Source organism: Mytilus californianus, unplaced genomic scaffold, assembly GCF_021869535.1.
Source record: "Mytilus californianus isolate M0D057914Y unplaced genomic scaffold, xbMytCali1.0.p SCAF_15, whole genome shotgun sequence".
Lineage (NCBI taxonomy): Eukaryota > Metazoa > Mollusca > Bivalvia > Mytilida > Mytilidae > Mytilus > Mytilus californianus.
The window spans coordinates 27,880,517-28,024,695 of NW_026262637.1; the positions used below are offsets into that span (position 1 = coordinate 27,880,517).

Consider the following 144,179-nt stretch of genomic DNA (forward strand, 5'->3'; position numbering starts at 1 on the left):
ACTAAGAAGTGTGTAAAGTTTTAAGCAATAATCATAAATTGTTTTCGAGATACGGCGCGACATGTGAAAAACAACACACACCTGTTTTAGTTACTAAGTCCCGTAGCTCAAAAAGTTTTAATCTTATTTTCACCAAAAAGTATACAGATCGTTTGACCATCATAAGAAACAACTATGTTAAGTTTCATGAAATTTGGATAAGTCATTCTCAAGTTACGGTGCGACATGTTTACGCCGGACAGACAGACAGACGGACAGACAGACGGACGGACAGACAGACAGACGGACGGACGCCGGACATTTGTATACCATAATACGTCCCGTCAAAAATTGACGGGCGTATAAAAACCGAAAAAATATGAAAAGTCAAACAAGTCCACAAACAACTGACATATGTACAGTAAAGACAGAACTTAAGGATGTTTGCTCCTCTTGCTTTTGAATTTTTGCCAGATTTTCGGAATCCTCTGGTTTTATCCATGTAGTTTCATTAAAACATTTTGCCCGCAAACCCTTACTTTTCTTTTTATAATTTTATTACATATAGTTTAAAAAGCCATATTTGAAAATCTTATAAAATCCTTGTTATTTTTTCGAAGTTTTTGAAAGAAAATAAATGTCAATGTTAAATGTATGAAAAATCTAGAAGGAATCATTTCCCGCCATATTTTCAATGGCTTATATCTTGAAAACAAGCATACGGACCGTTGATTTTTTTCTGCTTTTTTAATTCCATTTTTTACATCGCGATGACCGTGAGGTCATTTCGATGTATTGCTATCGCCTAAATTTCCATTATGCAAATTAGTTTTGGGTTTTCAACCGATCTATAAAATTATAGATCCGCGGTCATTATCTAGTGCAAAATAACATTACTTATCGCTTGTTTCAAATTCATTTTTTCAATGGATACTCCTATAAATATTTTTATTAAAACACAAATTAATAATATGAAAATGTGTTGTCGTTAGTTATATATATAAAAGTAAAAAATCATTGATGATATCTATGCACACGTACCGAAAAAATTGTGTTAAAGCTTACGGAAGAATATCTCAAGAACGTTTTGCGACACTCCCGGCAAGGACCGATAACTCTGTTATTGTTTTGCGGGAAAATATGAATGGCTTCTCATATCCAATCTTTTAGAAAAATCGATTTTTTTACAGAAGAGTGTCCACCATGCACTTGCACTGCACTATAATTAAAATAGTAGAATAGAATGATATACAAATAGATGAAAATGATATATACATGCAACCGTAATATTAATATAATATATAACAACAAACCAGTGTATTCTCTGGTACTATTATTATATTAGTATAATAGTCCCAGGTATACTGATTTGTATCACTACAATATAGTAGTTATTACGGTGCGGCTGAATTTCCTGTCATTTATTCATCATCCATGCACGAACTTGTATCAGAAAAAAATATATCTCTTTAAATTAACCTCAGTTTCAGGTATAGAGATGTGATCTATTTCTGTGACATGTGCTTTTGACCATCCACAAGAACCTGCGGTCATCCGATGTTCAGTACTTCAGTACTTTGATTATATACTGTCAATTTATAACAATCTTTTAAAAAGTTTGTTATTTTGAAACAGAGGAACAAACATCTTTAAGTATTTCTAATCTACTTAAATTTTAAGAAGCAATCTTAAACAATGCCATGTCAATCTTTCATTTTATTAAAATATTAAAAAGTGTTGATAATATTTATATAACCATGTACATGTATATAAGAAAAATGTACATTTTTTCTTTTATATGCCTTCAGATCTTAAAATATTTTTTTCAATTTTCAAGATGAAACAGTGTATATTTCTTTCATTTTTGCTTTTTCTTTTTCAGTATTGGAGAGGTATTCTTTTTGTGTGGGTTTTTCTTTGTTGATATCGTCGAGGTCTAATTTTCTGCAAATAAAAAACGCAATTCCTATTATAACAATGACTTTTTCAATATAAATAAGAAGATGTTGTATGAGTGCCAATGAGACAACTCTCCATCCAAGTCACAATGTATAAAAAGTTAACAATTATAGGTCAAAGTACGGCCTTCAACACGGAGCCTTGGCTCACACCGAACAGCAAGCTATAAAGGGCCCCAATATGACTAGTGTAAAACAATTCAAACAGGAAAACCAACGATCTAATCTATATAAAAAACGAGAAACGAGAAACACCTATGAACCACACCAACAAACAACAACCACGATACAAAATGTCTATTTCCACCATTGTAAATTAACTTATTTTATAAATAGGAAAGTTTTAAATGAGAAATCAGAACTTAATGCACAGAGAAAAACGTTGAACGGTTTAATTTGAAATACACGATGTTGAGGACAAGAAAGCGAAACGAACGAAAAAAAATAATCATGAATTTAATATACATCGCAATCAATTCAAAACAAAAATATAGCTCAAAGACAACTAAAACGAAGCCCCCGCTTCTTTAAAGAATGACGAAAAATACCAAGACATTTCAGGCAACGAAACAAGGATGCAGTAAATGTGCAAAAATGTACCACGATATTTCGTCATTTTAAAACATGCTATTGATTAAATTTTGTATGCATTTACTTTCCCAAACGTTTGTTGTTGACCGAGGGTACCTGATGAATCAGAATCCTGTTTCCGGCGCATGGAAACGGGTATCAAATATGTTGGTCACCACATTGCGGTTCACTGAACATGTTATTGTGATATTGTTGGCTGAACAGGGTGTATGTGTTCACATATTCTTGATAAATATTACATAAACATGTCTTTGTTTAAAGAGCTATCGTAAAAGGAAATTCACCAGCCCTGGTATATATAGGACACGCATGTATAAATGCTGTAGAATGGACATAATATACATGTTTATCAAAAAGGGAGACAGCTTTATAATTTGAATTTACAAATTTAACATTAGAATAAACTTTATTACTTTATTGCTTCACCCGTTATATTGCTGAACACTGTTATAATATGCAACCTTTTTAGATGAATCATATATATTCAAATTTCACTGCATGATTGTTATGTTTCTGTTACAGAAATAATAAATTTTAGAACTTGATGAAGTGCATTGTAACCTGGAATTTTTTTTCATTTTTATAAAATGAAGTGTCTTGCATACATTATGAATATTTGTCTTATTCAAGCATACGAAAGAAAGATAAACAAACTCACTTTGTAAAATCTTTGGCTTCTCTTACTGTTTCTGGTAATTTCCTATTTAAAGTCTCTGGAAGGAAAAGGCAAAGTAGTCCCGCAGAAACGGAACAACCACCAAATATAACTAATGGTAAAGCTTGTCCAAATTTACCTCCAACAACATCAGCCTATACAATAAAACAGACAATATATATTTGCTCTGAAAATAAAGCAAACTGCATTTACTGCGTAAATCTTCCCATTGGACCCGGATGGAAGTACCATCTTTAATAAATATCTTTATTCGAAAAACGTTGCTAACAATTTTTCTCCGCATGGTAGCTTCTGTAGTTCTATTTGTAAAGTCATTTACTGGAGTGGCCGTCGGTTGCTGAATATGCGACTCGAAAAACTTCTTAAAAATAAAATATAAGAGCGGTATAAAAACTTACACGCGTAAATCGCAAAATGTTTTTTTTGAAAGCTGTCTATTATGATCATATTTAAGGGAGAAAAAAAGGGCGTAAATATTCTTTTTTTATATATAATTTTTATAAATCATGTTTAATACTAATCTCACAAGTAGAAAGGTTTTAAACAGAATAATACAATAGCCGAAACTTTAAAAAAAAACAACTTAGCTATTGCATATATAAATTTTATTCGTCCCATATCATACACTTTGTTCTTTTGTATATCCGTTTGGTGACAATGATAGGTGATTAGAAATCAGTAATAATAATTATAACGAAAATTATCCTTATCACACACACATCTTTAAATAGACTGTCCTTATGTAAATTAAAAAAAACGTAAGTTCCGCCTGATCAGTTGAAAAAAAACATTGGCAATACCCCCACAGGATTTTGCAGTGCACTTTATTCATTCCTCCAGAAGGTGACAAAATAAGTTGGGAAAGAGGTTTGAGGGTCCACATGAACCGTAACTACTCGTCCAGTCTAGGTTAGAAATACAAGAACTTACTGATTGAGCTAAATAAGGAGCAACCATTCCACCAATTCTTGCAATAGATGAACTTAAACCCATTCCACTAGTTCGGACCACAGTAGGATACAGTTCCATAGAATAGACATAAATAGTTCCGAAAGCTGCAGCTGAACCCATTTTCCCAATGATGGCTAAAGTTAGAGTTAATGGTTGCAATTCTGAAATATAGCAAATGCACAATAATATTGGAAATGCACAAAAGAAAGTTTCCAATACTAACAAAATGTATCTTGATGCGTATATAGAGCATATAATCAGGTATAATATGGCGTACTGACATTTATGTCTAGTATCTTATGAATTGTAATCATATATAGACATGGTTCGATAAAATGAGAACAGCTTAGAGTCAGTTATCTTATGTCAATGATCCTTATGAAAGTTGCTGCCTCATAATTAATAGGAATATTATCTTAAATTTGAAAAATTATGAAACTCATTCCTTTAGTAGCGTGGGCCTCGGTGGCCGAGTGGTCTAAGAAGTCCAAATTCTGTATTCATAGCCTGTTAACACTGAGGTAATGAGTGCAATTCCCGAACGTGGCAAGTGCGATCGACTCCAATCTTTATTGACTAGGATTGTCAGTTTTCCTACCGAAGTTCAGTGGTTCTCTCGGGCCCTCCGACTTCCTCAACCAATAAAAACTGACCGCCACGAAATAGTCAATAGTGCAGAAAGTGGCGTTCAACAAAAAACTATCAATCAATCAATCAATCAATCAATCAATCAATCAATCAATCAATCAATCCTATTGTAGCGCTGTGCTGTTTAATGTACATTTAACCTGATGTCACAATGTGTAATGAACAATTTCATTTTGTTTTTCGCAGAAACAATGACAGATAGAGATAAACTTCAAACAGCAAAACAGCAAAACCGTTTAGCAAAGTAAGACCTATAAATAAGTCAATATTACAGAAATTTTCAATTGATCCCTTATAGGAATTATTGCCCTTGAAAGATGATTTTTATCATTTTTTAAAAAACTTTTTGCCGAATCTATGATCGAAAGAGTGAATGCGGCACTACCTAAGTTTCTGGAGACGATTAAACGTCTTATTTTAATCGAAATGAAAATGCATCTTACCTCTCCCTCCAAACAGAACAGAAAATATGGTGCACAGACAAGCTATGCCTCCAACAATCATACAGAAACAATGGATCTTTTTTCTTCCTGCTCGGTTTAATGTTGCAATTACAAGCAAATTAGCAGGAACTTCTACGATAGCAAGTATGAAAAAATTCACAAAGAAATTTCCACCAATATTGCCTCCAGTATGCATGGTTACTCCATAATATACCATAGCAATCACTATCCTGAAAGTAAGTGGTGAATATTTTGAAATGCAATCCGGACAATTCCATAGAAAAAATGATTTGTGCATTTATTGCTGTAAATGCTTGACAAATTATCATAGCAATTTATTACTTAATACTACTTTATTTTAAAATTAGTATTAATTAGTTAAATGCATCGATATATCAATTATAATCTCTTTATATGTGTTTCTTTTCTAAAACATTGATGTCACATTTACTTGGCATGTTCTTTCAAACACGATTACATTTTTTTGATAAAAATGTCTGTGCCGAGTTTGCGTATCGTTGAGTCATCCCTTTGAACGTTTTACGGACGCCATCGCCTGGGTTGTCTGTGTTATAGATGAGCAGGGATATGTTCCAATTTTCGTAACCACAACACCAGTTACGACATCACGAAATATGACTTTTCATATAATTGTACTTACCATGAACAACATGCTGAGTGTCACATGTGGAGCAAAATCTGATGATCCAAACAGCATTCCAAAGAAAAACCTGAGATCACCCCGGTTTTTTAAGGTGTGCATGTTGCCTAGTATTTAATTTTCTATGTAGTGTTTTGTGGACTTTCCATTTTCCGTTTTTTGTCATGGCATTGTGAGTTTCTCTTTGAAACTGTTCCACACCATTGTTTATGTTGACAATGGGGTGTCCGTATTATGATATTATCTCTTCGTTTTTTTGCTTATAAGATAATTTAGTTAATGTTTGTTTTATCTACCAACACTTTTACATAGGATCTACGAAATGAATCCATCCAAAATACAAAAAGACAAAAAACATGCATGATAAAAAGGAAAAGAAGTAAAATACATTTCAAAAGGATTGCATTATTATTACATGTATACCCTGATAGAAAATCAAAAGAACTAAAGACATCGCCATGGGTAAAAGGAAAAAAACAAGATAAGAAAGCCTTTCTACGTAACGTTAAACATTAATAATTCTTATATGATTTGCATATTAGGGAATACGTTGATATGATTGGTCGAGAGGACTTCCGGTAGTTGTTCTTGACGTTGTTTATATTTCGATAGACGCAAACTCCGAAACAGTGGTACCGTCTTCCTTGCTACACTACGTTGACATAGTCAAGAAAAAGAAGGTAAAAATTTAGTAGGTGTGATCCGAAGCTGTCTGGCAAACTGAATTATTGTCTATAGACCCCGTTTTAATTTCCTCAATTTTATTTATATAAATAATGTTCATCAAAAGAAATAATGAAAAAAAATATATATGGCCGTGTTTTACGCAACCTGATTCATGCCATCATGGTGTGATGATTGATCTTTTGTTATTTTTTTGTTTTTTTGTTTGATCAAGACAACACAACGCCAACGGCAGGAATTATCTCATATCTCATGTGTAAATTTGTTATTCTAATGTATTTTCATACATATTTTTTTTTAATTGTATGTAATCGATTTGTGCTTTATGTCATTGTTTTTCTTTACCATTATCACAATCTAAGCGATGTTATTGTATATGCGGCAGACGATTGTTTACGTTGTTAAATCCCGGAAGAGAGTCCTCTATGAATGAGACCCGAGAGATGCGAAGTGCTGGCAGTGATGATAGTTTAGCGAAGCAACGTCACCACTGTTTCGGAGTTTGCGATAGACGACGTTGACCGAACTTCTTTTTGTAACCAATGTAAACAGGATGCCGGCTATAATAACACAATTAGGCCCGACGTTAAAAATATTTATTTTCACTTCGCGTTAATCGTTAAATTAAATAATAAACACAAAACATTCATTTGAATGATAATAAGAGTTTTTGTAGTTTATTTTTTACCAGATAGCAAATTTCCTGGAGTACACATTTTTGCGTTAACCAACAAATATATTCATGTGCCAGGGCCAATTCAATGACACAAATACACAATTTACTTGTGATAGAGGTTACGAGTGTGGAAAAATAAATTCCTTATCTCCAATTTTAAAGAAATTATAAGGATTAAACGCCCTTTTAAAGGAATTTATTGGTGTATAAACTGGACCAAGTCACTCACAAACATATCATAAAAGTCCTTCGGACTCTTATTTGTTTTTGAGTGACTTGGTCGAGTTTATACACCAATAAATTCCCTTAAAAAGGCGTTAATCCTATAATATTTTACATTTTTTTACACTAATCTAACCGAATTTCTGAGAATATTTACCAGTTCCATAGAAGTATGATCGTCCGTTTAGTCATTTCTAAGGTAGAAAACAAGTGATACACGTTCGCCGTCTTTGGAGTGTCCAGTGTTTTTTCATCTACCATTCTAGATGGGATCGTTTTCATGTTTACTTTTGCTATTTGTTGTATAATTTTTTCAGCATCATCATATTTTCCCTGGCTTAGTAACCATCTGGAAGATTCTGGTATCATCCTATGAGAAATTTAAAACAATTCAATTATTCAATAGATTGTATATACATTTAAAGCATAACACAATATATTGGAAGGCGTCCAAGAATTGTATTGCCATGAGTATTTGAGACTTTTGATATTCGTTTAAGCATACCCGTTTTGGTACTCTTGTATTCTAATTTTATTTGTATTAGAATTATCAACTAAAATACATCCCGATACTAGGGTACTTAATTGAGATCAAAAGAAAACTGTAGAAACAGCGTGTAATTAGTCATAACAGACATGACATACAAATAACGTTTATTTTAAAACAGCTTCATCAGACGCTATGTCAGTTACAATGTTTGAAAAGTTCAAGGGAGGAAAAAAACCTACGAAAAAGCATATAAAATGCGAAAAGGTCATAGATGAAGCTGTGAAAATAGTCGACAAAATAATAAGACAATACGCTTATTATGCATCATAATGACAAAATTGGGAAACATGTAATGACTTAATTAACGAAAAAAGTATGTGTATACTTACCACCAATAAAATAAGAAAACTCCAAATGGAACACCTACTGCCAGCTGTACATAAAACCAATTACGCAGAAGATAACCCATTAATGCTATATACATTATACCAAACGCAAAGAAGATATGTATAGGAATGCCAGTGAGGACTCTCTTAGACGGTCCAACATATTCCAAACCTTTGGGTGGAAAATAGAAAATAATAGTGCATAAGTTGATTTATTCTATTTCCCTTTCGCATTATGTTTTTTTATTTATTTCAATAATTAATGGTTAATGATCGTAATATGAACACTGCGTGTCCTAAAAAGTGAAGTAAATCCTTAATTGATTTGAAAAGAAAACTCATCAATTTCGTCAACAAACTGAGACTGAATTTGTTTTATCAACACCCAGTCATTTTCAAATCTAAGTGTCTAACATTACATTATCATTCGGAAGACTTATAAGGAAAACGGGAAAATAAAATCAACTAATTTAGCAACAGTCAAACAATCCCGGTAGCAATATATATCAAATATAATTATTACTAGTATTATACTGTTTCAGGCCTTTTTGATAGAATTTATCCTGTTTGGATACTTCGAAAAAAAGTAAAATAACAAAAATACCGAACTCCAAGGGATTCCTTTAATTTGTATACTATATCATCATTGATAATATATTATGAAACAAACGATTGAATATGAATCTCACGATAAGTAAATATATAACGCACGGTGCTATTATGGAATGTTGTTTGTTGATTGAAAATTTAACAAAAAAATAAAAAAAAACATCTAACCAAAGATTGAAATCCCCACTTCAAAACCTGAAAGTCATTAACCTTTTAATTATTAACTGGAATGACATTATCTAGATAGCAGAATGTGAAGTTAAAGGATCTGACAATTAAGCTTTTACACTGTTCACGAGAAGCTCCTCGCCTAAGGCTTATACAGATGAATAGAATAACAAGTCACATACAAGTAAAGTAAAGTTTGAACACAAAACATTATGTTGACGCATCCACAAAATATATCAAAATATACACCACTTAATGTTAAAATGTGTATATATATCATTCTGTGGTATAATATAAGAATTTTGTAGGTAAGACATTAAATTGTAGCTGAACGAGATAAAACACATGCACATATTATATAAGTGTAGCAAATTTGGCATAAAATGACATCTTGAAGAAGCGGATTTCAAAATGTACTTCGCAGATATGCAAGATTCTGTGTTCTGCAAATGAGTTGAACTGATCAGGCAAAGGTTGATCAGGTTCTCTAAAGTAGTACCCGCAAAGCATTATAGCATACACATATTGAAAACCTCCACATCATGTGGCCGTCTCAAGTAATGAACCTATAATATTATTTGTTATTTATGGAACTTAATGTTGGATGATAATGTAAATTATTGATAGTCTCTTTTAATTTATTCACAACTTGTTCCGACTCGAGGTGATTTTAATACGTCTGTATCTTGTTTAGGACTGTATGTTGTCCTAGATGTTTACAATGTTTCGTTGGTTTGCTGTCTCATTGACGTATCCGCCGCATCTCCTATTATCATAATTGCATCATTGTAAAAAAAAGTGTTCAAGACAGAAGCCTTATAATTTTGTACACAGACGCTCGTTTCGTCTTCACAAGATTCATCAAAAACGTTAAAGGCCAAATCAAGTATGAAGTTGAGGAGCATTGAGGACCCCAAATTCCGAAGGTTTACCCAAACAGCTAAGTTAATCTACTCCTTGGTAAGAAAATCCTGAGGATTCGGAACAATTTAAAGTTTCGAATACATATATACATACTCATGACACAACAGATCATAAATCCACCGTGATGTGCAGCACCAATCATGAACTCAAGTATTACAAATACTAAAAAGCTCGATGAGAAAGCAACGCCAACAGCCATTACTAATGTTATAATGGTTGATAACAAAAATGTTTTTTTCCTGCCAATTCTGTAAATAGACAGTAAATAACAAATTAAAATTGATTATTATTTTATTTCTCTCATGATATATTGTAAATTTTCGAGTTTAATTGAATTGCCTCCAGAACTCGACACAGAAAAAATAATATAATATAAGCTATTATAATGAAATACATAGTTAATAATACGCTGTCCTAATACGTCCCCCATATCAACCATTTGTTGCTGTTCCTCATCTTGTTAACACCTACGTTGGAGCAAGATAAAATGTATATGTCTAGATAGGAAGATTTATAGGTTGATACTTACAAGATTGTAGAAGAAGTTCGATGGAAAGGATGATTGTTTTTCAAAATTAAAAATTATCTTAACATATATATTTTTTTAAGAAATATCTCTCTTTCTCTTTCTCTCTAAGTTTCTTACTTATCTGACAATATACCAAGCGAGACATCACCAAAAAGAACTCCTCCATAAAATATCATTTGAGCATGTGAGGTTTTAATTGCATCATCGCAAACAAAGTTCATCTGTAAAGAAACACCAACTTGAAATAAGTATAATATATCTGTAAAATAATGTCTTTGCAATTATATTTCATTTATAAATTGCATGCATCTCACGAAAGATGAAGTACAAAGCTAAAGATAGTGTCAGCCTAAAAAGCTCTGCACTAAATTTTCTCAGATATCAACCATCTTGTCTGTCGATTTATTTTTTATTTCTTAATTCGCATCAAAAATAATTCTGTCTTCGAGCCGACTAGTCTTTGCTCTTATTCCTAAATCTCGCGTGCTTAGCTGAAAAGCAGCAAATGCCATGCTTAACAGAGAAGTAGCAAATACCAATTTTCAAGTCTTTGGTTTGATCCGATAAGGGATCGAACCCACGAACTCCCACACTCGAGGCTAGCACGTTACCACGAGACCACCGAGTCGGTTCAGATGATTTTATTGAAGAACTGACTATGATACAGACCTTTGAAGTGAAAGTTTCGTGGAAAGTGTTGGTATCATAGACCCATTTAGAACATTTGACCATGTCTCTGGTGTTATTTCTGTAGTAATGACATCGACCATACTTGCGTTTCTCATCATTGGATGGTGGAATTGTTTTGTTAATCATACTGGCATGCTGGCCGTTCTGTATTTGGTAAGTATCATTGTTCAAACCAGGTATCTGACATCTGTAATTTAAATAATAATATACAGTGCGATGGTTTTAATTAAAAAAAAAGATAGGTAATTTACATGTTATATTTTTTTTATACAATTGACAAATATAACTAATATACTTTCCTATGTTCCGTTCTTTTCCTGTTTATTAAGATAAATATTATGTGCAAAAACATGGTAACAGATACAATAGTTATATATATATATATATATATATAGAAGTCTATAAAAAGGACCAACCAGCAAATTTACTATGTACCGGATCGTCTAGAATAGACGATACTGTGCAGATAAGGAAAAAAATTATATAAGTCTAGAGATTTGCACAACGATACTAATATAAGATGGTATTATACGAAGATGTTGTTAATAAATCGTGTTGACAAATATTTCGGCTTAACAAATAGCCTTCTTCGGTGTCAATTATTTTAACAATACTGATAATATGTATAAAAATAGCTCAATAATACAGGTAAGTTTTGGTCTATTGATTTAATCCAAAATCCTGAACATCATAATATAAAACAAAACTCAATACTCAAATATACGTGACTGTGTATTTTTACAACCCAAAATGAGTGAAAAATAAAACTTAGTATTTTTTATTGATGCCGTTTGGATGATGTACATTTAGTTCCTTTATCCAAAAGCTTTCCCGAACCTGTCGCTGGGCATCACTCCAGTGAATGTTCTGTTCTGTCAAAGCAGCCTTTCCACAAACGCCTCAATGGCCATAGGAGTGATATCTCTAAGAAGCCACTTCTCCCAGTTTCTCAGCATTTCAGACAGTCTGGTCACACACTTGATGACTTTAACCGCATGAAGATCCTAGTGATTGAACAGAACATTCACTGGAGTGGAGCCGAAAAGATGAGAAAAGATACAGGAAAGATAAAGAATAATTTAGTACACAGCATCGTCCTTTTTACCCTGTAATATTGGCCAATGGACGTTGCTAACTTCAACTACCAATTTTGTAAAAATCTTGAACTTCATCCAAATTATGTATTATTTTCAAGGCAGCTAAATTCAAGTGCAACATATACATTGAGCTGCAAAAGTTTCTTATCATCTACATCCGATTTCACCTGGATAGATGCACGCTTGATAAAGCTAGTTAGTCTAGCGAAATATTGCGTTTATTTTCATCATTTTGTAAATATTTTAAACATTCTTATATTTACATACTAAATAGTGTGTTAAAATTACATTGTTAGGCAATCTATATATATATATATATATATATATATATATATATATATATATATAGAAGTCTATAAAAAGGACCAACCAGCAAATTTACTATGTACCGGATCGTCTAGAATAGACGATACTGTGCAGATAAGGAAAATTTTTTTTATATAAGTCTAGAGATTTGCACAACGATACTAATATAAGATGGTATTATACGAAGATGTTGTTATATATAAACAAGTCTAAATTGAAAACAACGTTCAAACCTATGATTGCGTTGGATAAAAACCGCAATTTTTATACGTGTGCATGCAAAACAAATTTCTTGGTAGAGGGGTCTAAATACAGCACAAACAACATTTTCCAAAATACCAAATGAGTGAAAAAGTATATTTTAACAAAACGCATTTGACTAGCAGGTCTAGAAAAAACGGATGTTCTTAAACCCTGCTGACTGCCATTGGCGATTGCCAAATAAACGGATCACAAGATGTAACAAAACAGATCTTATTATTAAATTATTACCAAACAGAAAACAATAAACTTGCGGAAAAGATGGTATACCGCAAACATGAGGTGCAAAAATTTGTACACCATATCCGGATTTCGACAATTAATGTCTCTTCAATGATGTTAGGAATCGAAACGGTACTTGGAAGGCCATATAATTTACCTCAATTTAGGATAGACTCTTGAATTTTGAAAGCGTCAAAATAGGATGAACGGATCATATAAACCCGAAGGCAAATATAATACAAGCCCAAACGAAAAAATATAAACAAGTCTAAATTGAAAACAACGTTAAAACCTATGATTGCGTTGGATAAAAACCGCAATTTTTATACGTGTGCATGCAAAACAAATTTCTTGGTAGAGGGGTCTAAATACAGCATATATATATCATTCGTCTAAATAACAGCCCAACAATATGTTAGATCTGTAAATTTGCGGAAGCAAATTTTTGTTCTTCCCTGGCCGGGATTCGAACTCATGCTACTGAGATATCGTGACACCAAATCGCCTTGCATTATATATGTATATATTGAAACAAATTTTAAAATGAGACTCAGAAAATATGATATTTTCCATTACAAGAAAACATTACAGAAAATGATGATTATTCATTTGGAAAGTGTTTGTTCTACATTTTTCAAGGCTAAAGAACAGTACAATTTTTTTCAAATTCTTATCTTGTTGTATGCAAAATCAAAACCCAATATAAGCTTTAAAAGCAATACATACCATTTGTCGGTGACACACATGAAAGGCATATATATAACTAGTATCACGAAGATAGCCACTCATTATCAAAGTATGACTCGTCCAGCAGGAATTTAATATAAAGTGGTATTTCACACCCATCTTTTTACGGTAATATTATTTATAAACTAACAAGTTTATCTATATTTCTTTTTGACTGAACAGACTTGTTGATAAAGCTTAAAATTAAAATTGTTTTTTTTTTCACCCATCGCGTCTGGTCGTTTTTGGAATCAAAATCAATTTGATGGGTAAGGTTGAAATCTCAAAACTAGCTTTAGTTCGCCACTTGTGCATGTGTCTGCTCCACATCTTATTTAAGTTGTTGGTTTATGTATATCGTAATGTTTCGGTCATTAGTGTTAATTGGTGTTGATTGCAGATCGTTAATAGCTTCATATTTGCTTCTTTCTTGCTTAGCCCGCACATTTAGAATTAGAGAAAAAACTGATTATCTCGGAGTCAGATTTATGTGTCCGGGTCTATCTATATGCGGATTGTTACCTCGTTGCCTAGCACGTTTAAAATCCGACACTGCGTGTTGATTTAATACAACTCAAGTTTCATATGACATTTAGTTTATCCCATCCTGATATAATAATGTAATATTTGTCGATGAACATTGAACACCAATCAATCCATTCTCCTCCCCATCAAATCAAAATTATAATCATAATCCAGAATGTTTTATCTTAAATTCGTACCTGTGATCAGGAGCATGCATAACAAAGACCAACATCATCATATAGCATCCCGTACTGATAGCTGGCAAACATAGCAACAAGTAGAGACGTTTCTGGTAGTATCCAAACTCACCGATATGTTTTAAAATATCATCAAACTTCATGCTTAACTACAACAAAGTATGTCTGTGTCATCATAATGTATATCAGTATTCTCATCAACCAAATTACAATGGTATAGAGACATATACAAATAAACTAACATACAAAGTATAAATTATAAATACTAGTGTAAAGTAGAGACATAAAGTGGTTACCAGGAGAAACTTGGCATTCAATAATTATTTGTATAAATGTGCACAACTGGTTATATCTTAGTGAAAGATCAACAGTGAATTTTAATTGGACGTTGACATTGGCTAGACTTTACTAATAGAAAGCCTTCTTAAACACCAATCAAACCTTGTTATTACTTGTTAAGGTTTTATATAATTTATTCTTAAAATGTAACATACATGTCAAGTTATAATTTTACAAGACATATCGTTTATTAACATTAACATGATATGCAAATTATATTAAAACTACTTTTTTTCAAAATACATTTAAATACAATAAAAAACCTGAGGTGCAACATAATGTCTGTAAGACGCCGTTGGTTGTTTTTTTTTAGATAAAATTGTCATACTTATTATGAATCTATTTCAGGTAGTCAAGAAAATATGATTTTTCATCTTTACAAAGAAACAATGTCTTGTTTATATATATAAACTCCATTGGTATTTGCCAACCTCTCTTTATGGCTGAAATTCTTATCATTTTACAGATGTCACGTGCAATGCATAATCTACTGTAAGTTCTTTGTTTTACTCTTCTTAACCTTATTATGTCTGTTTGTTTTGGATCCCAGGCTAAAGCACATTTGACTTGATGATTGTCTAATAAAGCAGTAATGTCCACATTTGATATCGTTCAATGAATTAGTTATGTCCTCATTGGACATATTGTCCAAAGAGTCAGTTATATAAAAATAAGAAGATGTCGTATGATCGCGAATGAGACAACTCTATAAAACCGGCTATAAAACCAGGTTTAATCCACTTTTTTTCCCTGGAAAATGCCAGTACCAAGTCAGGAATATGTGACACTTTTTTCTTTCTCCAACAGAGATAAATTGATGTAGTACTTAGCAACAAGAATAGTCAACGTACCGACTTCAATAATGAGCAAAGCCAATATCGTGTAGCAAACTATAACAGGCCCCGAAATAAGAAATGTAAAAAAATTCAATCGAGAAAACTAACGACTTGATATATATACAAAGCAATAAACAAAACAAAAAAATAAGAAAAAAATATGATGTACAGCAAGAAAAAATAACCACTGAATTACAGGCTCCGGACTTGGGACAGGCTCATGGCCACATTGATCTTAAATCTTTTGATATATTGTCAAAATGGCAGTATTGTTAGTATACAAAACTCCAGGCCAGAAAATATCACCAATATCACAGCAACATAAAAGAAATGAATGACAATTATGAAACATTTGTACATGTATTTATGCACTTCATGTCTAGAATGAATTATGTTCATATGCATTATGTACATTATCCGTGAACATATTTTGCACACCTGTTATTGAGATTTGCAAAAATAATCTAAGAAATGATAATGTCCTCGAGTTATTTTTGTATTCTCTAGCAGATAATAAAATACTGTCTTTAAATTACCACAGCAGGTCATGTTTCGACACTTGTTAATTTCTTCAGTTCGGTAACGGACCATAAACCAAACAAACAAAAGATAAGATTTTCTGTTTACTAATTTTCAACTTGAATCTTATTGCACAATATTAATGCATTTTACAGTTTTTGGGTGTGGCACATCTTGTACGATAAGTTAAGAATAACCGAGTAATAAGTGCCGACGCAGTTCAAGACGATTATCAGAGTGACCCAACCCCGAATTTGACTTCATTTCTCTTTAAACTGAGCTCATAATACGAAAAGAAACGTATATTTGCACAATGTTTAATGTAAGGCGACGATCTTATGATTTTTTGATTTTTGTGGGGGGTTGGGGGGGTTGGGGGGGGGTTGGGGGGGATGGAGAGACTTTCGTGATAATTATTAATGTTCTGCATTTTTTTTTATAAAGAATTTTTAATATTTCTTTTTGTTTTCACATATTTGATTTAATATGGATTAGAATACCTGCTTTACTGATTTAACGACCTAAGACATGAAAATTAGGATTTTAACCCACATATAATTTCATAGCTTCTATGCATGCTTTCAATATTAACACTTAAAATTTCATGTAAAGATCGTGTACAGGCTTGAAACATGAACGTTAAAAGGATTTTGTTAATAAATATTTTGCTCTTTTTGGGGGCTAAAATGAATATAATCTTTCCAAAGATAAGATAAATATGCATGGCGCATTGCCTTAGAAAATAAATTATTATGTGACACAACACGTGACAATAGATAATCAGGCAAAAAATCATCCTACCCTAGAAGCATGGTCTTGAAGTATAGATTCTAGGTACTGACGTTGATTATCACCTTAATTACGAGTAAAAGTGTTCTTTTTATTTGTCTTTGTATATCTTTAATCTTTACTGTTCAATCCATTTTAGGTAATATACTTTTTGCGTGGCTAGGTATTTATACATCCCGCCATTCTGTTATTGTGCTATGGTCATTTTTGTATTCTTGCCTTTCATGTTTGCGTATGTACTTTATCTATAGACTGTCTATATGCCATTTTGTTTTTCTTTGTTGAAATAGTTATTTGTTTTATAGTGATTAAGATTATAACACAATGTTGACTGCTGTACCCCATTTTTTGACATTTTTACCTATTATGTCTGTTTGTTTTGTTCACACATATAATGGCATTCTATATGACTGTCATACAAGTGAGAGGTTTAGCTAGTTATAAAACCAGGCTTAATCCACAATTTTCTACTTAAGGAAATGCCTGTACCAAGTCATCAGGAATATGACAGCTGTTTTCCATTCGTTTGATGTGTTTGAGCTTTTGTTTTTGCCGTTTGATAAAGGACTTTCCGTTTTGAATTTCCCTTGGAGTTCGGTATTTTTGTTATTTTACTTTTCATGATTATCCTCTTATGAATATATAAACAAAAATACTGAAACACTTTTATCACCCTGTAATGCCTATTGAACATTATATAAATAGCACATACCTGAGAGGTTGATAGCGCAGATTGTTACCACGAAAAAAACATTGTCAACCGTATATCTGTGAAAATATTAACAAACTGTACTTCGGTTCAAGATGCATTTAAACTGTACATTGGTTAAGAGAGATAAACACTGAGCATATTGTGAGATAGAATAACACATTATGACAGCCTGAAGGAAACAAATAGTTATCCTTAACGACGAAAATCATTTCAGTCATCGTACATGAGGCATTATGATACATTAGGAGAGTAGAAATTAGCTGATTTTCGCAAAAAAGAAAAAAGAAAAAAAAGAAACAATCTCAAAAAAACAGATTCAAACTAACAAAACAGAACAGTGGTGCCACTATGCGTAGATTGTTTTTCCAAAAAACTTAATAGAATAATGGGGAAAGCTCACTGGTCTCTAGTTATTATATTGCCATATCGTTGACGTATTAATCACATCTCCTTTTATTCATGTTTATATGTCAATGCTAACGTTTTTTACAGGATTGCATGGAAAATAACAACCCTACATAAGAGAAAAAAGATAAAAACGTAGTAAATGAAGAATCAAGTTATAATTCAAAGAATTGTCAAATTTTACTAGTATTATATGATTATGCATTATGATCTCTTGTCTTATTGATGTCATTTGACATTTCTTGTTTTGTTCCTTTTTCTCAATTGTAGCCTTCTTTTTCACAAGTGATTTAATACTGCTACAGCTCATAAAAGTAACTTATAATGCATGTATCAATTACATTATGTATAATGCTTTGAATTTGCCGTAAAATTGAATATCGTTATCTGACTATAAGACATTGCATAATTGCATATATATATGAAAAAAATGAAGAGTTCATGGATTCCAAAACCAAGCAAAGCTGCTACACTGGAAGATGTTATTGACAAAATCAAATCGGATGTTGTTCATCTAGCTAGCAACAAGTACTCGTCGTTTTATAACACCTCTTCTGACGAGAAAAAAGCCATACAATCGCTGAGAAACCGAGATGATATTGTGATAAAACCAGCAGACAAGGGAAGTGCCGTTGTGATAATGGACAAAGCTAACTACATCGCGGAAGCAGAGCGTCAGCTCTCTGATGAGAGATTTCATAAGAAGCTTGACTATGACCCTACTTCCGAGTTTAGTTCCAAAATTATTACTGCGTTACAAACCATGAACAATGACGGTCACATAGATGAGGATACAATCGGATATTTAAAACCAGAAAACGCCAAGCCTGGTCGATTGTATCTTCTTCTCAAAATACACAAGGTTAACAACCCTGGTAGACCCATTGTATCCGCAAACGGCCACCCGACCGAGAAAATCTCGGAATTCGTAGACTTTCATTTAAGATCTCATGTAGAAAATCTTCCTCCTCACATTCAAGACACTATAGATTACCTTCGTAAAATGGAATCCATGAACCCTCTTCCTCCGGAAACTCTCCTTATCACTTTAGATGTCACCTCATTGTATACCAACATACCTCATGATGACGGAATACAATCGTGTAAGGAAATATGGGACTCGCGCAACACTTTATAACCACCTACCGAATGTTTAGTCCAGCTGCTTACTCTGGTTCTGAAATGCAACAATTTCACCTTTAATGATGAACATTACCTTCAGATAAACGGGACAGCGATGGGGACGAAAATGGCACCGTCTTACGCCAATATTTTCATGGGCAAATTAGAGAAACAAATCATTTCAACATCTTTATCCAAACCTCTATCTTGGTTCCGTTTCATCGATGATGTTGACATGAAATGGATTGAATCCCAAAAAAAATTTTATGATTTTATCAGACATGCAAACAACGCCCACCAGTCAATTAAATATATGAAATTTCCGACTCTAAAATATCTTTCTTAGACACAACTACACCTATAAAGGACGGTGTCATATCAACAGACCTCTACTGTAAACCTACAGATAAACATCAGTACCTTTCTCCCCAAAGCTGTCACCCAAACACTGTACAAAAAGTATCCCGTACAGTGAAGCTCTTAGAGTAAAGCGGATTTGCTCCTCTGAGGAGGCTGTCACTAAACGGTTACAGGAATTTCGCGGATTTTTGACCAAACGAGGTTATAAAAAATGGGACATAGATAAGGGGTTTGCGCGTGCTAACAATAACAGCCATAATGACCTATTACAGTTCAAACAGAAGAAGCGCAGCAAAATAGTTTCGTTTGTTTTAACATACAATCCCGCCTTTACTAACCTTCCACGTTTGATCCGCGCCAATTGGCAAATTATTGCCAATCACTCAAAATTATCCAAGATCTTTCCCAAACCTCCTGTCTTAGCTTTTCGGAGACCAACAAGTCTGAAAGACTTATTTGTGAGAGCTGACGTCTCCTCTAATAATAGCGGTTCAACTGCAGGATGGTGCAAGTCGTGTGGTAACAGACGATGTCTGACTTGCCAACAAATACTGAATACTCAAACATTTACTTGCCACTCCACTGGGTCTGTGTACACTTTATTTTGCAATGTAACTTGCAAAACCCAGAATGTTGTATACCTTCTTCAGTGTCGATGTTGCATGCAGTACGTTGGCGAGACAGAACAGCCATTCAACAAACGCATGAATGGCTATCGAAGTGACTACACCTGCAAGCCCGACCTCCCCGTAAGTCGTCATTTCCCTACTATCACTCATTTTCCTACCATCACTTGTTTCCGGTAACTCAGGCTTCCGTACTGGACTCTTACATTTTTAAAGAATTTTTTAACTATTCCAGTTTAAATTACAGGGTTCTATTCATTTGGGAGGGATGTATAAGTACGCAGTCACGTTCAATTATTTAACCTTAGTCAAAATTTATTATTATGTTTTTAATCATTATCAAACTGCTATCTATTTGGGATGTTTAAATACGCAGCCTCTGTTTTAATTACTCTACCGTTGTCAAATTTGAAATATTATACTAGCTTGGATCGGTCAGTGCTGTTTATTGTTAATGTATTTCCACGCAATCGTTGTTGTAACATCTTAACTGTCGTCACCTTTGAAATTTTAGAGTTGTACTAGTTCATATCGCATATTACTATTTTTATTTGAAGCATATCTTTGCAGTCTCTGTTGTAAATAGCTACATAATCTACGTCATGTTTAAAAAAATTTAGAATTGTACAAGCGTCTCTATGATGTTCAGTTTTGACTGTTTTATTGTTTAAATTTCAAGATTGTTATAGTTTTATAATCAGACTAGATTGATATGATTCATTTTACATCGTGATCATACTGATGAAGGATATCTGTTATCCGAAATATTTAACATTTGTTCATTTTTTTATTAATTTTTGGTGATGTTGTACCCTTTTAGACTTGTTATATATGAACAAAATGTATATGCTCTACTTTGAAATACGCGTGTATCATCCAAAAGAACTCGGTATTTAATGTTATTCTTCTTCTTGCATTTTAATTGATTGTTGGTGTTTAACGCCACTTTCAGCACTATATTGACTGTATTGTGACGGTAATTTTTTATCGTTGGAGGAAGCCGGAGTTCCCAATTAGAACCAACGACCTTCGGCAGGAAATCTTGCATTTTGAACAAGTGTTATTGAAATTCATTGCTTTGGTTTTTGTCAGTTTCTTAATAAGTGATAACACTTATTTATTTAAGAAATCATTACTTTAAATAATAATAGAAAAATAATAATTTTTGACAAATGTTTTCCGAATTTCAAAATGTTATTGTTCGTCGCATAGTACCAAATTTAGGTTGAAACGCAGACTGTGTACAACGCGGAGACATCTACCACATTGTAGTCTTGATCGCTTCCTTCTTCCGCTATTTCGGTGCGGTAACGCAATCTTTTACTTTGCAGTAAGCTAACGTTCGAAGATCTAGTTTCCGATTTTCTAACCGACCCGGGAAACGATCTCTCAGGTGTACCGTTGCTAAACTTTCCACAACGTCGTGAATAAACTTGAGGCGTGATAGCGGACGAGGGTTGTTTGAGTTTTTGTTTCTGTAAAGAATGTACGCATTTATCGTAAATTTCTGAAAAAGATTAAACATCAATTTCTCCCACATTTTGACGGTTTTCCTTTCATCGTTCTAGAACGCTGTAAACATATAATTCCGATCGACTCCTCCCATATCTTTACTATAACTTTCTAAAGCGGTTGGTTTGCCTTGTGTAGTTACGCCTGCTTTGCAAAATGTGGATACTAATCGTACTGGTTTTCGTTTGTTTTGTCTGTATGAGCAAACCAGTGTTTCTTGTCTTCTCATAAATACGAATTCATCAGGACGTATTGAGGGTTTTTAATTCTTTGTGGCATTAGCAAGTTACTTCGCAAGCACCAGTTAGAAATGTTCTATTTACAAGCAATTCTAATGCTTCACTACCAATAATTTACTCACATTTTTCTTGTACTTTTCTACCCTCTTGGATGTCAGTTCTGAACGGCTACATGATAAAATTGTAATGTTGTACTTTTGGTAAATTTAGTACTGGTGAATTTTATACTTATATCTGTACAGTAACTTATTTGTTATATTCAGTGCTGATTTTTTATTCAGTACTTTAACAGTACTGTTTTTTCATTACTTTAACAGAACTATTTTGTTCAGTTTGTTTCATGGACTGATTCATTTCCCTACCGAATCAGTACTTACTTTTAGTGCTCACTTTCTCTTTATCAGTTCCTCCACCAATAAAAACTGGCCGCCACGAAATAGCCCAAAAGCGGTGCTTAAAAGTGGCGTTAAAACACCAAAAATCAAAAATCAAATCAAATCTATTTATCAGTATTTCACTTCTGTTTAAGTAAATGATGCAGTCTGTCTTTATCAGTATCTACTAGAACACAGCCACGACATCGAGGGTCCTTGACTGAAGTAAAGTACCTATTATTTATTTTTAGCCTTGTTTATTTAGTATTCGTATTGTCATCTGATAAAGTAAGTTGATTGTAAGGTATACTGTTTTCTATGCTTTCAAAATATGTCTGTTTGAACCCGTCCTGGTTTTCTTACTACAATAAACTTACTATAAACTAAATTTAATTTTTAACAAATTAACCAAAATTGATAGTGGTTTTGAGGTGGAATAAAACATACTTGTTAAATAGTGTACAATTGTGTAATATAGATATAAAACGACTACTGGAAGAATTCCAGGTTCTCCTGATAGAGGAGGGATTTACAGAAGGTAACAGGTAACTACAACCGGAAACTACATGTGACATATGGTCCAAGGACACAGTTATCGTCCTTTGGTTTTCGTTGTCTTGTCTACGAATATAGTCCCTAGTGTGAACAGTGTATAACTTGCATTTTTTTTTGATACACTTTCCCAATTTATTTCTTAATATTTTATGCATGAAATATTAAGTAAGGGGATGAAATTACATGTTAAAAAATTTGGGTGCTGAATCTTTATGTTAAGTAGTGATTTGGTCCAGTTAAAAAAGGTCAAAAATTAGAATGTTTGAAGCTGTCAAACTGAATTTTAGCCCCCCTTAACACAGAATTGTCAATATTTTGAGTTAGAGCTGGTAGAAGTTTCTATAATTTTGATATTATTTGTATCAATAGTAGTACACTACACTGTAAAAATCTTTTAAAGATAGAGCAGGTGCGATTTTTTTAATTTGAATTTCAGGTCTAAAAGAAATGCACTACGAAATAACTGTGTTCTCGGGCCATATACTATTGCTATCGGTATCGGATTCGATCCGGAACCTGTTAATTATTGGTAATTTTTGAAAATATGTGGAAAGCAAAATGGCCTGGAATGGTGTAATTTTTAAACAACACCATTGTCCTATATTAGTTATATATAAAGTTGAATTCTTTGATTCGTCGTTTTTACGTCAAGACGGCTTACAAATTGCACCTCGTTATTTTAGTAGTTTAGATTTTAAGGATAATAGTTTACATTCAATCACTGTTTCCATAATAATGAACATTTATATTTAAAAGTACGCTTTGGTTTATTCTTTTACTATTTTCATAGATTGGGTGTGGCTTCTATTTTAATTTGAATGCATTAAATATATGCATATTATTCATTAATACCATAATATAAGCGTGACTGATCCTGATTGACTTTAATGCATACATATCTTTATTCCTGACAATAATATACTTTCAAACACTTACGGAGAAGAAATTGTGTGTTTAATATGTCAGACCTACAAGTTCCAAAGGATACTCTTACTTTCAATATGACTTAATTTAAACGATCTATTTTTGATGAATAATCAAATATTTATGTTAAAGTCTGGGTTGTCCATACTTGTAAGTAGGATCCTGGATCTGCTACAATACCAGATGTACATTGATGTTATCAATATTTATTTTGTGATTTTTTCACGATACATGTATTATAATATTTAAAGAGCGATCTTTATGGTGTATTAACATCTGAAATTATATAAATTATTCTGTCGCTTGCATAATACATGTTTAATAACTTTGAGACATGTTTCAAATGATTAAATCAATTACTCACTTTAACGTGAATAAGTGATTATAGTAAATTTCTAAAGGTTGGAATTAAGCAAACCTTTTACTATACTGCATACTTTGATATTATATTTTATTTTTTCTCATTTAGACAATGCAAGAAAACTTTCATCTTGATCAAATACCTACACCTGACAGAGTGTTTCATTAATTGTTCCATTTGTGAAGTCAACTGTATTTCACCATGATTGCTGTGGACAATTGAAATGATTAAAATTCTAACCTAATTTTAATTTAATTTTTTTTAATTTTAATAAATGCACAGAAACCACATTGTATTAATCCCGTACAATTCAGTCTTTACATTTTCAGTTCACAGTTGATATTTGTTGCTAGATTGGTAATTCCAGATTACACTTTAGTTCTAATATGAGCTCATCATAAGCATCCATCTCTTATACGAAACTCGGGATTGCTTGGTTTATGAATGTTATCTTTTCTGATGAGCGCCATATTTAGACATCTTTCTGTACAGGTCCTTAACTTTCATATTGAAGGTTCATATTTCAGCTCCAGTCTCCATTCTGTTAATTATTCTGTGGAGGAAAATAAAATGACTTTATGAAGGCTATTGGACTTTCCTGTGTTTCCTTTTTTCTATGTTGTATTAATAGAAAAGAATGCACAAATACATATACGTATATATATTAGGGAATTATGAATTACTCATTACTTTATATACATGTTTTATCGATCAAAGTTGAAAATATTTTACCTGAATTAAACATATAATATAATATTTTGTTCCATCATCACGGAAGTATTGGTGTTTTCCAGTGGCAAATATTTCATGCACGTGTAGCTTTTAAAATCCGCCCATCTATGTGATCTTTGTGGTCTAGTTCGTGAACCTTTCGCTCCCCCCCCCAAAAAAAAAAAAAAAAAAAAAACAAAACAAAACAACAAGAACAACAAGAACAACAACGAAGGAACATCTAAATATACTCATTACTACAATGTATATTTATACAAAAGTACATGTATAATCCGTTGATATAAAATGGCCGGTGATTATTAAGTCTGATGGTAAATGCAGTGCTGTAAAGTCGCCAACACTGAAAACTCTTTCACCAGCACAGTAGCAAAGCAGCGATACAACATCTATAGATATAAGGAGATGTGGTATGAGTGCCAATGAGACAACTCTCCATCTACATGTATGTATATATATATACATATTGGAAAAAAAATCATAAACACTCTCCATTACTTGTAAAATGATTGACTGAATATTGTAAATGTTTCAACGGTCAGTATTTTCAGTTTGTCCTTGTGTTATTTCGTATGAAAAACATGAGATGTTGGAGTGTGTTGACGACCCATTAACCCAACAGCGATAATCTTCAAAAGAACAGAGGGCAAACATACAATTCTTCAACAATTGACGGATGTCAATATGTCAAGAACTATTAGCATCGTCACAATTATGGGAAGTACATACAAACAACGTCTCAGTTAACTGTTTGACTGATTAAATTGATAATGTGCCTGAATAATCAGATTATGGTTATACGTGCTTTTGGTGGCTATCCAAATCAAAGATGGCTGCCAAAGTTTAACACAAGACTCTTAAAGGAAATACAAAGAAAGAGCTGAAACTGAATTACAGATAGAAATGATAATTTGGTAGAATTAGAACAAAACAATTTACGAAAACCAAATATGAGACATGAACACAACAACACAGCAAAAACTCTACACATTAACTTATTTTCTACACGTTAACTTAATTTGCTTAAAATCAAACAGGCTTAAAAAGTATTTGGCTTCAGGTGGAACATACATCGAGAATTTCTATCAGGAAAAAGCATTTACGATGTTGATATACTATTGATATACTGACGCAATACCTGCCTTGAAAAAAATGCAATACTATAAACATCTTAAGAAATTTTATGTTTCTTTTTGAATAAACGAAAATCAGTTATTTCAATGCAAAAACATATTTGTGTTTTTAATTATTCAGTTGAATAAGTTGGATACCACGCCATATTTGCCGTATAACGAAACTCCCCCTTTATACGAATCAGTTAGAATGTAACATACATGTCGTATGAAGTTCAAGTTATGCGATATGCAAATAATATTAAAATTGCTTTTTTTCTCCAAAATACATTTATATACAATAAAAACCTTGAGGTGTAAAAATTTAAATAATGTTTTTCCAGACGCCGGTGTTTGTTTGTTTAGATAAAAAAGTCATACTTATTATGAACCTTTTTTATGTAGTCAAGCAAATAAGAAATTTCATCTTTACAACGAAACAATTTCTTATATATGCTCCACTGATATTTGCCAACCTCTCTTTATCGCCAAAAAAGTTTCATTTTACAAATTTCACTTTCAATGCATAATCTATTCAAGCTTCGTATTGTAACTTTTTTGTTTCACTCTTTCTAATTGAAATATAATAAAAAGTTGAGTCATTGCATTTGTATTAAATCAAACTGTCCAACATGTTCAGAATTTTTTTCAAAACTTTTCTGCCAGAGCAAAAAGTAAAGTAACAAAAATACCGACCTCCAAGGAAAATTCAAAACGGAAAGTCCTTTATAAAATGGCAAAATCAAAAGCTTAAACTCATCAAGCGAGTGGAAAACAACTGTCATATTCCTGACTTGGTACAGGCATTTCCTTATGTAGAAAATGGTGCATTAAACCTGGTTTTATAGCTATTTTAACCTCTCACGTATATGACAGTCGCATAGAATTCCATTATATTGACAACAATGTGTGAGCAAAGCAAACAGACCAAGTAGCGCTAGCGGAAGACTTACTGTCATTCTAGATTTGTGAATCTTAGTCCTAATCATTACGACTTCTGAATGTTAATTAATAGATAAAAATCATAAAATATTATTAATAACTATAAGATTCTTCAATGCATGTTATTTTCTAGTGAGGCTTACATTAGACTTAAATCTTATTTTATAGTTTCCAATGAAGCAGAAATATAAAAATAAGATGTGGTATGATTGCCAATGAGACAACTCTCCACCAGAGACCAACATGACATATAAGTTAACAACTCACATTGGACTTAAATCTTATGATATAGGGTCCAATGTAGAAGAAATGTACACATTGGACTTAAATCTTATGATATAGGGTCCAATTCAGCAGAAATGTTTTGTCCAATGAGCAGTAGTTACCACACTGGACCTTAGTCTTATAATGTATTATCCAATGAGCAGTTGGTACCATATTGGACCTTAGTCTTATGATCAAGTGATCAATTAGGCGGTAATTTCCACATTATACTTATTCTTCTGATATATTGTCCAATGAGGCAGTTATTGATGCATTGTCCAATGAAGGTGAAAGGTTCACATTGTCTTATGACTTATTATCGAATGAATCAGTGAATATAAAATAAGGAGATGTGGTATGATTGCCAATGAGACAACTATCCAACAAGTCAAATGAAATAGTTTAAGAGCATAAAGGTTATCGTACCGCCTACAACAATGAGCAAAACCAATACCGCATAGTCAGCTATAAGGTTTGACATGACAAATGTGAAATAATTCAAACGAGATAACTAACGATGCGATTTATTACAAAACAATAAATGAATGAACAAATATGACAGTCAGCTACCAACGACAACCTCTTAAACAAATTAAAGGCTCCTGCCACGGAACAGGCACATATAGAATGTTGCGGGGTTAAGTATGTTTGTGAACGCTCAACCCTCCCCTAGCCTGGCACAGTGGTGTAACAGAATATCATAAAAAATTCTAAAATCATTTAAAAATGGCTTTACTCATCACATCGGCACAAAGCACAAAATAGTGACTACACAAATGTAATATAAAGACATAAGGTATCGATCTAAGAGTAATTACAGTAAAGTAAAGTACACATTAGATTTCCGTCTTACGAGGCATTTGTCCAATAAAACAGTAACGCCCACAATTGACCTAAGTCTTTTAATTATTTTTTCAATGAAGCAGCGATTTCCACATTCGACTAAATCTTATAATAGTCTTTAATTGTAACTTGGATGGAGAATTGTCTCATTGGCACTCATACCACATCCTCTTATCTCTATTTATGTATTTTTTCTAATAAAGCAGCAATGTCCACACTGAACTTCTAGCATTATAATGTATTGTCCAATGAATAGCTAATGAACACATAGCACCTAAGTTTTATGATATTGTGTCAATAGAATAAAATGAGTATTGTCCATGCACATTGGACTTGATGATTGTCAAATATAGCAGTAATATCCACATTTTACATAAGTCGTATGGTTCATAATTGTCAAATGAAGCAGAAATGCCCACATTGGACATCGTTCAATGAAGCAGGAATATCCACATTGGACATCGTTCAATGAAATAGAATTGTTAGCATTGGTTCAATGAAGCAGTGATAACAACATTGAAATATTGACTAATTAACATAAGTCGTAAGACGAATACTGTCCAATGTGGCAGTTATGTCCACATTGGACTTAAATCAAATGGCATAGTTTCCAAAGAGTCAGTAATACAATAATAAGATGTTGTATGATTGCCAATGAGACACCACTCCGAAAGAGATCAAATAAAGCAGAAGTTAGCAACTATAGGTCACCGAACGAGCAAAACCCATACCGCATAGCAAGCTATAAAACGCCCTGAAATGGCAAATGTGAAATAATTCAAACGAGAAAACTAAATGCCTAATTTATGTACATTGCAATAAACTAAAAACAAATATGATGAAGAGCAACAAACAACAACCACTGAATTACAGGTTCCTGACTTGGGAAATGCACATACAGAATGTGGCAACATGTCCACATTGGGCTTAAGTGTTTTGGTATATTGTAAAAAAAAGTCATTTATGGCTACGTTGAACTTAAGTCTTGTACAAGGCAGTACTGTTAGTTTATAACGTAAATATCTTACCTGGTATTTAAATCTTAAGGCCAGAAGGAATATATCACCAGATCAGTCAAGTATTACAACAACCATAAAGAAATGGAAAACAAATAATATGTATTTGTATAAATATTTATAAATTTCATGTCTAATATGAATTGTGTTCCGAGGTTCATATGCATTAACCGTGGTGAATAAATTTTGCACACCTATTGGTGATATTTTCAATTATAATTTGGAAAATTTCAACAAATTCGCGTTAAGGTAGACCAGGTGTCTTCCTCTATCTTGGATTGTAAAATAGCAAGACACAATCGGTCTAGAACTTTAATGAAATATGCAACTTTCGAAAGAACAATGTACTTCATTTGTACGACTTTCCATTTTAAAGGAAGAAAATCATGTGTTTTATCATATTTTTACAACTGTTTTTAACAGATACAGAAAAATATTTTGATTGGTTCAATTTTTTTTTCAACTTTGTCATATAAGGGGATATAACTCAGATAATGTAACCTTTATAAAGGAATGTGTTATGAATTTACCTTTCTTGTTTTGTAGCAAGAAAACAATCCCATGACCCCAATTTTTCTTTTTTTCTGAAAGCACATTGTAAGGGCTATCTTCTCATATTTTATCTTTAAATTCTATCGTTTAGTTTTCATTTTATCACAGAATAGTCGGTTTTCCATGCATGATCTATACAAAATCTGTTTAATCTGACAATTTAGCACAACCTGTCGTTTGAAAAGAAGCCCCGTGACCTATACTTTTTATCATATTTTTTTGAAAAAAGCATGATATTAACTACATTTTGGCAAACTATTAGAAAATTCTATCGATTTTAATTTAGACACCCTCCCCCCCCCCCCCCTTAAACATTTAATTTGTGTTTCTAGCAGATATTACCATTGTCTTAAAACTACCCCGGTAAATCGTGTTTCGACACAAGTCAATTTCCAGTACAGAAAAAAACAATTAAATATCCTAACCGACCAAAATAACTTCAGTCATCATACATGAGGCATGAGAATACAACTAACGACCCAAAACTAATGTCCGGAATCCACACAAATCCACAGGGCCGCTCGGATTGGAATGTCTGATTGTCTCTTAAAGGAACTTACCAAGGAAATAACACAAGTTAAGTGTTCTGACGTAACGTAATTTCTATGCCTACAGAAAAGAAAAACTCATCAAAAGATATCAAGCTTATAATTTAATAGTCAGACGCGAGTTTCATCTACAAAAGACTCATCAGCGACGCCCCAATAAAAAAAAAGTTATCTGGCCAAACGAAGAACGACGTTGAAGAGCATAACGGGCCAACAATTCCCTTAGCAGACGCACTGTACGGATCCAGAAAGTTACTTAACTGCGAATCATAATCCTGACCTTGCTGATAGCCTCAACAAGAACCAAGAAGTAGATGCGATACTTCTGCACTTCATCAACGGCTTTGATAAGTTACCCAAGGGTTCTTAGAAATGCATTTTGATTAGTCCCATGTTGACTGCTGTACCCCTATTTTTGACATTTATACCTATTATGTCTGTTTGTTTTGTTCACGCATCGTTGTCAATATAATGGAATTTGATGCGACTGTCATACAAGTGAGAGGTTTAGCTAGCTATAAGACCAGGTTCAATCCACCATTTTTTACATAAGAAAATGCCTGTACCAAGTCAGGAATATGACAGTTGTTATCCATTCGTTTGATGTGTTTGAGCTTTTGCTTTTGCCATTTGATTAGGGACTTTCCGTTTTGAATTTTCCTCGGAGTTCAGTATTTTTGTGATTTTACTTTTTATTACTTAATTACTACGAAGGAAACAACATTTTTTGGTTAATCAGATGGAATTCTTTTTACTTAAGGAAATAAAATTATCCCTCTGCATACAGCTGTGTTTACATTCTTTGGAAAGACAAAAAGTCTATCATAGAAATGCGACTCTCAGTTTGGGGTCAAGTTACATAACAGTGTTTAAGTAAATATCACTGCAAATGTTGTAATCCTTATAAAAATGATAATAAATCATAAAATTTTATTCGAAAAATCATTATGTGCAATTTTATTTTTGTTTAGAGGTTGGCTAAAAGGTATTGCAGGGTCATATTGTGTGTAGTGCTAGTATAGAACGGAACAGATATGATCTCTGCGCCGGCGATTGCTATCGAAGTGTAATCCAAGGGAAAAAATTCTAGCGCACCAATCCGATTCAAGTATTTGTAGATATGCAAATCATGTAAGAACTATCTAATGAGTTTTGACAGAAACTTTACTATAGTATTTCAAGATTTTACTATACTATTTAGTATTATGTATACGTTAACGTCTATGACATTCAAAAGTGTAGGATAAAGTCTATACAGACTGATTTGCACATAACGAAGCATGACCTGCTTTACCAGTTGTAAAGCAAGTCATGGTTTGACCCCAACTCAATCAGCAACAATAGAGTCATATAACCAGGACACATTGATATCTTTTGGTATTTGTTTTGGTAAGAAATTATTAAGAAACTAAGGTTCCAACTCCAGATCTTAGATGAATTTGGCTATTGTTTTATGTCCCTTTTGGTCAAATAGCTCATCATGATTCTACGTATTTAGACATCCCTGGCTTTCAAATTTTTGGGGTTTGTGTGTTCCCGATGAAGATAAATCCAGAAAGTGCGTTAGACGCACGCAATTTTTAAAGTGATAATTTCATTTTGAGGACAAACGTACAGAATTGGCTTTAATCTTCATTTTGATGGGAAAAAATACACAATTAGCTAAAATGTTCATTTTGAGTGGGAAAAATACATCATTAGCTATAATCTGGAAGGACATGTAAATGTACTCTAATAATATCATCGAACAAACATTTAAGAAAAACGATGATCAAAATTATGTAGTATATTCAAGAATATACACGGTGTCATCTTCTTTCGAATTTCATTTTTTTTTTTCGAAAATCATATCGTAAAAACTCTGTTCTATTCATGACAAAGTAGTTTGATGATGTTCTTAGTCTATAAATGCTAAGGTTTCCTAGCATGAATAACACGTGAACTTGATGTATAGGATAATACAGAGACAAAATCTAGATATTTGCTATTCAAATTAAGGCTGATGGTCTTAATCACATTCTTGTGTGTAGAAACATGTTTTGTTAAGAGAGAAACGGAAGATGCCAAGGGCACATTCAAAGCACAGAAATCGAAGGGAAAGTCAAAACTACAGGGCAAAAACAGAAAAACGACGAAAAGACAATCAAGCCCACAAAACACTGATATATGCATGTACAGTAAAGACAGAACTTAAGTATTTTTAATTATTAAAATGTTAAGAGGCAATCTTAAACAATGCCTGGTCAATCTTCATTTTATTAGATAATCAAAAGTGTTAATAATATTATATAAAAATGTAAATATATTTGATAAAATGTACATTTATATGCCTTCAGATCTAGAAATATATTTATTGTTTTCAAGATGAAACAGTGTATATTTCTTCCACCTTTTTTTGCAGTATTGGAGAGGTATTCGTTTTTGTGTTTTTTTCTTTATCGATATCGTCGATGTCTAATTTTTTGCAAATAAAAAAAAAAAAAAAACAATTGTTATCATAACAATGACAATTTCAATGTCTATTTCCACCATTGTAAGTTAACTTAAATAGGAAAGTTTCGAATGAGAAATCAGAACTTACTGCAAAGAAATTCAATATACATTGCGATTATTTTTTATCACGTTTTTGGTTCTTAATCTTCAATGGTTTCACCATTACTAGATACGCTCAGTGTTGACCGGCTAGTGATACAGTAGTTGGACTACATAGACCATTCGGGCACCGAGGCCCCCGCTACTAAAGGAACGAGTTTACTAATTTTTTAAACTTAATATAGTATTTCTATTTTAAGGCAGCAGGTTTCATAACGATCATTGACATAATATGACTGACTCTATCAGTGGTTCTCATTTTATCGACCCATGTCTAATCATTAATGGTCGTAAAAAGATAAAAACAACAAACCACTGACATATGTGCAGTAAAGACAGAAATTTAGTATTTCTAATCTCCTTAAATTTTAAGAAGTTATCTTAGATAATGTCATGTCAATCTTTCATTTTATTAGATAATAAAAGATGTTAATAATATTATATAAACGTGTAAATGTATATAAGAAAAATGTACATTTTTACTTTTTTATTCCTTCAGATCTTTTTTTGTAATTTTCAAGATGACACAGTGTAAATATCTTTCACTTTCTTCTTTTCTTTTTCAGTATTGGAGAGGTATTCTTTTTGTGTGGTTTTTTCTTTGTCGATATCGTCGAGGTCTAATTTTCTACAAATAAAAAACAATTACTATAATAATAATGACTATTTCAATGTCTATTTCCACCATTGTAACTTATATTATAAATAGGAAAGTTTTAAATGAGATATCAGAACTTAATCCATAGAGAAAAACGCAGAACGGCTGCATTTAAAATACACGGTGTTGTGGAAAACAAAGCGAAACAAACGGAAAAGAAATCAAGAATTCAATATATATCCCGAACAATTCAAAACAAAAATATAGCTCAAAGACAACAAAAATGAAGCCCCCGCTTTTTTTAAAGAATGACGAAAAATACCAAGACATCAGTACATGAAGTAATTGTGCAAACATGTACCACAATATTTCGTCATTTTAACATGCTATTGATTCAAATGTGTATGCATTTACTTTCCCAAACGTTTGTTGTTGACCGAGGGTACCTGATGAATCAGAATCCTGTTTCCGGCGCATGGAAACGGGTATCAAATATGTTGGTCACCACATTGCGGTTCACTGAACATGTTATTGTGATAGTGTTGGCGGAACAGAGTGTATGTGTACACATATTCTTGATAAATATTACATAAACATGTCTGTGTTTAAAGAGCTATAGTAAAAAGAAATTCACCAGTCCTGGTATATATAGGACACACATGTATAAATGCTGTAGAATGGACATAATATACATGTTTATCAAAAAGGGAGACAGCTTTATAATTTGAATTTAGAAATTTAACATTAGATGTGAATAAACTTTATTAATTTATTGCTTTACCCGTTATATTGCTAAACACTGTTATAGTATGCAACCTTTTTAGATGAATAATATATATTCAAATTTTCTTACATGATTGTTATGTTTCTGTTACATAAATAACAAGTTTTAGAACTTGATATTGTACATTGTAATCTGGAGATTTTATTTTATTTTTATGAAATGACGTGGCTTGCATACATTATGAATATTTGTCTTATTCAAGCATACGAAAGAAAGATAAACAAACTCACTTTGTAAAATCTTTGGCTTCTCTTACTGTTTCTGGTAATTTCCTATTTAAAGTCTCTGGAAGGAAAAGACAAAGTAGTCCCGCAGAAACGGAACAACCACCAAATATAACTAATGGTAAAGCTTGTCCAAATTTACCTCCAACAACATCAGCCTATACAATAAAACAGACAATTTATATTTGCTCTGAAAATAAAGCAAACTGCATTTACTGCGTAAATCTTCCCATTGGACCCGGATGAGAAGTACCATCTTTAATAAATATCCTTATTCGAAAAACGTTGCTTACAATTTTTCTTGTTTATATGTTTCGGAACTTCTTATAAACATTTGGCATCAACATGAAACACGTGGTAAGGGTGAACACTTTAATAAACACAATTTGATATATGACAAAAATGTGAAAAAATTCAATTTAAAATATAAATCAATTGTTTTAAAAAAAATTTGTTAACGGTCTTTCCCCTCCGAAACATGATTGATTGACTGATTGATTGATTGATTGATTGATTGATTGAGGGATGGATGGATTAATTGATTGATTGATTGATTGATTGATTGATTGACTTATTACACACGTGAGATAGGGTCGCTTGAAACAAGCAAACACGAAACAAATGAGATCTTGGACCCGTATTAAACACAAAGGACCGAAACATGCATGCAATGGTTGGTTGGTTGGTTGGTAGGTAGGTAAGTTGGTTGGTTGGTTAAACACATGGGGCCGAACCACTCGGACAACGCGAAAAGGAAATTGAGAGTCTAGTGCCCGTGTTTAAACACGTGAGACCTAGCCTCTAGGAATACGCAAAAAAGGAATTGAGAGCCTAGTGGCCGTGTTTAAACACGTGAGACCTAGCCTCTAGGAATACGCGAAAAAGGAATTGAGAGCCTAGTGGCCGTGTTTAAACACTTGGGACCTAGGCTTAAGGAATACGCGAAAAGGGAATTGAGAGCCTAGTGGCCGTGTTTAAACACTTTGGACCTAGGCTTAAGGAATACGCGAAAAAGGAATTGAGAGCCTAGTTCCCGTATTTAAACACTTGGGACCTAGGCTTAAGGAATACGCGAAAAAGAAATTGAGAGTCTAGTTCCCGTGTTTAAACGGGTCCTTGCAACATGTTTATTTATATTCAAATTATGACATTTGTAGGAACATGCAAGGATTTAAACACACTTACAAAAAGTATCCTTGCATTTTCCTTTATAAATGTTCTCTTTTTTTATAAGGCTTCCCAGTACTTGTGTGTTATTTACTTATTGTGTGTGCATTGTTTTCAATTTTATAATTAAAGGACATCGGACCTTACCTGCATGGATCTTTTGTATTTAACCCTGTGCGTGCACATTTTAATTCTTTTCGAAAAGGGGAAAACCCCTATTTTATTTTAGGTAGCACGCGCTGCACCGGATGGTTGGTGTGATTGTGACGTCACCAAGCTGATTGATATACACATAAAATTTAGTTGCAGAGGGATTTTCGTCAAGACCAGACCTGTGTATAAAGATTGTCAGCTAACGGATTTAAATTTTCTTTCATTTACAGGTCATTGATGTCGGATCATGCATGCTTTTTTCGTACATATATTTACGGGAACACAGATTTGTTTTTAATGCATGCTTAGAAATTTGATTCTAGGATTTTATTACTATTTACGAACTTTTGAGGGATTTCTACGCCATTGATTTTAATTTCTCAATCCAGATTGGAACGTCAAGCGGACTGCACGTGATTTATACTGCTAACGGAAAATATATTTTCTCGATTTATTTGACAGGTAAACTATTGTCCGAGCGCTGACCACTGGTCGACTCATTCATTGCATGCACACAAAAATAATACTGGTGTTATAGTATACTCTAACAAAACGTTTATCGATTAATTTTCAGAAATACGTGATTTGGAGCAGATTTTATTTTGCAGGAATAGATTTGTATTTCAGAAAGAAATGTATTCCTAAAAAAAAGAAGGATTAGCATTTTTATAATAAAATAGAAATGGAAATGGGATTTCTAAAAAAAAAAAGGGGGGGGGGGGGGGGGGGGGCTAGATGGGTAGTTGTGGGCATTGGATGATTTAAAAAGATAAATTGCATGTACGCATCATGAGAGCTGTAAAGTTTGAAACTTAAATTAGTTAATTTATTCAATTTTCCATTTCAGTGGCATGAAAACCCCCAAAATACTACGCGTATCATTTCGACAAATACTCTCGACTTAAATAATGTCGTGACTTACATTTTGCTCACATGTTTTTAAATTTTACCCCGAACTTTTTTCTGAGTAAAAGCAGTTTGAAGTGAATGTCAAAATTTAGAACATGACCTTGACCTTTGACCTTGACCTAATTTTCTAAGTTGGGACCCAAGGACTTTCAATAAAGCGACTCTAGGTTTATACGGCTTACGGTTTATGAGTTTATATGCATATCACTTATATCAAATGCATAAGGGGAAATAACTCTCATATGGAGACTCCGGAGTACTTTGGTGCAAACCGACTCATCATCTTGAAGATATAGCAAGCACTTTGGTAAAATAAATTTGTCGTAATCTTTTACGGTTGCGAAGGAGTAGTGGGCACAAGAAAAACAGTGTTCGGGGAGATAACTCTTACAACGTAAAGTGTACGGTTTAACAGGGTCAGTTACAAAAGCGCAATAACTGTTCGATATCATATGAGAAAAATCTAACGACATCTTGCGAAACCACAATACTACGCAAGAACAAAATGTGGCGGAAGAAAAAAATAAAATCTCAGAAGAAAACCAATAGGTCTTTCCACGGAAAAGTGGAAAGACCTAATAAAACAGCATGTATCATTTGATTCATTTCACTTGACTGGGTGGGGTTTAATCGGTTCACTTATCATAGAACAGTCCATATATTGGCATGTGGTTTGGGATAAACTCACCAATGGCGTGTCCAGTTATTGTCATTGATCCGGTTAAATTGTGTATAAACACTATATGTGTATTCGCAAAGTAAATAGTGAGACACAGCCGTTGATTTTCTTATAAAACGGAGTTTAAAACATGTAAAAATTATCACGTTTTGGAAATTGTGGATATTAAAGTATAACTATGACGACGGCATTTGCAAAATCTGCGTATGTCGTTATTCTATAATGTTTTGATATACTTTTTTTCTGCCTTTTATTTATTCCGAATGCATTTGGGAGAGGGGGGAGCAGGGAATTCTCCGCATGGTAGCTTCTGTAGTTCTCTTTGTAAAGTCATTTACTGGTGTGGCCGTCGGTTGCTGAATATGCGACTCGAAAAACTTCTTAAAAATAAAATATAAGAGCGGTAAAACTTACACGCGTAAATCCTAAAATGTTATTTTTTGAAAGCTGTCTATTATGATCATATTTAAGGGAGAAAAAAAGGCGTAAATATTCTTTTTTTTATATATAATTTTTATAAATCATTTTAAATACTAATCTCACAAGTAGAAAGGTTTTAAACAGAATAATACAATAGCCGAAACTTTAAAAAAAAAAACTTAGCTATTGCATATATAAATACTATCAATTTTACACTATTTTATTCGTCCCATTTAATACACTTTGTTCTTTTGTATATCCGTTTGGTGACAATGATAGGTGATTAGAAATCAGTAATAATAATTATAACGAAAATCATCCTTATCACACACATCTTTAAATAGACTGTCCTTATGTAAATTAAAAAACGTAAGTTCCGCCTGATCAGTTGAAAAAAAATATTGGCAATACCCCCACAGGATTTTGCAGTGCACTTTATTCATTCCTCCAGAAGGTGCCAAAATAAGTTGGGAAAGAGGTTTGAGGGTCCACATGAACCGTAACTACTCGTCCAGTCTAGGTTAGAAATACAAGAACTTACTGATTGAGCTACATAAGGAGCAACCATTCCACCAATTCTTGCAATAGATGAACTTAAACCCATTCCACTAGTTCGGACCACAGTAGGATACAGTTCCATAGAATAGACATAAATAGTTCCGAAAGCTGCAGCTGAACCCATTTTTCCAATGATGGCTAAAGTTAGAGTTAATGGTTGCAATTCTGAAATATAGCAAATGCACAATAATATTGGAAATGCACAAAAGGAAGTTTCCAATACAAACAAAATGTATCTTGATGCGTATATAGAGCATATAATCAGGTATAATATGGCGTACTGACATTTATGTCTTGTATCTTATGAATTGTAATCATATATAGACATGGTTCGATCAAATGAGAACAGCTTAGAGTCAGTTATCTTATGTCAATGATCCTTATGAAAGTTGCTGCCTCATAATTAATAGGAATATTATCTTAAATTTGAAAAATATGAAACTCATTCCTTTAGTAGCGTGGGCCTCGGTGGCCGAGTGGTCTAAGAAGTCCAAATTCTGTATTCATAGCCTGTTAACACTGAGGTAATGAGTTCAATTCCCGTACGTGGCAAGCGCGATCGACTCCAATCTTTATTGACTAGGATTGTCAGTTTTCCTACCGAAGTTCAGTGGTTCTCTCGGGTTCTCCGACTTCCTCAATCAATAAAAACTGACCGCCACGAAATAGTCAATAGTGCTGAAAGTGGCGTTCAACAAAAAACTATCAATCAATCAATCAATCAGTCCTATAGTAGCGCTGTGCTGTTTAATAAAATTGAGAATGGAAATGGGGAATGTGTCAAAGAGACAACAACCCGACCATAGAACAGACAACAGCAGAAGGTCACCAACAGGTCTTCAATGCAGCGAGAAATTCCCGCACCCGGAGGCGTCCTTCAGCTGGCCCCTAAACAAATATATATACTAGTTCAGTGATAATGAACGCCATACTAAACTAATGTACATTTAACCTGATGTCACAATGTGTAATGAACAATTTCATTTTGTTTTTCGCAGAAACAATGACAGATAGAGATAAACTTCAAACAGCAAAACAGCAAAACCGTTTAGCAAATTAAGACCTATAAATAAGTCAATATTACAGGAATTTTCAATTGATCCCTTCTGGAATTATTGCCCTTGAAAGATGATTTTTATCATTTTTTAAAATACTTTTTGCCGAAACAATGATCGAAAGAGTGAATGCGGCAATACCTAAGTTTCTGGAGACGAATAAACGTCTTATTTTAATCGAAATGAAAATGCATCTTACCCCTCCCTCCAAACAGAACAGAAAATATGGTGCACAGACAAGCTATGCCTCCAACAATCATACAGAAACAATGGATCATTTTTCTTCCAGCTCGGTTTAATGTTGCAATTACAAGCAATTTAGCAGGAACTTCTACGATAGCAAGTATGAAAAAATTCACATAGAAATTTCCACCAATATTGCCTCCAGTATGCATGGTTACTCCATAATATACCATAGCAATCACTATCCTGAAAGCAAGTGGTGAATATTTTGAAATGCAATCCGGACAATTCCATAGAAAAAAGGATTTGTGCATTAATTGCTGTAAATGCTTGACAAATTATCATAGCAATTTATTACTTAATACTACTTTATTTTAAAATTAGTATTAATTAGTTAAATGCATCGATATATCAATTATAATCTCTTTATATGTGTTTCTAGTCTAAAACATTGATATCACATCTACTTGGCATGTTCTTTAAAACACGATTACATTTTTTTGATAAAAACGTCTGTGCCGAGTTTGCGTATCGTTGAGTCATCCCTTTGAACGTTTTACGGACGCCATCGCCTGGGTCGTCTGTGTTATAGATGAGCAGGAATATGTTCCAATTTTCGTAACCACAACACCAGTTATGACATCACGAAATATGACTTTTCATATAATTGTACTTACCATGAACAACATGCTGAGTGTCACATGTGGAGCAAGATCTGATCATCCAAACAGCATTCCAAAGAACACCTGAGATCATCCCGGTTTTTTAAGGTGTGCATATTGCCTAGTATTTAATTTTCTATGTAGTGTTTTGTGGACTTTCCATTTTCCGTTTTTTTGTCATGGCATTGTGAGTTTCTCTTTGAAACTGTTCCACACCATTGTTTATGTTGACAATGGGGTGTCCGTATTATGATATCATCTCTTCGTCTTTTTGCAATTGCTTATAAGATAATTTATTTAATGTTTGTTTTATCTACCAACACTTTTACATAAAGGATCTACGAAATGAATCCATCCAAAATACAAAAAGACAAAAAACATGCATGATAAAAAGGAAAAGAAATAAAATACATTTCAAAAGGATTGCATTATTATTACATGCATACCCTGAAAGAAAATCAAAAGAACTAAAGACATCGCAATGGGAAAAAGGAAAAAAAACAAGATAAGAAAGGCTAACAAATTATCAAGATATAAAGAGAACGTAATAGAAAAAACAAAATCTGACAGTTCCGATAGGGAATCAAAATAACTGGAAAAAAAAATCCGAAGTACAAAAAAAGATAAAAAAAATAATCTATGAAAATGACGCAGTGTTTACTTCTGCGTCCTTTGAACTCTGGATGATAGTTTTCTCATTGGCAATCATACCACACCTCCTTATGTTTATACAGATACCTTTGTCATTTGATTTCTACGTAACGTTAAACATTAATAATTCTTATATGATTTGCATATTAGGGAATACGTTGATATGATTGGTCGAGAGGACTTCCGGTAGTTGTTCTTGACGTTGTTTATTTTTCGATAGACGCAAACTCCGAAACAGTGGTAACGTCTTCCTTGCTACACTTCGTTGACATAGTCAAGAAGAAGAAGGTAAAAATTTAGTAGGTGTGACCCGAAGCTGTCTGGCAAACTGAATTATTGTCTATAGACCCCGTTTTAATTTCCTCAGTTTTGTTTATATAAATAATGTTCATCAAAAGAAATAATGAAAAATATATATGGCCGTGTTTTACGCAACCTGATTCATGCCATCATGGTGTGATGATTGATCTTTTGTTATTTTTTTGTTTTTTTTTGTTTGATCAAGACAACACAACGCCAATGGCAGGAATTATCTCATATCTCATGTGTAAATTTGTTATTCTAATGTACTTTCATACATATTTTTTTTTAATTGTATGTAATCGATTTGTGCTTTATGTTATTGTTTTTCTTTACCATTATCACAATCTAAGCGATGTTATTGTATATGCGGCAGACGATTGTTTACGTTGGTAAATCCCGTAAGAGAGTCCTCTATGAATGAGACCCGAGAGATGCCAAGTGCTGGCAGTGATGATAGTTTAGCGAAGCAATGTCACCACTGTTTCGGAGTTTGCGATAGACGACGTTGACTGAACTTCTTTTTGTAACCAATGTAAACAAGATGGCGGCTATAATAACACAATCCGGCCCGACGTTAAAAATATTTATTTTCACTTCGCGTTAATCGTTAAATTAAATAATAAACACAAAACATTCATTTGAATGATAATAAGAGTTTTTGTAGTTTATTTTTTAACAGATAGCAAATTTCATGGAGTACACATTTTTGCGTTAACCAACAAATATATTCATGCGCCAGGCCAATTCAATGACACCAATACACAATTTACTTGTGATAGAGGTTACGAGTGTGGAAAAATAAATTCCTTATCTCCAATTTTAAAGAAATTATAAGGATTAAACGCCTTTTTAAAGGAATTTATTGGTGTATAAACTGGACCAAGTCACTCACAAACATATCTTAAAAGTCCTTCGGACTTTTATTTGTTTGTGAGTGAATTGGTCGGGTTTATACATCAATAATTTCCCTTAAAAAGGCGTTAATCCTAATATATTTTACATTTTTTTTACACTAATCTAACCGAATTTCTGAGAATATTTACCAGTTCCATAGAAGTATGATCGTCCTTTTAGTCATTTCTAAGGTAGAAAACAAGTGATACACGTTCGCCGTCTTTGGAGTGTCCAGTGTTTTTTCATCTACCATTCTAGATGGGATGGTTTTCTTGTTTACTTTTGCTATTCGTTGTATAATTTTTTCAGCATCATCATATTTTCCCTGACTTAGTAACCATCTGGAAGATTCTGGTATCATCCTATGAGAAATTTAAAACAATTCAATTATTCAATAGATTGTATATACATTTAAAGCATTACACAATATATTGGAAGGCGTCCAAGTATTGTATTGCCATGAGTATTTGAGACTTTTGATATTCGTTTAAGCATACCCGTTTTGGTACTCTTGTATTCTAATTTTATTTGTATCAGAATTATCAACTAAAAATACATTCCTATACTAGGGTACTTAATTGAGATCAAAAGAAAACTGTAGAAACAGCGTGTAATTAGTCATAAAAGACATGACATACAAATAACGTTTATTTTAAAACAGCTTCATCAGACGCTATGTCAGTTACAATGTTTGAAAAGTAAGGGAGAAAAATATAAAATGCGAAAAGTTCATAGATGAAGCTGTGAAAATAGTCGACAAAATAATAAGACAATACGCTTATTATGCATCATGATGACAAAATTGGGAAACATGTAATGACTTAATTAACGAAAAAAGTATGTGTATACTTACCACCAATAAAATAAGAAAACTCCAAATGGAACACCTACTGCCAGCTGTACATAAAACCAATTACGCAGAAGATAACCCATTAATGCTATATACATTATACCAAACGCAAAGAAGATATGTATAGGAATGCCAGTGAGGACTCTCTTAGACGGTCCAACATATTCCAAACCTTTGGGTGGAAAATAGAAAATAATAGTGTATAAGTTGATTTATTCTATTTCCCTTTCGCATTATGTTTTTTTTATTTATTTCAATAATTAATGGTTAATGATCGTAATATGAACACTGCTTGTCCTAAAAAATGAAGTAAATCCTTTAATAGATTTGAAAAGAAAACTCATCAACTTCGTCAACAAACTGAGACTGAAATTTGTTTTATCAACACCCAGTCATTTTCAAAATCTAAGTGTCTAACATTACATTATCATTCGGAAGACTTATAAGGAAAACGGGAAAATAAAATCAACTAATTTAGCAACAGTCAAACAATCCCGGTAGCAATATATATCAAATATAATTATTACTAGTATTATACTGTTTCAGGCCTTTTTGATAGAATTTATCCTGTTTGGATACTTCTAAAAAAAGTAAAATAACAAAAATACCGAACTCCAAGAGAAATTCCTTTAATTTGTATACTATATCATCATTGATAATATATTATGAAACAAATGATTGAATATGAATCCCACGATAAGTAAATTAACGTACGGTGCTATTATGGAAGTCGAGTTAATGTTGTTTGTTGATTGAAATTTTAACAAAAAAAATAAAAAATAAAAAAAACATCTAACCAAAGATTGAAATCCCCACTTCAAAACCTGAAAGTCATTAACCTTTTAATTATTAACTGGAATGACATTATCTAGATAGCAGAATGTAAAGTTAAAGGATCTGAAATTAAGCTTTTCCACTGTTCACGAGAAGCTCCTCGCCTAAGGCTAATGCAGATGAATAGAATAACAAGTCACATACAAGTAAAGTTAAGTTTGAACACAAAACATTATGTTGACGCATCCACAAAATATATCAGAATATACACTACTTAATGTTAAAATGTGTATATATATCATTCTGTGGTATAGTATAAGAATTTTGTAGGTAAGACATTAAATTGTAGCTGAACGAGATAAAACACATGCACATATTATATAAGTGTAGCAAATTTGGCTTAAAATGACATCTTGGAGAAGTGGATTTCAAAATGTACTTCGCAGATATATGCAAGATTCTATGATCTGCAAATAGAGTTGAACTGATCAGGCAAAGGTTGATTAGGTTCTCTAAATTAGTACCCGCAAAGCATTATAGCATACACATATTGAAAACATCCACATCATGTGGCCGTCTCAAGTAATGAATGAACCTATAATATTATTTGTTATTTATGGAACTTAATGTTGGATGATAATGTAAATTATTGATAGTCTCTTTTAATTTATTCACAACTTGTTCCGACTCGAGGTGATTTTAATACGTCTGTATCTTGTGTAGGACTGTATGTTGCCCTGGGTGTTTACAATGTTTCGTTGGTTTGCTGTCTCATTGACGTATACGCTGCATCTCCTATTATCATAATTGCATCATTGTAAAAAAAAGTGTTCAAAACAGAAGCCTTATAATTTTGTACACAGACGCTCGTTTCGTCTTCACAAGATTCATCAGTGACGCTCGAATCAAAAACGTTAAAGGCCAAATCAAGTATGAAGTTGAAGAGCATTGAGAACCCCAAATTCCGAAGGTTTACCCAAACAGCTAAGTTAATCTACTCCTTGGTAAGAAAATCCTGAGGATTCGGAACAATTTAAAGTTTCGAATACATATATACATACTCATGACACAACAGATCATAAATCCACCATGATGTGTAGCACCAATAATGAACTCAAGTATTACAAATACTAAAAAACTCTGCGAGAAAGCAACGCCAACAGCCGTTATAAATGTTATAATCGTTGATAACAAAAATGTTTTTTTTCTGCCAATTCTGTAAATAGACAGTAAATAACAAATTAAAATTGATTATTATTATATTTCTCTCATGATATATTGTAAATTTTCGAGTTTAATTGAATTGCCTCCAGAACTCGACACAGAAAAAGTAATATAATATAAGCTATTTCATAATGAAATACATAGTTAATAATACGCTGTCCTAATACGTTCCCCATATCAACCATTTGTTGCTGTTCCTCATCTTGTTAACACCTACGTTGGAGCAAGATAAAATGTATATGTCGAGATAGGAATATTTATCGGTTGATACTTACAAGATTGTAGAAGAAGTGCGATGGAAAGGATGATTGTTTTTCAAAATTAAAAATTATCTTAACATATATATTTTTTTAAGAAATATCTCTTTTTCTCTTTCTCTCTCTAAGTTTCTTACTTATCTGACAATATACCAAGCGAGACATCACCAAAAAGAACTCCTCCATAAAATATCATTTGAGCATGTGAGGTTTTAATTGCATCATCGCAAACAAAGTTCATCTGTAAAGAAACACCAACTTGAAATAAGTATAAAAAATCTGTAAAATAATGTCTTTGCAATTATATTTCATTTATAAATTGCATGCATCTCACGAAAGATGAAGTACAAAGCTAAAGATAGTGTCAGCCTAAAAAGCTCTGCACTCAATTTTCTCAAATATAAACCATCTTGTCTGTCGATTTATTTTTTATTTCTTAATTCGCATCAAAAATAATTCTGACTTCGAGCCAACTAGTCTTTGCTCTTATTCCTAAATCTCGCGTGCTTAGCTGAAAAGCAGCAAATGCCATGCTTAACAGAGAAGTAGCAAATACCAATTTTCAAGTCTTTGGTTTGATCCGATAAGGGATCGAACCCACGAACTCCCACACTCGAGGCTATCACGTTACAACGAGACCACCGAGTCGGTTCAGATGATTTTATTGAAGAACTGACTATAATACAGACCTTTGAAGTGAAAGTTTCGTGGAAAGTGTTGGTATCATAGACCCATTTAGAACATTTGACCATGTCTCTGGTGTTATTTCTGTAGTAATGACATCGATCATACTTGCGTTTCTCATCATTGGATGGTGGAATTGTTTTGTCAATCATACTGGCATGCTGGCCGTTCTGTATTTGGTAAGTATCATTGTTCAAACCAGGTATCTGACATCTGTAATTTAAATAATAATATACAGTGCGATGGTTTTAATTAAAAAAAAAAGATAGGTAATTTACATGTTATATTTTTTTTTATATACAATTGACAAAATATACTTTCCTATGTTCCGTTCTTTTCCTGTTTATTAAGATAAATATTATGTGCAAAAACATGGTAACAGATACAATAGTTATATATATATATATATATATATATATATATATAAATTGCGGTTTTTATCCAACGCAATCATAGGTGTGAACGTTGTTTCCAATTTAGACTTGACTGTCTATATTTTTTCGTTTGGGCTTGAATTATATTTGCCTTCAGGTTTATATAATCCGTTCATCCTATTTCGACTCTTCAAAATTCAAGAGGCAATCCTAAATTGAGGTAAATTATATGGCCTTCCAAATACCGTTTCGATTCCTAACATCACCGAAGAGACATTAATTGTCGAAATCCGGATATGGTGTACATATTTTTGCACCTCATGCTTGCGGTATACCATCTTTTCCGCAAGTTTATTGTTTTCTGTTTGGTATTAAATCAATTATTAAGATCCATGTTGTTACATCTGGTGATCCGTTTATTTGGTAATCGCCATGGCAGTCAGCAGGGTTTAAGAACATCCGTTGTTCGACCAGCTAGTCAAATGCGTTTTGTTAAAATTTACTTTTTTCACTTTTTTGGTCTTTTGGAAAATTATGTTTGTGCTGTATTTAGACCCCAAGACATTTGTTTTGCATGCACACGTATAAAAATTGCGGTTTTTATCCAACGCATGATATATATATATACATGTATATATACAACTCTGAATACGTTGTTTTCAATTTAGACTTGTATATATATATATATATTATTTATACAAGTCTAAATTGAAAACAGTGTTCAAACCTATGATTGCGTTGGATAAAAACCGCAATTTTTATACGTGTGTGTGTATATATATATATATATACATATATCTCAGTAACATGAGTTCGAATCCCGGCAAGGGAAGAACAAAAAATTTGCGAAAACAAAATTTACAGATCTAACATTGTTGGGCTGATGTTTAGATGAGTTGTATATATATATATCATTCGTCTAAATAACAGCCCAACAATATGTTAGATCTGTAAATTTGCGGAAGCAAATTTTTGTTCTTCCCTGGCCGGGATTCGAACTCATGCTACTGAGATATCGTGACACCAAATCGCCTTGCATTACATATGTATATATTGAAACAAATTTTAAAATGAGACTCAGAAAATAGTATATTTTCCATTACAAGAAAACATTACAGAAAATGATGATTGTTCATTTGGAAAGTGTTTGTTCTACATTTTTCAAGGCTAAAGAACAGTACAATTTTTATCAAATTCTTATCTTGTTGTATGCAAAATCAAAACCCAATATAAGCTTTAAAAGCAATACATACCATTCGTCGGTGACACACATGAAAGGCATATATATAACAAGTTTTACTAAATAGTATCACGAAGATAGCCACTCATTATCAAAGTATGACTCGACCAGCAGGAATTTAATATAAAGTGGTATTTCACACCCATCTTTTTACGGTTATATTATTTATAAACTAACAAGTTTATCTATATTTCTTTTTGACCGAACAGACTTGTTGATAAAGCTTATAATTAAAATTGTTTTTTTTCACCCATGGCGTCTGGTCGTTTTTGGAATCAAAATCAATTTGATGGGGAATATTGAAATCTCAAAACTAGCTTTAGCTCGCCACTTGTGCATGTGTCTGCTCAACATCTTATTTAAGTTGTTGGTTTATGTATATCGTAATGTTTCGGTCATTAGTATTAATTGGTGTTGATTGCAGATCGTTAATAGCTTCATATTTGCTTCTTTCTTGCTTAGCCCGCACATTTAGAATTAGAGAAAAAACTGATTATCTCGGAGTCAGATTTATGTGTCCGGGTCTATCTATATGCGGATTGTTACCTCGTTGCCTAGCACGTTTAAAATCCGACACCGCGTGTTAATACAACTCAAGTTTCATATTACATTTATTTGATCCCGTCCTGATATAATAATGTAATATTTGTCGATGAACATTAAACACCAATCAATCCATCCTCCTCCCCATCAAATAAAAATTATAATCATAATCCAGAATGTTTTTATCTTAAATTCGTACCTGTGATCAGGAGCATGCATTACAAAGACCAACATCATCATATAGCATCCCGTACTGATAGCTGGCAAACATAGCAACAAGTAGAGACGTTTCTGGTAGTATCCAAACTCACCGATATGTTTTAAAATATCATCAAACTTCATGCTTTCCTACAACAAAATATTTCTGTGTCATCATAAAATATATCTGTTTTCTCATCAACCAAATTACAATGGTATAGAGACATATACAAATAAACTAAAATACAAAGTATAAATCATAAATACTAGTGTAAAGTAGAGACACAACGTGGTTACCAGGAGAAACTTGGCATTCAATAATTATTTGTATAAATGTGCACAACTTGTTATATCTTAGTTTTAAATCAACAGTGAATTTTAATTGGACGTTCACATGGTCTAGGCTTTACTAATAGAAAGCCTTCTTAAACACAAATCAAACCTTGTTATTACTTGTTAAGGTTTTATATGATTTATTTTTAGAATGTAACACACATAGATATAAGAAGATGTGGTATGAGTGCCAATGAGACAACTCTCCATCCAAGTTACAATTTATAAAAGTAAACCATTATAGGTCAAGGTACGGCCTTCAACACGGAGCATTGGCTATAAGATATAATTTGACTAGAAATATTATATACTAACATTAACATGATATGCAAATTATATTAAAACTGCTTTTTTCCAAAATACATTTAAATACAATAAAAAGCCTGAGGTGTAACATAATGTCAGTAAGACGCCGTTGGTTGTTTTTTTTAGATAAAATTGTCATACTTATTATGAATCTATTTCAGGTAGTCAAGAAAATATGATTTTTCATCTTTACAACGAAACAATGTCTTGTTTATATACTCCATTAGTATTTGCCAACCTCTCTTTATGGCTGAAATTCTTATCATTTTACAGATGTCACGTGCAGTGCATAATCTACTGTAACTTCTTTGTTTTACTCTTCTTAACCTTATTATGTTTGTTTGTTTTGGATCCCAGGCTAAAGCACATTTGACTTGATGATTGTCAAATAAAGCAGTAATGTCCACATTTGACATCGTTCAATGAATCAATTATGTCCTCATTGGACATATTGTCAAAAGAGTCAGTTATATAAAAATAAGAAGATGTCGTATGATCGCCAATGAGACAACTTTATAAAAACGGCTATAAAACCAGGTTTAATCCACATTTTTTCCCGGAAAATGCCATTACCAAGTCAGAAATATGTGATACTTTTTTTTTTCTCCAACAGAGATCAATTGGTGTAGTACTTAGCAACTAGAATAGGTCAACGTACCGACTTCAATAATAAGCAAAGCCAATACCGTATAGCAAACTATAACAGGCCCCGAAATAAGAAATGTAAAAGAATTCAATCGAGAAAACTAACGACTTGATATATATACAAAGCAATAAACAAAAACAAAAATGAACAAAAAATATGATGTACAGCAAAAAAAAATAACCACTGAATTACAGGCTCCGGACTTGGAACAGGCTCATGGCCACATTGACCTTAAGTCTTTGATATATTGTCAGTATACAAAACGCCAGGCCAGAAAATATCACCAATATCACAGCAACATAAAAGAAGTGAATGACAATTATGAACAATTTATACACGTATTTATGCACTTCATGTCTAGAATGAATTATGTTCATATGCATTATGTACACTATCCGTGAACATATTTTGCACACCTATTATTGAGATTTGCAAAAATAATCTAAGAAATGATAATGACCTCGAGTTATTTTTGTATTCTCTAGCAGATAATAAAACACTGTCTTTAAATTACCACAGCAAGTCATGTTTCGACACTTGTCAATTTCTTAATCCAGTTCGGTAACGGATCATAAACCAAACAAAGATAAGAGGCAATATATAAAAGATAAGATTTTCTGTTTACTAATTTTTAACTTGAATCTTATTGCACAATATTTACGCATTTTACAGTTTTTGGGTGTGGCACATCTTGTACGATAAGTTAAGAATAACCGAGTAATAAGTGCCGACGCAGTTCAAGACGATTATCAGAGTGACCCAACCCCGAATTTGACTTCATTTGTCTTTAAACTGAGCTCATAATACGAAAAGAAACGTGTATTTGCACAATGTTTAATGTAAGGCGACGACCTTATGAATATTTGTTTTGTTTGGGGGGTGGGGGATGGAGAGACTTTCGTGATAATTATTAATGTTCTGCATTTTTTTTTATAAAGAATTTTTGTTTAATATTTTATTTTATTTTCACATATTTGATTTAATATGGATTAAAATACCTGCTTTACTGCAAAAACTAATTTTGTATAAAGATGTGGTATGATTGCCAATGACACAACTCTCCACAAGAGACCAGATGACACAGAAATCAACAACCATAGGTCACCGTACGGCCTTCAACAATGAGCAAAGTCCATACCGCACAGTATTGGTTACATTTAAATGATTTAACGACCTAAGACATGAAAATTAGGATTATAACCCACATATAATTTCATAGCTTCAATGTATGCTTTCAATATTAACACTTAAAATTTCATGTATAGATCGTGTACAGGCTTGAAATATGAACGTTAACAGGATTTTGCTAATAAATATTTCGCTCTTTTTGGGGGCTAAAATGAATATAATCTTTCCAAAGATAAGATAAATATGCATGGCGCATTGCCTTAGAAAATAAATTATCATGTGACACAACACGTGACAATAAATAATCAGCTGAAAAACCATCCTACCCCAGAAGCATGGTCTTGAAGTATAGATTCTAGGTACTGACGTTGATTATCACCTAAATTACGTGTTCTTTTTATTTGTCTTTGTATATCTTTAATCTTTTAATTTTTGGTAATATACTTTTTGCGCGGCTAGGTATCTATACATCCCGCCATTGTGTCATTGTGCTATGGTCTTTTTTGTATTCTTGTCTTTCATGTTTGCTTATGTACTTTATCTATAGAGTGTCTATATGCCATTTTGTTTTTCTTTGTTGAAATAGTTATTTATTTTATAGTGATTAAGATTATAACACAATATGACTGCTGTACCCCATTTTTTGACATTTTTACCTATTATGTCTGTTTGTTTTGTTTACACATGTAATGGCATTCTATATGACTGTCATACAAGTGAGAGGTTTAGCTAGCTTTAAAACCAGGTTTAATCCACTATTTTCTACACAAGGAAATGCCTGTACCAAGTTAGGAATATGACAGCTATTTTCCATTCGTTTGATGTGTTTGAGCTTTTGTTTTTGCCATTTGATAAAGGACTTTCCGTTTTGAATTTTCCTTGGAGTTAGGTATTTTTGTTATTTTACTATTCATGATTATCCTCTTATGGATATATAAACAAAAATACTGAAACACTTTTATCACCCTGTAATGCCTATTGAACATTATATAAATAGCACATAGCTGAGAGGTTGATAGCGCAGATTGTTACCCCGAAAAATACATTGTCAACCGTATAACTGTGAAATGTTAATAAACTGTACTTCGGTTCAAGATGCATTTAAACTGTACATTGGTTGAAAGAGATATACACTGAGCATATTATGAGATGGAATAACACATTATGACAGCCTGAAGGAAACAAATAGTTATCCTTAACGACGAAAATCATTTCAGTCATCATACATGAGGCATTATGATACAATAGGAGAGTAGAAATTAGCTGATTTTCGCAAAAAGAAAAAAAGAAACAATCGCAAAAAACAGATTCAACCTAACAAAACAGAACAGTGGTGCCACTATGCGTAGATTTTTTTCCCAAAAAAAGCTTAATAGAATAATGGGGAACGCTCACTGGTCTCTAGTTATTAGATTGCCATATCGTTGACGTATTTACCACATCTCCATTTATTCATGTTTATATGTCAATGCTAACGTTTTTTACAGGATTGCATGGACAATAACAACCCTACATAAGAGAAAAAGATAAAAACGTAGTAAATGAAGAATCAAGTTATAATTCAAAGAATTGTCAAATTTTACTAGTATTATATGATTATGCATTATGATCTCTTGTCTTATTGATGTCATTTGACATTTCTTGTTTTGTTCCTTTTTCTCAATTGTAGCCTTCTTTTTCACAAGTGATTAAATACTGCTACAGCTCATAAAAGTCACTAGTAATGCATGTATCAATTACATTATGTATAATGCTTTGAATTCGCCGTAAAATTGAATATCGTTATCTGATTATAAGACATTGCTTAATTGCATATATATATGAAAAAAATGAAGAGTTCATGGATTCCAAAACCAAGCAAATCTGCTACACTGGAAGATGTTATCGACAAAATCAAATCGGATGTTGTTTATCTAGCTAGCAACAAGTACTCGTCGTTTTATAACGCCTCTTCTGACGAGAAAAAAGCCATACAATTGTTGAGAAACCGAGATGATATTGTGATAAAACCAGCAGACAAGGGAAGTGCCGTTGTGATGATGGACAAAGCTAACTACATCGCGTCAGCTTTCTGATGAGAGATTTTATAAGAAGCTTGACTATGACCCTACTTCCGAGTTTAGTTCCAAAATTATTACTGCGTTACAAACCATGCACAATGACGGTAACATAGATGAGGATACAATCGGATATTTAAAACCAGAGAACCCCAACGCTGGTCGATTGTATCTTCTTCCCAAAATACACAAGGTTAACAACTCTGGTAGACCCATTGTATCCGCAAACGGCCACCCGACTGAGAAAATCTCGGAATTCGGACTTTCATTTAAGATCTCATGAAGAAAATCTTCCTCCTCACATTCAAGACACTACAGATTACCTTCGTAAAATGGAATCCATTAACCCTCTTCCTCCGGAAACTCACCTTATCACTTTAGATGTCACCTCATTGTATACCAACATATCTCATGATGACGGAATACAATCGTGTAAGGAAATATGGGACTCGCGCAACACTTTAGAACCACCTACCGAATGTTTAGTCCAGCTGCTTACTCTGGTTCTGAAATGCAACAATTTCACCTTTAATGACGAACATTACCTTCAGATAAACGGGACAGCGATGGGGACGAAAATGGCACCGTCTTACGCCAATATTTTCCTGGGCAAATTAGAGAAACAAATCATTTCAACATCTTTATCCAAACCTCTATCTTGGTTCCGTTTCATCGATGATGTTGACATGAAATGGATTGAATCCCCAAAAAAATTGGATGATTTTATCAGACATGCAAACAACGCCCACCAGTCATTTAAATTTACATATGAAATTTCCGACTCTAAAATATCTTTCTTAGACACAACTACACCTATAAAAGACGGTGTCATATCAACAGACCTCTACTGTAAACCTACAGATAAACATCAGTACCTTTCTCCCTAAAGCTGTCACCCCAAACACTGTACAAAAAGTATCCCGTACAGTCAAGCTCTCAGAGTAAAGCGGATTTGCTCCTCTGAGGAGGCTGTCACTAAACGGTTACATGAACTTCGCGGATTTTTGACCAAACGAGGTCATAAAAAATGGGACATAGATAAGGGGTTTGCGCGTGCTAACAATAACAGTCGTAATGACCTATTACAGTACAAACAGAAGAGGCACAGCAAAATAAATCCGTTTGTTTTAACATACAATCCCGCCTTTACTAACCTTTCACGTTTGATCCACGCCAATTGGCAAATGATTGCCAATCACTCAAAATTATCCAAGATCTTTCCCAAACCTCCTGTCTTAGCTTTTCGGAGACCAGCAAGTCTAAAAGACTTATTTGTGAGAGCTGACGTCTCCTCTAATAATAGAGGTTCAACTGCAGGATGGTGCAAGTCGTGTGGTAACAGACGATGTCTGACTTGCCAACAAATACTGAATACTCAAACATGTACTTGCCACTCCACTGGGTATGTGTACACTTTATTTTGCAATGTAACTTGCAAAACCCAGAATGTTGTATACCTTCTACAGTGTCGATGTGACATGCAGTACGTTGGCGAGACAAAACAGCCATTCAACAAACGCATGAATGGCCATCGAAGTGACTACACCTGCAAGCCCGACCTCCCCGTTAGTCGTCATTTGAGATCACCTGGGCACGCCCAATCTGATCTCAAAAACCTTACTATCACAATCATAGACCACAACGAGGGTTGGTCAAGGGCCGACAGACTCGCTCGGGAAAGGTTTTGGATAAGAAAGCTAAGGACAGTTTCCCCAGAGGGCATACATGAAAAAACATAGAATGTGTCACTCATTTTTCCTACTATCACTCATTTTCCTACCATCATTTGTTTCCGGTAACCCAGGCTTCCGTACTGGACTTTTTTTTTTTTTTTTTAACATTTCTTACCGATATAATATGTTACTTTTATTATTCTTCCCTTAGTTTATTTATTTTGTATTTACATTGTGTCATAGGTCAAATTTATTTGTTCAGTGTATGTTCAATGGTGTTAATATGTCCTTTGATTGAGTTAAGCTAAAACAGTTGATATTTTATAGTGTGTCTTTCTATGTTGTGATGTTACACTATTGTTTCAGAAAAAGGGTGAAGGTTTGGTACCATTAAAACGTTTAAACCCGCTGCATTTGTTTGCACCTGTCCTAAGTCAGGAATCTGATGTTCAGTAGTTGTCGTTTGTTGATGTGGTTCATAAGTGTTTCTCGTTTCTCGTTTTTTATATAGATTAGACCGTTGGTTTTCCCGTTTGAATGGTTTTACACTAGTAATTTTTGGGGCCCTTTATAGCTTACTGTTCGGTGTGAGCCAAGGCTCCGTGTTGAAGACCGTACTGTGACCTATAATGGTTTACTTTTATAAATTTTGACTTGATTGGAGAGTTGTCTCATTGGCACTCATACCACATCTTCTTATATCTTCTTACAGTTTTAAGAAATTTTTTAATTATTCCAGTTTAAATTACAGGGTTCTATTCATTTGGGAGAGATGTATAAGTACGCAGTCACGTTCAATTATTTAACCTTAGTCAAAATTTATTATTATGTTTTTAATCATTATCAAACTGTTATCTATTTGGGATGTTTAAATACGCAGCCTCTGTGTTAATTACATTACCGTTGTCAAATTTGAAATATTATACCAGCTTGGATCGGTCAGTGCTGTTTATTGTTAATGTCTTTCCACGCAATCGTTGTTGTAACATCTTAACTGTCGTCACCTTTGAAATTTTAGAGTTGTACTAGTTCATATGGCATATTACTATTTTTATTTGAAGCATATCTTTGCAGTCTCTGTTGTAAATAGCTACATAATCTACGTCATGTTTAAAAAATTTTAGAATTGTACAAGCGTCCCTTTGATGTTCAGTTTTGACTGTTTTATTGTATAAATTTCAAGATTGTTATAGTTTTATAATCAGACTAGATTGATATGATTCATTTTACATCGTGATCATACTGATGAAGGATATCTGTTATCCGAAATATTTAACATTTGTTCATTTTATTATTAATTTTTAGTGATGTTGTACCCTTTTAGACTTGTTATATATGAACAAAATGTATATGCTCTACTTTGAAATACGCGTGTATCATCCAAAAAAACTCGGTATTTATTGTTATTCTTCTTCTCGCATTTTAATTGATTGTTGGTGTTTAACGCCACTTTCAGCACTATATTGACTGTATTGTGACGGTAATTTTTTATCGTTGGAGGAAGCCGGAGTTCCCAATTAGAACCAACGACCTTCGGCAGGAAATCTTGCATTATGAACAAGTGTTATTGAAATTCATTGCTTTGGTTTTTGTCAGTGATAACACTTATTTATTTAAGAAATCATTACTTTAAATAATAATCTAAAAATAATATTTTTTGACAAATGTTTTGCGAATTTCAAAATGTTATTGTTCGTCGCATAGTACCAAATTTAGGTTGAAACACGGACTGTGTACAACGCGGAGACATCTACCACATTGTAGTCTTGATCGCTTCCTTCTTCCGCTATTTCGGTGCGGTAACGCAATCTTTTACTTTGCAGTAAGCTAACGTTCGAAGATCTTGTTTCCGATTTTCTAACCGACCCGGGAAACGATCTCTCAGGTGTACCGTTGCTAAACTTTCCACAACGTCGTGAATAAATTTGAGGCGTGATAGCGGTCGAGGGTTGTTTGAGTTTTTGTTTCTGTAAAGAATGTACGCATTTATCGTAAATTTTTGAAAAAGATTAAACATCAATTTCTCCCACATTTTGACGGTTTCCTTTCATTGTTCTAGAACGCTGTAGACATATAATTCCGATCGACTCCTCCCATATCTTTACTATAACGTTCTAAAGCGGTTGGTTTGCCTTGTGTAGTTACGCCAGCTTTGCAAAATGTGGATACCAATCGTACTGGTTTTCGTTTGTTTTGTCTGTATGAGCAAACCAGTGTTTCTTGTCTTCTCATAAATACGGATTCATCAGGACGTATTCAGGGTTTTTAATTCTTTGTGGCATCAGCAAGTTACTTCGCAAGCACCAGTTAGAAATGTTCTATTTACAAGCAATTCTAATGCTTCACTACCAATAATTCACTCACACTTTTCTTGTACTTTTCTATCCTCTTGGATGTCAGTTCTGAACGGCTACATGATAAAATTGTAATGTTGTACTTTTGGTAAATTCAATTTATACTTATATCTGTACAGTATCTTATTTGTTATATTCAGTGCTGATTTTTTTTTCAGTACTTTAACAGTATTGTTTTTTTCATTACTTTAACAGAACTATTTTTTTCAGTGTGTTTCATGGACTGATTCATTTCCCTACCGAATCAGTACTTACTTTTAGTGCTCACCTTCTCTTTATTTTAAAACTGGCCGCCACGAAATAGCCCAAAAGCGGTGCTTAAAAGTGGCGTTAAAACACCAAAAATCAAAAATCAAATCAAATCTCTTTTTCAGTATTTCAATTCTGTCTAAGTAAATGATGCAGTCTGTCTTTGTCAGTATCTACTAGAACACACCCACGACATCGAGGGTCCTTGACTGAATTAAAGTACCTATTATTTATTTTTAGCCTTGTTTTTTAATATTCGTATTGTCATCTGATAAAGTCATGTTGATTGTAAGGTGTACTGTTTTCTATGCTTTCAAAATATGTCTGTTTGAACCCGTCCTGGTTTTCTTACTACAATAAACTTATTATAAACTAAATTTAATTTTTAACAAATTAACCAAAATTGATAGTGGTATTGAGGTGGAATAAAACATACTTGTTAAATAGTGTACAATTGTGTAATATAGATATAAAACGACTACTGGAAGAATTCCAGGTTCTTCTGATAGAGGAGGGATTTACTGAAGGTAACAGGTAACTACAACCGGAAACTACATGTAACATATACTATTGCTATCGGTATCGGATTCGATCCGGAACTTGTTAATTATTGGTAATTTTTGAAAATATGTGGAAAGCAAAATGGCCTGGAATGGTGTAATTTTTAAACAACACCATTGTCCTATATTAGTTATATATAAAGCTGAATTCTTTGATTCGTCGTTTTTACGTCATGGCGGCTTACAAATTGCACCTCGTTATTTTAGTAGTTTAGATTTTAAGGATAATAGTTTACATTCAATCACTGTTTCCATAATAATGAACATTTATATTTAAAAGTACGCTTTGGTTTATTCTTTTACTATTTTCATAGATTGGGTGTGGCTTCTATTTTAATTTGAATGCATTAAATATATGCATATTATTCATTAATTCCATAAGATAAGCGTGACTAATCCTGATTGACTTTAATGCATAAATATCTTTATTCCTGACCATAATATACTTTCATACACTTACGGAGAAAAAATTGTGTGTTTAATATGTCAGACCTACAAGTTCCAAAGGATACTCTGACTTTCAATATGACTTAATTTAAACGATCTATTTTTGATGAATATATATTTATGTTAAAGTCTGGGTTGTCCATACTTGTAAGTAGGATCCTGGATCTGCTACAATACCAGATGTACATTGATGTTATCAATATTTATTTTGTGATTTTTTCACGATACATGTATTATAATATTTAAAGAGCGATCTTTATGGTGTATTAACATCTGAAATTATATAAATTATTCTGTCGCTTGCATAATACATGTTTAATAACTTTGAGACATGTTTCAAAAATCAAAATCAATTAATCACTTTAACGTGAAGAAGTGATTATAGTAATTTTCTAAAGGTTGGAATTAAGCAAACCTTTTACTATACTGTATACTTTGATATTATATTTTATTTTGTCTCATTTAGACAATGCAAGAAAACTTTCATCTTGATCAAATACTTACAACTGACAGAGTATTTTTTATTAATTGTTCCATTTGTGAAGTCAACTGTATTTCACCATGATTGCTGTACAATTGAAATGATTAAAACTCTAACTTAATTTTAATTTAATTTTTTTTTTAATTTTAATACATGCACAGGAACCACATTGTATTAATTCCACACAATTCAGTCTTTACATTTTCAGTTCACAGTTGATATTTGTTGCTAGATTGGTAATTCCAGATTACACTTTAGTTCTAATATGAGCTCATCATAAGCATCCAACTCTTATACGAAACTCGGGATTGCTTGGTTCATGAATATTATCTTTTCTGATGAGCGCCATATTTAGACATCTTTCTGTACAGGTCCTTAACTTTCATATTGAAGGTTCATATTTCAGCTCCAGTCTCCATTCTGTTAATTATTCTTTGGAAAAAAATAAAATGACTTTATGAAGGCTATTGGATTTTCCTGTGTTTCCTTTTTTCTATGTTGTATTAATAGAAAAGAATGCACATATACATAAACGTATATATATTAGGGAATTATGAATTACTCATTACTTTATATACATGTTTTATCGATCAAAGTTGAAAATATTTTACCTGAATTAAAGATATAATACATGTATAATATTTTGTTCCATCATCACGGAAGTATTGGTGTTTTCCAGTGGCAAATATTTCATGCACGTGTAGCTTTTAAAATCTGTCCATCTATGTGATCTTTCTGGTCAGGTTCGTGAACCTCTGCCCCCCCCCCCCCCCCCCCCCCCAAAAAAAAAAAACAAACAACAAAACAACAACAACAACAACAACAACAACAACAACAACAACAACAACAACAACAACGAAGGGACATCTAAATATACTCATTACTACAATGTATATATATACAAAAGTACATGTATAATCCGTTGATATAAAATGGCCGGTGATTATTAAGTCTGATGTTAAATGCAATGCTGTAAAGTCGCCAACACTGAAAACTCTTTCACCAGCACAGTAGCAAAGCAGCGATACAACATCTATAGATATAAGGAGATGTGGTATGAGTGCCAATGAGACAACTCTCCATCTACATGTATGTATATATATACATATTGGAAAAAAAATCATAAACACTCTCCATTACTTGTAAAATGATTGACTGAATATTGTAAATGTTTCAACGGTCAGTATTTTCAGTTTGTTCTTGTGTTATTTCGTATGAAAAACATGAGATTTTGGAGTGTGTTGACGACCCAACAACCCAACAGCGATACTCTACAAAAGAATCGAGGGCAAACATACAATTCTTCAACAATTGACGGATGTCAATATGTCAAGAACTATTAGCATCGCCACAATTATGGGAAGTACATACAAACAACGTCTCAGTTAACTGTTTGACTGATTAAATTGATAATGTGCCTGAATAATCAGATTATGGTTATACGTGTTTTTGGTGGCTATCCAAATCAAAGATGGCTGCCAAAGTTTAACACAAGACTCTAAAGAAAATACAAATAAAGAGCTGAAACTGAATTACAGATTGAAATGATAATTTGGCAGAATTATAACAAAACAATTTACGAAAACCAAATATGAGACATGAACACAACAAAACAGCTAAAACTCTACACATTAACTTATTTTCTACACGTTAACTTAATTTGCTTAAAATCAAACAGGCTTAAAAAGTATTTGGCTTCAGGTGGAACATACATCGAAAATTTCTATCAGGAAAAGGCATTTACGATGTTGATATACTATTGATATACTGACGCAATACCTGCCTTGAAAAAAATGCAATACTATAAAAATCTTAAGAAATTTTATGTTTCTTTTTGAATAAACGAAAATCAGTTATTTCAATGCAAAAACATATTTGTTTTTTTAATTACTCAGTTGAATAATTTGGATACCACGCCATATTTGCCGTATAACGAAACGCTCTCTTTATACGAATCAGTTAATTGTTAGTACTTGTTAAGGTTTTGTCCAATATATTTTTAGAATGTAACATACATGTCGTATGAAGTTCAAGTTATGCGATATGCAAATAATATTAAAATTGCTTTTTTTCTCCAAAATACATTAATATACAATAAAAACCTTGAGGTGTAAAAATTTAAATAATGTTTTTCCATACGCCGGTGTTTGTTTGTTTAGATAAAAAAAGTCATACTTATTATGAACCTTTTTTAGGTAGTCAAGCAAATAAGAAATTTCATCTTTACAACGAAACAATTTCTTATATATGCTCCACTGATATTTGCCAACCTCTCTTTATCGTCAAAAAAGTTTCATTTTACAAATTTCAATTTCAATGCATAATCTATTCAAGCTTCGTATTGTAACTTCTTTGTTTCACTCTTTCTAATTGCAATATAATAAAAAGTTGAGTCATTGCATTTGTATTAAATCAAACTGTCCAACATGTTCAGAATTTTTTTCAAAACTTTTCTGTAAAGTAACAAAATACCGACCTCCAAGGAAAATTCAAAACGGAAAGTCCTTTATAAAATGGCAAAATCAAAAGCTTAAACTCATCAAGCGAATGGAAAACAACTGTCATATTCCTGACTTGGTACAGGCATTTCCTTATGTAGAAAATGGTGCATTAAACCTGGTTTTATAGCTAGTTTAACCTCTCACGTGTATGACAGTCGCATAGAATTGCATTATATTGACAACAATGTGTGAGCAAAGCAAACAGACCAAGTAGCGCTAGCGGAAGACTTACTGTCATTCTAGATTTGTGAATCTTAGTCCTAATCATTATGACTTCTGAATTTAATTAATAGATAAAAATCATAAAATATTATTAATAACTATAAGATTCTTGAATGCATGTTATTTTGTAGTGAGGCTTACATTAGACTTAAATCTTATTTTGTAGTGTCCAATGAAGCAGAAATAAAAAAAAAATAAGAAGATGTGGTATGATTGCCAATGAGACAACTCTCCACCAGAGACCAAATGACATATAAGTTAACAACTCACATTGGACTTACATCTTATGATATAGGGTCCAATTCAGCAGAAATGTTTTGTCCAATGAGCAGTAGTTACCACACTGGACCTTAGTCTTATAATGTATTATCCAATGAGCAGTAGGTACCATATTGGACCTTAGTCTTATGATCAAGTGATCAATTAGGCGGTAATTTCCACACTATACTTATTCTTCTGATATATTGTCCAATGAGGCAGTTATTGATGCATTGTCCAATGAAGGTGAAAGGTTCACATTGTCTTATGACATATTATCGAATGAAGCAGTGAATATAAAATAAGGAGATGTGGTATGATTGCCAATAAGACAACTATCCAACATAGTCAAATACAATAGTTTAAGAGCTTAAAGGTTATCGTACCGCTTAAAACAATGAGCAAAACCAATACCGCATAGTCAGCTATAAGGTTTGACATGACAAATGTGAAACAATTCAAACGAGATAACTAACGGTGCGATTTATTACAAAACAATAAATGAATGAACAAATATAACAGTCAGCTACCAACGACAACCTCTTAAACAAATTAAAGGCTCCTGACACGGAACAGGCACATATAGAATGGTGCGGGGTTAAATATGTTTGTGAACGCTCAACCCTCCCCTAGCCTGGCACAGTGGTGTAACAGAATATCATAAAAAATTCTAAAATCATTTAAAAATGGCTTTACTCATCACATCGGCACAAAGCACAAAAAAGTGACTACACAAATGTAATATAAAGACATAAGGTATCGATCTAAGAGTAATTACAGTAAAGTAAAGTACACATTAGATTTCCGTCTTACGAGGCATTTGTCCAATAAAACAGTAACGCCCACAATTGACTCAAGTCTTTTAATTATTTTTCAATGAAGCAGCGATTTCCACATTCGACTAAATCTTATAATAATCTTTAATTGTAACTTGGATGGAGAATTATCTCATTGGCACTCATACCACATCCTCTCATATCTATTTATATATTTTTTCTAATAAAGCAGCAATGTCCACACTGAACTTCTAGCATTATAATGTATTGTCCAATGAAAAGCTAATGAACACATAGTACCTAAGTTTTATGATATTGTGTCAATAGAATAAAATGAGTATTGTCCATGCACATTGGACTTGATGATTGTCAAATATAGCAGTAATATCCACATTTTACATAAGTTGTATGATTCATAATTGTCAAATGAAGCAGAAATGCCCACATTGGACATCGTTCAATGAAGCAGGAATATCCACATTGGACATCGTTCAATGAAATAGAAATGTTAGCATTGGTTCAATGAAGCAGTGATGACAACATTGAACTATTGACTAATTAACATAAGTCGTATGACGAATACTGTCCAATGTGGTAGTTATGTCCACATTGGACTTAAATCAAATGGCATATTTTCCAAAAAGTCAGTAATACAATAATAAGATGTGGTATGATTGCCAATGAGACAACTCTCCAAAAGAGATCAAATAAAGCAGAAGTTAGCAACTATAGGTCACCGAACGAGCAAAACCCATACCGTATAGCAAGCTACAAAACGCCCTGAAATGGCAAATGTGAAATAATTCAAACGAGAAAACTAAATGCCTAATTTATGTACATTGCAATAAACTAAAAACAAATATGATGAAGAACAACAAACAACAACCACTGAATTACAGGTTCCTTACTTGGGAAATGCACATACAGAATGTGGCAACATTTCCACATTGGGCTTAAGTGTTTTGGTATATTTAAAAAAAAGTCATTTATGGCTACGTTGAACTTAAGTCTTGTACAAGGCAGTACTGTTAGTTTATAACGTAAATATCTGACCTGGTATTTAAATCTTCAGGCCAGAAGGAATATATCACCAGATCAGTCAAGTATTACAACAACCACGAAGAAATGGAAAACAAATAATATGTATTTGTATAAATATTTATAAATTTCATGTCTAATATGAATTGTGTTCCGAGGTTCATATGCATTAACCGTGGTGAATAAATTTTGCACACCTATCGGTGATATTTGCAATTATAATTTGGAAAATTTCAACAAATTCGCGTTAAGGTAGATCAGGTGTCTTCCTCTATCTTGGATTGTAAAATAGCAAGAAACAATCGGTCTAGAACTTTCAAGAAATATGCAAATTTCGAAAGACCAATGTACTTCATTTTAAGGAAGAAAATCATGTGTTTTATCATATTTTTACAACTGTTTTTAACAGATACAGAAAAATATTTTGATTGGTTCAATTTTTTTTTCAACTTTGCCATATAAGGGGATATAACTCAGATAATGTAACCTTTATAAAGGAATGTGTTATGAATTTACCTTTCTTGTTTTGTAGCAAGAAAACGATCCCATGACCCCAATTTTTCTTTTTTTCTGAAAGCACATTGTAAGGGCTATCTTCTCATATTTTATCTTTAAATTCTATCGTTTAGTTTTCATTTTATCACAGAATAGTCGGTTTTCCATGCATAATCTATACAAAATCTGTTTAATCTGACAATTTAGCACAACCTGTAGTTTGAAAAGAAGCCCCGTGACCTATACTTTTTACCATATTTTTTTGAAAAAAGCATGATATTAACTACATTTTGGCAAACTATTAGAAAATTCTATCGATTTTAATTTAGACCCCCCCCCCCCCCTAAACATTTAATTTGTGTTTCTAGCAGATATTACCATTGTCTTTAAACTACTCCGGTAAATCGTGTTTCGACACAAGTCAATTTCTAGTATAGAAGAAAACAATTAGATATCCTAACCGACCAAAATAACTTCAGTCATCATACATAAGGCATGAGAATACAACTAACGCCCCAAAACTAATGTCCGGAATCCACACAAATCCACAGGGCCGCTCGGATTGGAATGTCTGATTGTCTCTTAAAGGAACTTACCAAGGAAATAACACCAGTTAAGTGTTCTGACGTAACGTAATTTCTATGCCTACAGAAAAGAAAAACTCAAAAGATATCAAGCTTATAATTTAATAGTCAGACGCGAGTTTCATCTACAAAAGACTCATCAGCGACGCCCCAATAAAAAAAAAGTTATCTGGCCAAACGAAGAACGACGTTGAAGAGCATAACAGACCAACAATTCCCTTAGCAGACGCACTGTACGGATCCAGAAAGTTACTTAACTGCGAATCATAATCCTGACCTTGCAGATAGCCTCAACAAGAACCAAGAAGTAGATGCGATACTTCTGCACTTCACCAACGGCTTTGATAAGTTACCGAAGGGTTCTTAGAATTGCATTTTGATTAGTCCCATGTTGACTGCTGTACCCCTATTTTTTACATTTATACCTATTATGTCTGTTTGTTTTGTTCACGCATCGTTGTCAATATAATGGAATTTGATGCGACTGTCATACAAGTGAGAGGTTTAGCTAGCTATAGGACCAGGTTCAATCCACCATTTTCTACATAAGAAAATGCCTGTACCAAGTCAGGAATATGACAGTTGTTATCCATTCGTTTGATGTGTTTGAGCTTTTGATTTTGCCATTTGATTAGGGACTTTCCGTTTTGAATTTTCCTCGGAGTTCAGTATTTTTGTGATTTTACTTTTTATTACTTAATTACTACGAAGGAAACAACATTTTTTGGTTAATCAGATGGAATTCTTTTTACTTAAGGAAATAAAATTATCCCTCTGCATACAGCTGTGTTTGCATTCTTTGGAAAGACAAAAAGTCTATCATAGAAATGCGACTCTCAGTTTGGGGTCAAGTTACATAACAGTGTTTAAGTAAATATCACTGCAAATGTTGTAATCCTTATAAAAATGATGATTAATCATAAAATTTTATTCGAAAAATCATTATGTGCAATTTTATTTTTGTTTAGAGGCTAAAAGGTATTGCAGGGTCATATTGTGTGTAGTGCTAGTATAGAACGGAACAGATATGATCTCTGCGCCGGCGATTGCAATCGAAGTGTAATCCAAGGGAAAAAATTCTAGCGGACCAATCCGAATCAAGTATTTGTAGATATGCAAATCATGTAATAACTATCTAATGAGTTTTGACAGAAACTTTACTATAGTATTTCAAGATTTTACTATACTATTTAGTATTATGTATACGTTAACGTCTATGACATTCAAAGGTGTAGGATAAAGTCTATACAGACTGAATTGCACATATAGAAGCATGACCTGCTTTACCCCAACTCAATCAGCAACAATAGAGTCATATAACCACGACACATTGACATCTTTTGGTATTTGTTTTGGTAAGAAATTATTAAGAAACTAAGGTTCCAACTCCAGATCTTAGATGAATTTGGCTATTGTTTTATGTCCCTTTTGGTCAAATAGCTCCTCATGATTCTACGTATTTAGACATCCCTGGCTTTCAAGTTTTTGGGGTTTGTGTGTTCCCGATGAAGATAAATCCAGAAAGTGCGTTAGACGCACGAAATTTTTAAAGTGATAATTTCATTTTGAGAACAAAAATACAGAATTGGCTCTAATCTTCATTTTGATGGGAAAAAATACACAATTAGCTATAATGTTCATTTTGAGTGGGAAAATACATCATTAGCTATAATCTGGAAGGACATGTAAATGTACTCTAATAATATCCTCGAACAAACATTTAAGAAAAACGATGATCAAAATTATGTAGTATATTCAAGAATATACACGGTGTCATCTTCTTTCGAATTTCATTTTTTTTTCGAAAATCATATCGTAAAAACTCTGTTCTATTCATGACATGGTAGTTTGATGATGTTCTTACATTCTGTAAATGCTAACATTTCCTAGCATGAATAACACGTGAACTTGATGTATAGGATAATACAGAGACAAAATCTAGATATTTGCTATTCAAATTAAGGCTGATGGTCTTATTCACATTCTTGAGTGTAGAAACATGTTTTGTTAAGAGAGAAACGGAAGATGCCAAGGGCACATTCAAAGCACAGAAATCGAAGGGAAAGTCAAAACTACAGGGCAAAAACCGAAAAACGACGAAAAGACAATCAAGCCCACAAAACACTGATATATGTACAGTAAAGACAGAACTTAAGTATTTTTAATTATTAAAATGTTAGGAAGCAATCTTAAACAATGTCAGGTCAATCTTTCATTGATAGATAATTAAAAATGTTAATAATATTATATAAACATGTAAATAGATTTGATAAAATGTACATTTATATTCCTTCAGATCTTGAAATATATTTATTATTTTCAAGATGAAACAGTGTATATTTCTTCCACCTTTTTTTTTGCAGTATTGGAGAGGTATTCTTTTTTGTGTTTTTTTTTTGCAAATAAAAAAAAAACAATTGTTATCATAACAATGATAATTTCAATGTCTATTTCCACAATTGTAAGTTAACTTAAATAGGAAAGTTTCGAATGAGAAATCAGAACTTACTGCAAAGAAATTCAATATACATTGCGATTAATTCAAAAACAAAATATAGCTCAAAGACAACAAAAATTCCTTAAAGAATGGCAAAAAATGCCAAGATATCCCATTCAACGCAAAAAGGATACAATAAATGTACAAAAATGTACCACGATATTTCGACATTTTAACCATTAATTCAATATTGTATTCATTTAGTCTCCCACAGTTTAACATCATTAGGGGACGACCATTTGATTTTCTTTGGGAAAGGGGGGGGGGGGGGGGGGGGCAGAAACATATTGGAAATTAATAACTTGGCCTGAAAATAAATGCCTTTTCACAAGACGGATGATAAAGAATATTCTGCAATATAAAATGCAGGATACTAGTAGTTGAAAATACAAATGTGTATAAAAGTGATGAATAAATGTCCACGCGGGAAAACCGCGAAAAAAGATTAAGCATGCCTAATTACAGATGATCAGCGTAAATCCAGATAATCATTAATGGTGAAAAAGATGAAACGACAAACAAGTCCACAAACCACTGACACATGTGCAGTAAAGACAGAATTTTAGTATTTCTAATCTCCTTTAAATTTTAAGAAGCAATCTTAGATAATGTCATGTCAATCTTTCATTTTATTAGATAATAAAAGATGTTAATAATATTATATAAACGTGTAAATGTATATAAGAAAAATGTACATTTTTACTTTTTTATTCCTTCAGATCTTTTTTTTTAATTTTCAAGATGACACAGTGTAAATTTCTTTCACTTTCTTTTTTTCTTTTTCAGTATTGGAGAGGTATTCTTTTTGTGTGGGTTTTTCTTTGTCGATATCGTCGAGGTCTAGTTTTCTACAAATAAAAAACAATTACTATAATAACAATGACTATTTCAATGTCTATTTCCACCATTGTAACTTATTTTATAAATAGGAAAGTTTTAAATGAGATATCAGAACTTAATCCATAGAGAAAAACGCAGAACGGCTTAATTTAAAATACACGGTGTTGTGGAAAACAAGGCGAAACAAACGGAAAAGAAATCAAGAATTCAATATACATCCCGAACAATTCAAAACAAAAATATAGCTCAAAGACAACAAAAATGAAGTCCCCGCTTTTTTAAAGAATGACGAAAAATACCAAGACATCAGTACATGCAGTAAATGTGCAAAAATGTACCTCGATATTTCGTCATTTTAACATGCTATTCAAACGTGTATGCATTTACTTTCCCAAACGTTTGTTGTTGACCGAGGGTACCTGATGAATCAGAATACTGTTTCCGGCGCATGGAAACGGGTATCAAATATGTTGGTCACCACATTGCGGTTCACTGAACATGTTATTGTGATATTGTTGGCTGAACAGGGTGTATGTGTACACATATTCTTGATAAATATTACTTAAACATGTCTTTGTTGAAAGAGCTATAGTAAAAAGAAATTCACCAGTCCTGGTATATATAGGACACACATGTATAAATGCTGTAGAATGGACAAAATATACATGTTTATCAAAAAGGGAGACAGCTTTATAATTTGAATTTACAAATTTAACATTAGATGTGAATAAACTTTATTAATTTATTGCTGCACCCGTTATATTGCTAAACACTGTTATAATATGCAACCTTTTTAGATGAATCATATATATTCAAATGTTCTTGCATGATTGGTATGTTTCTGTTACATAAATAACAAGTTTTAGAACTTGATATTGTACATTGTAATCTGGAGATTTTATTTCATTTTTATGAAATGACGTGGCTTGCATACATTATAAATATTTGTCTTATTCAAGCATACGAAAGAAAGATAAACAAACTCACTTTGTAAAATCTTTGGCTTCTCTTACTGTTTCTGGTAATTTCCTATTTAAAGTCTCTGGAAGGATAAGACAAAGAAGTCCCGCGGAAACGGAACAACCACCAAATATAACTAATGGTAAAGCTTGTCCTAATTTACCTCCAACAACATTACCCTATAAAATAAAACATACAATATATGCTTTACTAGTATAGTATACCAGCTGACAGGATTAGTCTGTAAATAAAGCCATCTGCATTCACCGTGTGAATCTGCCTACGGACTTTGCAGTAATATGACCCGAATGACAAGTTTCATCTTTATCTAATCTCCTTATTCGAAAAATGTTTCGAAATAATTACTTATAAATATGTTTAAGAACTTCTTATCAATAAACATTTAGCATCAACATGAAAACACGTGGTAAGGATGAATACTTCTTAAATAAGCACAATTTAAAAAAGTAAATAAATTTAATATAAATAGAACAGCATGTACCACCGTAACTTTGCGTCCAGTCTAGGTTAAAAAAAACAATAACCTACTGATTGAGCTACATATGGAGCCACCATTCCACCAATTCTTGCAATACAAGAACTTAAACCCATTCCACTATTTCGGACCACAGTAGGATACAGTTCCATAGAATAGACATAAATAATTCCGAAAGCTGCAGCTGAACCCATTTTCCCAATGATGGCTAAAGTTAGAGTTAATGGTTGCAATTCTGAAATATAGCAAAGGCACAATAATAATAGAAATGCACAATAGAAAAGTTTCCAATGCAAAAGATTGTATCGTGATAGGTTTAGGTCATACAATCAGGTTGTATAGATTATATGCGGGCGTCTAGCGTACTTACTTTTTACGCTTAGTATCTTATGAATTGTTTAAGAATTAAATGTTTCTTTTGATAACATTATTGGGTTGTACAATTGTTGACCGAAGCACATTTTAAATTCCGAGCTTCATTTTAAAAATGTGGGCATGAGCAACGCTTTTACAACCCTATAAAATTATAAAATATTTCGTTTGTTTTTCTATGCATTATTTTAACATTGTCACGGATAGCACATGCAGTCATAGCTGTTGTCTTTTATACGAAAATAAAATTTAATATGAGAGTGTCTCTCGATTGTTGTCAACCAATCAAAAACTGTAAAAAGTAAAATAAAAAAAATACCGAACTCCAAGGAAAGTCCCTTATCAAATGATAAAATCAAAAGTTCAAACACATCAAACGAATGAAAAACAACTGTCATATTCCTAACTTGGTACATGCATTTCCTTATGTAGAAAATGGTGGTTTAAACCTGCTTTTATAGCTACCCTAACCCCTCACTTGTATGACAGCCATATAAAATTCCATTATATTGACAGCATTGTGTGAGCAAAACAAACAGACATAAAAGGTAAAAATGTTAAAAAATGTAATTATTACGGTATAAAGACATGGGTCGATAAAATGAGAACAACTGATAGAGTCAGTCATATTATGTCAATGATCGTTATGAAACCTGCTGCCTTAAAATAGAAATACTATATTCAGTTTGAAAAATTAGTAAACTCGTTCCTTTAGTAGCGGGGGCCTCGGTGCCCGAATGGTCTTTGTAGTCCAACTACTGTATCACTAGCCGGTCAACACTGAGCGTATCTAGTAATGGTGAAACCATTGAAGATTAAGAACCAAAAACGTGATAAAAAAGCATTGTCCAGTTCCAAGAAAATAAATAGCCAACTGTATTGTAATTAATCATATCTTAAGTTACACTTCTTATGTGTCCTACGTCACACAGTAGACCACTGATATGTTCCGAGCGTCCGGCTTAACCACAATCCCGTCCTATTTTCCACGTTTGAGATATCACCGAATTTGCAATTTTGTTATCAACATGAACAGCATGACGAGTGTCACTAGTTGGGCATGGTCTGCTTACCCTTTTGGCGAACCCGAGAACCTCCCCAGTTTCTGAGGGAGTTCATGTTGCTCAGTCTTTAGTTTTTATGTAGTGTTTTGTGGAATTGTTTTTTCCTGTTGTTGTCCTTTGTTTTATGCTATGACGTTGTCCGTTTCTCTTTGACTTATGAGTTTGTAATACCCCCTTGGAATTTTCCGTCTTTTTTACTGATATGTTATATGGTTCATGCGGCAATATATTCAATCGAAATGAAAATACACCTTACCATCACCTCCATATAGAACTGTAAATATTGTACATAGACATGCTACGCCTCCAACAACCATACAGAAACAATGGATCTTTTTTCTTCCAGCCCTGTTTAATGTTGCCATAACAAGCAATTTAGCAGGAACTTCTACGATAGCAAGTATGAAAAAGTTCAAGTAGAAATTTCCACCAATATTGCCTCCAGTATGCATGGTTACTCCATAGTATACCATAGCAATCACTATCCTGAAAGCAAGTAGTGAATACTTTATAATGCAATCCAAACAATTCTATAAAATATTGATGTGTTTATAAATTGCTGTAAACGCTGGTCAAATTTTTATTTCAATTCATTTTATATTTAATTAGTATCGATTAACTGAACACATAGATATACCGATTATAACCTCGATATTTGTGTTTCTCGTGGAAATTTTTTATGCCACATCTATTAGGCATGTTCTTCAAAAAAATTATGATGAAAGACTTCTGCAGAGCTTGCGTTTTCTATCATGATTTCCTTAATAGAAGTTTGCTGCTTACAATGTTGCTATTGAACCAAGGGTTCCAAGTATCCCCTCGAACGTTGCGAGTTGGTTGACTTTTCCTCAATTTTTACATCACTAAATATAACCATATATAATGTGTACGTACCATCAACATCATGACGATTGCCACACGTGGAGCAGGCTCTGATCACCCTTCCGAAACATCTTAGATCCGCCCGGTTTTTTTATGGGTCCATATTGCTCAGTCTATATTTTTGTATGTAGTGTTTTGTGGACTTTTTGTCGTTTTTCGTTTTTGCCATGTCGTTGTGAGTTTCTCTTCGACTTATTCTGCCTCTTTTTAAAATATGTTCCATACCATTGGTTATGTTGACAATGGCGTTTTTTTTTTTTAATCTGTTCCATACCATTCGTTATGTTGACAATGGCGTGTCCGTATTATATGTAAAATATTTGTACAGTGTAGGAAAATATAAAATATATTTGTACAATCTTTAGAAACAGTGAGAAAAGCGAGGCTTGCCGATCTATTCCCCTGTTTCGTAGCGAGTAAAAATAGATTTCATATTTTCATACACTGAAATTTAACATTGAGCTTAAACGTATTTATATTTACATCCCAAGCGTTGAATTCGATTTTTAATGAATTTGTTTTGAATGAAATTGACATGACTCAAATGTGGACCGCGATGAGGACCCCCAACGTGATGAAAACAGTAATTTGAACATTACCGTTTTCCCGCAATAGAAGCAGAATGCCAGGAGACTATAAACGTAAATTATACAGGACGAGTGCGTGTTTAAATTTATCTCTTTGTCTTTTTGCTTAAAAGATAATTTAGTTAAAGCAAGTGTTATCTTCCAACATTTTTAGAAACGGATCTATGAAATATAAAGGAAAAAAGACAACAACACAAAGAAAAATAGAAAAGGAAGAAGGAAAAGATATAAACCTTATATATATAGGTGGATAGTTGTCTCATTGGCAATCATACCACATCTTATATATATAGGTGGATAGTTGTCTCATTGGCAATCATACCACATCTTATATATATAGGTGGATAGTTGTCTCATTGGCAATCATACCACATCTTATATATATAGGTGGATAGTTGTCTCATTGGCAATCATACCACATCTTATATATATAGGTGGATAGTTGTCTCATTGGCAATCATACCACATCTTATATATATAGGTGGATAGTTGTCTCATTGGCAATCATACCACATCTTATATATATAGGTGGATAGTTGTCTCATTGGCAATCATACCACATCTTATATATATAGGTGGATAGTTGTCTCATTGGCCATCATACCACATCTACTTATTTTTATATGAATCAATAGATTTTGAAATACAACGCCATGGCTGAAAGGAGAAAACTTGAAAAAAATGGCTAACAAACTTTCAAAATACCAAGAGAACGTAATACACCAAACAAATCTGATAGATAAAAACAGTTCCGACAAGGAATCAGAATAATTGAAAAGAAAAATAATTCTGGAAAGAAAAAATCTATTAAAAAGATATTGTTTTCTTCCGCGTCATTTGAAATCTGGTGTATGGTTGTCGCATTGGCAATCATACCGCATCTCCTTATTTTCATAGACACCCATGTCATTTGGTTTCTACGTAACGTTTAACATTAATATTTCACATTTTTTCGCACTGTTCTAACCGAGTTTTTTGCGAATACTTACCAGTTCCATAGAAGTATAATCGTCCTTTTAGTCATTTCTAAGGTAGAAAACAAGTGATACACGTTAGCCGTCTTTGGAGTGTCCAGTGTCTTTTCATCAATTATTCTAGATGGGATCTTTTTCTTGTTTACTTTTGCTATTCGTTGAATAATTTTTTCAGCATCATCATATTTTCCCTGACTTAGTAACCATCTGGAAGATTCTGGTATCATCCTATGAGGAAATTGAAGCATACAGATGTCTATGATAAAAACGATCTTATAACAATAGTACGATTTAAATATTCTTGATAAATGTTTTTGGCTAAAGCATAAAAGATGTACTGGAAGGCGTCCAAGTATTCAAATTGTACTGTCATGAGTATTTGAGACTTTTGATATTCGTCTAAACTTAGACGTTTCGGTACTCTTTTATTCTATTTTATTTGTATCAAAAATACTTTCCTATACTAAAGTACTTAATTGTGATAAAAAATAAACTATAGTATAAACGTGATATTAGTCATGAAAGACATGGCACACACATAACGTTTATTTTGGAACAGCTTCATCAGATATCATCTCAGTTAACATGTGTAAAAAGTTTAAGGGACAAAAAAAAACCTACGAAAAAGCATATTAAATGCGAAAAGGTCAAAGATGTATTTATGAAAATAGACGAAAAAATAACAAGACAAAACGTTTATTATGCATCATGATGACAAAATTGAAAAAATGTAATGACTCAATTATTGAATAACAAAGTGCATATACTTACCACCAATAAAACAGGAAAACTGCAAATGGAGCACCTACTGCCAGCTGAACATAAAACCAATTACGCAGAAGATAACCCATTAATGCTATATACATTATACCAAACGCAAAGAAGATATGTATAGGAATGCCAGTGAGGACCCTCTTAGACGGTCCAACATATTCCAAACCTATGGGTGGAAAATAAAAAAAACATATGAGTGATTTTGTCTATCTCACCTCCGCATTTTTTTATTTTTCAATAGTTAATGATTAATGCTCATAATATAAACGCTGCATATCCTATAAGTTAGATAAATCCTTTAACAGATTTGAAAAGAAAATTCGTCAACTTCGTAAACTAAAAGAAACTGGAATTGATTTTATTGACACCCAGTCATTTCGAAATCCGAATGTCTAACATTATCATTCCAAAAACTTCTAGGGAAAACGGGAACATAAGATCAACTAATTTAGCAACGAACAAATAAAACCCAGTAGCAAAATATATCGAATATAATTACTTCGAAATATGTTAAATAACAAAAATACCAAACACCAAGGAAAATTGTGTTATAATTTTATTCACTATAAAAACGAACAGCTATGTCAACAAAGAAAAATAAAATGGCATATAGACACTCTATAGACAAAGCACATCAACAAAAATGAAAGACAAGAATACAAAACATAACCATTGGACAATAACACAATGGCAGGATGTATAAATACCGAATTTCCATTAATTTGTTTACTATATCTTTATCGAAAACTATTATGAGTCAAATAAGTCAATATGCATCTCACGATAAGTGAATATACAACGTACTGTGCCATTATGAAGGGTCGAATTGAGGTCATTTGTTGGTTTCGTTTGAATAAACAATTTCATTGAAAGATACGGAAACGAAAACCCGTACAGTGAAAAAAAAACATTCATAAAAAAAAAAAAACCTAAAACATCTAAATTAGACATTGAGAAGACAGTCCCCACTAAAAATCTGAGTCATTTACATTTTGATTATTTACTGGAATGACATTAACTAGATCGTTGAATGTGAGGTTCAAGGATCTGACAATTAAAATTTTTCGATGTTCACGAGAAACTTCTCGCCTATGGCTAATGTAGATGAATAGAATAACAAGTCACCAACAAGTATAAATAGTAAAGTTTGAACACAAAACATGCGGATGATGCATCCACAAAAAAAATCAAAATATACACTACTTCAAGTAAATATTTATCATATACTTTTAGAAAATAATGGTATAATTGTACCCCACGATAAAACTTATTTGTACATATATTTATTCATTAAATTTGAAGAATTGCCTTAGCCGTGTGATATGACTTTTGTTAAAAATAGTTTTGTCTGTATGTCTTCTGCTGAAGCCTGTCGGCTCTCGGGCTGATAACATGACCTAGGACTGATTAGGGGTCTGATATGAAAAAGGCCATGTTATAATCCATATATATCAATCTATGAGGGTCTGGATGTTGTTTACAGAATAGAGAATAATTAGCAAAAAATACAAACAAATCGGTCAAAAAATAAAAAGAAGATAGAAAAATAGGCCAAAACAATAAAGGGGTGTTTAAATTTAAAGTAAGGAGAAGAAAGTGCTGAAATTATAAACAATAGAAAGAAATGAACAACAAAATTAAAGATGTACAATTATAGATCACAAAACAGCAAGACGAATGTCTTCTTTAAAATTTCTACTATATGTTAAATGTTCAGGTTTTCTAGATTAGCAAAGCATTATGGCATACAAAGATTGAACCCGTTCACATCTTCATCTGGTCGTGTCACGTAATCAACAAATATTTTTTGGTCATTTTGTGAATTTGATGTAGATGTAAGTTATTGGTAGTCTCTTTTGATTTATTCACAACTTGTTAAGACTCGATGTTTGGACTGTATGTTGACCTATCGATTGATTTTGTTGTTCCGTTGGGTTGCTGTCGCATTGACGTATACATCACATCTCCTCTTTTTCCTAATTGTGTCATTGTAATATATACATACTCATGACACAACAGATCATAAATCCACCGTGATGTGCAGCACCAATCATGAACTCAAGTATTACAAATACTAAAAAGCTCGATGAGAATGCAACGCCAACAGCCATTACTAATGTTATAATGGTTGATAACAAAAACGTTTTCTTTCTGCCAATTCTGTAACAAGAAAACATATCAAAAATTGAAATGAATTATTATTTTTATTTCTATTAGGGAGTATTGTAATTTTTTGAGTTTTGATTGCCTCATTACCTCGACACAGAAAAAGAATTATAATATGACAGGTGTCAATATTAAATACATAGTTTATAATACGTTGTCCTCATAAAAAACATGTTTTGCTGTTTCTTATCTTGTTAACACCTAAGTTGTAACAAGTTTAAATGTAAATGTTTAGATGGGAATATTTATACGTTGATGCTTATAATATTGTAGAAGTAGTGCGATTGTAAAGAAGAATTTTTCAAAATTAGAATTTGCTAACATATAAATTGTTTTTGAAAATCTCTCTCTTTCTCGCTTTAAAGTTCTTACTTGTCTGACAATATACCAAACGACACATCACCAACAAGAACTCCTCCATAAAATATCATCTGAGCATGTGATGTTTTAATTGCGTCATCGCAAACAAAGTTCATCTGTAAAGAAACACATAATATAAAACAGGTATAACGTATCTGTAAATAAGTTTATTCCAATTATATTTAATTTATGAATTTCATGTCACTCATGAAAGAAATATTACATCGCCATCTTAAGATGAAACGAAAAAAAATGTTCTCCTTAATTAATATTTTTATGTTCCTCGATTTGATACCGTCAGGCTCTCCTCAACACCAACTCTTAATAACGGTCAAAATTCTAACTCAATATTCTAGAAAAATAAACAACCCTCTTGTCTTTCGATTATTTTTTATTTGTTAGCATTAAAGTGAATTCGTTATTGCCAAATGACATGTAATCAATTATTGTCAACAGAACTGAATCCATCGACTTTAATCTACCATGGAATTCGAAGTTTCACATGAGTTTGAGGACGAAAATGAATTGCGGTGTACAACGTCAAAACAGTGGCAATTATTACATTCATATTAGGACGAGAGCAGGTAAATGTGATGTGAAAATGAACCCTGCTTTGTGCTAGACCAATATCTAGCTGGATTATAATGTGCTAGTTCACAGGGTAAAAGTCCACAGGATATCATTCGATCTGGGCTCACTATTCTGACCTCGAGCCCACTAGTCTTTTCTCGTATTCCCAAATCTCGCGTGCTCAGCTGAATACCAATTTTCAAGTCTATGGTTTGACCCCACTAGAAAAACGAACCCACGACCTCCCATACTCGAGGAGATCATATCACCACGAGACCACTGAGGCGATTCCAAATGATCGTCAAGGTAAAAATGACTATACTGACCTTTGAAGTAAAAGTTTCATGGAAAGTGTTGATATCATACACCCATTTAGAACATTTGACCATGTCTCTGGTGTTATTCCTGTACTGGTAGTAATGACAGCGATCATACCTGTGTATCTCATCATGGGATGGTGGAATTGTTTTGTTTATTATACTGGCATGCTCGTTGTTCTGTACTTGGTAAGTATCATTGTTCAAACCAGGTATCTGACATCTGAACGTAAGTAATAATATACAGTCCGATAATTTTTAATCCAAAAAAAGATAGGTCATTTACATGTTATAATGGTTTTTTTTTTATACAATTGTTTCATTTTGTCCTGTTTATTAAAATAAATATTGTGCTAAACCATGCTAACAGTAGATACCCCCGGTACAACATATATATATATACATTGAAACAAATTTTAAAATGAAACTGACAAAATATGATATGTTCCATTACAGGAAAACTTTACACAGCTAAAAAAAAAGATGATTGTTTATTTGGATAGGGTTTGCTGTACATTTTTCAAGGCTAAAGGAAATTCAATTTTTATCAAATTCTTTCCTTGTTTCATGCAAGGAAACAATATAAGCTTCAAGGGCAATACATAAAAATCGTCTGTGACATACATAAAAAGCCACATAACAAGTTTTACTAAATTTTATCACTATCAAATCATGATTCCACCAGCAGGAATTTAATACAAACTGGTATTTCACACCTATCCTTTTACGGTAATATCATTTATAAAACTAACAAGATTAGGAACCATCTTTATTAATCTTTCTTTTTGAATGAACAGACTTGATGATGAAGCTTTTAATTATAAGGTTTTGTTCAATCATTGCGTCTGGTAGTTTTTGGAATAAAATTTAATTTGATGGGGAAGGTTGAAATCTCAAAACCAGCTTTAGCTCGCCACATTGCTGGGTCTTCCAAGTGCTCCACAAAACCTCTTTCTAAATTATTAACATCTATTTTATCAGCAATCAAAGCCGGGCTCCAAAGTTATTGTGAAACTGCCTATTCTAGAGGTGGCGTGAATCAGATGTGGATACTAAAAAATTCCAAAGATCTTTTAGAGTAAATACAATCTAAGACTCTCTCATCTTGCAATAGTATTAAAACATTTGACTTTTCTACACTTTACACAAGTATTCCCCATTCCAAACTAAAAGACAAATTGAAAGAGTTGGTATTACTTTGTTTCATTAAAAAGAATGGCGAAAGTAGATACAAGTATCTTGTCTTGGGGAGGGATAAATCCTACTTTGTAAAGAATCACTCGGATTCAAACAAAAATTCTCTGAAACTGACATTATCAAGATGCTTGATTCCTTGATTGACAACATATTTGTTACGTTTAGAGGACGTGTTTTTCAACAGACTGTCGGAATTCCAATGGGAACCAATTGTGCCCCTCTTCTTGCCGACTTGTTTCTTTATTATTATGAGGCTGACTTCATACAGGAACTTCTTAGGAAGAAAGATAAGAAGTTAGCGATATCCTTCAACTCTACGTTCCGCTATATAGATGATGTTCTCTCACTAAATAATACAAAATTTGGTGACTTTGTTGAACGAATCTATCCCATCGAACTAGAGATAAAAGATACTACAGATACAGTTAAGTCTGCCTCATATCTTGACTTACATCTAGAAATTGACAATGAGGGTCGGTTGAAAACAAAACTTTACGACAAAAGAGATGATTTCAGCTTCCCAATTGTGAACTTTCCATTTCTATGTAGCAACATTCCAGCAGCGCCTGCATACGGAGCACCTGAGATCACCCCAAGTTTTTGGTGGGGTTCGTGTTGCTTAGTCTTTAGTTTTCTATGTTGTGTCATCTGTACTATTATTTGTCTGTTTGTCTTTTTATTTTTGGCCATGGCGTTGTCAGTTTGTTTTCGATCTATGAGTTTGACTATCCCTCTGGTATCTTTCGTCCCTCTTTTTTTGCATGTGTCTGCTCCACGTATCAGTTGTTGGTTTATGTATATCTAAATGTTTCCATCATTTTGTTAACTGTGTCGATTGTTGATCTTTAATAGTTTTATAACAATATTTGTAGTTGAACATTAAACACCAACCCATCCATCCTCCTTCGTCTCCTTCTCCTCCTCCTCATCATCAAATAAAACTTATAATAATCATAACCCAGAATGGTTTTATCTTAAATTCGTACCTGTGATCCGGAGCATGCATAACAAAGACCAACATCATCATATAGCATCCCGTACTGATAGCTGGCAAACATAGCAACAAATATAGACGTTTCTGGTAGTATCCAAACTCACCGATGTGTTTTAAAATATCATCAAACTTCATGCTTACCTACAACAAGATATGTCTGTGTCATCATAATGTATATCTCATCAACCATATTACAATGGTATAGAGACATATACAAACTAACATACAAAGTTAAGGTGGCTAGGGTATCTTCCTCCATCTTGGATTTTAAAGTAGCCCATAACAATTGGTCTAGATCTTTAATGAAATGTGCAAATTTTGAGAGTAGTATGTAATTCATGTGTAAGACTTTTTATGTTAATATAGAAAATTATGTGTTTTATCATATTTACGGCTGTATTTTCTAAAACTCACAATATTTTTGTTTGATTCATTTTTTTCAACTTTGCCACATAAGGGAAGATAACTCAGATTGTAGGGGAGAATACTCAAATAAAGTAATTTTTATAATAGAAAGTGTTGTGAATTTACCTATTTTAATATGTAGCAAGAAAACAAATCCGGTGACCCCATTTTTTCTTTTTCTAATCTGAAAGCATGTTATAAGAGCTATCTTCTCACATTTTATCTTAAAATTCTATGGTGTAGTTTTCTTTTTATCACACAAAATTGGATTTTCCATGCATAATCTATTCAAAATCTGACAATTTTGCACAACCTGTAGCGTGAAAAAAATCCGGTGACCCATACTTTTTATTATATTTTGGAAAATAGCATGATAAAAACTACATTTTGACAAATTATTAAAAAATTCTATGGATTTTAATACACCCCATCCACCTTAAGTATAAAACAAAAATATAAGTGTAAAGTAGAGACATAAAGTGGTTTCCCAGGAGAATCTAGGCATTCAATAATTATTTGTATAAATGTGCACAACTTGTTAGATCAGACGGGTTTTTGCTATTCATATGATCTTGTATTTTTAAATATTGCATATATGCATATTATAAATTAGTTTTAAATCAACAGTGAATCTTAATTGGACGCTAGCATTGGCTAGGCTTTACTAATAGAAAGCCTTCTTAAACATCAAGCACACCTTGTTATAACTTGTAAAGGTTTTATATAATTAAGTTTTAGAATATAACATACATACAGTAAAAGTCTTTTGAAGTTCATGTTGTAATTTTACAAGAAATATCATATATCAACATTGAATATATGCAAATTAAATTGAAACTGGTTATTTTTCAAAAATACATTTAATATATACAATAAATACCTTGAGGTGTTAAAATTTAAATAATATTTGTCAATCGCCTGTGGGTGTTGTTCTAGATAAAATGTCATACTTATTATGAACCTATTTTATGTAGTCAAACAAATATGATATTTCATCTTTACAACAAAACAATTTCTTGTTTATACTCCACTGCCAACCTTTCTTTATCGCTGAAATTCTTATCATTTTACAGATGTCACGTGCAATGCATAATCTACTCAAACATCTTATTGTATCTTCTTTGTTTCACTCTTCCAAATTGCAGTCTAATAAAAAGTTGAGTCATTGCATTTTTATTGATTCAAACTGTCCTACATGTTCAGAATTTTGTTCAAAACTGTTCTACAAGAGCAGCAGTCAACTGACCAATGTAAGTAGTGTTAGCCCAAGACTTACTGTCCTTTTAGATTTGTAAATCATATTTCTTATCAATACGACTGCTGAATTTTAATTGATAAATATAAATTACAAAATAGTATGACTTACTATGTGATTCTTGGTTTCATTTTATTTTCTAGAAAGGCTTTAAGGTCCTCATTTGACTTAAATCTTGTTATATAGTGTCCAATGAAGCAGAAATGTCCACATTGGACTTATGATGTTTTGTCCAATGAGCAGTAATTTAATTTACCACATTGGACTCAAGTGTTACCCATAGACATCTTTTTGCCAAAGAAGCAGAAATGTCCACATTGGACATAAGTCTTATGATATAGTATCGAATGAATAATTAACTATCACATTGTACCAAATTTTTATGATATTGTGTCAAGAGTCAGACAAGTATTGTCCATGCACATTGGAATTGATGATTGTCTAATAAAGCAATCATGTTCAAATTTGACACAAGTCTTGTGATTCATAATTGTCCAATGCAGCAGAAATTTCCACATTAGACATCGTTCAATGAAGCAGAAATATCCACATTGCTCATTGTTCAATGAAGCAGAAATGTCCACACTAGACATCGTTCAGTGAAACAGAAGTATCCACATTATACATCGTTTAATGAAGCAGAAATGTCCACATTAGACATCGTTCAGTGAAGCAGACATGACAACATTAGACTTCGTTCGATGAAGAAGAAATATCCATATTGGACATCGTTCAATGAAGTAGAAATATCCACATTGGACATCGTTCAATGAAGCAGAAATATCCATATTGGACATCGTTTAATGAAGCAGAAATGACAAAATTGGACATCGTTCAATGAAGCAGAAATATCCATATTGGGAATCGTTCTATGAACAACAGTTAGTTAGACTTAAATCTTATGAAATATTGTCTAATTAACTTTAGTCTTATGACATATATTTTCCAAAGAGGCAGCAATGTCCAAATTGTACTCAATTCAAATTACGTATTTTCCAAAGAGACAGTTATATAAAAATAAGAAGATGTGATATGATTGACAATGAGACAACTCTCCAACAGAAATCAAATGACACGGAACGGTTAACAACTATAGGTCACAGAAAGAGCAAAACATATACCGCATAGCAAGCTATAATAAAAGGCCCTGAAATGGCAAATGATAACAATTCAAGCGAGAAAACTAACGGCCTGATTTATGGTCAAAACAATAAACGTCAATCAAATATGATGTAGAACAACAAATAACAACCCCTTAATTACAGGCTTCTGACTTGGGAAATGCACATACAGAATGTGGCCACATGTCTTCAATGGATTTAAGTGTTTTGATATATTGTAAAGAGAGTCATTTATGGCCACATCGAACTTAAGTCTTATACTAAGCAGTATTGTTAGTTTATAAAGTAAATACCTTACCTGGTATACAAATCTTCAGGCTAGAAGGAAAATATCACCAGATAAGCCACGTATTACACCAACCATAAAGAAGTGAATGACAATTATTTAATATTCATATGACTATCTATAAATCGCATGTCTTAAATGACTTATGTTCGGATGTTCACATGCATTAACCGTGAATACATTTTGCACACATATTGGTGAGATTTGCAATAATAATTTGGAAAATTTTAATAAATTCACCTTAAGGCACTTCGGGTGTCTTCCACTGTCTTGAATTGTAAAATAGCAGGAAACAATCGGTCTAGAACTTTAATGAAATATGCAAGTTTCGAAAGAAGAATGTACTTCATTTGTACGACTATCCATCTTAATGAAGAAAATTATGTGTTTTATCAAAGTTTTACAACAGACAGAATATTTTTTGACTGGTCCAATTTTTTTCAACTTTGCTATATAAGGGGAGATAACTCAGATAATGTAACCTTTATAAAGGAATGTGTTATAAATTTGCCTATTTTGTTTTGTTGCAAGAAAACGAGTCACGTGACCCTAATTTTTCTTCTTCTTTTCTGAAAGCACACTGTAAAAGCTATCTTCTCAAATTTTAAAATTCTATCCTTTAGTTATTCACAGAAAATTCGGATTTCTATGCATAATCGCTACAAAATCTGACAATTTTGTGCAACCTGTAGCTTGTAAAGATGCCCCTGACCCATACTTTTTATTTTTGTTTTGAAAAAAAGCATGATATAAACTACATTTTGGCAAATCATCAAAAAAATCTTTCGATTTTAATTTAGAACCCCCATCTACCTTCAGTTTTGTTTCTAGCAGATAACAATACTGACTTTAAAACTTCCCCGGTAAAACGTGTTTCGATAACGGATGTCGATTTGGTTCAATATTCAATATTCAAATTTAATTTTTTGTTAAACATTTTTTTTTTTATTTATTTTTCTTCAACATTCGATTTCAACATTAAAAATTCGTTTTCAACATTCAACATTCGTTTTTCAACATTCGATTTCAACATTCGATTACAACATTCAACATTCGTTTTCAACATTCAACATCCGATTTCAACATTCAACGTTCAAAAATATTTTTAATTTTTTTTTTTTTTCCAACATTCGATTTCAACATTCAACTTTCGTTTTCAACATTCGTTTTTCAACATTCAAAAGTTTTCAACATTCAACATTCGTTTTCAACATTCAAAAGTTTTCAACTTACAACATTCGTTTTCCGTTTTCAACATTCAACATTCGATTTCAACATTCAAGATTCAAAAAGTTTTGGAAATTGTTTTTTTTTTTTTTTTTTTTTTTTTTCTTCTTTTTTTTCAACATTCGATTCCAACATTCAACATTAAAAAAGAAAAACTTTAATTTTTTGTTTTTTTCAACATTCGATTTCAACATTCAACATTCGTTTTCAACATTCAACATTCGTTTTCAACATTCAACATTTGTTTTTCAAACATTCGTTTTTCAACATTCGTTTTTCAACATTCAACATTCGTTTTAAACATTCAAAATTCGTTTTCAACATTCAACATTCTCGTTTTCAACATTTAACATTCTCGTTTTCAACATTCAACATTCGATTTCAACATTCAACATTAAAAAAAAAATTATTTTTATTTTTTTCATTTTTTTTTTCAACATTCGTTTTTCAACATTCAAATGCGCATGACATAAAGCAGTTGTTGAAAGTGAAAGTTTGTAGCTACAAGGGAGTTATTGTTGAAATATTTATGAAGAACTGATAAGGAAACTTATTGGTTTTGCTTTATTTGTCTGAGCATATATCTTTTAAGAGTTCGACACCAAAAGGTATCAACGGCGCAATTTTAGAATAAGTGGGAATGTATTATTTAAGTCTAAATATTATATGAAGGGAAATGGTGGTAATACTTAGGTGAGATTTCAACCACAAAAGACCAAGAAAACAAAACAGACATATAAAAGGCAACATGTATACCTTAAAAGTGAGGCGGAAGATACCAAGGGGATCTAATAAGACAAACACGAACTGACAACGCCATGGCAAAAAGCGAAAAGCGAACGATACAGGGCTTCTTTTCCGCAATTTGTTTTTTGTCTGACGTTGTTTATTGTCCGAAAAATTTTGTTTTTGTCAGTTATTTTTGCTTTTTGTTCGTCGGTTTTTGTCCGATTGTTTTTTGTCCGAATATTTTGCTTTTTGTCCACAAAATTTGCTTTTTTTCCAATTTGATTTTGTCCGAAACTTTTGCTTACTGTCCGACACATTTGATTTACAATACTGTGGTATTAATATTAATTCATTCAAGACTTTAATTTTGCTTTCCATTTATATGAAAGGAGCATTAGGTGTTTCACAATTGTCTGTCTATGTCGGGTTTATATAAAGGCTTTACCTGTTGTAAAATTACCTTTTTTAAATATCATATATCAAATACTAGAAAAGTCTGTATATTTCATCAACACAGTATTTTTTTCACCAAACCAGACATGGGGTCATCGTAATCAAGAGTAATCAATTACATTTTGCAATAATTACATTACATGTATGATTCATTAGAATGCGTAATTTTGATAGGTTGACAACAACCATGAGGCACTCCACTGTCATATTTAATTTCCGTATATAATACAACATCTATGAATGAACTTGACATCTGTGACAATGTTAACTTAATGCACTGAAAAAACAAATAAAACGCGTGATATTACTCTTAATTAAATGGTTATAGAATGAAAATGTATGCTTTTTTGTATTATTTTATAGGGTTGTAAAAGCGTTGATCGTGTGCACATTTTTAATATGGAGCGCTTCCGCGCCAGAATAATATGCATTTCTTTCTGTGGATAATAAGCTTTTGAACTAGCACAGTGAAAATATCGCTATGCGTGAAGTAATAGTACATACGAGGGGCAACATTCATATCGCAATAAAATTTTCCCGTCCTAAATATACATTAAATTTCAGGCTGAACAAAGAAAAAAGAATGAAAGCAATGAATACAATGATCGGATATCGGATTTTTCCATGCGTTCTCATTCAATAGCATCAGACACTAGTGGTTACCTTTTTGATAACTGTTTAGCAAATTGTGTGTGTTATCACTACAAACCAGTAGAAGTCTGAAATGGCCTATATCTGTACTCGATTGTACTGATTTTTACTCGTCCAGTCTCAATTGGTCTGAATTTTACTCGACATTACTCGACCCCAGTCTTAACCATACTCGACTGTACTGATTTGTACTTGACCCTTATCTTTGCCATTGAAAATAGTCTGAACTACTACTTGACCAGTCTGAAACAGTCTTAACCCATTCTCGACCTGTACTCGACCAATTTTTTCAGTCTAAACCATACTCGACCAAAGGTCTGAACAATACTCGACCAGTCTGAATCATACTTGACCAAAAAACCTATATTTTTTTTTAATTTTAGCTGTTAAAATTAATTTTTTTTTTCTGACATGACAACAGCCACAATAAAATAAAGATATATATAAAAATATATTTTTACATCCTTACATGATTCTCAGATTTTTCAAATAGAGATAGTTAAATTAAATTATCTTATATAATAATTTAATTTTATTAGTTTTAAAGTTTTAGAGTTTTGTTAAAAAAAGATATTCTTTTAACTAAAAACCACACCTTTACTGAGGGTAATAAAACCTTATTAAGGTGCTTCTTGTTTGGCATGTGTGTGTTTTTTTTTGTTTTTTTTAACTTAATTTTCCTACTTTCCTAAAGAAAAACTATATAGGTTTCATGGTTACATACAATAGTTATATAATTATCTTTTTAATGAGGTAGCAACAGCCAAAAAATCACTGACATTGTTTAAACTTATATTAGAAGTATATCTATTCTTATTATAATTTGGGATATATTATATATAATATATATCAAAAGGGGATAAAAAAATTAAAGAAATAGATAAAATTTTTCTTCTGATTAGTGGTAAAGTATAAAGTAATACCTCCTGCTTGGGGCAAACTCATTAAAAAGATCACACCTGGTCAGAGAGTATTAATTTCTAATTAACATTCATTTAAAATTGCAACATCCTGTAAAACTTAAATCGCAAGGCCTTTTGAATTCACTAGATAAGTAATACACGAGTTTAAGAAAAAAAGGGCTTTCTTTTTACCTGTAAAACACACATGTACTGAGGTAAATAAACCTTATTAAAGTGCTTCTTGTATGCCATGTCTTTAATTTTGTCAAAAGTTATTTAAATTTAATTGAAATAAATTTTTTCTGCAACTTTGGAACACATTTCCTTTTTTAAATGGTTACCAAGGATTGCTCTGGAAGTTCTATTATCATGATTATATTAAATTTTTGGTTTTACAAAACAAAGGTGTTATTTTTAAAATTTATTAAGTTGCTTTATATACTATTTTAAATATATTTTAATAAAAAAAATATTCACTGCATTATTAACTAAACTCAACTGACACCATAAATCTATACAAGGCTTAAGTAAATGGTGAAAATTGTCCAGTAACCATAAAATATATCTGAAACATTCAAAAAAATTTGAATAACATTGAAAATATTAGTCACAATTCAGTTTTGAGATTATTTGATCAGTTTGTTTTATTTTTATTTTAAAGGTGATATATATATATATGTAAGTGTTGATAAATATGGTGTTGAATTTATATTATGTTTATTGTGAAATTTTGGTTTCAATGCCATATTGAATACATTTTAAATTTCAAATTGTTGTTCAAATTTCTAGCCAGGGGAAATAGCTGTTAAAAACAGTTCCTAAATTGATGAAATACAATAGATAGATACAAAAATTAGATCTAGGTTGGTTAAGACTTAGTCGAGTATGGTTCAGACTAGGTCGAGTATGGTTCAGACTAGGTCGAGTATGGTTCAGACTAGGTCGAGCATGGTTCAGACTAGGTCGAGCATGGTTCAGACGAAAATAAAATGGTTAAGTACTGGTCGAGTACAAGTTCAGACTGTTAAGTATGGTTCAGACTACAGTCGAGTATTATCAAGTGGATGCTTGGAACTTTCCTTCTAAACTAAATATTTTAATATTTAAGAGGCTCGGGATACCTGATGAGGAAAAACCTTGGTAGTTAAACCTTAACCGAAACACCCAAAAAATAAAACGATATCTAAATAGAAGAAAATATCAAATTGAACAAAATAGAATAAGAATAGAAATCAAATACAAAGAGTATGTATTGGTATATAGGATTGGTTCTGGACTCGTCATTTTTCTCATCAGGTATCCCGAGCCTCTTAAATATTAAAATATTTAGTTTAGAAGGAAAGTTCCAAGCATCCATGCGCATAGAATTTAATTTCCTGGATATTGGGATACGACACCTGATAAATTTGTATTGATGTATTGTACTATTCAAAATGTATCATTCTGTTCCTTTTACAAAGATTTGGAATATCTTAAAAGCATCCAGTTTTCATTTTAGCTTATTGTTATATTTTTCTTTTTGCATTGGTGCCTGTAACAAAGAGAGCAACAACCAAATTCAAACAATCGTATACCACCTTTCGAAACTTGCATACATTCTGAAATATTTTTACTCTTACAACAAAGAAAAAAGAATGAAAGCAATGAATACGATGATCGGATATTGGATTTTTCCATGCGTTCTCTTTCAATAGCATCAGACACTAGTGGTTACCTTTTGATAACTCTTTAGCAAATTGTGTGTGCTATACAAAATGGTTTAACGGCTTCATCACTGTAAGAAGTTCCAATTTTCCACGATAGTTTTTTATTACTGACTTTATCTAAAAAATGAATATAATGATTTTTGTAGATGATCATAAGTATAATTTTTAGAAACAAAACTGAAGATATACGATGTCAAGTTTTTTTTTTTAAGAAAGCCGGTTCATGTCAGGGTATTGCTTAATTTCAAGTCGTTTTGACTTAGTAGCTCGTTATAACGACTTAGTAACTCGTTATAACCACTAGGTAACGCGTTAAAAGGACTTAAATAATTCTTTAGAACGATTAAGGAACTTGTTATAACGACTTAGCTTACTCGTTATCACGGCTCAGTAACAAGTTATATCGAATGTAAAAAAAAAAACAATTTTGAATGTTGAAAACAAATGTTGAATGTTGAAAACGAAGAACGAATGTTGAATGTAGAAAATGAAAAACGAATGTTGAATGTTGAAAACGAAAAACGAATGTTGAATGTTGAAAACGAAAAACGAATGTTGAAGGTTGAAAACGAATTTTGAATGTTGAAATCGAATGTTGAAAAACGAATGTTGAATGTTGAATACGAATGTTGAATGTTGAAAACGAATGTTGAATGTTGAAAAACAAAATTGGAAAAAATATTTTGAATGTAGAATATTGAAATCAAATATTGAATGTTGAAAACGATAAAGTCAATTTCTAATTTCCAGCACTGAAGGAAACAAACAGATATTCAAACGACCAAAATCACTCCAGTCATCATACATGAGGCATGAGAATACTACTCAAAGCTTGATACAACAACACATAAACATGTATCTGATTATTCTATACACCAAGAAGGTGAACTCAAACTACAGTAATCCAGAATCAACACAAATCGACTGGGCCTGTCGGAATGGAATGTCTGGTTGTCTCTTAAAAGAACTTACCAAGGAAATATCACCAGCGTTAACTCTTATTTATGAAGCCTCAATTCAAGAAGGGAGAACATACAAAGAGTGGCAAATGCGTACATGACACCATTCTTTAAAAAGGAGGACCGTAGCATTCAGTCCAATAACAGACCTGTTTCATGAACACCGATCTGCTGTAAAATCTTAGACCATATTATATTAAGTGTTCTCACGAAACATTTATGCCTACAGAAAAGACAAACTCATCAAAGATACCAGGCTTATAATTTTTATATATATTAAACTTTTATAAATTGTTACTTGGATGGAGAGTTGTCTCATTGGCACTCATACCACATCTTCCTATATCTATTATAATTTTGTACGCCAGACGCGCGTTTTATCTACAAAAGACTCATCACTGACGCCCGAATAAAAAAAAAGTTATATCAGTGCAAATGATAAAGTACGATGTTGAAGAGCATTATCCTTACTCTTTGAGAGATGTTACTCAAGGTAATCTGATAGTTCCTAAGTCAAAAGCTTAGCTGTTTAAGAAATCTTTTGTTTATTCTAGATCAATGCTATAGAATGCACTACCACTTAAAATGCGTAAAGCCCAGAACACTTTTACTTTTAAACAAAGTATCAAGAAGTACTTGACACAGTCCTGATAAGTTTCTGTTTTCTAAAATGTATTACATGTATTTTGATTTGTATTTCATTTTTTTATATTTTTATTTTTAAAATATTTTTTACTACTTATAACTCGTGAAGAGTTGTTTCTCTTATCATGTTTATAATAATACATTGAATACATGACTGTAAATTAACTATGTGTAAATATCCGTTTTTGATTGTAATTTGTATATATGTCAGGGCCTCAGGAAAGATTAGTTTGTTGTAACTAACTGTGTTTACCCTCTTTAAATAAAGAAGTTGTTATTATTATCATTTTTATTAAGGGCCAACAATTCCCTTAGCAGACGCGCTGAACGGACCAAGAAAATCACCTTCCTGCGAATCATAGCTGATATGGACTGTTTCAGACCTTGCTGATTGTTCCAGATTGCACATACGAGTATGAGATGTTCGCGCTACCGTAATCCGGAACACTGCTAGCCCGAACAAGCACCAACAAGATGAAGCGATACCTCTGACTTTGACAAAGGCTTTGATAAGGTACATCATTAGAGAATTATTGCAAATGGAGACACTACGGCATCAGAGATAACCTTAATAAGAGGACCATCATATGTGGAATAAAAAGGAAGCAATTATAAACTGCAAACACTAATTATCATTTGTAGTAACATAAGTGATTCTTGTACATAAATGTAAACACAGTACGGACCTGTGTTTCTTTGTAACGTCATGTAGATAAAATTCTTCGGGAGCGTATTGTTCAGGTCACAAACAAGGTTTAATGCAGAATGACAGATGTACAGTTCATATACATCGTTTCAGATTTACGGTTTATATACATCTTTTCAGATGCACAGTGGTGTATATACATCTGAGCATCTGAACAAATGTACATTTTATATACATCTGAACAAATGTACATTTTATATACATCTGAACAAATGTACATTTTATATACATCTGAAAAAATGTACATTTTATATACATGTGAACAAATGTACAGTTTATATATGTTACAGGCATTTTCTAAATTTAGGCATTTTGTAAAATGACTGAATTTTTAGGCAATTTATAAAATGCCTAACCTTGACAGGCATTATATAAAATGACTAAAAATACCTAGTCATTTTATAAAATGACTGAAATTTTGAAACAAAATTCAACAAATTGCCTGTTCAGTTTCAGGCAATTTGTAGAAAAGGGATATCATTGAGATGCATATGACAAAAAGTGGACAAAAACAACATCTTGCAAAGAAAATATCTAATGGTTCAGTATAATTAATTTATTCTTCAAAAAGGTTTGTATATCATATGATATGTTCTTTTTAGTGAAACTACGTTAAGTATGTACTCACTCTGTATTTCAGATACTAGTGGTAAATTTATGATTATTTTGTCAAAATGGCAGAAGGACAAATTGTTCTTTCAATAGAACTAAATTTACAAACGAATTTTAAGAAAATCTAGATTCAAACCAGTGAAGTGAAACATATGAAGACTAGAAAAAGAAGTTTGTTTTTAATTGACTGATTGCTGTTTGTTTGCTTTCTGTAGCAAACATTTCCTGCATTTTTAAGACGAGAACAATTTGGTTATAATTCATCTGGGTTATTTCTGCAGTGGATTGACCTGGATAAAGGACAGGAATTTTGACTGCCGCTTGCAATTGAAATGAAGGTATTTTGAATAGGGACAGAAAATTCCACCTGCAGAACGGTCATAGAGTTCTTAACGTGCAGAGAGTGTTGCACTTTACTAACACGCGGCAATATAATTAATGTCCCTATTCAGAAATAATGAGAATTTATACATCCACATCCAAACAAATTTCCCTCTATAGCATGGGTTTCGCCATACAAGGCCGTGTTTGCTTGTGATGCAAAGATATGAGTATCTTTATCTTCACTGCCTCAAGGGAATGCCTGGGTCTTTTGCAATCTGATGAATTAATGAGACAGTAGTTAACTGTGGTTAAAATCTAGAAAATCGACCAAGACTAGACAAATAGCGCGGTGCATTGACAGGGTAAGCGTCTCCTGCTATAGATGCATCACCCGTTATGGGCAGATTTGCATCAGTCCGTTAAAAGCTATAAGCCAAAAGATACAAGTCAAATAATCATGATAATGTACTTTGAATCTTTTAAGAACATATGAAAAAGAAGATATTCATGTGTGACATGTGTGCTTATTGCAAAACCCAATGTTGTAGAACGCCAAGTGTTTTATCAGAAAAGGTAATGAAAGAGCTAAATGTGTCATGATCCAGGTTTTTCTCCAAATGTGGTCGAAGCGCTAAAACCAGATTTTACGCCAAACAATGTATTTGCAAACAATCAGGAAAAATATTGTGTAACAATTCTGTCATCCAAACATTTTAAGAAATAACAAATAATTGTCGAGTTCTGTGCTTGTGTGAATTTAGAATAATTCAGTAAAATTTATTTTTAATTATCAAAACTCTTAAAATGCAAGCTTTAACATTCAGTAATTATCATCAATTGTTTTTTTTTAACATTTCATTCTATAGACTAAGTTCAGGTATTTTGTAAAATGCCTTTCAATTTTTCCAGGCATTTTCTAAAATGCCTAGAAAAATTAGTCATTATGTAAAATGCCTGAATCTTGCAGGCATTTTAGAAAATGCCTAAATTTAGAAAATGCCTGTAACATATACATCTGTAACAATGTTTTAGATTTTAACGAGAGAAATTTATGTATTGCTGCAAAATTATTACACCAGGGTTTTCGATATCACAAACTAGTCAAAACATTTACGAAATTTTATCATCGGTATAAGGACATCATTCGTAAATATAGCTCAACATGCAGACTTCTTATACGTTCAGGTATTTCACATCCAATTTTTTATGGAAATATTCTTTATAAAGCACAAAAATGTCAGTATTCACCTCTGAAGCTAACAAAACCTTTAAATAGACTTATTAAGAAGGGATATAGTTACGATACTGTTGTCAGGTCATTAAAGATTGCATATTTTGGCGTTAATATTGATTCACTTATAGGGTCTTTGCATCGGAACTAAACACATTTATTTAAAAACCAGTTGTTGGCATGACACGGGTTATGTTCTTCTCATATATGTTATGATGGTATGATACTAAACCCCTAACGGGAAGGATTGTGCCTGATAAACGGGAAGGATTGTGCCTGATATTCATATGATGAAGACATAATCTTTCAATCAGTTTAATTGAAGTCTGGAGCTGGCATGTCAGTTAACTGCTAGTAGTCTGTTGTTATTTATGTATCATTGTCATTTTGTTTATTTTCTTTGGTTACATCTTCTGACATCAGACTCGGACTTCTCTTGAACTGAATTTTAATGTGCGTATTGTTATGCGTTTACTTTTCTACATTGGCTAGAGGTATAGGGGGAGGGTTGAGATCTCATAAACATGTTTAACCCCGCCGCATTTTTGCGCCTGTCCCAAGTCAGGAGCCTCTAGCCTTTGTTAGTCTTGTATTATTTTTAATTTTAGTTTCTTGTGTACAATTTGGAGTTTAGTATGGCGTTCATTATCACTGAACTAGTATATATATTTGTTTAGGGGCCAGCTGAAGGACGCCTCCGGGTGCGGGAATTTCTCGCTGCATTGAAGACCTGTTGGTGACCTTCTGCTGTTGTCTGTTCTATGGTCGGGTTGTTGTCTCTTTGACACATTCCCCATTTCCATTCTCAATTTTATCTGAACAAATGTATAGTTTATATACATCTGAACAAATGTAGAGTGTATTTGCATCTCAACAGATGTACAGTTTATCGGTGCATCCTAACAGATATATATTATATTATAAACACTTTACAAATGTACATGTTATTTCTACTAAAGTGGCTATAGAGTGAAAACAAACCAAATGCTTGATTTAACACTTTATTTTAATGCTGTGGTATAAAAATGTAATTATAAGAAGTAAATGTTTGGCTTTGTGCTCTTTTAACAGTTATTGTACATACTTTCACAGTTTATGCATCTCCATATACATATAAGTAGATAGAAGTCATATCGTTTTACTGTTGTTTGGTTATCCGTATAACCACACTGAAAATTAGATATTTACGAGTCGAAGCATTTTTCTCCGTCGTAGTTTAGACACAGTGATTTAAGGGTTGTATATCTGAGTATGTTGAGTTCGTATATTCCGGAACTGTTCTGTATATAAACTCATCACAGATACCAGGATTGAAATTTTGTACGGCAGACGCGCCTTTCGTCTTAAGAAGACTCATCTGTGACGCTCGAATCAAAAAAGTTGAAAAAGGCCGAACAAAGTACGAATTTGACGACCATTGACGACCCAAATTTTCCTAAATTTTTGGCCAAATACAAATAGGTAATCTATTCCCGGGGTAGAACATCCTTAGTATTTCGAAAATTCAAAGTTTTGTAAACAGTTAATTTATAATTATGACCATATCAATGATAATCCATGGCTGATGATACCCTTGTGGAGACACAGTGGTTGTAAATAAACTCATCATAGATACCAGGATTGAAATTATTATCCGTCATCGATGTAACTTTTATATGTATCAGCCTTTCTTTGTTATGCAACCAAGAGTAAAGTATGTTATCATTCGCAGTTCCGTGCTTTTGACTTCTATTATTTCTATTACACCTAACTTTTAGAAATGGAGAAAACTTGTGTCCGACGACCACGTGTTGTGATCAACAGAAGATGGTTGAAGATAAAATGTCTTACGTTTTGCATAAAACTGTATTTATTTATATGTATGTGAGAATAATCTCATTACATGCAGAGTAAGAAATGAATATTGCATCTCATTCTCGCTTCTGTACATTTATTTTCTGGTGACTATGTTTATATGATTAGATTTTGAACTTTGAAGTGACGCCAACGTGTGTGGATAATCGTTGTTATGAGTTTAGCCAGGGTTAATAAAAACATTTTTAATTTGAATGAACGTTTTCAACCCATTGGCAATATTCGCAAAATTCCTGTCATTTTGTCCTATAGTAAGGGAAAGAACTTGCAGGATGTTGTTGATCCTCGTAAGCACTTAGAAAAAAATCAATTCTGGAAAAGGAAAGGTGGACAGATTGAATGGTTGAAGCAAACTTTATCGCTGTGTGTTTCTTTATTCTTCATTGACTAGAGGTATAGGGGGAGGGTTGAGATCTCACAAAACATGTTTTACCCCGCCGCATTTTTGTGCCTGTCCCAAGTCAGGAGCCTTTGGCCTTTGTTAGTCTTGTATATTTTTTAATTTCAGTTCATTTATATGTTTTGGAGTTTAGTATGACGTCCATTTTCACTGAACTAGTACACATTTTTATTTAAGGGCCAGCTGATGACACCTCCTGGTGCGGGATTTTCTCGCTGCGTTGAAGACCCATTGGTGGCCTTCGGCTGTTATCTGCTCTTTGACAGGGTTGTTGTCTCTTTGACATATTCCTCATTTCCATTCTCAATTTTATTTGGAGTTAAAATCAAAAGAAGTTGGATCAAAGCACAAAACTTTATATATTTGGCTAGGGACGTGTAATTTGACACAGAAATCTGGCAAATTTATAGAACTTTGGTCAGATGATTTTTCTATCGTTCGTACAGTGTGTGCGGGTTTCAAAGACATATTTGATTTTATAGCAAAGTTTCCTACTGTTAAGCTAGTTTTTCTTGAGATTTCGTTTTATTCTATTTATTTGTGGAATTTTTTCAAAGACCACCCAGAATCCCAAAAATTTAGAGCTCGGAACAATGGTTTAGAACATCAAATACTTGAGGTCAACAAATATATTTCTCATCCTAATACTGTACTTCATCAAAACTAACCACGTTTAAGTCTCGACTTGGAGAGAAACCGAATTCTTTGAATTAAGGATTATATTTAGATGGTTTTCATCCCCACCTTGATCTCGCAAAAACTTTGGCTAATAAGATTTTCGCTCTCAAGTTAGCAGACGACTGTCAATAGATTTTACCATATATGTAACATTTCTGTGCCAATGCCACATCCCAAAGTGAAATAATGTACTGTATATCAACATGATCAAATGTTTGTGAGAATTATCTCATGACAACGCCAATACTCTCTGAATCAGTTTTATTCTTTTTTCATCAGAGCTTATGTTTGTGAGATTTATCTCATAACATGCTATTACATTTGTGAAGCGTAAACTGATATTTCATGTCTGTAAGATTTGTCTGATGACATTGCATGCAAAAAAAGTGAATCTGTATTATATGCATTCAGTTCCGTATTTTATGTTTACCTAGATGTACCTCATTTATGTTGACGACCAAGTAGCATACATGTATTTGACAACTGATGAATGGAGAACAGACTATATTAGGCCGTTATGGTTTTACATTTGTCATTTCGGGGCCTTTTATAGCTGACTATGCGGTATGGGATTTGCTCATTGTTGAAGGCCGTACGGTGACCTATAGTTGTTAATTTCTGTGTCATTTGGTCTCTTGGATGGAGAGTTGTCTCATTGGCAATCATACCACATCTTCTTATTTTTATATAGAAAATTTGCTGTGAGATTTTTCTCATGCATTTCGAAAATTACATTTTGTGCGAACTTTAACTGATGTTTCTAGACAACTATTTTTAAAAAAAGATACATTTGTTAATAAGACTTAGTGTATATTGTATTCACAAGTATTGCACAATAACGTGTCAAATATTTTTGAGTGAACTTTAACCGTTCCTTTCGCATTTGTTTATTTGTTTATAAAGGTATATACAGTTTTCGGAAAACAAATTATTTCCATCATAAAATTTCCATCTCATATGACTTTCATGTTTCGATCATTTTTTTTTTTTTGCTTAGCCAAAAATTTAATGATTCACTCTTGAAAGTTTAAACAGCTACACCAATTAAATATAAATTTGTTTAAACTGAGCGCGTATGTATGCATTTAAATTTCATTTAGTGATTTCATGTTTTTTAATATATGTGAATAAGTTGGGTAGACACGATAAATATTTTATTGCTGTATTTATTTTTCATTTTTGATAGTGGTTTATCCTTAGATTTGTATGCCTTGATGTTTGCAATATTTTGATATTCATCGAGGTCGAAAATTTGGAATTGAAATTGATTCTTTACTTGTAAGTAAAGGCGAAGTTTGTTGGTGTGATACCAAGCGTTTTGTGTGAATTTGATGGAAATCTTGTAGCATTCTTTTTTTAACTCTGTCTGTGCACAGTAAGAAAAGAAAAATGACTTTTGTGATAGTGGTGCAAAAGATGATTCAGAAATAACCTTGGTGGATAGTCTTGTTCTGCTCAGTGATATTTATTTTTTTCACTCCATTCTTTTATTTACTCGATAGTGTGTGTGCGTGATAGGGATCATTATCCCCCCGAATGTACATGAAAATGGGAGAAATAGTAGATTTTTTCCCATATGTAACCTTTGAATTTCGTTCATTATAAGGTATATCTAACACCTAGTCAGGAGCAGGGACTCCATTGAATCTTATCTCATACTATATACATGATACGTATTATCTGCCACTTATAATCAAAGTACTGAAGTACTGAACATCGGATAACTGCAAGTTCTTGTGGATGGTCACAAGCAATTGTCTAGGAAAAAAAATCACATCTCTATACCTGAAAGTGAGGTTAATGTACAGATATAATTTTTTTTCTTAGACAAGTTCGTGTGAGGATGATAAATAAATGACAGGGAATTCAACCTCACCGTAATAAATATGATATTGAAGTGATACAAATCAGTATACTCTGGTTTGTTGTTATATATTATATTAATATTTGTATATTACAGTTACATGTATATATAATTTTCATCCATTTGTATATCATTCTATTCTACTATATTAATAATAGTGCAGTGCAAGTGCATGGTGGACACTCTTCTGAAATAATTCGATTTTTCTAATAGATTGGATTTGAGTAGGTATTCATATTTTCCCGCCAAACTTTCAATCTCCCATGCAGAGTTATCGGTCCTTGAGAGAGAGCGAGGACCGATAACTCTGCATGGGAGATTGCAAACGTATTGAGATATTCTTCCGCATGCGTTAACACACATTTTCTATACGTGTGCATAGATATTAAAGATTTTTTACTTATATATATATTTCTAACGACAAAACAATTTCATATTATTAATTTATGTTCTAAAAAAATATTTTTAGGTCTTTTAGGAGTATCCATTGAAAAAATGAATTTATAACAAGCGATAAGGAATGTTATTTTGCACTCGATAATGTCTGCGTATTTATCATGTTTATAGATCGGTTACAATCCCAACACGAAAGTTACGTAGTGGAAATCTAGGCGACAGCAATACACCGGAATGCCCTCATGGTCATCCGATGTAAAAAGGCACGCTATATAATTCAAAAAATATTAATTGCTGCACTCTGTAAGATTTCGCCACTTCACTTTTGTGTACAAGTTAAAGGTAACTAGTATTGATGCATAGGTAGGCTTGCTATGTCTAAGAAATGCTAAATGAGTTATTCAGTAGTAGTTTGATTGTGGATGTTTAAAGGGACTTGTTATTGTATCTATAATTTAAAAAAATAACGAGGTCCAATTTGTTAAACGGCATGACGTAAAAACGACGAATTAAAGAATTCAGCTTTATATATAACTAACTAGTATAAGACAATGGTGTTGTTTACAAATTACACCATTCCAGGCCCTTTTGTATTACCAATAATTAACCGGGTCGAATCCGATACGGATACCAATAGTATATGTCACATGTAGATTCCGGTTGTAGGTACCTTTTACCTCTAGAAATCCCTCCTCTATTAATTTTGGTTAATTAGTTAAAAAAATAAATTTAGTTTATAGTAAGCTTATTGTAGTAAGAAAACTGTGAAGGGTTCAAACAGAAAGATCTTGAAAGCAGAGAAAACTATGTACATTTCAATCAGCATGACTTTATCAGATGAAAATATGAATACTAAAAATCTAGGATTAAAATAAGGCATATGTACTTTAATTCAGTCACGGACCCGCGTGTTTTAGTATAATTGTATAATTCCATATACTTTGTAATTTGATTAATATACGAATTCAACATTTTCGAAAAATATGGGAATTTTTCGTTTTTGGGATGGAAATGTTGTATAATCTGATTATGTTGAGTTCGTATATTCCGGAACTGTTCATAGATGTAACTTTTATATTTACCAGCCTCTATTTTTTTTTAAACTGGACCCCTGCTGTTGTTTCGCTCTTATCTACACGGAGCGTCAATCAGCGGTTGGCCAGTTTACTATTTTTTATGCAACCAGGAATAAAGGATGTAATAATTTTGCAGCTCCGTGTTTTTGACTTTTTTATTTCTGTTATACCTAACTTTTAGTCCCCCAAATTAAGTCAGGTATATTACATAATCCTTTTGTCGCCACTAGCCAAAAAACTTCATTAATAATAACCAAATCGTACCGATACATTATTCCGTTAAAATTACAATAATACAGAGAAGAAGTCGAAAAGGCATGATTATTTTGAAATGTCTACTTATATAGGGAAGGGAATTAAGACAAAAATTAAATTCTTAGCATAAACTTGAAATAAATTCCTAGATGTAATTATAATATTGTCTAAGTGTGAACAGCTAGATAAAAAAAACACATTAAAATATTCATATGAAATACCCTTTTTAATTTATTGCCTGAAAGTAAAATCCTTCTTTCACAATAAACACACAGAGATTAAAAAGGTTCAAACATACTGCACTGAGAATTAAATATAATAATGAAAATAAAAAATTACACACGGAGATTAAAAAGTATGAGTAGAACGGCTTGTCATATCATTGTCAATAAGCCAACTACCCACCAAGGACAAAACGACAAGGATGTTAACATTTACGGGTCATCGTACGGCCTTCAACAATGAATAAAAACAATGTATGTTCTTGTTGACCTTGATATGGGATTAACTGCATTAAATTAATAAAATTTATCTCAAATTATACAGTCGATAATATCAACATTAAAGTACCAAAAAGAGTTTTGATAATATCAAAAGTGAGATGACAAGTTGGAAGCAAATGATTAATTCTCGCTATATTTTTGACTTGTTGGTTGAAATAACGTGAAAACATACCTGCAATGTGGTGATAATATGAACTATACTGACTTTGAATACTTCAGTGTCTAAATATCTAACTATGGTGTTTACATTAAACCTATCATTATCTTATGTCATCAAACATGACTGTGGATGATAGCATTCAAATTGATAACTATTAAATATGGACAGAAAAGAATTGTCCACATCAAAACCATGTATCGCCAGCAAACTTTAACTTCTATATAGACCTATTCATTTTGTATCTTGATTGAAAATGGGCGTTATTTTAACTGAGAGAAAAATCAGAAATACTGCATGAAAATTAGTTCTTAGATGCAAGACTATATGGAAAAAAAATAATAGTCGAACTGCTTTCGTAAATGAGTCTTTAGATCAGCTCCTTAAGATAGTGCTATTTTTTACCATTTACTTTCAAAAAGTTCTTAGATTTAGGTCTTACGTATATGTCAAAAGTGAATGTTTATTCTTGTAATTCACAGGCCTCAGAGTTTATACTACATAACTATATAAAGTATGTAGGTAAAAAAAAACTGACACAAGTGCCTTTGTTGTAATTTCCTGGAATACTCAACGTTTTCATTTATCTCACCCTTACTTTTAAATTATTCATCTACTACAAAAAAATTAACAGTAACTACAGTACCTAAATAATTATGTTCCTAATCAATTTATATTTATATTTACTCAATGAAATGATAATGTATATCTCATACAGTATATCTACCTCCGTGCTTAAAAGACGCACAATTTCAATTAAAAAAAAGTTGGCTTTAATTAAAGTCAAATTTCATCCTTTTTATACTTTCAACGAATATATTTTGTAGTGTAATGAATGTTAAGGAATACAATCATGTAAAAGGCATAACAATTTAAGACGATTGGCATGATTAGGGGACGACCATTTGATTTTCTGGGATGGGGAGGAGGATTTTGAAAATGAATAACTTGGCCTGGTAGAAACTGAAAATAAATAGCTTTGCAAAAGACAGGATGAAAATGAATGTTATGCAACACAAATTTCAGGAAACAAAATGTGTACAAAGTGAAAATAAATTTTCGCGCCGCAAAGTCGCGGGAAAAAAAGCGTGCGTAGGAACAAATGAAAATAAATTACCAATTCGAAAAAAAATCCTCCTGCCCCAGAATATCAAATGGTTAAGATATATATTATTTGATAAATATCTAATTCTGTCCTTCAAAATTAGACGTGTAGGAGCAACTCTCCTTATTATACATCAAAGTACATTACTGAGTTAGTAATATCATTCACGAAGAAGCTTAATTTGGACAACGTATAGTCGTATTGAATGTAATATCACAGTTGATATCTGAGAACTGCAGGAGTACATAAACTTACCTTATGATGTAAAATCCGAGCAAAATGCAATTTCAGTTACGGACTTTTCTTTTTTTTTACTGACATTAGATAGTACATTTGATAACAATTATCAAATGTATGTTAAACCAACACAAAACATCAGAAAGGTCATCTGGAGGTTAACACTCGGTCTTCAACTATTGACAACTGTCTATATCATGTGTCAAGCTCCAATCTACCCGAGCTGTGGGTATAAACAGTATCAAAGATTTGTCAACAACAACACATTTCCTAAATAACAAAATGTAAAATAACACGGACTGGCCTGACTCGAGAAAAGCGCTGTTTGACTATTTATGTCCGAGTTCACAGTTGTATCAACCCGTGTTAATGAAACCATCAGTTGCTAGGAATAAAAGGACAGTGATTTTACAATACACTAATATGTCAGTTTGTATAATGCTTTATATATTAAGGAATAATACAATGTGTAGAAAGCATTATATATGCTTACTTCCTTTGCGTTTATTGCAAAAAACCCTTCTTGCGTAAGGAGCTAAATAACGGAAGGACGACTTCATTATCATAAATAACGAAATATTAGCTCTGATATATCTAATTATGAAAAACGGTGAATGGAAACATAGACTATGATTTGCCATACGGCCCAAGAAGGATTACATGGTTTATAAAATGTTGATGGTCTTCTGAATGCAGAAATTACACTAAATTCCAACAAGATATGCTCAATGAAGAACTAGATCTAGATATCGTCATAATTATAAATCGAGTGTATGATTGCTCCGCCGTAACAGACAAAACATACAAAACATGTATGTAGGCAGTAGAAACAGCGTAATCAATGATGCTTATGATGTATGCAAACTTTAAGCCCATGATTCAAATGACTTGTTGTGAAAGATAATCTTGCAGCTATTGTTATGAATCCATAATTAAATTAAACTAGATAAAAAAAAAATCACGGTAAAATATATTTCTTTTTCACCATGTATCGTTGTTCAATTCTTTCTTTTTTTCAGTCTACTATAATAGGTTAAATGCAAGTCTTGGATTTCATTACTAAAAAATAAGGAGATATGGCATGATAATCAATGAGACAACTATCCCCCAAATGACGTAGATGTAATCAACTATAGTTTGTAGTTAGATGTAGTCGTTGTTGGTAGACTTTAATACAGATTTATGATTTTTAGCTCACCTGGCCCAAAAGACCAAGTGAGCTTTTCTCATCACTTGGCGTCCGTCGACCGTTGTCGTCCGTCGTCCGTCGTTAACTTTTACAAAAATCTTCTCCTCTGAAACTACTGGGCCAAAGTTAACCAAACTTGGCCACAATCATCATTTAGATATTTAGTTTTAAAAATGTGTCCGACGACCCGGCCCGCCAACCAAGATGGCCGCCATGGCTAAAAATAGAACATAGGGGTAAAATGTAGATTTTGGCTTATATCTCCGAAACCAAAACATTAAGAGCAAATCTGACAATTGTTAAACTAACAAATGTATTCATCAGGTCAAGATCTATCTGCCCTAAAATTTTCAAACAAAACAGACAACCCGTTCTTGGTTTGCTGCGCCTGAATTGGTAATTTTAAGAAAATTTGGCATTTTTTGGTTATTATCTTCAATATTATTATAGATAGCGATAAACTGTAAACAGCAATAATGTACAGCAAAGTAAGATCTGAAAAAAATTATTTCAAAAATGGTCAATTGACCCCTTAAGGAGTTATTGTCCTTTATAGTCAAATTTTAACAATTTTTCGTAAATTTTTGTAATCTTTTACAAAAATCTTCTCCTCTGAAACTACTGGGCCAAATAGAATCAAACTACAATCATCATTGAGGTATCTAGTTTAAAAAATGTGTCCGATGATCTCTTCCGCCGACCAAGATGGCCGACATGGCTAAAAATAGAACATAGGGGTAAAATGCAGTTGTTGGATTATATCTCTGAAACTAAAGCATTTAGAGCAAATCTGACATGTGGAAAAAATGTTTATCAGGTTAAGTTCTATCTGCCCTGATATTTTCAGACGAATCAGACAACCGGTCGTTGGGTTGCTGCTCCTGAATTGGTAATTTTTAAGGAAGTTTTGCAGTTTTTGGTAATTATCAGGAATATTATTATAGATAGAGATAAACTGTAAATGCAATAATGTTCAGCAAAGTAAGATGTACTAATTAGTTAATATGATCAAAATTGTCAATTGACCTCTTAAGGAGTTATTGCCCTTTATAATCAATTTTTTTTTTTAAATTTCATAAATTTTAGTAATCTTTTACAAAAATCTTCTCCTCTGAAACTACTGGGTCAAATAGAATCAAACTTGGCCACAATCATCATTAGGGTATTTAGTTTAAAAAATGTGTCCGATGACCCCGCCTGCCAACAAAGATGACCGACGTGGCTAAAAATAGGGGTAAAAAGCATGTTTTGCCTATTATTCTGATAACCGTTATAAATAGAGGAAATCTGAAAGGGTAAAATTGTTCAGAATGTTGAGCTCTACCAATTCTCCATATACGTCAAAATTGTGAGACGATTTCCTGTAGGAGTTATTCCCCTTTAATGACAAATTTTACCACTTTTTTCGATTTTTGCCTATTATCTTGAAAACTATAATAGATAGAAACTTTAAATTGCAAAAATGATCAGAGGAACAAGGTCTACAAATAAATCTTATAGTTGAAATCGTCAGTTGACTCCTTATTAGAGTTATTGCCCTTTAATGACGATTTGTACATTTTTTTTGCGTTTTTGTTTATCTCTTAAAACTTATAATCGATAGAAAGAAACTTAAATATACAAAAATGATCAGAAAGACAAGATCTACAATTAAGACAAATGGAGGAAATTGTCCGACGACATCATGTTGGAATTATTGCCCTTTAATGACGATTTTTACCATTTTTTTATGTTTTGCCTTATATGATAAAAATTATTATAGATAGATAGAAACTTAAATAATCAAAAATGATAAGCAAGACAAGACCTACTAACAAGTCAAATTTGGCTGATATAATTAGTAGTCTGTTACTCTTTATAGGAGTTATTGCCCTTAAATTAGGATTTTTTTTTACCGTCTTTCGTTATTGGAGCTAGAGAGAAACCAAACAAACTTCAATGATCAGCAATATAAGGTAAGAAAAACAGATATTTTTGTCATTAATTCTATTCTCGTGACGTCTTCAATGTTGGAGAGTGTCCTTTGTTGAATATGCATATAGACCAAGGTGAGCGACACAGGCTCTTTAGAGCCTCTAGTTCTTTGTTGTTACTGATGAGTTATCTTTCTTTAACCCATTCTATCTCTCCTTGGGCAATGAAGGGTGTGTTTGTTTTAATGAAGTGAATTATATTTCAGTCTACCAGAATAAAATCATAGTGTATAGAAAGGATCTCCCCTGTGTTCCTCTAACATCTGAATATGATTTGTTGGAAATATTTCGCTTGATATGATATCGTCTTTTAAAAATTGCTTTGATTTTTTACCACGGATGACTCCTTTTAACGTGATTTGTTTTTTAAATCTTTGAAAATTAAAAAATCATGGTTGTCTGAAGGTATATACTCCATTAAAAAGTAAGCTGACTGGTTATAACAAACAAACAAACAAAAAACGCAAAGTTACACACAAATTAACATGCATTCCTCATTTAATTGTCTGCTAGTTAACATCAGCAACAACAAATATGCCGTGAAAACGTGATTATAAAAGTTGACCGTTCATACAGTCAGAGGTCAAAAGTGTTTTACCATTTAAAAAATTCCGTTTTTATTTCATATGAAAACATATTTATTAAAAATTCTGCTTAAATTATTTGTAGTCTGAATTGAATGAATTTTTTACCATTTAGTAACTTGATACAGACACAAAAAAATCATATGACTATATAGAAAAAAATTAAATTTAATTTCAATGTTTGTATATTATAAATAATGATTTCTCAATTGACACGTCATGAAAATATTTTTAATAATAACCATAAAAAAACTACTCAATTATGTGTTAAACAGTAAACTGAGTTTCATCAAAATAGGACATGAAATAAGTGTTCGACAAAGTTTAAAAAAAAAATGATGTAAAATATATTATTAGATTTCATCTTGCCGTATCAAGTGGTCGAATTCGTGAAGTATTCTAAATGTTTTTTTATGCACTCTTTAAAGTGCGACGAAATGGAATTGTTCTCCTATATGATTGTGTATTCAAATCGTGTTAAAATTGCCTCAAAAAATGATTATCTAGGGATTGTCAAGAAAACGAGCCAGTTGTCTGATTGACAATCATAAAACATCTTCTTCTCCTTTTTTTAAATAAATGTGAATAGAAACCATTAATGCCATTGAAAAAAATATGATTGTGTATTGATAAAACATCCAGATGAACAAGCATTTTTTAAAATAATGCGTTTTAGATTTTGATTGCATTCTAATGATATATTTATTAATTTTCGGATATAACCACGTGAAAACAGAAACAAAAAATTACTTAAAATCTAATCATCTTCAACAAGGATTTGTATAGTGAGATATACAAATCCTTGTCTTTAATTATAAAAATACGTTAATTATATATATATATGGTGTTTTGCTATTCCTTCAACCCTAAATCAAGTTTATACAAAATGTCGTTTGAAACACTATATTACATGACTCTGGGAATATATTATGTCTCAGCATGACTGTATAAACACGATTGTATAACAATTTGTTATCTGTTTACACACACGATGTGTCCTGTTGTCAAATAGAAATTGATAGAAAAAAAAACAAAAATCGCCTACTTTTAAATCAATTGAAATTTGGAGCAAGAAGAAAATAACCAATTTGAAAATAAACTACACCACGTTAAGCTTTAACTTTTCATCTTTTTCTTGGTCGCAGCAGCTAAGGCATATCATAAGTAAAAGTATTTTATTTATTTTTTCAAAGCTGACCACTCTTCCGTATAATGACATTTTCCTGTAAGAATAACGGCAAAAGTAAGCCATTTGACATCACTGTAAAAAATCCAAATTTGTTGCAAGAAGTTCAAACTTTATTTTAAAATAATCTATATCATTAAAAAGAAGACACATAAGGATTCTGGGGATCGCAGCCGCTAAGAAAACCACTGAGAAGAAACTTGAATATCGTCTTGTAAAGATTATTTTCCATATAACTTCTATATAACGATTTTATCCATGTAGGGTATCAGTTCAGTTCAGTTTCTTGTATATTCCTCCATTAATTGTGGAGCACTACCCATAGGGTATAATTGTAGCAACTATATACACCTTAGAACATAAGGAAGCATTTAATTATGTACAGATGACTGAATTTAGGCAATAATAATTACTAAAAATTAATATTATAACTAATTCATAGGATTGTCATCATAAAATTTTAAAAATAATATTCATAATGTGCTGAAGTGTAAGAATAAGTTAAGTAAGAACTGGATATATTTACAAATAAGAGTTTAGAATTTAAGTGGTCTTAAATTAAACTTTCTTATAATTGTTAGTTAAAGGTGCTATACGTACATCAGAATTTATAATGAGAAGGTTATTTTATAGGACTTATGTAAAAGGGTTGGGGTTTAGAACATCATCATATATACATAAGTTTACCTTCACAGTTTAAAGTTACCTTATTTCGGATCTTATCATTATTCTTTAAAGGTAACTGGATATCTTAAAACTTTGCAAATTTTTTTTTTTTTTTTTTATTTAATTTAGGTCCTAATACGTCATAAAATAGCAAGATGGTAAAGTAGGGAACTATTTTATTTTAAAAAAGTTTACTTATACTGTACTTGTGTTCAAGTTTTTAATCCTTTTTGTGCGCAGCATGTGCATCTCGTAGCACATATTTCTAGCCAGAGTTTCAATGTTTTCATACACAGTTGAGTAACAGTTTATGTCCTTGCTAGTACAGTCCATTATGAGCTGCAGTAAATTCCCTTCTTGTATGATCTTCTTGTATGTTGAGGTACCGATTTCATCCATTGTCTGTTCTATTTTTGAGCAATATTTAGATCTTATTTGCTCCAATTCTTTGCAGCGTAGAATAAAATGTTCCAGATCTTCATTTTCCTGTTCACAGATTGTACATATCGGGTTAACTTTCGGATCGAACTTAGCTCTTTTGGCTTGTAATATGTACGTTTGAGTACTTATTCTTGCTTTTATTTCTCCTGCCTTTACATCTTTACTATTGTTTTTTACGCTTTTCCATATATTGTGTGCTTCATTTAATGGATTGTTCTGTATCTCTATGTATTTAAGTGATGTTTTTTCCATTTTTTCATAGTGACATTCATTTTTCCAGTATTCCTTGATCTTTATTCCTACTAGTCTTTTCCATTCGATTTTCTTAAGTGGTTTTTCTATGTAGTAACTACTAGATTTCAAATTGTATTTTGATAGAGTTTTTTCCATTCTGTTGATAAAGTCTTTTCCTCTTTGGTCTGAGAATGCTATTTGTCGACGCAGAATTTCACATTCTATGGTTCCTGAATTTCGAACAATATTCATGAAGAAGGTAAGTAGATTTTTGTCTAATGTGATGGCAATAGGTTCTGCTCCTACCAGGGTATAGACAGCCATATTTGCTGTATTATTTGGAAGCCCTTGAATTTGTCGGAGGATTTTTCTCTCTGCCAGTTCTAGCATATCCTTTTCTTTTGCAAGTAAGTTCATCACCTCAAGTCCGTAGATGCTTCTTGGTACTGCATATGTTCTCCATAGCTTGTATGCGACCATGGGTGAGAATCCCCTTCTGACATGTAAACCGGCTCCGAGAAGGCTGTATATTGTTGCCCTGCCGGTTCTTATTCTTTCAGAGATATTTGCCCGGTTTTGCTCGTTTCTTTTGATACCTAGATGTTTGGTTTCATTGGTTATATTGATGTCATCGTCTTCGAATTGCAGTGTTGTTATGTTTGAGCCTTTTGCTTTGCATTATATAAAACCGCTTCAGATTTAGTTGGATTGATTTTAACTAGATCTCTGCTTGTATGGTGCTGTAATTTGTCTAATATTCCTTGTGCGTCTGCAGTACTATTTGCCAGGACAGCAATGTCATCGGCACATGTGGGTGCAGGGACTTGTATATTACCAATACATGCTCCAAGTCCACTTTTTAAAATGCTATCCAGTATGACGTAGCATTTATATAGCGTTGTAGATAGTTTTGCACCTTGTTGAATTCCTTGTAACACCATTACATCTTCTGTACATTGACCTTCCCATTTGACCTTAATGCTCATGCCTTTATACATGTTTCTCTGTAGTATCCAGAGTTTTCCTTTTATTCCATAATGGTACAACTTGTTGAATAGTATTTCATGGTTTAGTTTGTCAAATGCTTTTTCTGCATCAAGAGTTATTAAAATCATCAGTATCTTTAATTTCTTACTTTCTTCGATTGCTTCTGATGTGAGGAAAGCTGCGCATAGTGATGATACTCCTTCTGTAAAGCCTCTTTGCAAGGAGTTTTGTATGTTATTAAATACAGAGTCAACTCTATCCTTCAGTATACTTTGTAATATTTTTGCAAAGGTTTTAGTCACAGTTATTCCTCTATAGCTAGATGGTAATGTTTTGTCTTTTTCTTTCTTTAGGATTGGTGTAAGAATCCCTGTCTTTAGGAAGATTGGTACATCCAGATATGTTAAAATTAAATTTAGCAAATGTACTATAAAGGGAGTTAACTCATCCATCCCATATTTGTAGTGTTCTGCCGAAATTCCATCCTCATCTGGTGCTTTTCCTGCTTTAAGTTTTTCTATAGCTTTATCAACCTCCTTTACATTGACATGATCAATGCCTTGACCTTTTTCCCTTTCTATGGATTCTATTATATTGTTTTGTATTTCTACAAGCTCTAGCTTTTCAGTGTCAAAATTTTCTTCTAATGTTGGCGTAGCTAGTTGTTGGAAATGTTCTTGCCAAATGTTCATTATGTTTGGTCCATCTTCTGCAGTCTTTTCATTCAGTTTCAGTATCTTGGTGTTAGTAAGTGGTGTTTTTCTTTGCATGTTAATAAGCTTGTAAAAAAGTTTTGTGTCTGCATTTGAAGCTTTCATAATTTTTCCCGCTGTTGATTCTCTCTGAGAGGCATAAGCTTGTCTTTGTGCTTTTCGAAGTATTCTTTTTGCAGCTGTCATTTTGATTTTGAGCTCGTTACTTCTTTCTTGAGGTGCTCCATGTTGCCTCCATACTTTATATGCATTTTTTGATTGCTTTGATGCCTTTTCTATTTGTTCATTCCATATCGCCTTTCCCTTTGATTTGATTTTGATTTTTCTTCTATACTTTGGGATTGCCGCTTCTCCGGCTTTATGTAGCAATTTTTCTAGATTTCTTATATCTTGCTCAATGATTCCTTTTGATTTTTGCATGAGGTTTGGTAGATCTTTATTGATGATTTCCTTATAAATTTGATGGTCACAGTCAGTCCATTTAGGTTTTGCTATGATAGTTGTTGCTTTTTCCCTAACTTTTTTCAGTTGGCTATTCAGTGTCAGAATAACAGGTACATGGTCCGAGGTATTCTCTGGGTCAGTGTCAAGGACATCAATTTGTCTGATTTTATTTATTATTTCCGAGTTACTTTTGAAGAGGAAGTAATCAATTTGTCCTTTCGATTTACCATTCTGGTGATAAAATGTTTCTTTTAATGGGCATTTCTCAGTATTTCCTATACATTTTTCCATGCAGAAAGTTTGTAGAATTTTATCATGAGGTGTAGAGCTTCTATGGAGTGACCCGTTCATGTCTCCACATACTATAATTTCGTGTGTATCTTTATATTTCTCTATCATTTCATCAATTTGAGCCAAAGTGTCTTTGTATTCGATATCTGCATTTTTGTTATCTGATGGCATATATACATTTATAAGACATATTGGTTTGTCTCCTTGTTGAATATGTATGGCTTGTATTCTATTTCCACCGTCTATCAGTTCCTTTATATTTTCATTAATTTCTTTTTTCCAGATTATGGCTACTCCACCATATCCTCTTTTCATTGATACGTTGAAATCAGGGTCGTCATTATCGTCAACGCTTTTAGCTATGTATCCGCTATTTTCAGCAACTTCAGCTATGATTTTCTTTTCCGCATTGAAGAGCCAGTGTTCTTGAATGCATAACACCTGTACATCCCTTAACAAGTTTTTGATATAGAGAGCGTTTGACTTCACATTTTGTACATTGAGTGTACCTATAATGATATCCTCCCTTTTATCTTGTTTGATCGGCCGCTGCCTAAAAAATGATTTGGTTTCTTTCTATTCCCATCTTCTTTTGTTTCTAGATTGTCAGCCTGAACTAGTCCCTTTAGATGCTTAGGACCACCAACATTAGCCCCCCTTTGAGAGGGAAACTTCTGATGGCAGTCCGCTTCCAGCGGGGCGTCCCCACTAGAAGCCGTTGTTTTAAGACCAATTCTGGAAGCGACTTCTGCTTGATGGTTTACTTCTGTATGGGTTTTATCTTCATCATTTTTCGCGGTAGTCAAAGCAGCTGAATTTGTTAGATTGATGTTCATTCTAGCTTCTTCTGTTGGTTCTTTATCTACTTGGTTGATATTATCAGCCTGATTTGTTTGTTGTTGTAGTTGATTTTGTCTTTCAATTTCTTCTGCCTGACTTTGTTTAGCTATTACTGGCATGTTTGTTCTTTGGTCATAGAATCTTTTATTGATGTTTCTTTGACTTTGTTCCTTTCTGTTTGTCTGTTGTTGACTATATCCTTGGTGGTAATTTATATTTTGTGGTATAGGTTGTGGAGCTATCCTATATTGCTGTTTGTATAAATGTGCATTTTGTATCATGTTAGTGTTGATACTGCCAGTTGGTATACCTCTATAGCCAGTGTAATAGTGGCTGCTTTGGCCATTTGCAGGTATAGCCTGTATTCTGCTATTGTGGTACATTGGCGCTTGTATACGGCCATGATTTATTCTGCTCTGCTCTGTTGGTATCTGGCTATAGTGTGGAGGTGCCAAATGATTCATGAATAGTGGATTTGCTTGATTAGGAATCCTGGATTGCTGATTTGTTAGCTGTACGCCAGTATGCTGATCACTCATTTGGTGTTGGTTTGTGTTCCTAGTATTATCCATATTCTGGTTATAAGGATAATATTCATGACTTCCTGGTCTTTGCCACATTCTTAGTTCTTTCTGTAGTTCCATTATTTGCAGTTTATTTCTTAATTCATTCATTTCCATTTGATGTTTAATTCTTAGGTCTCTATTTTCCATTTCTAGCCTGAAGTTGTTCAGCATCATATCTACTTTGTTTATAGTCTGCTCCTGCGAGTTGTTGCTACAGTTACAATTTGGTTGATAGGATTTTAAATTACTTTTGTCAATGGTGCTTTCTTCTGTTTGCATCCTAAGTAAATTGATTGTATTTCTATAGTCTCTATTGGTATCTTCCATTATGACTAGTCTTGCTCTGCATTGTGCTAATTGATCTTCCAGCTGTTGAGTAGTTTCATTTATATTTTTGCACTTATATTGCCTTTTCGGTTTTGCTTTCATGTTTTTTGGCTCATCTACATTTTCTATTTGTTCATTTCTGCCATTCTGTAATATTTGGTTAGGCTGTTTGTATGTATCCATTTTGTTCATTTCTAATTCTTCTGTGTTTGCATTTCCTGCTTCTTCCTTCGTAACATCATTTCTAGTTGGACTGTCTTTAGATGTATTGTCTGGCACGTTTTTAACTATATGGGCCATTTCACTATATTCCTTTGTCGAGCCTTGTTTTTCTAGACTTACTTTTGGTATTGTTTCTTCTGTATCTATAATTGAGTTATTGCTTCTCATTGATATATTAACCATGTCCATGTCCATAATAGAGCAGCTCCTACATGAATACTGTTCTTCTTCAGTTTGGCTTATCCTTACAGGATCAATGTTTTCACATGTATAATGAAACAGTTGGCCGCATGCAATACAGTCTATGGATATTTCTGGTTGTGCTGTCTGATTGCATGTGGCACAGTAGTTATGTATAGTAGACATGCTGACTGCACTTGTGTCCGGACTTGGTGTTGGTTCATCTTCTGACCATTCAATGGCTCTATTCTAGTTACTTAGAAGTTCTTCGTCAGTATTTTGTATACATTCTGCCCCTTTGGATACTAGTATTCTATTACTGTGGTTGGTTTTAGGCTGATGAGCTGTTGTTTTTACAAGTGACTCATTCTGTTTTGCTCTTATTTCTATATCAGCTTCATTTCTCTTGATTATGTTTATCTGTTCCTCTATCTGTTTGTTATATATCTTATAGTTCCCTCTTGATTTCATTCTTTCTTTTATATCTTCAATGTGTGTCAGGAAGTGTTCCATACCTTGGCCATTAACCTCTACCTTTGATGTAGTATGGAATAAATTGATACGATAGAGTTGTCTGTTACTACTTCTATTTCTGACCGAATGTGATGTTCTGATGCATAGCCCTTGATTATCATGCTGGTGTTTTGGCAAGAGCTTGTATGTAGAGTGTTGTTCAAAGTATATGTCTATTTCCCCCTTTATAATTTCATAAGCAGCTGCTGATAGCTCTAGGATGTAGTTTTGATGTTTCTGCTCAATTTGTATGTCCATTGTTCTATTACATGCTTCTAGCTTTTTGTCCAAGGCCCTGGTTTTATTGATACTAAAGTTTTCATATTTAGCTGGTGTAAAGGGCTGAGGTTTGCTCTTGGTTCTTGCTGATGTTCTAGTCTGGATACTCATTTTTCACTTTAGATATTTATTTATTTTTTAACGAGGAAGTTCTATGTAGATTAATGTGCATTCAGCGGGGCGTCCCCACTAAAAGCTTGCTCAAATAAGAATTTTCCAGTTAACTATTATATCTTCTGATGTCAGGGTTTAATGAGTATGTAGATATATATCTCTATATTTGTTAGTTATACACTATGGACTAGGGTTATATAAAAGCTGTTATATTTCTATATATGAATGCAATTAAATATGGTTGTTATAAAGTTTATATATATATATGTATATAGTATTCTATTCTACTGTATTGATGATATTTATCTATAACATTGGTGGAGAATTTTGGTCGCTATTCTTCTCATCAAGAGCTTTGCTAATAAAGAGTTTGGATGTACACCGTCAGTTTTGTATAGATTAAAATTGTAGTATTCGTCAGTACCGCCTTTTCTTTTAGATGTTTTTCGAATGTCTAGATCAAATTTTGGTGATTTTTCTGCAGATTGGTTTATTTCTTGAATGAAGGTGTTTAATTGATATAACTGGTTTTGAAGTGTTTGATCGTCTTCACTAAAAATGTCCGGGTTTTTGTGGCCTTGTGATCTGTTCCAGCACTGAATGGAGTATGGCGGTACTTCTAAGAAGATGATTTCTGATTTTGGTTTTATTTTGGTGATGACAGCCTTAAGTTCAATAAATTTTCTTCTTAGATATCGGACGTTCGAATCGTTTTGGTCACAAGAGAGATGGATCTGGTAGTTTTGTTAAGTTCGGTTAAATTACAGGTTCCTAGCCAAATATAAAATGTGATGTTTTTGTGTTGATGACAGATAGATGGTAATTCTTTTTCGGCCCAATCAATAGTTTGCTGTACTTTTTGTCCTTTTTTTGTGATAAATTTTATATTTAGGAAGTCTTCAGTTGTAATGGCTCTCTTTATGTAGTTGCCTTTACTATCAGATATAATTATGGGTTGGCTTTGGGCTGTTTTATCCTGAATATCTCTCTTATTTACTCTGAAGTATCTGCTTGACTTTACAACTTTAGTCTCAGACATATATCAGTCTTTGTGGGAACAGAGGACTAAATTTTCTTTTATCTTTCAAACACAGGATATTGGTTGAAACACAAGTACAGTGTGTTTAAAGGTTTGATTAAACTATATATATATGCAATAAATAGATGTAGCAAGAAAATTAAATAAGAGAAGGGGGGGGGGTCTAGACTACAGACTATGTGGTCAAAAATTTAAACTTAACTAGAATGGAAAAAAAATTATTTAACTGATCGAAATGATTATAAAGATGTCTGAATTATTTTTTTTAATTATTTATAAGTCACAAAAAGACTTAGACTTACTGTCTGAAAAAATAAAATTTTATTTGTCAAAATTCAAATATGGCGCTGGAAATTAAATGGCCGTCCGGCAAGGCCTGCAAGAAAAGTTAGCTGGAAACACCGTGCAATTTACAAAAATGCCTGAAGTTATTAGTTAAATCAAGGTATAGTGACCTATAATATTAAATTGTGAGGATGCAAGTGCAAATAAAGACTTAGAAACTCTCCGTATTTGGATCTGTGATCTGTGCAAAATCTTCGTGCTGCTATACAACGTCCATTCGGAATAAAAATTCACGCATGCGCATGCGCAATATTGACCGGACTGATTTTTGACAATGATATTTTGAGAATCTATTTTGAACTTTTATATTTGATTATTGTTGTCGTTGGATTGTTGTCTTTTTTACGAATATCGACATCTCCTTTTTTAATAGTGGGGGGTTTTAGAAGGAAATATTGTTCTACTTTTGCAACTTCGAAATATGCGGTGCTTTCAAATAGGAGGTTTTTACACTATACACTAAGACGAAACTTATTTTCTTAGTTCCTGTCCCTTCCAGCAAGTGGAGCCTTTTGCTTTTTGAGCGTACAGATATAGCTTTTGTGATTTTTTAACAACTCTTTGCTTTCTATGAGTATTAAGAATAAGAATGTGGAAATTTCATTGATAATAGAACAGCAATACTAGAGGTCGACTATTCCAGAAGAAATAAGTTTGACAGAGAAGAAAATTAAGAGAAGTAGGGTCTAAGCTGTCTGATCATTAAATTCCGTCAGCATTTGCTTTATTGACATACTTTGTTACTTTGTTCATCTGTCCTTTTAACCCCAGATAACTGGGTAAGGACCTTATTCTCTTTTTTTCTGTTTTTCCCCCATGAAATCCTTGTCTGTTGACCAATAAAAAGATCAGCTTGTGTGTACTAACAATGAAATTTTACTTGAGTTGCTAACAATGAAATTTGACTTATTCAATCATTGTTACATGAACAATGAAATAAAAGGAGTTTTACTCACAAGTTAAAATGATAGTAAAAGCATTTTTACATGGTCCTCATCAATTTTTCCTTACAAAACACAATACATTGACTGACTTTGGAAAATAACTTCTAGATACATTTAGCTTAACTTTTAAACAAGAAGTCAAATGATTTACTTTTAGTTATTTAATATGTTCATGATCCTATTCATACGATTAAACAGTAGTTTAAAGATGTGTATGTGTTCTCCTATTTGTATGTGGAAAATAAGAATAGAGGGACAGCATGTATAAACTACTGTTATTGTTAAATCATATGAATAGGAGCAAGAAAACATTGATGAAGGGAAAAGAAGTAGAAATTAAAAGAAATTAAAAAAGTAATCTCAACATTGGGGAAAAAAAGAAAAAAAATCCATGCCACAACCGCCTGTGGTTTCACTTACGGACAAAAATGCCGACAGGATAAAGGCACTTTAAATTTAGTCTAGCTAAGGCAAGAGAACAGACATACAAAGATTCAGACAATATAGTCAAAGATAAATTAACAGATTAAAGGATTTCATGATCAGTTAGTAACTTGTGGCGATTTTGGTTTGGAGAATGAGCTGTGTGTTCAAGTGAAGAAATTCCTGCATTTAATCTAAAAATACCTATATGGTCTGAATACTCATATGGTACCGGCTGGTTAATAATCAAACTAGTGTTAAACACATTTTGTTGTGACCATACATGTAAGGAGTTTTCTTTGATTTTTTGTAAATTTTGCATAAAACAATCACATCAAAATATTGAAATTTGCATGAAGTTTATCTCATATTTACAGAGATATTTAAGGAGAAAAGCTTTGAAAATGTGAACTAGTAATATGCTCATACAGCTCTTGTGTAGGGATGTAGCAATTTTTAGGCTGATGCAAAATTGAATAATAGTCAATCAATCCAGTAACTCTTTTAATATGCATTTTATTTGTCCAAATTTTTCCTTTGAATTTTCCCTGTTGACATACATGTACTTTCAGAAGGTTTTTAATATTGTTTGGACATCATGTAATTTTGTGGAATTTTTATTGAAATGCTCTGGTCTAATTTATACATGCAGAATATTGGTGTGTTCCTGAGACAAAATCATCCAGTAGAAAAATTAATGAATTGTGTATGTTAGGAATTTGTTTGCATATATATTTCAACATTACAAAACTACATGTAATTTACACAAAACTGCTATAACATGCTATTCTTCTAATCTGTATCTAGAGGTAAATATAGAATAATGGCTACCGGTATTTAAAAATTTGGCATTTTTATACGCCGTTTACCGGACGTATTATGGTATACAGTTGACCATCCGTCCGTCGTCAACATGTCGGACATTAACTTAAAAAGCTTTAACCAATATACATGAAACTTTGGTGAATTGTTTATATCTATTGATGTGAGCTCCCTTTCGTTTTTTATAAATTTCAGATTTACCGTTTCTGAGTTTTGGGGTTTTATTCATTAAAAAAGGGGGGGATTTTCCAGTTTTCCGACAATAACTCAAGAATGCTTTCACCAACTTGCAAGAAATTTTGGTGAATTGTTTATATCTATTGACATGAGCTCCCTTTTGGATTTTTATAAATTTCAGATTTACCGTTTCTGAGTTTTGGGGTTTTATTCATTAAAAAAAGGGGGGATTTTCCAGTTTTCCGACAATAACTCAAGAATGCTTTCACCAACTTACAAGAAATTTTGGTGAATTGTTTATATCTATTGACATGAGCACCCTTTTGGATTTTTATAAATTTTAGATTTAACGTTTCCAAGTTACAGGGTTTTATTCATAAAAAAAGGGGGATTTTCCAGTTTTCGGACAATAACTAAAAAATGCTTTCAGCAGTTCTCATGAAACTTTGGTGAATTGTTTATATCTGTTGATGTAAGCTCCCTTTAGAATTTTATAAATTTTAGATTTTACATTTCTGAGTTATGGGGTTTTATTCATTAAAAAAGGGGGGATTTTCCAGATTTTTGACAATAACTCAAAAATGCTTTCAGCAGTTCTCATGAAACTTTGGTGAATTATTTATAGCTATTGAGCTATTAACCTCCCTATTGATTTTCATAAATTTCATATGTGACATTGAGAAGAAATTGAACTTTATTTGTTTATAGTCTGACAACAGATTTACTAAGTATTGCACAACAGCACAGTGTATTGCACAACAGCAAGAAATCTTTAATTGAATATAAATTCAATTCATATAACCAATTTCAAGTTCTTTGACTACATTTATTCAGAAACCTATAATATGTCAAATATTTAATTACAATCCAAATTCAGACCTGTATCAAGCTTGAATAATATTGTGTTCATTTTTGCCCCAACTGTTCATGGTTCGACCTCTGCATGCGTATCCAGTTGCGCTCAGCGAAGCAGTTTATTGTTTTTGATACTGACTTTATGAGCAAGAATATCAAGAAAGCATGCAAGGGCAAGTTGAAATTCGTGCTGATGAAGTCTGTATATATATAAAAAAAAAAAATGCCATTATTTATAAACTTGGTGTAACAATTTCTAATTTATAGTATAGTGCAGAAATTGTGTTTTTACACCATGTTTATTAATGTACATATACATATACATAATGTATGTTGAATAAGTAATTTATGTGATTTCCTTTGATTTTGATTTATAAGCTTATTATTTCTTCATTTGAATTTAGACTCATGGACAAGGACTTGCCCTCTTGCTCCGTGACACCAGTTTCCAGATGTGAAAACCATTTTGTAAGGAAAGAGGAAGACAGAAATAAAGAAATGGATAGATTAGACTCAATTTTCCAGTTGTCTGACTTGACACTTAAAATTGGCAACAGAAAACTTTATGTTACGCAGGAAGAATTTAAGCAGATATCAGTGGTTTTTGAGAAAATGCTAACCAGTGATTTTCAAGAGAAGAAAAAGAATGAAATAATTTTTACTGGAAAGGATTATAAAAGTTTTGTCATGTTCATACGTGTAGCTCATCCAGGGATCCAGGATCCATTTGAGGGTAAACAAAGAATTTATTTGACCAATAAGTTACATATACACAGTCACACAGATATATAATATAGATCAAAAAGTTTCCCCTAAAAATGCAGAGAAGCATTCAAGAAGTTGCTATATTTTCAGTAACTGCAGTTGCATTAGAGCAAACAAATATTTTATGGCAATATTTTAAATGGCTGTTATGAGATATACATGCTATATGGGGTATTGGTTATTGAGACAGCAACTTATCAACACAGTAGAACCAGATAAGACATTCAGACAGATTAGTCTTGAACATTGCAACAGAAAATGTCTAGATATTCTATACTGTATGACCATCTTTATGTTGCCCAGTATTTAGACAAGATGTTTTAACAGAGACTACTATTTAAGTATGTATAATTATAGTTCACATAAAAATATAAGGATATGTGGTATGATTGCCAATGAGACAACTATCTACAAGAGTTCAAATAACATGGATATATTCTGTCTATCTTACTTCTATACATATTAGGTCACAACGACTTACATGGCGTGGATATTTGATTGTGTTGTAACATATTCTGTTCATATTCATAAAGTTCATGGTTTACCTGTTCTCACCAAATCCATGAAAATAAGTACATGTACCACAAGAATAATAATAAATCCCTGGTTCTTTTTTGTAAGTCATTTGTTTTCTCCTTAATTTTCAGAGGACACAATACACCAGATTTTGCCACTGATTGATGAATACTTAGCAGAAGATGCCAGAATAAGGGCTGATTGGTATCTCACAAAGTTGGTCAAGAAGAAAAATGACTCTATTACTTCACCGCAAATAGTCCAAAACATTATAGAAGCAGAAAAGTACAAGTTACCTAAATATCTCAGTGCTTGTATGAATGTTGCATGTCGGAAGGTATTTAACAAGTTATCACACGATGCTGACTTTGAACATATTTCACTGGAAACTAGATTCAAGATCAGCTTACATCGATGGAAACTTACAGATGAATGCTATGATCAGGCAACCAAAGCATACAGCATGAATCAGACAACAAAACAACTTGGAGAAGCTGTTTATAATATGATAAAAAATAATTAAAATTTGTCATATCCATATCACAAAAATCTTTTACTATGATTTATATGGTATGAGAATATCCCAAACATTTTAAACTAGAGGCTCTAAAGAGCCTGTGTCGCTCACCTAGGTCTATGAGCATCAACAATGGACTCTCTCCAACATTGTGGACTAGAATAGAATTCATTGCCACAAAAAAACAGTAAACAAAATATCAATTAAGGCAATCACTCCTATAAAGAGTAAACCAACAATTTCGGCAAAATTTTACTTATTTGTAGATCTTGTCTTGCTGATCATTTTTGCTATTAAAAGTGTCTATCTATCTTTTATAGTTTTCAAGATAGTAGGCAAAAACGTTAAATATTGGTAAAAATCGTCATTAAAGAGTAAGTACTACAAGGAGTCAACTGATGATTTCTGCTATTTGACTTGTTTGTAGATCAAGTCTTGCTGATCATTAAATTAGCAAAATAGCATAGATTTTCTTTTTTAATTCTATTTTTCATTCAAAAAGTTGAAAATCATCGTAAAATGAATTGTACCGATAAAGTAAAACGTTTTTAAAAGAAGGGGGGTGGTTTTCATCTAAAAAAAAATGTACTTTTTCAAAACAATTAGTATTACGACCAAATAACAAATGAATAGAAAAAAATACTAAAAATTATGTGTGTTAAGATAGATATCTATTATTGCCCAATACTAGTTGAACATTTTAATTTTGTACACTTAGGGTAGGGTTGGTACACGCCAAAGTGGCAATAAAACTCTCTCAAAACAGACTGATATGTGGCTTTAAAAAACTTTTTGTATGTAATAGCATGCATAACAAGGAACACAAGTCAGTACGGAATATACAAACAACTGTAAAAAGCATTTTTGATTACTAGAACCACATTTTACCATGCATAATTTGGAGATTTTTAATAAAGGTCTTAGCGATACAATATCAGAAATGCACATTCAATTTGCAAATCGCATCAAAAGCTTTACTGACAAATATAATTGAGTCCTCAAACGTCTTCTGTCAGAGTGTCACGAAATAGAAGTTCCTTCATCATGTTCATAATAATAAGTTCCAAGCGGAAAAAATATTACAGTATATGTTCCTAACGGAATAAATTGTATAGAATATTTGTTCCAACAGGAACAGATATTATGACATTGTTTATAACAAAGTTTCCAGTGGAACTTCTGTTAGGCGGAACAAATATACGTTGACAAGAGCATGTGTATAAACGTTCTTGCAGGGTTCTGATCCTTGACAGGAACATATAAGTCGGTACATGCAAGGTTTTGGTCGATACAAACACAGGACTTTTTACATTGTAACTTCCCCTAACAAGAACACACGAGATCATGAAGAAAATCTGCTGACATGTTTCCTTCAAAGTAGACAGGATGCAAGGAATCTTTGACTGATGTCCATCTGTATTCCAATGGGAAAGGCAGGGGTGGTTTTGCAAGACAGGAAAATTTTTGTCTGAAATGAGGCACGAAGGATGGGCTGTCGAAGGGACGCTTCAGACGGTGGCAATCTGACCAGACTTGAATCCCTGCTTGTCGCAAGTTTAACTCACAGTTTGTTTACGTCATAATGGCAGGATGCCTAATTCTTCTTTTGATCGTAATGCCTTGCCACAAACCGTCTAGAGCATGATATTGAAGTCTCTCTGTCGGAATCTCCTAATTTTAAAATTGTCCAAATCACTGAAATCTAGTACTGCATCTTTCAACACTTTATAAACTGACTTTTTACCAATGCCAAATAAGGACAATGTAGTGTCACACCCAAAGAGAGCATGTACGGCAGGAAGAACTCTGCAAATAATTTCAGGGAGAGAAGAACACAGTTAGAGAGTTGGTGAATAGGCAAAAACCTCCGATTACCAATGTTTCCAATGTGGACCCAAAATTCACTCGTGTTTGTCATCTGCTTGAAAAATGAATACAGAGAACAATGACGTCTGTATCAAATGATTTGATATTAATCCTGCCTTTCTTTCCCAATTCCTTCAGCCTTTTGTCTGCGTGTAAAGCCTGAAAGATCATGCGGGTGTCTGCCTCTTCCTGAGTACTGAACAATTCAGGACATTCAACGACTTCCTGATCAGAAATAACTTTAGCAATTTCAGGATTTTCAAAGTAACCTGCCATATTATAAGTATGTCCGGGGAGCACTAATAGAGGGTTACTTTTAATGAACTAATTATTAAGTCAGGGATTTCGTTACCATAAATTGCTTAAAACTTTTACTAAATTCTTTCATAGATACAAAGATTTGATTAGTAAATTCAACTGTACCTGTAGAAAACTTATTAAAAACGGTATTTCACATCCTAAATTTTATGATAATATTGTAATAAAAGCACGGAAATCACTATGTGATCCGTGTAAACTCATCGAACCTTTAAACAAACTTATTAGTAAAGGTTATCTTACCAATGTTGTAATTAGATATTTGAATATAGTATACATTGGCACAAATATCGATTTTGTCACCAGCAAATTAAAACATAACTGAATTTGTATTCTTTTCAAACGGTTTTTTGGGATTTATAAATACACATCCACGTTCATTTTCTATATAGAGATTGCTCTATCTATATATTACATTACCATGCAATCATAGGTTTGAACATTGTTTTCAATTTTGACTTGTTTATATATTACATTATACATAGTCATTAACAGGTTAACTCCTAACTATCCTACTGCCTGTCGATACTTTTATTTTGGCTTTGCACAAGTCATGTCTCCTTTGACTGTCCATGATGTTAAACACTATATCCCAGGGATGTGTTTTAGTTGATTTTAGTCTCTGATGCGTGAATTTTTATTATTGTTTTTTTACTTTTAACTAGCTTTCAGTAACTGTGAGTACTCTCAAACCGTACTTTCGTGTTAATTTGACCTGTTGATACAATTTGTAATGTATTTTTGTTATTTAATGTTTACTTATTCAGTGTTAAATCTAGTCTCACTATTTTTAATATATACCACCTTTGATAAGTGTTTAGTATGAAGACAAATTTTCACTTTTGTTCTCGTACTAGGAACAACAAAATTATTTATTTTGTAAAAACTATTTCCGTACTCTATGTATACCTTACAACAAAATTATTTTTATTTACCTGTGTACGTTATTGTATTTGGCGGCATTTTGTCCAAGGTTTAATATGGTTGTCTTTTTGACATTTTTTTTACATTTAACCCCCTTGTTTTATTAATTGTGTATTTACATTGTGGCAAAGATCAAATTTTATTCGTCCAGTGTATGTTCACTTGTTTTTGTTAATATGTCTTTTGATTGAGTTACGCCATTTCAATTATATTTTATAGTGTGTCTTTCTATGTTGTGATGTTACACTATTATTTCAGGTAGGGTGAATGTTGGCGCCTATTAAAACGTTTAAACCCGCTGCATTTGTTTGCACCTGTCCTAAGTCAGGAACCTGATGTTCAGTGGTTGTCGTTTGTTGATGTGGTTCATAAGTGTTTCTCGTTTTTTATATAAATTAGACCGTTGGTTTTCCTGTTTGAATGGTTTTACACTAGTCATTTTTGGGACCCTTTATAGCTTGCTGTTCGGTGTGAGCCAAGGCTCTGTGTTGAAGGCCGTACTTTGGCCTATAATGGTTTACTTTTACAAATTGTGACTTGGATAGAGAGTTGTCTCATTGGCACTCATACCACATCTTCTTATATCTATTGACCAGGAAGTCACCAAAAATTTTAATGAGAGCCTGGCTGTTTTCTTTAACAGAGAGAAATTTCTTGCAGTCGGAACATTTCTTCCTTCAATCACTTGAAACACCTTTGCATGAGCAGTGACTGGTTTGTCGCTCTCTTTCAGCTGACTTAATGTAGTGTATTACATCATATCGATCAAAAACATCGGCTACTGTGCGTGCTTTTGTAAAACAACTTGCTAAATAATTGCAATTGTCGAGAGCGAGATCTCCAAAGGTTTTATGTTTTTTTTTGCATCCATGCATTGACCTATAGCCATACCGTCTCTAATGTAAGTTGTCAACAAAGGGTCAAAATCTGGCAAAGAAAGAACCTTTCATGGAACAAAGAAACTGGGGTAGACCCAAGAAGAAGTGAGAGAATAGTGTCATCGTGACATCATCTCTGCTGTTAGCCAAAGTCAGAGCACGCATGAAAACAGTTTCTGGATTGATATGACATGTTATGATTTCGCCAGGTTTACACTTAAGGGTTGTCTTGGCGTTCATGTGTTCAAAGGTTTTCAATTTGGACTTGGTAATGGGGCTATAGAAGCCCCAGACTGGCCTACAGAAAGCGCACTGTTGACAAATCTTCTGCACATATTTCCCCCTTCGTTTACAACAGAAAGCAAGGAATCCTGTACTTCTCTAGTAGCATGCATGCCTGTAGAGATATTAATGAGACAAGGTGGGTGTGCATCTATATCAAAGGTATCAGTCATGGTTTGGTTCAAATGTTAAATAGTTGCTTGTACTTGTGCTTCAAAGCTGTTTGTTTGATATTTTCTTGCGAATTGTCACTTTTGTTTGTAATACCTGCTCTGTCATTCATTGCATTACTAAAAGCGATGCAGGACGCGACGTACATACTGCCACGTCGTCCGTATGATGTATCGTCCATTTCTTGAAAAGATGTATCGGCCATAGGACAACATCGTCCATACTTTGTGAAGACCATCGTTATTTTTCGGAAATAAATTTTATTTATAAAGTATTGTGATATATACATGTAGATGGTTATTATAACTCGAAAATGTATTGTGCTGTATTTACATTATTTGCCATGCTTTTATATGTTATACACTTGGAATTCGCATTATATATATCATATATGAATGTGCTTAATCTTATAAAATATTACTTTCTAAATGAATTTTTAATATCTTGCGTAAAACAAACTGAAAAAATAAAACAAATATCCAAAATGAGAGATTAATTTCTGTCATATTTAAAACAATAAGTTTAGTTTTGAAATATAAAACTAAGTAATCAGATAATGATTAATTTCAAAATTTAAAAGATTGTTAATTGCTTATTATCATTTCTTTGATGAACATAAGTATTTAAAATTATGCTTTTGTCAAGAAATTGTAAAGAAAATACAAAATGAAATCACTATTAAAAAAACAACAGCACCAAAGCTGAGTTCCATCGGTAACAAACATACATTGGGTAGAGAAATTCTTGTTCATACAAGAATAAAATATGGTACGCAGTACTGCACAGATGGAATATGCTGTTTAGTTTCTACTCTCTGCTAAAAAGCTGTAAATCAATTTTCAAAGTCATAGTAGGGATGAATTATCAATAGCATTAACTTAAAAACCAGACTTCTATGATATAGATAAGAAGATGTGGTATGAGTGCCAATGAGACAACTCTCCATCCAAGTCACAATGTATAAAAAGTAAACAGTTATAGGTCAAAGTACGGCCTTCAACACGGAGCCTTCGCTCACACCGAACAGCAAGCTATAAAGGGCCCCAAAAATTACTAGTGTAAAACCATTCAAACGGGAAAACCAACGGTCTAATCTATATAAAAAACGAGAAAGTAGAAACACTTACGAACCACATCAACAAACGACAACTACTGAACATCAGATTCCTGACTTATGACAGGTGCTACAATTGCAGCGGGGTTAAACGTTTTAATGGTACCAAACCTTCACCCTTATCCGAAACAATAGTGTAACATCACTAAACAGAAAGACACACTATAAAATATTAGTCTGTAACCAACTTATAATCCATTACAATTAATGGCTTAAACATGGCCAGCACATTCAACATTCTTTTATTTTTACAAAGTATGATTAAAAAGATCAGAAACATTTTGGAAATTGATATACCTTTGTGACACACTGTTTTAGTTTGGTCGATACCCCAGTATATACTGGCATGACTGGTTATCTATTACCTAACCTCTTCTCTACCTGTGTTTATAGGGTACACCCAACATAGTGCAGTTAGGAGAATGTTATGAAGATCATATATCCATGCCCATGTCAAGCAAGCTATTATTACAAGGTTGAAGAACAACAGACAATACCATCATGGTATAAAAGAAAAAACTACAAATGGCCATATAGTATTCAACAATTCTCTACGGAGAAAACTAAGAGAGAGATCAGATTTTCTAAAAGAAGGTATAGCTAAGTAGGTCCTCCTCCAATAATTCGTCGTATTGCCCATGGCCAGTAACAGGTCGTTTATATGTCGCATTCGGTGATATCACGATTGAGGAAAAGAGAATTTTTGTTTACAAACACATTAAAAAATATCCGTTGATACTGTCTGAATGTTTTATCTAACTGACTTGTGTTTGCGACTGACAGGAAAGTTGAAACATGCGAGATATATAGATCGTCGTTCGTGAATGATTTAAAAAAAAAATCTTCTGACACAGGGGTTTTGATTACACAGACGTCTTTAGTTTCCATGTTCCTCATACGTTGCCTATAAATTATCCGTCGAAAAATTCCTAGAATTAAAGTACTTTTAAAAATCTGTTTGACTCCTAAGACGTGTCCACAAAAAGAACACCGGCGTTTTAAACACATATACATTGGCATCAACAGATAAAGGACCTCCCATTTTAATGAAAGGTTTATGTATTTGTGTTTCCTGAAGCACTAATATGAGGTCTAATATCTTCTTCTCTCGGATATTCTGAAAAACAAAAATCATTACATGTACATGTATATGTATAACCTGTCTAATCCAGTCGTTATATTCCGACTAGCCGTCGATCGCTACATAACCTCGAGAGGACACTGACCGATAGAGGGCACATAATCATTCGAGTTAGTATATTTACGACATTTCACATTAACATTATATAAACCTTCAAATACAAAAATACTGTAAACAATTCATATTCAAATCAGTTTTCTACAATTATATGATTATAAATATTAAGATGTGCGGGTCTTCCATGAAAGACTACTCTACCTGTCAAGAGCAAATAAATAGTTTTAGGGATCTTTTTTTCTTTTATGTCCCTACATTTCATTATCCCCTCGCAAAAAAGTTGCGGAAGATGTATTGTAACGGGACTGTTCGTCCGTAACACACTTGTGGACACTGAAAAATTTGTGATTCATGACCGATATTTAACTATCGTCATGTACACATTCAATAAAGGGAGGGATGGAAGCCTTTTGATTTTAAAGGTCAAGGACATACATAATAGTCACATCGCTATTTCTAATTCCGAGGAAATATTGAGACACTTTCTAAATGAATTGAAAACCATTTTGAATCAACTCCCGTTCCTGTGTAGCAATATTCAGCATCACCTGCGTATGGAGTTTATATCTCTCAACTCGTACGTTACTAGCAAGCCAGGCTAGTTGTTGTCAGAACAGAGTCCTTTTGGACAGGACCAAACCGTTGACACAACCAGTTGTTCCATGATTGAGGAAATTCTAAATTCTATGGTCGTCATCAAGAACAGATTGACCATTGATAAGAATGATGCCCAACAATTTACATTGATGCAGCAAAGTGGTAAAAATGGTTCGCTATATTTCCCAGAATACTGTTCACATGGAAGATAACCTATAACTTAATCGCAATCCTTTGATAAAACCATTTACGACACCTCAGATCAACCGTAAGTCGGAATATTTGAAGCGAAAGTGTCGAAAATCCAGTCGTTTTGCCATTGAATACAAGAGTGATATGGACATCAAATAGGTGAATTAAGAAAAAAATACATAATAAAGTTATGAGTACATTATGCGGGCATTCGAGGTCAAAATTATAAAAACGGACATTGTAGAAGTATACCCCGCCTTGGACAATAGACATATACATTATTTGATCAACTTTTGACATTTACTAATAACTAAGATATAGGTTTTCATTAATTTTCCCAACTTAATCAAGGAAGCTAGAACTAATCCTGTAAAAAGAGGAGATAGTTTATCGAGGCCCTTCCTTTTCGTGCTTTTTATGGCCCCGCCACAAAGTGTTCGGGGCCACATAGTGTTACCTCTATCCTCCATTCCGTCATTCCGCAACGAACAGTTATACGGACTTTTTTTTCTAAACGCCTTCATATATTGAGTCTACTATGATGAGTTACTGATTGAGTTTACGTTTGGTTCCGCTCCGCTGATTTTTGACGAAAATACGGGCTTTGGACTTTTCGTGAAAATAACAGTTATACGGATTTTTTTTTCTTAACGCCTTCACATATTGATCTGATTTTTAGTATGTGAGTCTTTTATGATGAATTACAGATCGAGTTTACGTTTGGTTCCGCTGCGCTGATTTTTGCCGATATTTTGAAAATTCTGTAGAAATAACAGTTATACGGACTTTCATTCTCAAATTTCCACTCCTAATAATGGCTTCAAGCTTTTTTTGCAAGCGGGGTGTTAACTTACTATCGACAAAATCGCTTTAGCCACAGATCAGACTAACTAGTGTTCTGTAACTACCTTTCTTGAATAAGAGAAAAGTCCACTATCAGTTGAAAAAAGTATATAATGAATAATATTTTTCCCAGAACCTTTAGGATATGAGGTTTTGAAAATTCTAAGAAAGAAATATATAGAAAAAATCAAAAGTTTTTACCGAAAAAATACCAAATAATTGTACATCTTTTTTTTTATTACGAATAATGGTATCAACAAATGAAACTCGTGCACTATCGACTATTAGAGTGTTAGTTCCTGATGATAATAAATCGTGACACAAAAAGATAAGAATTAAGCTATTTCGACATTCAATGCCAAATTAAGCAGATCGGTAGATTTTGTTTATCAAAGATTAAACTTTTACGTCTTTTGAATTCAAACATCTGTAGGAAACACTTGTAGAAAAAGTATGCAAGTCGGTGAGTTTTGTTTATAAAAGATTATAAAAACCCTTAATCGCATTGCATTCCTAGACAAAACATGGATTTGCTGAAATTATAAGACCCATCTATTTCGAGATTAATGTTTTTGAAAAATTTATTCTTTTAAAACAATTTGGAACAAATACAAAACGTTTTTCACACAAAAGGAAGTACTGATGTCAACAGCCAAAACAGGAAAGTATGGCAATACCTCTTTTTGGCCACTTGAATTTGAAAATGACAGTTTCGTAGAATGGTCAGAAGACGTCTTTTTGACTATTGGATAAAATTGGGACTTTATATTGGATCCAACGTCATACTATGCTTTAGATTATTTAAATCTAGAATTTGAAGAAATTAAAATATATTGCTAATCTAAAACAAACTGCGTGGACTGGCACGATTGCCTCATTTTGTAATCTTAAAAACGCCTTGCCAGAACGACATTTTGCCACAGATGGTTTTATATGAAAACATAGCAGCTAACGTGAGTAAAAAAGGTATTGTAAAGACTGGCGCTAACATTTCTTTTACTAAAAAATACGTAAAATTGCCATTATTTTCAAAAATAAATCTTTTATGACATGCTTATGACGTCACATTGACATACATAAGGCATTTCGTAAATAGAATTAAATAAATGCATCACATATTGATCGTTCTTTCAGAGTAGAAGATATTTCCATTAGAAGGAATTGTTGCATGAAATCATTTTTTTCCCAGGTTACCTTGCGTTGCTGTATTTACAGGCGGTAAGCTGTACAGGTAATCATGTTTACAAAGTTATCTCAAACCATCTTAATAATGTTGATTTTTTTAAACTATGTTGATTAAATTTATTCATGTAAAGGTCTATCCTCTTGGTTGCAACAAATGTCTTATGTTCTATATAATGTAACAATATTGTATGATAGTCATTTGCATTTCACACATTCTATATTTATTTGTTATCATTGTCATATGATCTATTCAGGAGCTATACATATGGTTTATGAGAATAAAGATCATTCATCAATTAAAGAACATACTTAATTTTTTTTTTATTCAATTTAACATAAGGAAAGTCTACTTGAAAAAAATCAAGGCACACATATATATATATATTTTTGTGTTACTAGTTTTGCAGACTATCAGATAAAAATCTTTTAAGTCCAGATCTTTAATCTTTAAAAATGTAACATCTTTCCTGTTTTAGATAATAAATTCCGTATTACTCCTTTCCCTTATCCTACCACACGAATAAAGATATTGCAAGTTACTGCTTAGTCTCGTGCTTTTAAGTTGTCGACGATAAAAGTAAGTAGTAAATAACTCGATATGAACTAGTCTGATTGGCAACATTATTGTTTGTTGATTATTCAAAGCAAACTGATTTTGACTTTTAACACTAGCTCTGACATGCTTCAGCTGTCCTGGAATTCGGCATCCACGTTTTTGTGAACACGTTCAAGAATGCTCTGATAATCAGGTAAAACTATTTTAGTTTATTCTTACCGTATGGACACAAATACGGTGTATATGTTATTTCTAACAAACAGCCCAAACCGAGCGAGGCATTCTTTATTTCTTACTGGAATTGCGTTTTTTTTTCTGTTTTTTTTTTTAATATGTCTGTTTCGGCTTTATAGTCAGAACTTAAAAAAATCTAATATGACATTTTGGTTAATTGATGTTTGTTTCTTTCTTATTATCTTGCTGCCTCATTATATATTTGTGATATTTGATTTGTTTGATATATAACTTTTTACCATCATATCGATATTCAGAAAACCTGATAATTGATAGTTACGTGTAATTAATTCCTTCTTAGAATAACTCCATATTCATCGTCTAGCTGTTATAATTTGTCGCCTTAACTGAATCACAATATCTTATATATACCTGATTTTCCCCAGATATGTGGTGTAGAGCGAATAAAAGACAAAACAGGGGAGATAATCTACAAAAGTGCATGTATGACTCCAAACGTGAGTACATTATGATAGTTTTATTCCTATATAATATACAATTGATGTACATTATTCATGAAAATATTGACGAACACGATAAAAGAGCCCATAACACAAGTAATTAAGTAGACAATATTAGTTCATTGCATTAAAGTTTATTTTGTGACCCTTGACAACGTTAAAATGGAGACCTTGGTCAAAACTTAAATTGAATAAACTGAAAAATGAAATTATACCTGAAGGTATTTCAATGGTGGATATATAAAATGGCAACTGCTAAGTCAATTGCAATATTTCATATGTAAAATATTCAAAAGCATTTAAAATGTCATTAAATTGAAAGACAATTTATATTTGACCTCTTATTTCTACTTTGACTCGTTTTCAGACACAGCGTACAAAAAAAATGAAAACAACACTTTATAAATTTCAGGCGTCCGAAGCGCTTTTTTGGGGTTTGCCTTCATCAGGAACGCTCCAAGCCGAATATTTGAAAGCCATTCGATCCTTATTAATTTGTTCGAAACCAAACGGATACGATAAACTCATGGTCATATAGGACTAAGAAAGTAATTTTGCATTTGCTTTTTGTTTCATGACTTCTTGAAATAAATAAACGGTAAATTTTAATATGACGTTCTTCAAATGCTTTGAGTACATACCCGTGGTGAAATACGAATATATAGAGTGTTAGCTGATGGCAACGATATGATTTGTTTGAGCTGTTCTAATCACACAACCACGTTGTATGCTTTATATGAATGAGTTACCCGAGGTAAATCGGTGTTAATGACGTCATTGACCGATCGACTCCAACTATGACGTAAGAACATAAGCATCGTTTATCTTCATCCTAACCTATCTCAGTATGTAATTGTAAATATTTCAAGCATGTAACTTATTCAGTTTTCGTCATCCTGTACGTCAATACTGATAGTATGTTAAAGTACGGAAACATCAAACGTTTGCCTTCACATAGAACGCTTCGATTCAAAGGAATTTCAGACCTTGTCCTATTCTAAATAGAAATAATGCATGGCGCTTGAATTAATATTGATTTTACCACGGGTTGGCCTTTTGGCTAACGCTCGTGGTAAAAAAATTAACCTTAAAGGGACAAACCGTGGTAAAATCAATATAATTTCAAGCCCCTATTAATTATGTCTTAACTATTTCAACTTACTAAATATTGCTGAAATAATATAAACATTTATCCATGCTTTATACTGTTTACTTCGGCCTTTGAACAGAACGTCTATGTGCCATCTTTGCTGTCCTCAATTGTATTTTAATATCACAATTACACTGATAATACTAGAGACACAAAGTATAAATTTGAGAGTACTCGCAGTTACTGAAAGCTACTTCAAAGCCAATAACAACTAATAAAAAAATCATGTAGCTAAGACTAAAATATCAATCAGTACACCTCCAACATCGAATGGATTTAGTGTAAAGATGTCAATAACAGTCCGAGAAAAATCCTAATTTTGTGCAATGCCACAATACAGGTATCGACAAAATGTGGGACCGTGAATGTTCATAGGTGTAAAGCAATAACATATAGTTGGGTTTCAAATTATTAATAATAAAATGAATATTAATACCGAAAAAAAAAAACGATATCTAAAGATGTATTTGCAGTGTTAAATTGCTAACCTTTTAGAATAATAGTACATACAAATGTAACGTGGGACAACTAATACAGATTTCATTCCTCCAGTTTATGATTTTTTTGTTTGATTGCTGACTCATTTGCAAACAACCCACATATATTTTTATTTATATTTCAAAATAAGAAAAAAATACATTCGACCTTATTTTACATTGCACTTAATTTTATCAGCACGTACACAACATAAATCAAAATAACTAAAGAATATTGAATTTATGCTTTTATATTCAGACATTCGACCCGAAAATATCCATCATATATTCACTGAAAGTAAAATAGCAACTTTAATCATTCGACATCAGAATTCATTTATCAACGCATCTCTTTCTTAAATGCTAAATACCGAATAAATAATTGCCAATAATATAAACATTACTGTACTTTTAATTTCGTTAACAGACATGTCACACCAATTCAGCTGAAGTTAATAGCTCCCATGCTTGTTTCCAATGTTGCTTCTCAAATCTTTGTAATACATATGGATGTGGAGAAGGTAAGTTTTCTTATATCATTAGCTCAGCATCCCAAAAGTGTAGGACCAATTGTAAATATTTTGTATTCATTATATTTATTGTCGCGGGTCAGACCCGGTCCAACACATGGTCTTTCGTTTAGCTTACCAGGTACCATCTGTGGAGCACGATCTACTTACCCTTCCGTAGCACTTGAGAAGTTTCCGATTTTTGATGGGGTTCGTGTTGCTCTGTCTTTAGTTTTCATTGTTGTTTTTTGTATACTGTTGTTTGTCTTTTGGTAATTTTTTTTTACAAGGCGTTGTCAGTTTGTCATCGACTAATGACTTTGAAGATTTCTTTAGTATCTTCTGCCTCCTATCAAGTCTAGAAGAAAAACATTAGTTCAGAGTTTCCGAGGACCAACAAACCAACATATCCTCCTAAATAAAACATTGATATCTTTTAGATCCGTCACTTTAAAAATTATGACCATCTTTCAAAACCAAAAATGGCGGCAGGCCACTGGAAACCTATATAAAAATTTCAAATAAATTGACATGAAAAATGTAGCTGCAAAGTTAATCTTTCCTCCTTGATCTCGTTTTGATCAGAATTGATTACTATCATATTTCATATTTTGTGCCCATACGCCCTTAAAGCCGAATAGTAGCCATTACTAAATGAAGTTATGTATAGAACCTGATAAACATATTGCACTTTACTTTCAACTGTTGTTGTATGAATTATAGCCGTTGTAGTTAAAACGACGAATTCCGAAATAACTATTCTATATCTGGGATCTTCGTACTCATCAAGCTTCAATTATATCTGTTAACAATTGTCCAATGCAACAATAAATGCAAAAAGGAAAAACTTAATTCCTTATTTGTTATGAAAGTGAACTTTCTCATGATACTGTATTTACTACGCTCCAAATTTAAACCATTGGCGTGACGTCAGTCTATTCATTTACCGTGGTTTTTTTTCTGGAATCAACGCTTCCTAAATCTGTCGCTGACATGGACTCACCAAATTATATGCAATTGTTTCCTTAATTTCATTAAGTTTGAATTGGTTAATTTACTGATTTCTGTTCACTAATGGAATTAATTTAAAAACTTATTTTTAATTATAGGTTAGATAATGCTTAGTCATGTTTTGTGAATATTTAAAGCCCGAGGTGTAGCCGGGGGTTTTAAATGTTCATAAAACATTACCAATTAGAACATTCTCACCCCTTCTCGTCCAATGAAAAGTCAGTTTTTTCCCTTTTAATTTTCATAGTACATGGCTTTCCATGCACTATGAAATGCTATACATGAATGACTTTTCATTGTAGATTAATTATGAAAGTGAATTCTTAATAACTTCACTAACGAAGTGTAAAATCCCCGAGGCATTTTCCTTGGGAAAATAGCCGACTGATTAAAGATGAAAGAGAAAAGAATTATCAAAAACATTTTGAACATTGCAAATCTTTATATTAATGGTACATATATATAACAAAAAAAAAAAATAAAATAAAATGGAGGCAAAGATGTAGGAAAAATTATCTTTTATACAATATTTATACCAGACATTCTAGTCGATTATTTTTTTTGAAGAAAACAATGTCAGACTGCTGATATTTAAAGCAAAGGATTTTTTTAGAGAAAAAAACCCACAATACATGTACATTTATCATAAAAAGAAAGCATCTGCATGATGTTGGATGGTCGTAATTCAAATATTTATAGAGTAAGTTTTAAATTTATCAAAAAATATTCAAATTTCAGAAAGCGGATTGATATAACATTGTGTGCTAATTAAAATCAAGAAATTAAAGGTATATATATAAGTATTAAATTTTTACCTGATGCAGAAGAAAAACTCAAATGTTTGAACAATTTGTCCTTTTTGTCCTTACCAACTATGTCAGTGCTATTTCATTCCATCCATTGTAAAGGTCATTACCTATGTTATACACTCACTTCATTATAAAAAGTGAATTCTTATTTAGTTTTGAATATAACAATGGGAAAGGATAATTTTGTAAGATCACTCGAAAGTGTGAATATGTTCTAAATTGGTCAGACAATACTTGGTCATGTTTTATGAAGATTTAAAGCCCTCAGCTACGCCTTGGGCTTTAAATCTTCATAAAACATGACCAAGTATTGTCTAACCTATAAGTATTGTGTGAGAACATATTCACACCTTCGAGTGACATAACAAAATTAGCCTCTTCCATTGTAATAATTAAACCTTAATATAAGCTCACTTTAAGTGTTAACATGCTTAGTAAAAGGGATGTAAATATTATTTAATAGTCATTTCAACAGATGCAATGAAACAGCAATGAGATAGTTTTTTGATAACAAAAAAAGAAAAATTATTCAAAAAAGGAGATTTCTTCTGCTTCAATTACAATTTGGTACTTATATATCTAAAATTCCTTCATTTTAAAAAGCACACAATGTTATATAAATCAGCTTTTCTAAAATTGCTTAATTTTTTATAATGACACTTAATCAATAAATTTCAAAATGACAATCGTTTCAGTGTCAGATGCTTATTTTTTTTATTGATAAATGTATTCTTTTTTTTTAATTTTTTATCAACAGTCATTGTTTCTTAAAAAAAACCCATTGCTTTTAAGGTCTCGTATAAAAATTAGATTAAATATTATTTTACCTACACTCTGCCCCCATTTCAAATCTTTTTTGTTTGTTCTATATATGCACCATTATATAACTTTTGCAATGTTGAAATGTATTATAGTTCTATTCTCCTGTTTTCATTGATAATAATTAGAAAAACAACAGTAATCATGATTTTTTTTCTTTTGAGCTTTCCTATGGAATACTTCGTTAATGCATTTTTTAAGAGTTTACTTTCATAATTATTCTACAATGAAAAGTCATTCATGTATAGCATTTTATTATGCATGGACTGCCATGTACTATGAAAAATAGAAGGGAAAATACTGATTTACCATTGGACAAGAATGGGAGAGCATGTTCTAGTTATATTTTTTCTTTCATTGATATTTAGGTCAGGCAAACGTGTATGGTTGGTTTAAACTATATGTTAAGATAATTTTATGACAGCTTTAAAATAGTATCCAAATGTCGCTGTACTTACTGGACACTAAATACAGATAGGCAATTTCTAGAAGGACTTTCAATACATAAATTCACAGTATCACAGCTTCAATTGTGCAGTTTTATAGATTATTTTTTAACTGACACAAAGATAATTGATAACTATGATTTTAAAAGATCATGTAAATATTTAAGTACCCCCCCCCCCCTAAAAAATAAGGTGATTTTTTACGATATATGTAAAATTATAACACGTCATTATGTTTTACATATGTATTTTCTTTTGTATATACATTCTTTAGGGTTTTAAAACTTTCTTATCACGATCCTGTAGGTGATTTCTATAGAGAAGGCATGTCTTAGTATTTTCAAATGATTGTTATATCATCTATTTTAAGTGGACTTAATAAATTTGGTTATTTCATTTCATACATCAGCAACGGAATCTATTGAAATCGTTTTCGACGTGAAATTTAGGTTAATTTTATATTCTACAGATTAGAGTTTAGAATATCATTTATTTCAAAAACAACTTTCTAATGCAAATACAAAAACAGTAATTTAATAGTGAACATACGTGCGTTAATTTAAAGACAGACGTGTTATGTTATATTTGTATTTCTCTATCTGATTAATTGTGAACTTTGATTTATTAATGCATCGTTGAACATGAGCGCATGGTTATTTAAACTCACTAGTAAAACCTTCTAAGTAAGAAAAGGCTTTAATTTTGAAAAGACATCAGAACAATAGTTTAAGTAAGAGACACAATGCTTAAGCGTTAATTCATGAAAAACAATTAATTAGCCCTCCGTGCTCATGATTTCTTTTTCAAGAATCATAGCTTATCCATTGTAAACATGATACGTATACTTCTCTTGTAAACAAAGTTTAACATTTGTATTAAATGATTTTAAGGAACTGAATATTTACTGCTTCATTTCTTAAAACTCTGAATTATACTTTATGCAGTAAAGTAAAGACTGTCTAGATTTGAAACAATCATACTAAAATAAAAAAAAAAGATTTGATATGAAAACTGTATCTTGATTATATGGAACCGGAAATAAACTTACGTATTTGACGGGTAACTCCCATATAGATGGTTTTAATGTTTCGAACTCTTTTATATACCCTAGATGCTCAAACTGTTATTCCTAAACTTTGCTAAAAATGAAGACGTTGTCGACATAGACCAAAACAAATTTTGACAGTTGAGTACAATTCTAAAACCAAAAGGTAAACAAAGCCATTAATAAACACCATATTTGGTAACGAATAAAGATTTATGCCTTGTTGGCAATCTCATTTTGTTCGAAGCCACTATAAAGATCAAGTGATGAGAAAATATTTGCTCGTGATTTTCTTGACACATTCAAATTGGAGGAGGAGGAAAAGACATGGGTACCATCTGTTTCTTCATTAAACAGCAATCACAGCAAAACATAAATTGCCATAACTGTTTCATTTTCACAAGCACCAAGGGCTAAAGATACACAATGTTTGATGGCTTTATCAGCTTATTTCAATTCATCTGTTCCATATTTGTACTAATTTTGTTTCACAAGGCAGCAACTGTTGATAAATGGTCTTTTCACTGGTTTGGTGTTTTTGTAAGTCTCTGTATTTTGTGTGTTTTTATATGTTTGACCTTCCTCCCAAGACTTGATGCGAACACATCTCTGAATTTCCTAAAAAAAAATCAAAAAATATTTTGGAACGTGTAGAAAGATAAACGAAAGAGGGGCAAGGGATGTGTGAGTCAGAAGAAGAGGTATTGGAGTCATGAAAAATTTCAATATAATAAAGATATTGTTTTTCATTTCCCTTTACACTGTCACGAAATCACACTTTCTGGATTTCAAATTTGTTTACATTCATTTTTGGGCTAGAATCAATTAGTTTTTACGGATCTTTCCCTTACCAGTTTGTGAAAATACACGACTGGTAATGCAACCACTGAATATTGTACCTAAATTATATTAAAATATTATTAGAACAAAGAGATATTTAATCATGTTGACACATTTTAACAATTTTAACAATTCAAAAGTATATATTCCATAATGGATCGCTTTGCACATATTTTATACACCGCATGAGTTAATCATATACCAAAGTGTGTATGCAGAGACTAAAACAGAATTATAGTTTCAAATTTGCCTTTAGTTTATTAATAATTTTATGACCATAATAAATTAGTTATAACACTGATACATACAATAAGAAAAAACTACAAGAAACAGTTATCAGGTAGGTATATTTCTTTCTTTGCCTGATATCCTTTATACTCGCCTCAAATATCGACACAGGGACTACCGATCTCCCTTCATAGCATACATAGTATTGATGTGAAGTGATGTGCATTTTAATTTAATTCTTTTTAAATTCTTTTATTTAAGGTACAACGCAGTATGATGGACGTATATGTTATAATTGTCAAGGCGTCTTAACATCAGAAGAGTGCCACACAGTGTCTTTTTGTGATCAATTTGAGGTACTCAATATATACCAAAATTTAATAATAATGGTTATTAAAAATATAGAACTATGATTAAAAAATTGTGGATTGTTCACAAAGATAACTCACATTAAATTGTTGAAGTACTCACCATACTAAACTGCACTTGCGTTTGGCCGGGAGCTGCCTCAAGCGCTTGAGAAATTGGACATTATAGAGAAAGATGACTAGTATGTATATGCGCTTCGCGATCTTTTGTAAACATTGAAAAAAGACTCCCTCCGCCTTAACCCGATTAAGGCGGTGGAAAAAATTTTGGAATATACGAACGACAGTATAGTGTACTGAAAACACGATTTGAGGTTGGGGTAACAATAGATCAAATTAGACGAATTATCAAGCGATATTACTATTTTTGTGAAGAACAAAAGATTACACCGCTATTTGAGGTTGATATTCAGTATTTTCCCAGCATTGGAAATAAAGCAAAGTGCAATTTTTGTGAAGGGACGCAAATCTGTCCAATGACGTTCTGTGTACTGCAAAGACCAAGATGTTCATTACAGTTAGCCTGCCAGTGGGGGGTCTCCTATAAATCGAAACAAATCTAGGTTCGCACTGTCCAAAATTAGTTTTTAGGCCATGATCTCTCTTTTGTCTTATTGAAGAGAAAGTTGAAGCTGTTGTTAAACTCTCGTCAGACAAGAAATTGTATCGACGTTAGAAGTTTTCAAGGTTTGGCGAATTACTGCGGTCAATTCATGTCAGTCCCATTGCAAGAGTTAACACAAAAAAGTCATAAATGGTCATGGGGCATATATCCACAAGATGCGTTAGATCGTATTGAGCAAGCACTAGAAAATGCAGGGACATTAGAGTATTTAATCCAAAAGCAGACATAAGAGTAAATATTGACGCGAAACCCATAGGTTTCGGTGTAATACTTATTCAAAAACAGGCAAATGGTTATTATCGACCATTAACATATGCAAGCAGATTCCCTACATTAGTAGAAAACGTTATTCACAACCGAAAGGAATAGCGTTAGCTGTATTAATTAGTTTTGAGTTATTTCACCTAATTATATGTTTATTATATTGAAATTTACTTGATGATGGATCATAAGCAAAAATCAAAACAGGTGACTAGCAGAGATAGATGTGTTCTTACGTTACAACCGTACAATTTTGCAATTGTGTACAAAACAAGTCATAAAAACGCTACAGATTCATTGTCTCAATCGTCCAAGGATCACAGAAAGCAAGTTATATAGCGGAATAATATGCGCATTTTATACCAAGGGAGGCTATAACTACCAATCGCGATGACTATATACACTATAAAGCAATTTTCTAGAAATGATCATGAATTTCTGCCGTCAAAAACAATATTCCCAGGACCATGGAATACATATAAGTCAAAATACCGAACTGATAAAAAAGTGAGTGTTATCAGCACCAAGATAAGTCGACTAACCAAGGATAGCAAGGGATAATAAAAAAAAACAAAGATGGAACTTCAGGTAGAGAACGTAGGCTTGAACTAGATAAAAATAATTAAACAAAAAATAGTATCATTCTTGTCAGTTGTTTCGTTGTTGTTTAAAAATATTTTTTTTTACAAAGTTTATCTGTTTTTAATTATATTTAACTTTAATTTAAATGTAAAGAGATAATGTAATGTATTATCAATAGACAATTAAATAACTAGTGACAGATAAAAGTTGCCATATAAACTAATAGAGAGGTATTTTTAAAAGCTTAATTGTATATTTCTTCTTCAAATAGATTTGCTATACAGAAGAAAAGTTTCACTTTGGAGAGAAGTTTTATCACAGTGGCTGCAAAGAAAAGCATGTAAGAACATTATCCAAGCCAATATGAATTCATGAAAATAAATCGTAAAACAGATGTTGTGTATTTGCCAATACGGCAACTATTTGTACCAAACTGAAAACAATAGATGAGAAAGTGCACATTTAAATACATAGCGACAAAGACTCATACCATAAGTCAAGCTACAAGATGCTCGTAGAAAATAAGAGATAACCATAAGGTACCATAAAAGTAAATAACATAAAATCGAAAACAGCCAAATATAACAAAATAATCTGTTAGGGATAAACATCTAAGCCCTTCTTATTTGAAATGAAAATAACACTTTATTAATTTCATGCGTCAAAAGTGCTATGCTGATTAACCTTTGTCAGTAACGCTGAAAACATAACATCTGAAAGCCAAGGACGTATAAACACGCGAAGAGCTATATGACCAAAAGGGACTTAAAAAATAGCCAAATTCATCTAAGGTTAATTTTTCCGAGAATGTTGAAATCTTAGTTTCTGAAATCTTTCATAATTTACCTCATAGAGAGGTAGCAAGGCAATGGATTAAGCTGCAACTCAAAAATTTTGTTGGATACCATCAACGCTTTATCATCAGATCGGCACATAGGGCGACTACCACACACAATAGTGAGACTTCAAAAGTATTTGCAGATACGGAAACTGGTTATGAATGTTAATAGATGACGTTTTCCATGATTAACAAACCAATAATTAAAGTTCCAAACGCATTTTGTGTCAAAGCATGAAAAATACATTTTTACTTAAGAAATAATTCACATAAGCCATGTCCTGGGCCGTTATATTCGAATTTGATGCCGATCGTAAGCGAGGGATAAAATTTACAAATATAACGGCGGCACTGCCTATGTGAAAATGATACTGCAATAGAATAGAAAATGAAACAACACTTACCTGCAAACTCCATTTTAATGAAATATTATCCGAATTTGGAACATACAGTTAACAGAATAACCTTAACCTAGAGAATTTTCGTTCGTATGACGTCATGTGTTGACATGTCATGAATTCGCCAATATCATTCATGGAATCCCACGGAATTTAATTTAATTCTACATTTTGTCAAATTCTGTTTCATTTATTCTTTTGGTCATGCATTAGAATAGAAATAACACACAGAGAATTTTATCACGCTTTTGTTTTCAAAGCGAAAGCAGCAGGTCATATTAGTATTCAAAGTAATAGTGTTGTGTGGTGATATGCTAAGACTTTAGTCAGATGTATCACAATTTCCCTCACTTTTCCTAAAAAGTTAATCATTATCTTAAACTGATTGAACCTCATAATACATACTATTATTTCAAACAAACTTTATATTGAACAGTATTTCTACTTCACGAAAAGTTATCCCTGATGGTGTTTCACATTCCTTATTTCATGCTTTGTAAACAAATCCTTGCATTTCGTATTTTTGCAAGTCTTGTGATTTTGTATTGATGTAACTGCTGTGTACACCCCATTTTCATTGTTATTATTTTTTTGATTACTCTTAAATAGTGCTGGTGTTTTTAATTACTAATCGTTCGTCTATTATGAATATAAACTCATCATAGATACTACGATTAAATTTTGTACGCCAGACGCGTGCTTCGTCTACAAAAGACTCATCAGTGACGCTCAAATCAAAAAAATTTAAAAAGGCCAAATAAAGTACGAAAATGAAGAGCTTTGAAGACTCAAAAACACGAAAGGTTTTACCAAATACAAGTAATGTAGTCTATTCCTGGGGTACAAAATCCTTAGTATTTCGGAAAATTCAAAGTTTTGTAACAGTCAATTTATAATAATGACCCTATCAATCCGATATCAAATTGAAAGAAACATTTCTGATCGATGTAAATGATCTATTGCATAAATAAGGGAATAAGGCAATTCATCAACATAAAACCATAAATCATTTAATTTAAAGGGCAACATTAGACAAGCGCTCGAAATTTGTCCAACTCAGTCAAGATTCTACTTCGTCCAAATTATCTCCCCATTATGCCACCAAATATTTTCAATCCTAAAAATGGAAGCCATTGTAGGGATGACGCGCTGTCAATTGAGCTCTTGAAAACCGATAAATTTATCCACATAGCATCATTACGATCATCCTTATATGACAGTTGTATTTTAAAAGACAAATGTATCTTCTAGCTATTAAGCATCGTTTAATGTACTACTAGACCTTTTCAACAACTCTCGACACCGACTATTGACACCTATAGTTTACAGGTGAAATGGAGGGGTCGTATCAAAGATTAAAATCATTCAGGTATAACATGCATGTATATTCGATTTGAACGGTATTATTTTGAAAAAGAACGGAAATTGATCAAAAAGGTTTTTTGTGGATTTTCTTTGCTTTTTTTCTCTCTCATATAATAAAATTGAGAATGGAAATGGGGAAAACTTATTATATGTATACATGTTTTTTTTCAACTATTCCACATTCAATTATATAAACCTAAAACAAAATCTACTGCAATCAATTTGAATCCTACGCTCCATTTAGTTATATACGTATTAAATGTTCGGGTTTTCCATAGGAGACTGCACCGCTTGTCAATAGCCATTAACTCGTTTTTGGAATGCTTTTTAATGACTCATTTACATTTTATTATCCAATAGTAACAAAGTTACGGAGAAGATATTCTCATGTGACTATCTGTCCGTCAGTAACTCGTCCAAAATATACTTGTAAACATTGTAGAGATGGCGTATCTCAACAGACCTTCACTTCTGTAATACTTAACGAACATATCGAATAATATGACCATTTTAAGTTGTTTTCGTCTCGAATGACATCAGATCTTATCCCTTTCACTTATTATTGATACATTTTTCCGTTCCCCAACATGACCTTTACATGTCGAGTGTCTTTCAAGAAGCTAGAACTGCTTACTATGTCGGAGCACTTGCGTTGATCCCAGTTTTACGGGGTCTGTGTTTTTTCATATAACTTTGGTTTTCTATGAGAAATTTACCTTTTTTCTTTTCCCCGGATTTGTTTTTGTTTCTTGATTTTCCTGTTTATTTATCTAAGCTTCGGTTTTCTACTCTTATCTAGTTTTACCATGCATCCATATGTTTTTTTTTTTTATTTTTTTTTATTTTACCTCTGACCAAACATGGGGGAAGGATTTGGGTCCAATTAAATAAGCAAAACCCCCGCCGCATATGTTATGCGCCTGTCCCAACCCCGGAATATGTCGGTCAATGGTATATCATTTCTTGGTAGAATTTTTAGTTTACAATGGACTACAATATTATGCTGCGGCCTTATATTTGATCTCTTTCCTTTTGTCGAGGCCGTTCAGATTTTACTGCTTGTTGATGATTCCACGACAGTATTGAAAATCACACGTTAACTTGGAATGTCTGTTTAATGTGTTGCATTGTGTGATTGTATGCTTTATTCGTGCCTTGTCCGTTATCCGTTCTTTTTCTCAATATTGTTAAAGTATATTTTGTGCTTTTAGAACTAAAAAAAGTATAACGAAAATATGAAAAAGGACAAATATCTAAATGATCTGTAAAAGTTGTCACTGAATACAGATTTTAATATCAATTATATGGTCATTTTTATAAATTTCCTGTTACAAAACTTTGAATTTTTCGAAAAACTAAGGATTTTCTTATCCCAGGAATAGATTACCTTAGCCGTATTTGGCACAATTTTTTGGAATTTTGGGTCCTCAATGCTCTTCAACTTTGTTCTTGTTTGGCTTTATAACTATTTTGATCTGAGCGTCACTGATGAGTCTTACGTAGACGAAACGCGCGACTGGCGTATTAAATTATAATCCTGGTACCTTTGATAACTATTATTAGAACATAACTTTGGTGAATTAAAAAAACTACGAAGTATAAAGTACATTATGGAGGCATCCGAGGCCCAAATTTTTAAACTTTGCCGCGCTTGTCAATAGACATAAAAAAAATGTTTGATTAAACATTTACTACTTATTTTTTTTTCATTTTCCCAGTTTTACATGGGATTGATTGATTGTTGGTTGATTAACGTCCAGTGGCAAATATTTCATGCATGTTCAGGACAAGAATAGATTAAACATACATACAATAAGTAGGTTCTGTAATAGAGACCGTCTGGTGTGAAGGTCGGGGAAATTTGGACTGCAACTGGTAAATGAGGGTATATTGGTAAAGGACAGAAATTCAGCCTTGCAACAGGCCACCTGCGGAGCCCTCAAACTGTTGTTGCAAGGGTTCCTAAAACGTGCAAAGAGCGTGACACTCTCTTTACACGCGGCATCGGATATCACGTCCCGATTCTGTCCTGACGTGGCTGTGTACTTAAATATCCCGCACAGCCAGACGGACTCCCCATTTTGGCAAGAGTTGTACTGCAAGTTGGAAAAAGACCTAATTAACCATATTTCTATTCCCAAGTCACCCTGGGGCGAGGAAGCTAGAATCTCAACTTCTTAAATATTAGAAAGTATATTAAAGACCTCCTTTTTATTCATATTCCATTTAAAAATGAAAGTGTATTTAAATCAACAAATGCTGTACAACC

The 144,179-nt window shown here is 32.6% G+C and overlaps 3 protein-coding genes across 6 annotated transcripts; 1 reads left to right on the forward strand and 2 right to left on the reverse strand.

Annotated features, from left to right (window-relative positions):
* Nucleotides 1-1,683: 1,683 nt before the first annotated feature.
* Nucleotides 1,684-14,972, reverse strand: LOC127725806 (organic cation transporter protein-like). 3 transcript variants are annotated; one of them, XM_052233093.1, is made up of 11 exons: nucleotides 14,916-14,961; nucleotides 14,620-14,768; nucleotides 11,265-11,472; nucleotides 10,713-10,816; nucleotides 10,160-10,314; nucleotides 8,369-8,537; nucleotides 7,647-7,859; nucleotides 5,247-5,476; nucleotides 4,135-4,316; nucleotides 3,187-3,338; nucleotides 1,684-1,923 (listed from the first exon to the last, which is right to left on the reverse strand). In XM_052233093.1, the coding sequence occupies exons 2-11, from the start codon at nucleotides 14,760-14,762 to the stop codon at nucleotides 1,812-1,814; spliced, it is 1,668 nt and encodes a 555-aa protein (XP_052089053.1). In that variant the 5' UTR covers nucleotides 14,763-14,768; nucleotides 14,916-14,961; the 3' UTR covers nucleotides 1,684-1,811. The 3 variants fall into 3 exon arrangements, with proteins under 3 accessions (XP_052089053.1, XP_052089054.1, XP_052089052.1); XM_052233094.1 differs by lacking the exon at nucleotides 14,620-14,768 and having other exon boundaries at nucleotides 14,916-14,972; XM_052233092.1 differs by lacking the exon at nucleotides 14,916-14,961 and having other exon boundaries at nucleotides 14,620-14,907.
* Nucleotides 14,973-33,321: 18,349 nt separating this feature from the next.
* On the reverse strand, nucleotides 33,322-82,589 carry LOC127725805 (organic cation transporter protein-like). Its single transcript, XM_052233091.1, has 11 exons — nucleotides 82,507-82,589; nucleotides 79,425-79,568; nucleotides 77,251-77,464; nucleotides 76,367-76,470; nucleotides 75,834-75,988; nucleotides 73,826-73,994; nucleotides 73,070-73,282; nucleotides 70,868-71,097; nucleotides 38,366-38,547; nucleotides 34,503-34,654; nucleotides 33,322-33,518 (listed from the first exon to the last, which is right to left on the reverse strand). Exons 2-11 carry the CDS (start codon nucleotides 79,565-79,567, stop codon nucleotides 33,407-33,409), a joined length of 1,674 nt encoding a protein of 557 aa, XP_052089051.1. The 5' UTR covers nucleotide 79,568; nucleotides 82,507-82,589; the 3' UTR covers nucleotides 33,322-33,406.
* Nucleotides 82,590-114,787: 32,198 nt separating this feature from the next.
* LOC127725807 (uncharacterized) lies at nucleotides 114,788-119,492 on the forward strand. Of its 2 annotated transcripts, none has more exons than XM_052233096.1 (3): nucleotides 114,788-114,827; nucleotides 117,928-118,256; nucleotides 118,936-119,492. In XM_052233096.1, exons 2-3 carry the CDS (start codon nucleotides 117,932-117,934, stop codon nucleotides 119,325-119,327), a joined length of 717 nt encoding a protein of 238 aa, XP_052089056.1. In that variant the 5' UTR covers nucleotides 114,788-114,827; nucleotides 117,928-117,931; the 3' UTR covers nucleotides 119,328-119,492. The 2 variants fall into 2 exon arrangements, with proteins under 2 accessions (XP_052089056.1, XP_052089055.1); XM_052233095.1 differs by having other exon boundaries at nucleotides 114,798-114,981.
* The last annotated feature ends 24,687 nt before the right edge of the window (nucleotides 119,493-144,179 follow it).

Bases quoted from the DNA above. Each gene is read 5' to 3' on its own strand.
- LOC127725807 (XM_052233096.1), top strand. From the start codon at position 117,932: ATGGACAAGGACTTGCCCTCTTGCTCCGTGACACCAGTTTCCAGATGT. The intron at 118,257-118,935 runs GTAAACAAAGAA...CTTAATTTTCAG, and splicing joins GATCCAGGATCCATTTGAGG to AGGACACAATACACCAGATT.
- LOC127725806 (XM_052233093.1), bottom strand. From the start codon at position 14,762: ATGAAGTTTGATGATATTTTAAAACATATCGGTGAGTTTGGATACTAC. The intron at 10,315-10,712 runs GTAAGAAACTTA...GTCTATTTACAG, and splicing joins CTTGGTATATTGTCAGATAA to AATTGGCAGGAAAAAAACAT. The intron at 8,538-10,159 runs GTATGTATATAT...TTCCACCCAAAG, and splicing joins TATGATCTGTTGTGTCATGA to GTTTGGAATATGTTGGACCG.
- LOC127725805 (XM_052233091.1), bottom strand. From the start codon at position 79,567: ATGAAGTTTGATGATATTTTAAAACACATCGGTGAGTTTGGATACTAC. The intron at 77,465-79,424 runs GTACGAATTTAA...ACTTACGTTCAG, and splicing joins ATGCATGCTCCGGATCACAG to ATGTCAGATACCTGGTTTGA. The intron at 73,995-75,833 runs GTATGTATATAT...TTCCACCCATAG, and splicing joins TATGATCTGTTGTGTCATGA to GTTTGGAATATGTTGGACCG.